The following is a 144,179-nucleotide window of genomic DNA, read 5'->3' as shown; positions in this document are numbered from 1 at the left end:
TGGAAAGATTTAAGTGTATATGAATACACCTCAGCAGTACACTATTTCCCTTCCTCACCATGCAATGGCTCCTAGGAACAAGTTCTTGTTTACTAAACTAGATCACACTCTTCTATGACACTGAATTCACTAACTTCGTATTTTAGTAGTGTGGCAATACACAAATCAAGATATACAGACAGTGACAAACTTACTATTTTAAGATAGCTGTGTGGAATAATAACCTCTGCTTATGTTTCACAGAGACTTTACCAGCTATGTTGATATGGTATAATTAAAATTTAGTCATAAAAATACAAATACAACCTCTAAAATTTCAGCATCCTATTTTCACGTTAGATAGTTGCTTTGAATTCCAAAAGTATCTAATTTAAATCTGTTATGGGAAATGTTAGTGTTATAAACTTTAAGTAGATATGATGAACCACCAGCTGCTGATTTGATTCATCTGCATGCAATACTGTATTTTGCTACCTTTAATAGTGTTTATCTGTTTTCTTATCCACAAGGCTTTTTGTGAATTTGTGATATTTGTACACCCAGGCAACTATGCTGTGTCACGCGATGAACTGACTAACCTGACATAATCCAGGACAGCATACTTTTACACATTAAGGAAACTAGACTAGGTATTTATAATTCATCAAGACTTATCTCCGAAATTGGCCTGCATGCTGAACTGTTATTTCCCAGTATTAGCTACAAGAAAGAAGTACTTTGGCAAATGATTATTCAGTTCAGAAACTGAAAGCAAGCAAATAGTGGAGTAATTGAAAAATAGGATCTGGATAGACTAAAATGCACCCAAACTGAGGCCCAATCCTACTGCTATTTAATGGTCAAACTCACTTTGACTTCAAATGGACAGATGCTAGTCATGTCACTTAATGTACTACTGGAAGACATTCAGATACTGTGGTGATGAGGTCGGTACAAGAACCTATAAAGAACAGAAAAGGATCAGGTCTTTGATTAATACCTAGGGTGAAATCCTGGCCCATTGAAGTCATCGGGAGTTTTCCCCTGACTACAGTGGAGTCAGGATATCACCTCTAGAGTGATTTTTTAAATGACCTACTTCCCAGGAATGTGGTGCATTGCAATTAACTAATGCTCTCAAGATGTTAAAGAGTTAAATATTACTATATCCACCCACTGCAAATCATTCTGAAGAACATTTTGATACTGCATTTCATTTTTTAAAAATAGTGTCACCTAAATTCAAAAGGCATGTTGCAACCGATATTCTATATTTGAGGTTTTTACATTATTCTAAACCTTGGGCATCTTATAAATTGAATACAACACAATAAAAGAAGACTCCTGCAGGATGAATCATCATGTCATCTTCTCAGAGTCTCTTTTAATATATTTGGAGTTCAGCACATTTCAGTTTCATCTTTTTAACTGCATTTAAATACACTGACTTGTTCCAAGCCATTAAACAATCAAAATAAAGGTGTTTACAGAAAAAGGGGGGCAAGTTCATTTACATAAACATGGCATAGAAAGATATAAAAACACTTTCTAAACACATGTAAATTTGCATCCAACTAAAACTTCCCTTGAAATTGCACATAAATTTAATTAAAGCCCTATATACTTAATGTAAATTTGTTTATTTCTGTGGTTATCATTGGAAGTGTCAGAAGCTCCTGTCTTTCAAAACTGCAGGTGAAAAGTATGAGTTGGTTGAAAAAATTAAAATAATATTTTTACAGTTTAAGGAACATAAAATTAGTCCACTTGAGCTTTCTATAGCACCATTTTTAGATCGGCACTGTATTATAGAAAATAAAATAGGTGACATATTCACATGAAATCAAACATAGCATGGTATAAAACATATGTGAGAAACATTTAATCTTGGTATTGTTATAATTAGAGTATTCAAATTCTCCAACCTGCAATATTTCAGGGATTTTATAGATGATAGTCAATGGCTTTAGAGCTCTATATATAACTGTGTTTGGTTATACTCAAGAATAATCATACTTTTCACTTGTACAAGTCAGAGGTCAATACACACTGGATTTTATCTTTTCCTCAAAATGAACCCTAACAAAACTCCTGAATTTAAATAAAATAATAAGACAACTAAGGCCAAATTCATCCCTTTATAACCCCACTGAAGTCACTAGTAACCCTATTACAAATTTAGTCTGGGTTCTCCTCATAATATATGCTTTGAAGCTCTTGGGGTTATACCAATTTTGTCTTAAAAAATAACTAGCAGTCTGAACAGTTCTATTCCTCTTTAAAAAAATAGTCATATCTTGATAGTTTAATATGATAAAAACTGTAGGAATTTTATATCAACAAATAGTCTGTATGCTGTCACAAAAAATTAAACTAAACAATATGTGCAACATGTTATAGAAAATATACCTAAACTATGCATTTTTCTACCTAAAAACTACCTAGGAAGATCTGGGACCCCATTATCAAAACCTCTATCAGATGGCATGATGCTGATAATATTCTAATTAAATGCTAATCTCTCTATAATACAAATGGCTGCTTCCCATCATTTCAAAGACCTCATATCACTTGAGGGCACTTTTGCAAAGAATTCTCTTTGCATAGAAGGTCAGTCTTCTGAGAACTTCACAAAACTGAGAGATGCAGCTATTATTTATGTTTGGCATTCAGCTTTCTATGCAAACATGATTCTAGCTCTTTGGGCCTCTCATTTTAAAGCTTTTAGAAACTTCATTCTGTATAACTAAAAAGTTTAATAACTAGGCCCCAATTCATCAAAGCATTTTAGCATGTGCCTAAAGTCAAATATGAAACACTTGGAGGAGAGGAAGGTGATCAAGAACAGTCAACATGGATTCACCAAGGACAAGTCACGCCTGACCTACCTGATTGCCTTCTATGATGAGATAACTGGCTCTGTGGATATGGGGAAAGCAGTGGACATGATATATCTTGACTTTACCAAAGCTTTTGATACGGTCTCCCACAGTATTCTTGCCAGCAAATTAAAAAAGTATGGATTGGATGAATAGACTATCAGGTGAATAGAAAGCTGGCTAGATCGTTGGGCTCAATGGGTAGTGATCAATGACTCGATGTCTAGCTGGAAGCCGGTATCAAGCGGAGTGCCCCAAAGGTCAGTCCTGGGGCTGGTTTTGTTCAACATGTTCATTAATAATCTGGATGATGGGATAGATTGTACACTCAGCAAGTTCACGGATGACATTAAGCTGTGGGGAAAGGTAGATACGCTGGAGGGTAGGCATAGGGTCCAGAGTGACCGAGACAAATTGGAGGATTGGGCCAAAAGAAATCTGATGAGATTCAACAAGGACAAGTGCAGAGTCCTGCACTTAGGATGGAAGAATCCCATGCACCGCTACAGGCTGGGGACCAACTGGTTAAGCAGCAGTTCTGCAGAAAAGGACCTGGGGATTACAGTGAATGGCAAGCTGGATATGAGTCAGCAGTGTGCCCTTGTTGCCAATAAGGTTAACAGCATATTGGGCTGCAATAGTAGGAGCACCGGCAGCAGATCGAGGGATGTGATTATTCCCCTCTATTCGGCACTGGTGAGGCCACATCTGGAGTACTGTGTCCAGTTTTGGGCCCCCCACTACAGAAAGGATGTGGACAAATTGGAGAGAGTCCAGCGGAGGGTAACAAAAATTATTAGGGGGCTGGAGCACATGACTTATGAGGGGAGGCTGAGGGAACTGGGCTTATTTAGTCTGCAGAAGAGAAGAGTGAGGGGGGATTTGATAGCAGCCTTCGACTACCTGAAGGGGGGTTCCAAAAAAGATGGAGCTAGACTGTTCAAAGTGGTGACAGATGACAGAACAAGGAGCAATGGTCTCAAGTTGCAGTGGGGGAGGTAGGAATAACTATTTCACTAGGAGGATGGTGAAGCACTGGAATGGGTTACCTAGGGAGCTAGTGGAATCTCCATCCTTAGAGGTTTTTAAGGTCCAGCTTGACAAAGCCCTGGCTGGGATGATTTAGTTGCGGTTGGTCCTGCTGTGAGCAGGGGGTTGGACTAGATGACCTCCTGAGGTCTCTTCCAACCCTAATCTTCTATGATTCTATGTGCTTAAGTGCTTTGCTAGATAGAGACAGATTTCTGAATCAGGATCTAGATGCAAAGGAAGCATTTGGCAGAAGTGGCTGTATCTATTTGTTGTATTATACCACATAGTATATATCGGCGATTAATATATTTTCAAAGACAGACCTTCAAAGACCTTCCTTCTAAAGTCCAAGCAAACATCTTAATATCTTCACTCTTCAAATTCGACAGGGCACCAGAGAAGGCTGATAATAGCTGGTCAGGAATTTTCCACAGGAATTTTCCACATTCCACTGCAATGTGCTTCCTATTGAAGCACATTGCCTCAAAGTGTTGTACTTCAGGTTGGTTGCTTGATGCCCCATTCTCCCCATGGGCTGGGCATCCTGGCTGCAGTACATCTCTTATGATGCAACACATCTGACAAAGTGACATGGGGCATTGTGGAAGTCACAATGATTATTCCTGCTGTTTACCTTAGCAATGAATCTCTGAATACCAGAATACATAACAATAACACCCTGCCCTCCCACCTCCTGACATAGGACTGGGATTTTCAAAGGAGCCTAAGGGAATTAGGCATCCAACTCCCATTAAGGAGTCTTTGAAATCATTCCCTTCCATTGAGACTAGAATGATCAAAACAAACTTTTAAAGCAATATATCTGTATATTTATATCTCATTCAAAAGAATGTGGGTGAATTCCTGGTCCCATTGAAGTCAATTGCAAAATTCCCTTAGATTTCACTGGGGCCAGGATTTCACCATGTGACTTTATTTTCACTTTTCCCGCTCTCTTATTCCACTTCTAGTTCCTGCAAAAGAAAAGATCACGTGTGCCTCAATCACAGATAAAGTCTCTCAATCAGATTCTGGTGGATCTCACTAATAACAAAAGGAAAAGATCTATAAAAATATCTCCTTCAGGAGTTCAGTCTTTATTAAAATAATTTGCTTTTAAGATAATGGAAAGATTTGTTTGGGAGGAGATGGGAGGAAAGGACCAAGAACATAAAATAGTTCCACTTCTGGAGCATTCTTTAAATCCTGCTTCAAAGTAGCTATCTATTTACTTCACCTTTCAGTCCTCATTCAGCAATTTAAGTGACTTCAGTTAAATCCCATTGAAGTCAAAATGCTTAAGCACCTGCTGTGCTAAACTGTTGCCTAAGTCTCCATTTATCCTGGAGGCAATAATATATACAAGGCAATAATATATACATAAGAGAGATTCCACCCAAGAACTCCATCTACCACTTCACAAAATCACCTAAGTTGCATGAGTTTCAAAGAAGATCTGAAAATCTCTTGAAAATCATTAAAAGCAGCAAAGAGTCCTGTGGCACCTTATAGACTAACAGACATATTGGAGCGTGAGCTTTCATGGGTGAATACCCACTTCGTCGGATGCATCATTGTCTCACTTGGGAGAGAGAATCAACATGGCTGTCTCAAAGCTGTAGCTAATTGAAATAGATTTGGCAAAAGATAAGAGATACAGAATATTTTCTTCTATTTTAGGAATGTCAGGTATCAAGATTTATCTAGTCATAATGCAGTATAATGTTCTTGGTAAAGGCATCTTATAGGACATATTTTAGCACATTCTTATTAATAATTAGAAACCTAAATCATGAAATTATTTTCAGAAGGCACATTCCTCAACTGTCACAGAACTGGTCATATCTTCAAAATGACAGACCTTTAAGAACAAATTAATGGCTATGGTTCTCATCCCTTATCCATTACTTAGAGCTTGATCTTGCTGAGCACTCTAGCCTTGATCCAGCAAAGCACTTTCAGGGCATGCTTAAATTCTAAGCATGAAAGTAGCCCATCTGGCTTCACTGAAGTATGAATAGCTCCAACAGGCTAATGAAATTAATGGCGCTACTCACATGGTAAAAGTTAAGCATGTGCTTAAATACTTTGCTGTATCAGAGAAAGTGCTCAGCACTGTGAAGGATTCAGTCATTAGTGAGTAGTAGTCCTGAGAGATGCAATCCTAGTGGACAGGGAGAGTTAATCGGGAAACGTCCGCAATTCAAGCCCAGTTGTTCAAACAGAAGCTTGTATTGTTTGAAATGGCACAGACAAAGGAGTTCAAAAATAAGCATCATATTCAGCCTTACAGCATGTACATACGTCTTGCTAAAACCACTTCAGCTCTTTACCCATACAGCCCTGTTGTCTTAAGTGACAAGTTCATTTTCTATACACACAACAAAATTCATTTGGCTGAAAGCTAAGGCTTAGTCACAAGACATTTGATCCCAGAGAAATTAGAAAGTTGCACAGCTGTAACTGTAGCACCAGTGTTCATAAAGAGATCCATCAAAAGGACTCAGAATTCTTGTTTCATCAAGGGGTTACTTCAGTTCCTGTGGCCACAAGAAAAAATTACTGCCTGGGCAAAGTGACGGAATCAGCTACCTTGAGAGCCAAATAGTGCTCACTGTAGATAGCGCTATTGAATTGCAACATCTGCCATTCTACTACCCAGATGTTGCTCTCTTTTCAGAGATCCCAGCTCTCCCATAAGAGGTAGTCTGTCATGGCCACACTATCTTAAAGTCTAAGCCTCAAGATTGATATTTTTAAGGGGAAATAATTTGTTATGGTTCTATTTTAAATCACCATTTGTTGCTTAGAATGGGAGGTTAGTCCTAAGGTCTCTTTGAAGTGCATCTTTGAACATATAAATGGATGTTTTATGCTATACTATCATAAAGAGAATATTGCAAAGCACAGCATGATAATATGCACTATAGGAAGGTATGATGATATATCATAAAGCTCTGGTGGGAGGCTCAGTCAGTTTTTTGTGTAGTATCCTGTATGGGGCTGAAGGACTTAGTTAGGCTTTGGAATAGTATGGACTCTATTAAACTCCATGCCCTACAAGTGCATCTGTATCAAAGGTAATATTCCCTCTTTCTCCTTTTCTTTATCTTCCTGCTTCTCAGCCTCCCATGCTGCTGAAGCTAAACTGCTCTTAGGATCTTGGGGATCCCTTTGAACTATTTCCTTCATCTAGAACAAACCTGCCTCATCAATTATTTTATATTTTCTTTATGTCATCTGAGCTTTGACGATACTTGATCCAGATACATAATGTTCCAAAACTAGACAACGAAAAAATATATTTTTGTCAAAAGTTACGGCTTCCAATCCAATCTTTGGACCAGATCACCATCTGGGAGGAAAATTCTGTGAGATCTTCTCCCAGACTGCTCCCTGGTGGGGCAATTTGCCTTCCAGCAGACTAGACAGAGAACAATGATTACATAGTCTGTTGCTGCCCTGGAACGGCTCTTCACTGAAGTAGTGACTCCACAACGTAGAGGGGTTCTGCAGGAGAGTTAACACAACCTTAGCCTGTATTAATTTTTCAGTGGATTTCCTGTTTATTGTTAGAAGGTGATGATGAACATGGCACATATATCTCCAGGCCCCCATCCCTGCTTTTCCCCTTCCTGCCTTCAAGCATGTGTGTGCTTTAGAGCTTTGTTGGCTCAAAGTTCTTGTCCAAGCCTCATGCAGGACTCTTTATGGGATCCTCTAGACAGGATTTTGACCTGGAGATGATATTCCCTCCATACAAGCAAGGAAGGTTCATGTGCATATCCCCTCAGGAAGATCTGGTCTTATGTTATTCATTTTCATTTGAACTTTATTTATGTGCGAGGTTCTTACCAATATCTACAGCCTTAGCCTTTCAACACTACAGTTAGTGAGAGTTTTAGCACTAACTTCAATGGAACTAAGACCTGGACCCAAGTTTTTATTATATGAGAGATCCTGTATTATATGAATTTCCCTTGCACTAAAGCAATGTGAATGTATTAGTATATTATCCATACAAAAGAGATGATATTATACCTCATCAGACCATCCCACTGTGGAAATTATTTAAACATAAAAAAATTATATCTAGTACTTAATCCATGCTAAAACACCTTTTTAAAGGTAACAAAGTATTCTTTGCTTATATAGCCCAGAATGTGAAGGTTAGCACAAGCAGCACTATCACATACCAGCCTGTATTACATTTGTAATCGTTTGTGTTTTTTTCTGAAAAATGAATTAATGGTGTTTTGTTTCCATAGCACCCAAAGTGTGCTAGATGCTTTACAGACATAATATAAGCCAGGTCACTGATGCAAAATCTTTACATGTTAAATGGATTAAAAACAGACAAAGAATGCAGAGGAGGAATGTAATATAAAAACAAAGGCCCTGATCTTGCAAACACCTACTCAAATAACTTTATGCACATGGGTAGTTCCACTGGAAACAATAGGACTACCCACCTGTGTGTTTTCAGGAATGGGGCAGCGAGTTGATAGCGGGCATGTGTCTTGTTAGTGCCAAGATTTTTTTTGTTAATAGATTATTATTATTATTATCAGTATTGAAACAGTTCCTAGAGGCCCCAGTCAGGACTGACACCCCAGTTTGCAAGATGCTGTAAAACCACACAGTAAGAAACAGTCCCTGCTCCAAACGGTTTACAATCTAGTACTAGATTATAAAGCTATTGGTTTCTTTAAACTGCTTTCATTAAATGCACAGGAAATGACTTATATGAAGCATCCCTTTTAAAGTTGTGCCTCTGGATCTAAACTTCGAAGTGCTGTATAACACCTGAAGTAGATGGATCCTCATCCCCCATGGCCCTAATAGGGCTGCCACACGGTGGTTGGCTGGGAAATAACAAATGAAAGCATCTGACCCTTAGTTTAATCAATACTAATCTGAGTGGAACACTAACAAGATGGCAGTGGCAGTGTTTGTCTAGGATACACCAGCCTATTAGCACATGCTGATCCTGCTGGGAAAGGATTAAGTGGGTTCTGCTGATCCACTGAAGCAAGTTTTTCACCCCCAGTTGAATATAAGGGAAATGGGAATAGCTCTTTAAGGAGAGAGGCTATGGGTGTGGGTAGAGAAGTCCTGAGGTAGGATCCTAACCAACAGCCAAGACTGGGGAGAAACTTTGTTATGTTACTGCTTCTTTCTTTCTTATTAAAGTGAAACAGTAGGGAGAAGGAAAGTTTGAACTCTTCATAGTGTGTGGGCTTTTTTTGCAGAGCAGGCTGGGAAATGTTCCCATGCTCACAAAAACTTACAGAATAAAGCAGGGGAAGATGGAAGCCCTATCTACTTGATTTGATAAATGTAAATTAATTCATTTACTTGTCAAAATGCTATCAAGACCCTAGTGGAAGGAACAGACTATTACTGTTTTTTTTAAACAAACAAGACAGATTGTTTTTCATTTCAAATCAAAGCTAACAACAACAACAAAAAGATAGGTTTTCATTATTTTGGAGACCTTGGCATTCTTGTGGAAGTATTCATGAATTAATCATTAAAAAACCTTAAGCACAAAATAAATCATGCAGTTTTCAATGCCAATGCACAATAAAGAATATTGAAAATGGTTATAAAAACACAGTGGAACCTCTTTCACTAGCAACTCCTAGTGAATGAAAAGTGTGATAGGTCATTCCTGTGATCTGGCAAAACTAAAGATGATTGGATGCAGGTGATAACAATATGTCAACACATATTAGCAGTATTTAAAATCTGTTAATGAAACAGCTACAAGTCTAGTAAACAGTGGGAGCTTTAGAATGCCATGTAACTTTTAAATTATTAGCACTAATTAGCCAAATGAAAAAAGACCACAGAACACATTAGAAATGAGGTAAAGACAAGTGTACCTGCATTGCTATGTCAAGATTAAGTTTCCAAACAACCAATTAGTGAAGAAGACCTTTCAGCCCAGTAAGCCACATGCAAAGGTGGACGGCTTCATTACAGTGGCTGCCTAATTAACATGTAAAAGCTGCTGATCACTGCGTAATTAAACAATGTGGCATGTGGTTTCATCTGGCTATTGCAAAGCAGCTAGACCTAAAATCATTAATGCCTTAGATGGTGCCTAAATGAGTCCAGAGACTGCAGAACTACATCCTGTCAGAACGCAGAGCATCTTATGGTCATTATGGAGATAATATCCTCCAAAGGGGCTGTTATGTATAAAATGTTAAATTTTTTTCTCTTGAAATGACTCCAGCTTTCTTTAATCCAGTTTTCTTCCTAATTAGCCAGAAAGATAAAGGCTAGCAAGGCTAATTAACTTCCAGCTACTGTAATCTAAATATAAAGCTACAGAAGCAAAGATTTTCCCTGTGGATATTCTTCGTTTTTCCATGAGTAAAAGCTCTGTTATTGAGAAATCATTTGTTAGCTAACCTCATGTCTTGATTGAGAATCCCTTATGTGGTTTCTCATTTAGATTCTTTACAGCATGCACAAGGGGTAAAAAAAATTGCAGTCGTGGTTCTCAAACTGATCTGTGGACCACAAGCCGTCCGCAGAGTCCTTCCTCATAATACGCAGAAACACTCAGAACCAAACAGTGAGGGTGTTGGGGTTCTAAGAGATTTTCTTCTACAAATTGATCTGCACAATGCTAAAGCCGGAGAAATACTCATTGACATGAAGAGAAACATCTTTATTATTATGAAACTATCTACGTTTCTCTATCTATGGGACAGAAGTAACACTAGCTGAGCTTCCTTTGAAAATCAGTGTAGAAGTGCTCTTTCATAAGCTGCCAGGAATAGCATCTGTTCTACATCCCAATGAATATCTTACAGTGCATCTCCCATGTGTATCTTCCACACACCTTTCCTCAGATATTTCCAACTGCAATCGGGATTTCAGATGCTTTCTTCTGAGCACTTTGTTTGAGGTTACCACTTGTTAGAGACCTTTGCCATTTGAAAGTAAACAAAGCTGGATCTAAGTGAACTACGAGGAAACCAACTTGGCAGGAAAGCTCATTTTAGAAAAATTAAAAAGCTCTTCGCATTTGCCAGGCTTGCAACCTAGGGGGAGCTTAATTAAGTCAGGAGAAATAAACAATGAAGCACTGGAAAATGATACATGGAGATAAATACCAGCGGACCAAATTCGGTGATGAATCCTGATCACGTGCTGCCTGAGGCACATTGCACGTATGCTAAGAATACCTGAAAATCGGAAAATGCCAACAATATGAAACTGGGGGGTTTATATGGTGAACATTTTATATCTCAGCCCACGCACCTTTTCCCTACTGTCATCCCCACTCTGAGGCTTGGTGTGTGAAAAGGAGAATCACTGCAAGATCTCCCTTTGGACTTCACCTTTGTTTTCTTTCTTTCAGTGTCTATAGTTTTATTATTTCAAAGCATTACGAAAAATAAATAAAATCAAGTCTAAAATATACAATAGACTTGAGAGGTAAAACACATGAAAGTAGGAATTATCCCTCTTTATGTCTACACTACCCGCCGGCTCGGCGGGCAGCGATTGATCCAGCGGGGATTGATTTATTGCATCTAGTCTAGACGCAATAAATTGACCCCAGAGCACTCTCCCATCGACTCCTGTTCTCTAGCGTCGCAAGAGGCGCAGGCAGAGTCGACAGGGGAGTGGCATCAGTCAACTCACCCCGGTGAAGACACCACGGTAAGTCGATCTAAGTACGTCGACTTCAGCTACGTTATTCACATAGCTGAAGTTGCGTAACTTAGATCGATCCCCCCACACACAGTGTAGACCGGGGCTCAGATTCCACATGCTTAAGTACTTACAATGTTATTTCCAGCATTTTGACTCTTTGCCTAGCCTTCCCCCTCCCACACCAATTCTATGGCTTAATTCTCCTCTCACAGTTATGTAAATCAGATCCAACTCCAGTAGAATCCATTAAGTTGTATCACTTAAACTGGTATAAGTAAGAGGAGATTCAGGCCCCTAGTCTATCTTGCTGATACACCAGTTGTGTTCTAGGCTTGCATCGCACACAGACAAATTTGTTACAGGATGCGAATTCTAAACATCCATTCTAAATATACTGTTCATTTCCTTCTGGAAAACTGTTGCTTATGTTTGGAGCATTTTGAATTTCTCATTGGTGCAGTGGACAGTTGTGAGGCTCAGTCTATATCCCCCCAGACCTAATAAATGCATTCAACCCGCTACAGTGAAACCACCTGGTAACAGCTTGCTATGTGGCTCTAAACCAAACCAATATTCTCTCACTGAGGAAAGCACTAAGAACTGTCCTCTTGTTAAGTTTTCTCAAGGACAACTAACTTCTGTATTGGATTACATTTGTGAGATTTCTCTCTGGTAGCATCACATCTAAGAAAGTGATTATAGCAGCGAACACACATCCAATTCCTTCCTCATTCAGCTTCATATAATACTAATCTTTGGCTTTCTGAGTCCAATGACTTTATTTGTTATAAAAACTGGGAGGCCCCATTACAATAATTCAGCTGAATACCACTTTCAAGTGAAAGATGGACCACAGCACTTTTAAATATTCTAACTATTCACAACTTAGCTTGTTTGCATTGTTTCAGTCCTTAGGGCAGACTCTTTTGAAATAAACAGTGCATAAGAGAAAAATTTGAGTGGATTTCTCACTAGACTATATAGGTAGCTGCAGTAAGATTTTCTGGCCCCACCCCCACCTTATTTTTTTGCAAACCTTTGCTTGTTAGCAGGATTTCCATATCACCAATTCTGAGAAATCATAGAATCATAGAATATCAGGGTTGGAAGGGACTTCAGGAGGTCATCTAGTCCAACCCCCTGCTCAAAGCAGGACCAATTCCCAACTAAATCATCCCAGCCAGGGCTTTGTCAAGCCGGGCTAAGGAAGGAGACTCCACCACCTCCCTAGGTAATGCATTCCAGTGCTTCACCACCCTCCTAGTGAAATAGTGTTTCCTAATATCCAACCTAGACCACCCACACTACAACCTGAGACCATTGCTCCTTGTTCTGTCATCTGCCACCACTGAGAACAGCCGAGCTCCATCCTCTTTGGAACCCCCCTTCAGGTAGTTGAAAGCAGCTATCAAATCCCCCCTCATTCTTCTCTTCTGGAGACTAAACAATCCCAGTTCCCTCAGCCTCTCCTCATAAGTCATGTGCTCCAGACCCCTAATCATTTTTGTTGCCCTCCACTGGACTCTTTCCAATTTTTCCACATCCTTCTTGTAGTGTGGGGCCCAAAACTGGACACAGTACTCCAGATGAGGGCTCACTAATGTCGAATAAAGGGGAACGATCACGTTCCTCGATCTACTGACAATGCCCCTACTTATACAGCCCAAAATGCCGTTAGCCTTCTTGGCAACAAGAGCACACTGTTTACTCATATCCAGCTTCTCGTCCACTGTGACCCCTAGGTCCTTTTCTGCAGAACTGCTACCTAGCCATTCGGTCCCTAGTTTGTAGCAGTGCATGGGATTCTTCTGTCCTAAGTGCAGGACTCTGCACTTGTCCTTGTTGAACCTCATCAGGTTTTTTTTGGCCCAATCCTCTAATTTGTCTAGGTCCCTCTGTATCCGATCCCTACCCTCTAGTGTATCTACCACGCCTCCTAGTTTAGTGTCATCTGCAAACTTGCTGAGAATGCAGTCCACACCATCTTCCAGATCATTAATAAAGATATTAAACAAAACCGGTCCCAAGACTGACCCTTGGGACACTCCGCTTCAAACTGGCTGCCAACTAGACATGGAGCCATTGATCACTACCCGTTGAGCCCGACGATCTAGCCAGCTTTCTATCCACCTTACAGTCCATTCATCCAGCCCATACTTCTTTAACTTGCTGGCAAGAATACTGTGGGAGACCGTATCAAAAGCTTTGCTAAAGTCAAGGAATAACACATCCACTGCTTTCCCCTCATCCACAGAGCCAGTTATCTCATCATAAAAGGCAATTAGGTTAGTCAGGCATGACTTCCCCTTGTTGAATCCATGCTGACTGTTCCTGATCACTTTCCTCTCCTCCAAGTGCTTCACAATTGATTCCCTGAGGACCTGCTCCATGATTTTTCAAGGGACTGGGGTGAGGCTGACTGGCCTGTAGTTCCCCAGATCCTCCTTTTTCCCTTTTTTAAAGATGGGCACTACATTAGCTTTTTTCCAGTCATCTGGGACCTCCCCCGATCGCCATGAGTTTTCAAAAATAATGGCCAATGGCTCTGCAATCTCATCCGCCAACACCCTCGGATGCAGTGCATCCGGCCCCATGGACTTGTGCACGTCCAGTTTTTCTAAATAGTCCCGAACCACTTCTTTCTCCACAGAAGGCTGGTCACCTTCTCCCCATACTGTGCTGCCCAGTGCAGCAGTCTGGGAGCTGACCTTCTTTTGTGAAGACAGAGGCAAAAAAATCATTGAGTACATTAGCTTTTTCCACATCCTCGGTCACTAGGTTGCCTCTCTCATTCAGTAAGGGGCCCACACTTTCCTTGACTTTCTTCTTGTTGTTAACATACCTGAAGAAACCCTTCTTGTTACTCTTAACGTCTCTTGCTAGCTGCAACTCCAAGTGTGATTTGGCCTTCCTGATTTCACTCCTGCATGCCTGAGCAATATTTTTATACTCCTCCCTGGTCATTTGTCCAATCTTCCACTTCTTGTAAGCTTCTTTTTTGCATTTAAGATCAGCAAGGATTTCACTGTTTAGCCAAGCTGGTCGCCTGCCATATTTACTATTCTTTCTACACATCACTGGTTTGTTCCTGCAACCGCAATAAGGATTCTTTAAAATACAGCCAGTTCTCCTGGACCCCTTTGCCCTTCATGTTATTCTCCCAGGGGATCCTGCCCATCTGTTCCCTGAGGGAGTCAAAGTCTGCTTTTCTGAAGTCCAGAGTCCGTATTCTGCTGCTCTCCTTTCTTCCTTGTGTCAGGATCCTGAACTCGACCATCTCATGGTCACTGCCTCCCAGGTTCCCGTCTACTTTTGCTTCCCCTACTAATTCTTGCCTGTTTGTGGGCAGCAGGTCAAGAAAAGCTCTGCCCCTAGTTGGTTCCTCCAGCACCTGCACCAGGTGTCCCCTACACTTTCCAAAAACTTCCTGGATTGTCTGTGCACTGCTGTATTGCTCTTCCAGCAGATATCAGGGTGATTAAAGTCTCCCATGAGAACCAGGGCCTGCGATCTAGCAACTTCTGCTAGTTGCCAGAAGAAAGCCTTGTCCACCTCATCCCCCTGGTCTGGTGGTCTATAGCAGACTCCAACCACGACATCACCCTTGTTGCTCACACTTCTCAACTTTATCCAGAGACTCTCAGGTTTTTCTGCAGTTTCATACCGGAGCTCTGAGCAGTCATACTCCTCTCTTACATACAACGCAACTCCCCCACCTTTTCTGCCCTGCCTGTCCTTCCTGAACAGTTTATATCCATCCATGATAGTACTCCAGTCATGTAAGTTATCCCACCAAGTCTCTGTTATTCCAATCGCATCATAGTTCCCTGACTGTGCCAGGACTTCCAGTTCTCCCTGCTTGTTTCCCAGGCTTCTTGCATTTGTGTATAGGCACTTAAGATAACTCATCTATCGTCCCTGTTTCTCAGTATGAGACAGGAGTCCTCCCCTCTTGTGCTCTCCTGCTTGTGCTTCCTCCCAGGATCCCATTTCCCCACTTACCTCAGGGCTTTGGTCTCCTTCCCCCGGTGAACCTAGTTTAAAGCCCTCCTCACTAGGTTAGCCAGCCTGCTGGTGAAGATGCTCTTCCCTCTCTTCGTTAGATGGAGCCCATCTCTGCCTAGCACTCCTCCTTCTTGGAACACCATCCCATGGTCGAAGAATCCAAAGCCTTCTCTCCGATACCACCTGCGTAGTCATTCGTTGACTTCCACGATTCGACGGTCTCTACGCAGGCCTTTTTCTTGCACAGGGAGGATGGACGAGAACACCACTTGCGCCTCAAACTCCTTTATCCTTCTTCCCAGAGCCACGTAGTCTGCAGTGATCCGCTCAAGGTCATTCTTGGAAGTATCATTGGTTTCCACGTGGAGAAGCAGAAAGGGGTAGCGATCCAAGGGCTTGATGAGTCTCGGCAGTCTCTCCGTCACATCGTGTATCCTAGCTCCTGGCAAGCAGCAGACCTCTCGGTTTTCCCGGTCGGGGCGGCAGATAGATGACTCAGTCCCCCTGAGGAGGGAGTCCCCGACCACCACCACCCTCCTCCTCCTCTTGGGAGTGGTGGTCGTGGAACCCCCATACCTAGGACACTGCATCTTTTGCCTTCCAATCTCTGGAGTCTCCTTCTGCTCCCTTCCCTCAGATGGGTCATCTAGTCCACTTTCCGCATTAGTACCTGTAGAAAGAACATGGACATGATTGCTCACCTGTATCTCCATTGCTGGTACATGGACGCTCCTCTTTCTCCTTCTGGAGGTCACATGCTGCCAAACTTCTTCACCATCCTTCTGTCCCTGCTGTGCCAGCTCTGAATCTTCAGAACATTGTGGCCGTAGAAGCATCTCCTGACGTCTGTCCAGGAAATCTTCATTTTCTCTTATGCAATGCAGAGTCGACATTCATTTCTCCAGACCTCGAACCTTCTCTTCCAATATGGAGACCAGTTTGCACTTTGTACAGACAAAGTCACTTCTGTCCTGCGGAAGAAAGACAAACATGGCACAACCTGTGCAGGTTACAACAGCTGATCGCTCACCTTCCATATCACCGTCCTCTTAAGAGCTTCCTCAACTGTTGCAGGAACTACTCAGAGAAACCTGCAGATGAAAGCCTCAGTGAGCTCTCCCCGGGCGAACTCCCAGGCAAATTCCCTCTGTTAGCCTCTGCTGTTCGCCGCTCAGCTGGTTCGCCGCTGACTGCCCTTATATACCAGTCAGGCCCACTCAAGGCCCACCTGGAACAAAGCACTCCCAATTCACACTTTTCAAACAAACAAATACAGGTAGTGATCAACTTATAAATAATTATTTGTATTTAGAGATGGGTGAATTATTTTGGTGAACAGTAAATTAGCCCAAAAATGCAGTTATAGCCAAATAAAATATATTGGGAAAATGTTTGAAAAAGTCAAAAAGTTTCATTCTGACATTCGAATAGACATTTAATTTTAAAAATGCCAAATCAACCTCGACAAAAACATTTTTTTGCTTTTTATTTTGTCAAGAAAAACTAAAAATATTCAGTTTGGGCTCAAAGCAAACTGAATATTTTTCGGGGAGGAGGGCATCGGTTTGGGCACCAAGCGAAAAAAAACAACCACAATTATTTGTTCAGCTGTTTGTATGGTAGCACTCAGGAGCCTTAACTTGAACCCCACTGTGCTGGGCAGGGGGCACTGTTCAAATATATAGTAAAAGGCAGTCCTTTTCTTGAGGAGCTTAGAGACTAAATTAAGACACGATCTAACGTGCGGATGTAACAAACAAATAAATGCAGGAAAGGGAGGAAGGTGGGCCAGGGTAACAGTTATAGGAACATGGTGTTACACAACCTCCATGTCTTTTCCTTATTTTTTTAAATATATAATCAAATAGATTTTAACAGTGTCAGTAGTCTCTGCTACCAACCTGCTTATGTACTATGCATTGGTATAAACCTATGCCTATATATTGCTGTATACACATTTAAGTATTTTTCTATTGGCAATTGTAAGCATGACTATACATATCATACTACTTACCTTGTCTTGCTCATCCAACCAGAACTGTCTTCCTTGTCATTTTCGCATAGTATATAAACTGTACCAGAAGAGCAACTGTGATTGGCATTATAATATTTTGCCCTTGTATAATAATTAGATCCAGAATAGCTCTTTCCATCCCGGTGATTTCCCCAAGCACTTTCACAAACAGATACACAAACTCCCAAAGCAAAGGAGATGAGCAAGGAAGAAAGAATAAGAATAGAGAAGGGGGAGAGGTAACTGATGTCTGATGATACAATGCCATTACTCAGCAATAATCTATTCAGAGGGCAGAAAGGGAAAGGTGGGGAAAAGGGAGAGTGAAACACAGACATGGAGGGTGGAGCACTACATCACAATTTAATGGGTTCCTGCTAGTACATATGTAACTCCCTGGTCAGTGAGAGTGTTACATTTTCCTCCATCTGTGCCTGATCCATGATGGATGTGGCTCTTACAGCTCTCAGTTTGTGAGCCTAGAACTTTAGTCCACGCTTTTTGCCTTGGAGTCCCTAGTTCAATCCCCAGTGACAAACAAGATGGGAGCTGTTCTACCTACACAGGACAGATTTTTTTAAAAATCCAGTTAGTAACACCAACCCACAAATAGCACCAAGTTCACAACTTTAGGGCATGATTAGACAGACTTTCCCTCATCAAATAATTCAGCTCATTAGCTGCAGTTCTGCTTTGAATTTTCCCTGAACTAGGAGTAATCAGGATGCTGGCAATGTTCCCAAGGTCTGCTGGCTTGTAAATTGTCAGACAACACTGTGCTCTTACCATTACATAGTCCTACTATTCTTTCAGCTTTGAATACATCAGTCCAACATAGAGCAATGATCACAATTTCTAAAAGAATGAGAACATCTCAGAAGCCAGTGTGTGTATGTGTGTGTATGTGTGCACTCACACACCTTAGTGCATAGTGTATGCAGAATGTGACAATAGAATTAAGTCAGAATGAACTTGAACAGTTTACCATACACCTGAATTTTCAGAGGACTAAATTAAGATGGGGGGACCCATTACCCAGAGACAATGCCCAGCTGAGAAGGCAAGCCACCCTCACCCCTCCTCTGTTGGTGCTAGCATTATGACCAGGATCTCCAGATTAACACTGGACCTAGTTTAGCAGTTCTATATTTTGTAGCCTTAGCTAGTAAATGTCTGACATTTGAAGCCCCTTAACCCCCTCCCCCTTCCAAAAATAGTCTGGCTTACAGAAAGGAGAATTTTATGTTCTGTCTCTCCCTCCTACCCCACAGGACCTCTTGGCAAGTGCAGGAGTGCTGGCAAGTGCAGGAGTGCTGGCAGGGAGGAGAGGTCTCTCCTGATCTTCTCTCCACTAGCCTCTGTGTTTGTCCTCCTCTTCCATTAAAAGCTCCAAAGTCTACTCCTGTTGCTGGTCACAGCTGACCTGATTCTTATAACTATTTGCAGTGTTGTTGTAGCTGTGTTGGTCCTAGTATATGAGAGAGACAAGGTGGGTGAGGTATATCTTTTATTGGACCAGCTTCTGTTGATGGAGACACACTCTCAAGCTCCCCAGAACTGTTCCTCAGGTCACCTGAAGAAGAGCTCTATGGAGCTCAAAAAGATGTCTTTCACCAAAGATGTTCCAATAAAAGATATACCTCATCCACCTTGTCGCTTTGATTCTTTTAAGTGTTGCTGCTACCAACAGTATGCCAAATAGCAACAGAAAAAATAATCTGACCAGTTTTCCCTCTGACACAGTTTGGCAAAGCTCTAAGATGTGACAGCAGAGACTCTGCAGATGTAGGCCTGATCTATACACCATTTTTGTTCTGATATCATAGAATCATAGAAATATAGGACTGGAAGGGAACTCAAGAGGTCACCAATCCAGCCCCGAGAACTGAGGTAGGACCAAGTAAACCTAGACCAGTGGCTCTCAAACTAGGGCCACCGCTTGTTCAGGGAAAGCCCCTGGCGGGCCGGGCCAGTTTGTTTACCTGCCGCATCCGCAGGTTCGGCCAATCGTAGCTCCCAGTGGCCGCGGTTCACTGCTCCAGGCCAATGGGCGCGGCGGGAAGTGGCGGCCAGTATGTCCCTCAGCCCGTGCCGCTTCCTGCATCTCCCATTGGCCTGGAGCGGCGAACCGCAGCCACTGGGAGCTGCAATTGGCCGAACCTGCGGATGCGGCAGGTAAACAAACTGGCCCGGCCCGCCAGGGGCTTTCCCTGAACAAGCGGTGGCCCTAGTTTGAGAGCCACTGACCTAGACCATCCCTGGCAGGTGATTGTCTAGCATGTTCTTAAAATCCCACAATAATGGGGATTCCACAATCTCCCTTGGAAGTCTATTCCAGAGCTTAAATATCCTTATAGTTAGAAAGCTTTTCCTAATATCGAACCTAAATCTCTCTTGCTGCAAATTAAATCCATTCCTTCTTGTCCTACCTTCAGTGGACATGAAGAACAACTGATCACCTACTTTCACACGATAAACAAACACCCCGACTTTCACAATAAGCCTAAAATAAAACTAATCCCATTTCAAAACAAGGCCAAAACAAGCCAATCTCTAAGAACCCTGTGACAGGGTCGGTAGCTCACCGCTGTGGCGCCTCCTCCTGGCCGCTTCGGGGAATTAGTTTTGCGCCAGTAGAGCGCCCTCTTTGGGTGGCGTTCCGCCTGTCGTCTCGCCTCTGTGGGGTGCACGGACTTGCGTTGCTCCCGACGTCGGCGTCCTCTTCCGGAGCACTGCCCTCCGACAGTGTCCCTTTGTCCAATCACACCCCCTTCCGGGGGGGGGGGGGGGCAAACAACAGCCCCACACCTTCAAGTCCGATCCTCACCGTCTAGGATCTGGTGTGGTTCTGACCGGCCGTTCCCTGCGGCCCGTGGCTGTGCGTGGGGTAGCACAGCAAACAAAGGGGGAAAAAGGGGGGGGGGGAACTCAGGCCCGCCCACTACTCTGAGTCCCGGTCCAGAGGCCCTCGTGTGACAGTCTCACTGTCTTCCTTCTCCTTACTCCTCTGACTATCCCTCTGGACCGCTTCCCCAACAGCCCTTCGCTACGCTAGGCCTCCTCCTCCCAGGCCTGCCGCCTAGCAGGCTATGGAGTAGGGCCTTCTCCCACTCTCAGGCTGGCCTGCACTGCGCTGTCCGAGGTGCTGGCCTCCCAGCTCTGGAGACAGACCTTCCCCTCTGAAGGCCTGGGACAGACTGACTGCTCCTGCTCTGGGCAGCCTTTTATATGGCTAAGCCGGGCCCTGATTGGCTGGCTACAATCTGCCTTCTGATTGGCCCTCTGTAAGCCCTTCCCTGATTGGCCGCGCGTCTACGCAGGCGCCTAGGCCTGCCGCAGCCCAGTCTCTCTAGGTGTGGGGTAATCGCCCCACCACACACCCTCCCCCTTAAGAACCCTCCCGGGGGGGGTGGGGGGGTATCCTAACTGGCCTAATGGCCTAGAGCATGGAAAGCAACCTTTGTCCCGCAGTGGCTCGGCTTACCGGCTCAAAGTCTAGAAACTTAGCCCTTGTCACTGGGCCTTATGGCCTACTGGCCCCAAAGTCCCGGAAATTAGTCTTTGCCGACGGGCAACCCGGCTTATCCACCGTCTCAGCGGGGGGGTCCCACCGAAACACGCTGAGGCTTACCGGGTCCGACGTACCAGTCCGTCTCTTCCCTTAAGCTGCCTCCTATCTGTTCCGCTGCTGGAGTGTCCCACAGGTCTCCTGATTCTCCACGGGTCTCGTGGTTCACCGCCTCGGCTGGTCCCTCCCACAGTGAGGCTCCCTCTCGACCAGGAGAAGTCGCAGTCCTCGGCGGTTCCAGGAGTGTGGGCTGGTCCTCCACCAGGGCTTCCCGCAAGGGTTCTCCTCCCACGGCCGTCTGCCTAGGCTGGGGTATGTTCCCTCCTCTCGCACTCTCTGTGCATTTGAGACACACCCCGTACAAGCGTGACGGATCCTCTGCCGTCAGGGCTAACTGTTCAGGGCCTCGGCAGTTGGATGGGAGCTTAACTGCCCCCTTGCAGACCACCCCCTGCGCTAAGGATCCCCCTCCTTGACCCGATTCTTCGCCCTCCTCCCCTAGCCTGGAGAAGAAATCAGTGTTAGTATGAGCCTTACCCGGTCGGTGTAGAACCTGGAAGTCGTAAGGCTGGAGGGCAAGGTACCACCGCATAATTCTAGCGTTCGTGTCTTTCATGCTGTGGATCCATCGCAAAGGGGCGTGATCTGTGATTAATTTAAAACTATTCCCTAGCAGATAGTAACGGAGGGCGTCGATAGCCCACCGTACCGCCAAGGCCTCTTTCTCTATTGTTGAGAAGTGTCTCTCTCGGGGGAACAGCTTCCGACTTAAATACAGTACAGGATGCTCTTCCCCGTCTACTTCCTGGGAGAGTACTGCGCCCAGGCCGACTTCCGAAGCATCTGTTTGGAGTATAAACTCTTTCGTGAAGTCGGGGTGTCGTAGTACTGGTTCTTGAGTGAGCCGTTCCTTGAGTGTGTTAAAGGCTCGCTCGCATTGTGTAGTCCACTGTACCTGTCGAGGCTGGGAGTTCTTCGTTAGGTCTGACAGGGGGGCGGCTATGGATGCGAAGTCTGGTACAAAACGACGATAGTACCCAGCTAATCCCAAGAACTGACGCACTTGTTTCTTCGTCGTGGGGGTGGGTACATCTCTGAGGGCTTGTACCTTGCTAATCAGGGGTGTTAGTTTCCCCCCTCCTACCGTGTATCCCAGGTAGGTCACTTCTTCTTGGCCTAAGTGACATTTCGCCGGGTTAGCTGTTAGGCCGGCCGCTCTGAGGGCTTGTAGCACTGCTGCCAGGTGGTGTAAATGGCTCTCCCAGTCAAGGCTATAAACCACGATATCATCTATGTACGCTGCCGCGTATTGGTCGTGGGGCTGGAGGACCTTGTTCATCAGGCGTTGAAACGTGGCTGCTGCTCCGTGCAAGCCGAACGGCATGGTTACGAACTGGAAGAGGCTGAAAGGCGTAGGGAAGGCCGTCTTCGCTCGGGAGTTTGGCGTCAGTGGGATCTGCCAATATCCTTTAGTCAAATCTAAAGTTGACAGGTACTTGGCTCCTCCGAGGCGCTCTAACAGTTCATCCACTCTCGGCATTGGATAGGCATCAAAACGAGAGATAGCGTTGACCTTTCTGAAGTCGATGCAAAACCGGGTCGCCCCATCTGGTTTCGGTACTAAGACGATAGGGCTTCGCCACTCGCTCGTCGATTCTTCTACCACTCCCATCTCCAACATCGTCTCCACCTCCCGCCGGACGGTATCCCACATTTTCTTGGGTAACGGTCGATGGTTGTCAGTCACTCTCTTCCCGGGGTCTGTGGCAATATGATGACTCATTAGGGTCGTCCGGCCTGGGCGGGCCGATAATACATCTGAGAACTTCTCCACCATCTGTTGCAGTTGTCCTCTCTGTCTGGGGTCGAGGCCTGACCCCACCACAGCCGGTCCGGGGTCGGGAAGATCTCCTGCTAGGGGTCCAAGTTCCGACTCTGGGGTGGACGGGCCGATGAACATGGCTTCCCGGGTCTTCCAGGCCTTTAGGAGATTAATATGGTAAATACGGGTCTCTTTGCGTCGGCCAGGTAGTCTGACCTCGTAATCGACTGGTCCCACTCGTCTGATCACTTCGTAGGGACCCTGCCATTTGGCCAGGAGCTTCGACTCGGAAGAGGGCAGCAACAGCAACACCCTATCGCCTGGGGCGAACTTCCTCCCTCTAGCCCTTCGATTATAGAGGCGCTCCTGACCTGCCTGGGCCCGTTCCAGGTTTTCACGGGCGAAGGCCCCTAACGTTTGGAGTCGCTCCCGGAGCTGTAGCACGTATTGTGTGGTCCCAAGGACCCGTGTTTCCTGTGTTTCCCACTCCTCTTTCAGGAGGTCCAGTATTCCTCTGGGCTGCCTGCCGTATAGGAGCTCGAAGGGCGAGAACCCCGTCGAGGCCTGTGGTACCTCTCTTATTGCAAACAACAGGGCCGGCAACAAGGTGTCCCAATGTGAGGGGTCCTCCTCCACAAACTTCCGCAACATGGCTTTTAGTGTACCATTGAACCGCTCTACCAAGCCATCGGCCTGCGGGTGGTACACCGATGTCCGGAGGGTCCGGATATGGAGGAGGTGACATAGCTCAGCTATTAACTTGGAGGACACATTGGTGCCCTGGTCCGTCAATATTTCACCGGGTATCCCCACCCGGGCGAAAATCTTTACCAGTTCACCCGCAATGGTCGGTGCTGTCGCTGTCTTTAGGGGAACGGCTTCGGGGTAGCGTGTTGCGTAGTCCACGACTACTAGTATAAAGCGGTTCCCTGTCTTGCTTCGCTCAAGGGGGCCGACGAGATCCATCCCGATCCGTTCAAAGGGTACCCCCACGACTGGCATGGGTACCAGGGGTGCAGGAGCTACCCCTTTCGGTCCGGCTCGCTGGCATTCTGGGCACGAGGCGCAAAAGTCTGCCACTTCCCGGTGGATGCCTGGCCAGAAAAACCGGCGGGCCACCCTCTGTAGGGTCTTCTCGCGTCCCAGGTGTCCGGCCCAAGGGTTTGCGTGGGCTAAGTGGAGGAGGCCGGCTCGTAGTCTCCGGGGGACCAACAGCTGGCGGAACGTCTCTCGGGTCTGGGGTTCCTGCGCTATTCGGTACAGGCGGTCCTGCCATACCTCAAAGCGGGGGCCCTGCGGAGTCCGTACCGTCCCGTCCCCCTCAACAGCAGGGTTGGTGGCTTGTTCCCAGGCTCGGCTTAGGGTTGGGTCTTCCCGTTGCTCACGTAAGAAGTCCCCGTCGTGCTCTAACTCTACCCGGGCGTCCTCCACCGAACGGGGTCTGTCTCCCGGACAACTCGCAGGGGTCTCCGCCGTCGAGGAGGTCCCCTCGCCGGGGTCATCCCTTAGCCTGCTCCCAAGCAGCCCCGTTCCCGGTGCTATAGTCCTGTCTGGTCGGGGCTTGGGTGGCTGATATCTTAGGAGGACCTCTCCGAAGCCGGGCCAATCTCGTCCCAACACCACTGGGTAGGCCAGCCTAGGGGCCACTCCTACTCGGAGACCCTCCTCTCGGCCGCCTACTCCCATCTTGACCCAGGCTGTGGGATACTGGCAGATGTCTCCATGCACACACTGCAGGTAGATCGGGGGCCCCGAAAGATTGAGGTTCGGGACCAGCCCCTCTCGTATGAGGGTCTGACTACACCCCGAATCTACGAGGGCATTGGTGGGGTTCCCTTCAACCTGGACCGGGACTATCAATTTTCTTACCCCTTTCTGCCGTGCCCGTTGTCCGGCCATCCAGGCCTGCCCGTAGCTGCAGTCCATAAAAGGGCAATCTCACCGGAAATGTCCCTCTTGACCGCAGCCCCAGCACCTCTCTCGGGTTTCGGCCGGGCTTGGGCCTCCTCCGGGGGGGCCTGTTCGCTCCGGGGGCTGTTGCTCCTTTCGAGTCGCCACCGGCAATAACTGGGGTCGGGGTTCAGGGTTGGGAGGTCTCGGGTGCCGATGGCTGTTGCCTGCCAGTGGTCCAGAGGCTCCCGTCCCACGAGGGTTCCCCTTCTCTGCGCCGCCCTTGCGACCAAGGCTCTCGGCTGCTCGGGGTGGTGCCTCTGCCCCCTCGGCAGATAAGTAGTCCTCCATTAAGGCCACTGCTGCGGAGAGGGTGGCCGGTCGATGCCGTCGCACCCAGGCCCTCCCTCCCGGGGGTAGGATCTGGGTGAACTGCTCTAAGGCTACCAGCTCCGCCACCTGGGGTCCCGTCAGGCCCTCTGGGTCCAACCATCTCCAGCAGTGGTCCCGGATGCGTTGGGCCACGGCGCGGGGTCGGGCCCCCGGAGGATATTGTTCTTTACGGAGACGCTGTCGGTAGGTCTCTGGGCTAATGCCGGTATGGTCTAGGATGGCCGCCTTGACTCGGGCGTACTCGAGTGCTTCCCGGGGGTCGAGGCTCCGATATGCGGCCTGAGCCTGCCCCGTCAAATAAGGGGCTAGTAACGTGGCCCAATGTTCTGAGGGCCACCGGGCAGCAGTCGCCACCCGCTCAAATGTGACCAGATAGGCCTCCGGGTCATCCTCGGGCCCCATCTTGGTGAGGCGTATCGGTAAGGCCCCTGGGGTATCCCCCAGTCCGGGTCCCATGGGGGCGGCAGGGGTGCCTCCTGCCGGCCATAACAGTGCGGCCATCTGTTGCACCAAATGTTCCTGCTGCACCCGCTGCTGGGTGGCCAACTCTCGGAGGAGCTGCTGCTGATTCTCTTGGTGCTGGGTCATCAGCAGCTGCTGCTGAGTGGTCATCTGCTGCAGCATTTGCATCTGTTGCTGGTGCTGCTGGGCCGACTGCTCTTGCTGCTTCTCTAGCAGCCATTTTAATAACTTCTCAGCCTCCATGTTGGGGTTCAGCGGGTTACTCCCGGTTCAATCCCCTCACTCTGGACCCCTTTGGTGGGTCCGGGTCTGTACCCACAATCTGGGTCGACCGTCTGTCTGCGCACGACACTGCTCTGGGCAATAGTCCACAGTCTTGGCGCTGGCCCCTCGTATCAGGGGCGGATCACTATGCCCGCATTCTCCACCACGTGTGACAGGGTCGGTAGCTCACCGCTGTGGCGCCTCCTCCTGGCCGCTTCGGGGAATTAGTTTTGCGCCAGTAGAGCGCCCTCTTTGGGTGGCGTTCCGCCTGTCGTCTCGCCTCTGTGGGGTGCACGGACTTGCGTTGCTCCCGACATCGGCGTCCTCTTCCGGAGCACTGCCCTCCGACAGTGTCCCTTTGTCCAATCACACCCCCTTCCGGGGGGGGGGGCAAACAACAGCCCCACACCTTCAAGTCCGATCCTCACCGTCTAGGATTTGGTGTGGTTCTGACCGGCCGTTCCCTGTGGGGTAGCACAGCAAACAAAGGGGGAAAAAGGGGGGGGGGGGGGACTCAGGCCCGCCCACTACTCTGAGTCCCGGTCCAGAGGCCCTCGTGTGACAGTCTCACTGTCTTCCTTCTCCTTACTCCTCTGACTATCCCTCTGGACCGCTTCCCCAACAGCCCTTTGCTACGCTAGGTCTCCTCCTCCCAGGCCTGCCGCCTAGCAGGCTATGGAGTAGGGCCTTCTCCCACTCTCAGGCTGGCCTGGCCTGCACTGCGCTGTCCGAGGTGCTGGCCTCCCAGCTCTGGAGACAGACCTTCCCCTCTGAAGGCCTGGGACAGACTGACTGCTCCTGCTCTGGGCAGCCTTTTATATGGCTAAGCCGGGCCCTGATTGGCTGGCTACAATCTGCCTTCTGATTGGCCCTCTGTAAGCCCTTCCCTGATTGGCTGCGCGTCTACGCAGGCGCCTAGGCCTGCCGCAGCCCAGTCTCTCTAGGTGTGGGGTAATCGCCCCACCACAAACCCCAACACTTTATGTGACTAAATTCCCCCCCAGCGTGCAGTCTGGGACTGTGGTGGACCCACTGTGCACCCCTGATTCTCTCCCTCACTTGCCCCTGCTTTGCCCTTGACCCTGCTTGGCCCCCCTTGCCCCTGCTTGCCGGGAGCCGATCAAAAAAAAAGAAGCAACAATCTACAAGCCAAAAACTAGCCAACAAGCAACTCACAAGCCAATTAAGCCAAAAACAAGCCCGATTTCTGCATTGTTTTCGTGGGTTTGGCATGTCTGCTGATCACCATCCTCTTTATAACAACCCTTATTATATTTTAAGACAATTATTAGGTCATCCCTCAGTCTTCTTTTCTCATGACTAAACAGTCTCAGTTTTTTTAACCTTTTCTGATAAGTCAGGTTTTCTAAACATTTTATTTCTGTTGCTCTCCTCTGGACTCTTCCATTTATCCACATCTTTCCTAAAGTCCAGAATTGGACAAAGTAATCCAGCTGAGGCCTCACCAGTAGAGATGTACAGTTACCTCCCATGTCTTACATATGACACTCCCGTTAATACACTCCAGCATTATATTAGTCTTTTTTGCAACTGCATCACATTGCTGACTGATACTCAGTTTGTGATCCACTATAACCCCCAGATACTTTTCAACAGTACAACCACCTATCGTGTTATTCTCCATTATGTAGTTGTGCATTTGATTTTTCCTTCCTATGTGTAGTACTTTGCACTTGTCTTTACTGAATTTCATCTTATTGATTTCAGACCAATTCTCCTATTTGTCAAGGTAATTTCAAAGTCTAATCCTGTCCTCTGAAGTGCTTACAACTCCCAGTAGCTTGGTTTCATCTTCAGATTTGATAAGCATACTCTCCACTCCATTCTCCAAGTGATTAATGAAAATATTGACTAGTACTAGACCCAGGACAGACCCTGTGGGAGCCCTCTGGTTACACCCTCTCAGTCTGGCAGCAAACCACAGATAACTGTTCTTTGAGTATGGTCTTTCAACCAGGTGTGCACCCACCTTATAGTAAATTCATCTAGATCACATTTCTCTAGTTTGCTCATGAGAATGTCATGAGGCACTGTGATCAAAATATATCAGGGCTATTTCCTCCCCCATCCACTAGGCCAGTAACCCTGTCAAAGAAGGAAATGAAGTTGGTTTGGCCTGATTTGTTCTTAAGAAATCCATACTGGCTACTCCTTACACCCCGTTTCCTCTGGGTGCTTACAAATTGATTGTTTAATAATTTGTTCCAGTATCTCTTCAGGTCCCCCTCCAACACCTAGCCCTCTGTTAAGGTTGCCTTTTTTAATGCTTACCTGTGAGCTTTTGTCACCTGTCCCCTTTGAACTTAGGTTAAAACCCCTCCTCACTGGGTCAGTGAGTTGACATGCAAAGATGCTCTTCCCCTTCCTGGTCAGGTGAACCCCATCTTTTCCTAGCAGTCCTTCCTGGAACAGCATCCCACAGTTGAGGAAGCCAAAGCCCTTCCATCGACACCATCTGCACAGCCGTGCACTCATCTCCAGGATGTGCATGTCTTTGCCTGTGCTCTTACCCTCAACTGGGAGGACGGACGAGAAGACTACCTGTGCCCTGGACTCCTTCACCCTCATTGCCAGATCCCTGTAATCACAGTTGATCTGTTCAAGGTCATGCCTGGAAATATCATTAGTGGCCAGATGGATGTGTAGCATGGGGTAGTGGTCAGAGAAATGGATGAGCCTCAGCAACTTTTCCATAACATCTTGGATCCAGGTTCTAGGCAGGCAGCACACCCCCTGGGACAGCATGTCAGGTTGGCAGATGGATGCCTCAGTGCCCCTCAGAAGGGACTCCCTGACCACCAGCACCCTACGCCTCCTCACCTTAGGTGAGGTGGCTGTAAGCCTCCCATCCCTGAAGGCAGGTGGCTCCTCCTCCTCAGCCACTGAGGGCTGCTCATCACCTCCTGTTGTCAATACTGGTTCTCAGACACAATGGATGGAGGACCTGGGTGGGAGGGTTGAGCACTGTCTTCTGCCCAAAGTGGCCAGCAGCCTGTCTCCTCCCCATACAGCAACTGATTCTCCTTCCTCCTCTGATGCTGCTGAACTCATCTGTGTTTGGCTAGCATCCTCCATCCCAAAAGTTTCCATGTGGATCCTGTCAATAAAGTACTCATGTTCCTGGATGCTAAGTAGATGAGCTACCTCCACCTGCAGCTCTCTGACCTGCTTCCTGAGGGACTTCACCCCCAGACACCTCTCACACTGGGTGGTTCCCCTTGCCTGGCTTTTGTTGACAGGCAGGGACATACAGGCCTGGATTCCCAGCAAGTCATACCAGAACATCAGTGGAAGTTTCCAGGATCAGGATGGCTGTCTGGTGGGGGTCCACCAAAGGTGCAGGCGGAGGAATAGCTAGCAATAGTGTTTAACCATACCCTGTTTTCCTCCCATTGTGGGTTTTTCCTTGTACAGTACCCTTCAAATTACCGGGGGAGGGGTGAATTACCTCCCTGCCTAGCTCTGCTATTAAACTCTGTTGTCTAGCTCTCTTAGTCTCCCAGCAGCCTTCTTACCAACCACGTGTCTTACTAACCACTGAAAACCTGAATGCTTTTTCTTATCTATATCTGTTAGGAATGTGATTTATTTATCAACATATTTATAACCTCTATTGTGGATGTAGTTATACCAGTATAAAACTGCCTTATAGCAGTATAGCTTATTTCCCTTCCCAGGCAGGAACATGTTATACTGGTATAATTATAAGCATATTTATATTGGTATAACTGTGTCCACACTAGGAAGGTTGTCCCACTTTAACTATACTTGTGTGGTTAAAACTGTACAACCTTTTTACATAGACAAGGCCATAGAAAGGTAGCAAGAGAGAGAAGCTAAACCCTTTTATTGTTAAAAAAAGGAAAAAGAGGAAGGATGAGATTCTGCAGAATTGATGGCATTTTCCAGGAAAGATTCCTACTTGCTCTAGGCAAACAAGTGAATGTTTTTTTCAAGCTCTGGGTATGACAAGGCCACAAAGATTTTCTGATTTAGATACAGTAAAAACAAAAAAAAAAAAGATTTCCTTTGCTATACGTTTTTTTGTTTATTTTATCTCACTGGACTTTTGAGATTCTCTGTATTCGTTTTAACTGTAGGTTAACATACAGCTAGACAAATTAAAAGTTAATTTACACATAAAACTCATGAGCTACAATGGCACAGACAGAATCTCTTCTCTATATACTGGATTCTCTGGTGCAGACAAACTACATTATTTCTCATTCTCATCATCCAATATACACGGAATAGAAACTAAAAACTCAACTCTTTCTTTACTGAAATATTGTGCTTCTTCACAAATTATAGATCCCCCATCCTTGAAAGCAAATGTGTGCTATGAGACAACATATATATAGTGCCTGACACTTACTATATTCCCTTCCCAATCTCAGTAAGAGAGAGTGTTGCATGCCAGTCACCCTTGATACATTTCTATCAGGAAAAGGTAGCAGCTGTTGTTCCACTACCCATGTTGAGAGCAGCAAACTACACCATTGGCAGGGCTACAATATCCCACCTGGCATGTGAAAACACTGTGCTGACTGGGAAGGACTCTTTTTTAGAAGCATCTAAACAAGGGATGGATTCAACCACATTTCATTCCAAAGAGGCTCATAAGGACAGCTGTATTTCCATGTTGTTCTTCTGAGTGTCAAATGATTGGAATGGTGCCATGTGGATTCTTTACTCTCTTTCACAAGGCACTTGAAAACCGGAAATATGGCATCTACATGATAAATGCTTGGAACATCATAAAGGTTAGAACATCCCCACAGTCACAGGATTCTAAATATAATCATATAATTATTGGAAGAAGATGCAACAAGCAAGCCATTAAAACCAGAGGTTCTGAGAGCTATTTCATTATAATTTCGTTTTGTATTTACCTTTTGTATGATGTTTTTTAACTTGTATCTATACAGGGGCTGCTAACAGGGAGTTTCGCAAGGGAGTTCTCCAGGTGAAGGAGGAGCAATACAGCAACCTTTTGGGGACCGTGTGCTGTGGCTGGCAGTTGGAAGCTGTGAGCTTCAAAGGAAGGTTTGAAAGCTAGAAGCCTCTGGTAAGTGGCTGAGCCTTAATCAGTGGGCGGGGCATTCATACAGGCCAGGGCTTTATAAAGCAGCGCACAAGCGACCAGGGAGCTTTGCGACCAGGGGCTGCTAACAGGGAGTTTCGCAAGGGAGTTCGGAAGGGAGCAGGAAGGGGGCGAGGGTCCCTTGCCGGTTCCATCTGTTTTCTCTTGATTCCCCTTAATACCTATAAAGCAACTACATTCTAACTGTTTGCTTAAACAACCCTTTCAGCTGACAGGGGGCTGCAGATGGGAGTTTGACAGAGGGAGGCTTACGATGGTTAGGAAGACCCGCAACACCTGTGCCAGCACTGCTACTGTCTCCTCCACCTGTGCCTGTAGCCAGACAGAGTGCCTAAGCATGGATGCCTCTACCCAGATCCTGGTGTGGTTTTGCAAAGACTGTAACTTGCAATTTCCACTTACTGATATCCAGGCTGGGGGAACCATCCAATGTGAAAGGTGCCTGCTGGTGGAATCTCTCAGGCAGCAGGTGGGAGAGCTACAGGAGGAAGTGGCTAGGTTGAGGAGCATCCGTATCCACGAGCAATTCCTCGACAGTGTCCATGTGGAGACAGCTGAGGTAGCTGTCCCAGTACACAGGACTGCTGATACACCACTGGTGGAGGAGGAGATGGCTCAGGGTGGACGCTGGCAGCTGGTTACTTCTGGCAGCAGGCAGTGCTCCACCCTTGCTCCGAACCCTCCTGCCGTGGTTATAGGTAACCGTTATGCTCTTCTTGATACAGGAAAGAAGGAATCACTCCCTACAGTAAAGGAGGAGAAGCCTCGTACCCCTAAGGCTGGAGAGTCTGCTGCCACCACTGCGAATAGGAAACGTAGGGTAGTGGTGGTCGGAGACTCTCTGCTGAGGGGGACAGAGGCGCCCATCTGTCGCCCTGACATTTCATCTCGGGAGGTATGCTGCCTGCCGGGGGCCCGTATCCGAGACGTTACGGAGGCATTGTCGAGGATTATCCGGCCCTCTGACTACTACCCCATGCTACTCATCCATGTGGGCACAAATGATACTGCGCGGTGTGACACTGAGCGGATCAAGAGTGACTACAGGGCTCTGGGAGCACGGGTGAAGGAGTTTGGAGCGCAGGTGGTATTCTCTTCAATTCTTCCTGTCAAAGGTAGGGGCCCGGGCAGAGACAGATGCATCATGGAGGTGAATGCCTGGCTGCGAAGATGGTGTCGCCAGGAGGGCTTTGGCTTCCTAGACCACGGGATGCTATTCGAGGAAGGACTGCTAGGCAGAGATGGCGTTCACCTTTCGAGGAGAGGGAAGACCCTATTCGGACACAGACTGGCTAACCTAGTGAGGAGGGCTTTAAACTAGGTTCGACGGGGACAGGTGAGCAAAGCCCACAGGTAAGTGGGGAACATGGAGACCGGGGAAATGAGTCGGAAACGAGAGGGAGTGTGGGCTATATTGGCAGAGAGAAAGGAGAGTCAGGAAAAAACTGGGAGGAAAGATCAAACCAGTATCTTAGATGCCTATATACAAATGCGAGAAGTATGGGGAATAAGCAGGAAGAACTGGAAGTGCTAATAAATAAATACAACTATGACATTGTTGGCATCACTGAAACTTGGTGGGATAATACACATGATTGGAATGTTGGTGTGGATGGGTACAGCTTGCTCAGGAAGGATAGACAGGGGAAAAAGGGAGGAGGTGTTGCCTTATATATTAAAAATGTACACACTTGGACTGAGGTAGAGATGGACATAGGAGACGGAAGTGTTGAGAGTCTCTGGGTTAGGCTTAAAGGGGCAAAAAACAAGGGAGATGTCATGCTAGGCGTCTACTACAGGCCACCTAACCAGGTGGAAGAGGTGGATGAGGCTTTTTTCAAGCAACTAACAAAATCATCCAAAGCCCAAGATTTGGTGGTGATGGGGGACTTCAACTATCCGGATATATGTTGGGAAAATAACACAGCGGGGAACAGACTATCCAACAAATTCTTGGACTGCATTGGAGACAACTTTTTATTTCAGAAGGTTGAAAAAGCCACTAGGGGGGAAGCTGTTCTAGACTTGATTTTAACAAATAGGGAGGAGCTCGTTGAGAATGTGAAAGTAGAAGGCAGCCTGGGTGAAAGTGATCATGAAATCATAGACTTTGCAATTCTAAGGAAGGGTAGAAGGGAGAACAGCAAAATAGAGACAATGGATTTCAGGAAGGCAGATTTTGGGAAGCTCAGAGAGCTGATAGGTAAGGTCCCATGGGAATCAAGACTGAGGGGAAAAACAACTGAGGAGAGTTGGCAGTTTTTCAAAGGGACACTATTAAGGGCCCAAAAGCAAGCTATTCCGCTGGTTAGGAAAGATAGAAAATGTGGCAAAAGACCACCTTGGCTTAACCACGAGATCTTGCACGATCTAAAAAATAAAAAGGAGTCATATAAAAAATGGAAACTAGGACAGATTACAAAGGATGAATATAGGCAAACAACACAGGAATGCAGGGGCAAGATTAGAAAGGCAAAGGCACAAAATGAGCTCAAACTAGCTACGGGAATAAAAGGAAACAAGAAGACTTTTTATCAATACATTAGAAGCAAGAGGAAGACCAAAGACAGGGTAGGCCCACTGCTTAGTGAAGAGGGAGAAACAGTAACAGGAAACTTGGAAATGGCAGAGATGCTTAATGACTTCTTTGTTTCGGTCTTCACCGAGAAGTCTGAAGGAATGCCTAACATAGTGAATGCTAATGGGAAGGGGGTAGGTTTAGCGGATAAAATAAAAAAAGAACAAGTTAAACATCACTTAGAAAAGTTAGATGCCTGCAAGTCACCCGGGCCTGATGAAATGCATCCTAGAATAATCAAGGAGCTAATAGAGGAGGTATCTGAGCCTCTAGCTATTATCTTTGGAAAGTCATGGGAGACGGGAGAGATTCCAGAAGACTGGAAAAGGGCAAATATAGTGCCCATCTATAAAAAGGGAAATAAAAACAACCCAGGTAACTACAGACCAGTTAGTTTAACTTCTGTGCCAGGGAAGATAATGGAGCAAGTAATTAAGGAAATCATCTGCCAACACTTGGAAGGTGGTAAGGTGATAGGGAATAGCCAGCATGGATTTGTGAAGAACAAATCATGTCAAACCAATCTGATAGCTTTCTTTGATAGGATAACGAGCCTTGTGGATAAGGGTGAAGCGGTGGATGTGGTATACCTAGACTTTAGTAAGGCATTTGATACGGTCTCGCATGATATTCTTATCGATAAACTAGGCAAATACAAATTAGATGGGGCTACTATAAGGTGGGTGCATAACTGGCTGGATAATCGTACTCAGAGAGTTGTTATTAATGGTTCCCAATCCTGCTGGAAAGGCGTAACGAGTGGGGTACCGCAGGGGTCTGTTTTGGGACCGGCTCTGTTCAATATCTTCATCAACGACTTAGATATTGGCATAGAAAGTACGCTTATTAAGTTTGCGGATGATACCAAACTGGGAGGGATTGCAACTACTTTGGAGGACAGGGTCATAATTCAAAATGATCTGGACAAATTGGAGAAATGGTCTGAGTTAAACAGGATGAAGTTTAACAAAGACAAATGCAAAGTGCTCCACTTAGGAAGGAAAAATCAATTTCACACATACAGAATGGGAAAAGACTGTCTAGAAAGGAGTACGGCAGAAAGGGATCTAGGGGTTATAGTGGACCACAAGCTAAATATGAGTCAACAGTGTGATGCTGTTGCAAAAAAAGCAAACATGATTCTGGGATGCATTAACAGGTGTGTTGTGAGCAAGACACGAGAAGTCATTCTTCCGCTCTACTCTGCTCTGGTTAGGCCTCAGCTGGAGTATTGTGTCCAGTTCTGGGCGCCGCATTTTAAAAAAGATGTGGAGAAACTGGAAAGGGTCCAAAGAAGAGCAACAAGAATGATTAAAGGTCTTGAGAACATGACCTATGAAGGAAGGCTGAAAGAATTGGGTTTGTTTAGTTTGGAAAAGAGAAGACTGAGAGGGGACATGATAGCAGTTTTCAGGTATATAAAAGGGTGTCATAAGGAGGAGGGAGAGAACTTGTTCACCTTAGCCTCTAAGGATAGAACCAGAAACAATGGGTTTAAACTGCAGCAAGGGAGGTCTAGATTGGACATTAGGAAAAAGTTCCTAACTGTCAGGGTGGTTAAACACTGGAACAAATTGCCTAGGGAGGTTGCGGAATCTCCGTCTCTGGAGATATTTAAGAGTAGGTTAGATAAATGTCTATTAGGGATGGTCTAGGCAGTATTTGGTCCTGCCATGCGGGCAGGGGACTGGACTCGATGACCTCTCGAGGTCCCTTCCAGTCCTATAATCTATGAATCTATGAAAAAATAATGGTTTAGTTTGAGAGAAAAGTCCTATCTTCAATATTTTGACATTATTGAAAAGTTACTTCAAGATTTAAACAACAAACATTACATTGGCTAATTCTACTTTCCAATGACAAAGTTTAAAAACTGTTGACTGATTATAGAAAAAAGGTCAATAGGTAAAATCGTTAGAGCTGTAGCCAGGTCCCAGAAATTCAAGCTTGTCTTGAAGAACCTAAATATGGTAACAAAATTCCCTTCTTTTAAATCTGTAGTTGTTCTCTTTAATGTGAGATTATTTTAGTAGCTGATGAAGATTCCATTTTATATGTGGATTCTAGACTATGTACTCTGGTTAAATGCCCAAAGCACTCATTTGCCTCTTTCATTCACCCTTTCTATAAACACCTTAAAAACATATTTTTAAAAAAAATAAAGGCCTTATAATAAGTAGTGTACAATCAAAGTAGGGAACCTAGATGGTTCAGTAAGTATGTACTTTACACACAACAAATACATTCTTGACAATGAACTTTCTGAAATCAAGGAAATGAAGTGTACAGTTGCCAACTCTTGATAATTTATAGATGCTCTGATTCAGTGGCCTCTTTCTAGGAAGGACAAACCTGGAACATGCTGAACTTTTTTACAATGTGCTTAACTAAAATCCACATTATTCCAGGAGCACATAAATAGTCGAGAAGCATGAGTTAAGTGTACAAATTTGAACCAGCTGTAGTGTTTTAAATGAAACATCCTTGAAGCAAGAGGAGTGCGAACGGCAGTAGGTCCCCATTCTTACAGGCAAATCTTTACCACAGCAATTAAATCCGGAATGTTAGCAGGAAATAGAGATATGTTTTTAATCATGATTCATCAACATGAGGAACACTAGCTAGGAATGTGCATACAACACTGCAAATGCTTAAACATAGTAAAAATAGTGATGTGGATTTTGCTCTCAGCCCTGGTCTACACTACGAATTTAGGTCGAATTTAGCAGCTTTAGATCAATTTAACCCTGCACCCATCCACACGATAAAGCCATTTTTGTTGACTTAAAGGGCTCTTAAAATCAATTTCTGTACTCCTCCCCGATGAGGGGATTAGCGCTGAAATCGACATCACTGGTTGAATTTGGAGTAGTGTGGATGCAATTTGACGGTATTGGCCTCCGGGAGCTATCCCAGAGTGCTCCATTGTGGACAGCACTCTCAACTCAGATGCACTGGCCAGGTAGACAGGAAAAGCCCGCGAACTTTTGAATTTCATTTCCTGTTTGGCCAGCGTGGCAAGCTGATCAGCACAGGTGACCGTGCAGAGCTCATCAGCAGAGGTGACCATGGAGTCCCAGAATCGCAAAAGAGCTCCAGCATTGACCAAACAGGAGGTACTGGATCTGATCGCTATATGGGGAGATGAATCCATGCTATCCATTCCAAGAGATAAAATGCCAGAATATTTGAAAAAATCTCCAATGGCATGAAGGACAGAGGCTATAACAGGGACCTGCAGCAGTGCCGCGTGAAACTTAAGGAGCTCGGGCAAGCCTACCAAAAAACCAAAGAGCCAAATGGCTGCTCCGGGTCAGACCCCCCCAGACATGCTGCTTCTATGATGAGCTGCATGCAATTCTAGGGGGTGCCCCCACCACTACCCCACCCCTGTTCGTGGACTCCTGCAAGGGGGGAGTCTCACGCAACAGGGATGAGGATTTGGGAGACGAGGAAGTTGAGGAGGAGGAGGAGGAGGATAGCGCACAGCAGGCAAGTGGAGAAACCAATCTCCCCAACAGCCAGGAACTGTTTATCACCCTGGAGCCAATACCCTCCCAACTCTCCCAAGGCGGGCTCCCAGACCTTGAAGGCAGAGAACGCACCTCTGGTGAGTGTACCTTTGTAAATATAATACATGGTTTAAAAGCAAGCATGTTAATTTTCCCTGAAGACTTGGGATGCATTCGCGGCCAGTACAGCTACTGGAATGCATTCAAGCAACATCCATTCTTTATCTCTCTGTGTTATCCTCAGGAGAGTGATATCATTCATGGTCACCTGGTTGAAATAGGGGAATTTTATTAAGGGGACATTCAGAGGTGGCCGTTCCTGCTGGGCTGTGTGCCTGTGGCTGAAAAGAAATCATCCCCGCTGTTAGCTATGTGGTGGGGGGAAGGGTGAAGCGATCATCCCAGAGAATTGGGTGTGTGTGGGGGGGGTTAGTTGGATTTGTGCTACACGTTAACCCAAGAACCGCAGCCCCTCCGAAAACGGCAGGCCCTCAATATAAGAGGCAAAATGCGACCTTTTACTAAAAGCACATGTGCTATGTAACGTTAACAGCTTGGTTCACCGTGAAAGAGTCTACCCATTGTTCTCTAAAATGTGTCTTTTTTAAGAATATTCTCCCTTTTTTTCCTCCTGCAGCTGCAAATGTTTCAACACTCCCCCTATCATCTCCGTCCCCGAGGCTAGCGCAGATAAGAAGGTGAAAAAACTGCACTCGTGATGAAATGTTCTCTGAGCTCATGCAGTCCTCCCGCACTGAAATAGCTCAGCAGAATGCATGGAGGCAAACAATGGCAGAGTCCAGGAAAGCAGAAAATGAACGCGAGGACAGGAGGGACGAGCAAGAGGAAAGGTGGCGGGAGCAAGAGGAGAGGTGGTGGCAGCATGATGAGAGGAGGCAGGATGCAATGCTGAGGCTACTGGAGGATCAAACTGATATGCTCTGGCGTATGGTTGAGCTGCAGGAAAGGCAGCAGGAGCACAGACCGCCTCTGCAGCCCTGTGTAACCGACCACCCTCCTCCCCAAGTTCCATAGCCTCCTCACCCAGACACCCAAGAACGCGGGGACGGGGGGGAGCAGGGAGGGCTTCCGGGCACCCAACCACTCCACCCCAGAGGACTGCCTGAGAAACAGAAGGCTGGCATTCGATAAGTTTTGAAGTGCAGTGTGGCCTTGTCCTTCCCTCCTCCCCTCCTTCACCACCCAACCCGGTGCTTCCCTCCTCCTCCACCCCTCCCAGGCTACCTTGGCAGTTATCCCCCTATTTGTGTGACAAATTAATAAAGAATGCATGATTTTGAAACAACAATGACTTTATTGCCTCTGCAAGCGGTGATCAAAGGGGGGAGGTCGGTTGGCTTAAAGGGAAGTAGAGTGAACCAAGGGGGCGGGTTATCATTAAGGAGAAACAATCAGAACTCTCACACCGTAGCCTGGCCAGTCATGAAACTGTTTTTCAAAACTTCTCTGATGTGCAGCGTGCCCTCCTGTGCTCTTCTAACCGCCCTGGTGTCTGGCTGCGCATAATCAGTGGCCGGGTGATTTGCCTCAACCTCCCACCCCACCATAAATGTCTCCCCGTTACTCTCACAGATAATGTGGAGCACACAGCAAGCAGCAATAACAATGGTAATACTGGTTTTGCTGAGGTCTAACCGAGTCAGTAAACTGCACCAGTGAGCTTTTAAACGTTCAAATGCACATTCTACCACCATTTTGCACTTGCTCAGCCTATAGTTGAACTGCTCCTTACTACTGTCCAGGGTTCCTGTGTATGGCTTCATGAGCCATGGCATTAAGGGGTAGGCTGGGTCCCCAAGGATAACTATAGGCATTTCAACATCCCCAACGGTTATTTTCTGGTCCAGGAAGTAAGTCCCTTCCTGCAGCTGTTCAAACAGACTAGAGTTCCTGAAGATGCGAGTGTCATGTACCTTTCCCAGCCATCCCACGTTGATGTCAGTGAAACATCCCTTGTGATCCACCAGTGCTTGCAACACCATTGAAAAGTACCCCTTGTGGTTTATGTACTGGCTGCCAAGGTGGTCCGGTCCCAAGATAGGGATATGCGTTCCGTCTATTGCTCCACCATGGTTAGGGAATCCCATTGCAGCAAAGCCATCCATTATGACCTGCACATTTCCCAGAGTCACTATTCTTGATAGCAGCAGCTCAGTGATTGCGTTGGCTACTTGGATCACAGCAGCCCCAACAGTAGATTTGCCCACTCCAAATTGATTCCCGACTGGCCGGTAGATGTCTGGTGTTACAAGCTTCCAGGGGGCTACCGCCACTCGCTTGTGAACTGTGAGGGCTGCTCTCATCTTGGTATTCTTGAACTTCAGGGCAGGGGACAGCAAGTCACAAAGTTCCATGAAAGCGCACTTATGCATGTGAAAGTCTCGCAGCCACTGGGAATCATCCCAGACCTGCAACACTATGCGGTCCCACCAGTCTGTGCTTGTTTCCCGGGCCCAGAATTGGCATTCCACGGCATGAGCCTGCCCCATTGCCACCAGGATGTCCAAATTGCTAGGGCCCATACTTTGAGAGAAGTCTATGTCCATGTCCTCATCACACTCGTCACCGCGCTGCCGTTGCCTCCTCACCGGCTTTTGCACGTTCTGGTTCTGAACTGCAGGATAATGCGCGAGGTGTTTGCAATGCTCATAACTAATGCGGTGATCTGAGCGGGCTCCATGCTTGCCGTGGTATGGCATCTGCAGGAGGGCAGGAGAGCAGAGTTGCAGCAGAAGCAGTGGCTGACGACGGATGCCACGAAAATAGATATTTATAGAGAGATGCCACAAGAATAGATATTTATAGAGAATGACAAGAGGACCTGCAAGGTGGATTCAGGAGAGCAGGAGAGCAGAGTTGCAGCGGAAGTGGGAGCCCATGACAGCCAACATGGAGAAATTCGCTATCTATCGAGACAAGAGCAGGAGAGCAGAGTGGCAGCAGAAGCAGTGGTTGGAAGACCAGTTTTTCTGACCTATTGCACCGCCTGCGGCCACAGCAGGAGAGCAGAGTGGCAGTGGAAGCGGTCCTTCGATGATGACGGTTAGCAGTCCTACTGCACCGTCTGCTGAAAGCAGTATGGCGCCCGCTCCAAAAGTCGACGCTAGTCTCGGTACTGTGGACGCACTCCGCCGACTTAATGCACTTAGTGGGAACACACACAATCGACTGTATAAAATTGCTTCCTAAAAACTTGACTTCTATAAATTCGACCTAATTTCGTAGTGTAGACATACTCTCAGTTCCATTGCTGTTACACTGCTGCAACCCCATTGACTTCAGGGGACTTTCTGGGAATTTGCAGGTATAAATGTGAGGAGAATTATCCCCAATTATAATAAATACCAGCCAATAATTTTGTATGGCTTTTGTAATAGTCATATGCTGGTTTAATTATTTGGGAGGACAGTGAAAATTCCCAAGTTTATCTAGATGGAATGGATATTCTCTCCCCTAGAAAATCAAAGTAAACATGATTAGGATTAGAATAAAATATATACACCAAAATTTAGTGAAAACACCAGTTTATATTGTGGCAATTGTGTTCCTTTTCCTACCAGACTAGCATAGTTACCTGCTTCTTCCTTTTGATTCTTAGATTTAAGTATCTAGCACAATGTTGCATTGACAGTGGCCGATGCATAAACAACAGAATGATGCCCACCAATTTGGCAATGAACAGTGTTTTTAAAAAGTGAATAGCTCCACTTCAGGGGATAGAAGAGAATAGAATTTGGTTTTATATAGTGCCTTTCATGCACATAGTGTCCCAAAGCACTTTACAAAGCAATTACTTAAGTACTGATAGCACCATGCCTGTGTAGGAAAATGTGGCAGCTATTAGACACTCAGCAAAAGCTCACACACAGCTTTAGGCACTGGAACTTATTAAAAGGACAATTGGCCAGCAGACTGGGGTTTATTCCTTTTCCCTTCATGAAAAAGATCTGAGTATAGTTTTCATTCACAAAAGAGGCGGGCAGGACTCTCGTATCCTCCCACAACATAGGCTGTATTACTGGGGTTTCATCATTAATTTGGGATACAAAGACGTGTCCCTTTCCTTTCCCATAACATAATGCTGTATGTGTAAACCTGAAACAAACAGTGGGACAATAGCACTACACCAAATGGGACCTAAGTGACAGGTGTAGCATTGCAGGAGCCCTAGGCATAACTAACAGTATGAACCAAAGACTGTGAACCAGAGTAGGCCTGGCTGTGGCAAAATAGCAACACACTAGGTATTAGCTAACCAAGCAAGCATATTCCTGACCTGAGAGGATGGTACGTGAGTGGGGGGAGGGTTATGGTACATTGTAAACCATGGCAAAGAAGTTTGGGTGGTTTGCAGAACCTCTCAGTGGAATTATAACTCCAGAATTTGTATACATTAAAAATAAATGTTAAAAGTTCTTGTTTTACATAACATACAGCTGATTAGATCTGGAACCCACATGCCCTAGTGCTGCTTTCAGTTCCCTCTGCTTCCTCATTTCCCTCTGTGTCCGCCCTACCCACCCATCCACTTGCATAGACCCCTTTGCCTGCTATCTTTCCCACTTTGCACTCCACTTGGAGTGTCTCCTCTTTGTTTCCTGCTCCAGTGTCCCTTGGAGAGACTTTGCTTGCAAACCGCAGCAGTCTTTCCTCCACTGCAGTTGGGGAGGCAATGGCTTCGAACTGTTGGGTGAAATGCCAAGTGAATTACAAGAATTCTGTTGCTCAGACTGCAGTAGGCTTAACATTGTGATCTCTGTGTATGTATGTGTATGTATGTCTGACTCCAGTGTTCAATGAAATTAACATTACTTTACACAGTGCATCCAGTGAAGTTATTTCAGAGATCCTTATTCTAAGGTGAAGTGGGAGCCTTTCAAGTTATTTTAATGCTGGCCAAATCATAGTTTTTTTAACCAGTTACTAGATAACTTCATTTAGAAGCGGCCACTAAACTTAATTACTTACTTTTCCCTGAGGCTTTATACTGAGGGCAGCTTCAAAATGAGGGTGGCATCTATTAAATATATTTTAATTACTGTCTCCTGCATCTTCAGCATTAAAGGTGGTGCTTTTGATCAAGGACACAGTACTTCTCCATAGAGTGGTAAATCACCTGTGGACTTGTTTTTAAAGATATTTGGTATTCACACGCCACAATCTTTTTTTTTTTTTTTTTTTTACAAGCAATTAGTTACTTTATTGAAAGTCATGAAAAATACTAGAAGGAAATTGCGGGTGAAAGTGATGTGTCTGGCATCTACATTTTCAGCTATCTCCACCTTTGTGGCACTATTATTACAAAATGAAGGCAGATAATCTATCAGTGGCTATCCTGATCCCCAGTTACTGAAGCAGATTGGTCCTCATGCTGGAGAAAAAAGGATACTGATGATATTCTCTCAGGCTTGATTTTTTACACCAGTTTGCACATTCACCTAAATCCCTCCAATATGCCTCTAGACACAGCAATAATTTTCCTTACTCTGGCTGCAGAAGGACTGCAGGAAAATCCCAGAATGCACATTTACTGTAAATCTTGTTTTATCTGAATGGAGCCCATCAAGCCTGATTTCAAAATTCATCCCCAGAGACTGTCTCGATAACAAAATAATTTCCTACATACCAATTTCAAGTCTTTAAGCTAAAAGACAAATCAAAGAGACTTCAGTAACATCATGCAGGAAGAGAACTGTGTACAAAAATCTCTCGGGTCCAGGACTTTTTAAACAGTGCTGTTTACTGAGAAGCATGACAATAGCAAAGAAGATTGAGACAGAGGTTCCACCGGTCACTCTTCAAATGCTTTGGGCTAGAGATGTTCAGTTTAGTTGTTTAATACAGGGGAGACAGGAGTTTAACTTCAGTCATCAGTTTGAGTCTGACTGAATTGTCACACCTCCCGCCAGTGGAAGAAAGAAAGATCTAGTCTGAGGTGCTCAGGCCCTTTAAATATAATTGGTTAAAGAAAAGGAGCTATCCGCAGCCTTTACATATGCAGGTGTCAGTAGCTCTACCAGCATACCACAGTCCCAACCTGTAACACTACATTCCAACCTTGGGCCTCTCCTGAGCAAAGACTACCAATCTCACTGCATGTAGTTGAAACCATTCTCATTTTCACCGATGATTCGAGACACATTCTTTGAATCCCAGTTTCTACAAAGCAGCATGAAACCACAGTTCTATTCATTTGTTCTTATTGGGTTTTTAAAAGGTCTGATTCTTTTTGTCTGAAATAAATAGCAACATGTAGGGGACAGTGACAAAGTCAGAGTGAAATACACCCAGAAGAAAAATCACCCAACAGGGAGGAAGGTAAGGAGAGGAGCAGAGGAGGATGCAGTAATAAAAGGAAGATAGGGAAACACTACATACTTTTATTACCAGTAAAGATCCCAACCCTGCCAACAAAGAAAGGGAAGGGATTTTGTAAAAAGGAAAGGAGTTCTAGAGACAAGTGCAGATACAGTATAAAAATCTCCTGTTTCGCCACTTTGTAGAATTTCTAACCCACTGCTGCAAATTGGGGAAAGTAAAAGGGATGAGTCAAGCTGAGAAATAGGCTAAAAATAAACTCAAACTTGAATCTGTGATGCACTACATGTAGCTATAAAGCTGAGTTACCTTTGTTTTTAAGGTAGTACACCCTTACATTTCTAAGAACTCTCCTTTTTTGCAGAGATGGTAGCCATTTTGTTCTCAGTGCAAACTCGGTTTGATGAAAGCAATACTTTTAAAAAAAAATTAAAAATCAGACCACTTATTGAAGGGACTAAAAATACGATTTTCAAAAGTACCTAAGAGACTTAGGGCCTGTTTATACTGTGCAGCAATATGCACTATGGGAGTGTGATTTCTAAGGCGCACTAACTCGTCCATGTAGACCCTGCTGATGCTCACTAAAGGTTACCTAGTGAGCTTTAATAGAGTGCTATTTAAAACAGAACTACCTTAAAGCGCAGTAGGGAACCCTTAGTGTGCACCAGCAGGGTCTTTATCAGGGGTCGGCAACGTTCGGCACGCGGCTCGCCAGGGTAAGCACCCTAGCGGGCTGGGCCAGTTTATTTACCTGCTGACACGGCAGGTTTGGCTGATCGTGGCCCCCACTGGCCGCGGTTCACCGTCCCGGGCCAATGGGGGCGGTGGGAAGCCGCAGCCAGCACATCCCTTGCCCGCGCCGCTTCTCGCCGCCCCCATTGGCCCGCGACGGCGAACCGCGGCGAGTGGGGGCCGCGATCGGCCAAACCTGCCACGTCAACAGGTAAATAAACTGGCCCGGCCCGCTAGGGTGCTTACCCTGGCGAGCCGCGTGCCAAACGTTGCCGACCCCTGGTCTATATGGACGAATTAATTTGCAACACTTTAGTGCGCTCTACAAAGCACATGCACATAATGTGCATTACCCCAGCATGTAGACAAGCCCTTAAAAGCACAAGCCTTATTTTCAAAAGTGACTTAGGCTCCTAAGTTTCATTGAGAGTCAACAGTATCTATACTCCTAAGTGCCTAAGTCACTTATGAAAATGGGACTTGGGCTCCTAACTCAATTAGGTGCTTTTGGAAGTTTTAATCTAAGTAAAGACTTAACAACCTTTAGGCTTTGTTGACTTTGTTTTTGTTGTTTTTATTTTAAATCTTGGCCTTAAAATGTATACAATTTTTAAAATAATTTGCACAGTGACACAGTTTTCAAACTGTTCCAGATGTAGTTGATGTCTTTTTATGAACCTATTATTATAGAGATATGTAATTTGGAATGCTGGAACTCCCACTTCAGTGGGAGCCTGATCAGACCCAAAAGTATGAAATACCTTCTGATGTTAAGTAACCAAATACCTACAGCCTCATCCAAAGCCCACTGCAATCAATGGGAGTCCTAATGCTACAATATTAGCCATGATGCTCTTCAAGAACTTATTTAGAAAGATACAATGATCTAAAATTCTAAACCAGTATAACCAAACCACAAGAACAAGGGCCAAACCCTGCAACCTTTATTTATAAGTGATTGCTACCTATCCATCAATGCTATTTCTAAATCACCTACCAGCACATTCTTTGAACATTTAACTCATATTTATAGTTCATTCCTCTGGTTAGTTATAAGCAACCTGAATGTTTCAAAGAATCTCATAGAGATGCATGGAGACTGACAGCTGCTCAGATATCATTAGAACAAGATTAAACTTTGACATACTTTAAATACACCTCTACCCCGATATAACACTGTCTTTGGGAGCCAAAAAATCTTACCGCGTTATAGGTGAAACCGTGTTATATTATTGAACTTGCTTTGATCCGCCGGAGTGCGGATTTGATCAATCCCACTGAAGACAAATGGGACTGTTTGCATGACTATTGACTACTTTTGTGTACTGGTAAGAGTTTCAGGAGTCTGTTCCTATAAAGAAAGTTGAATGCCCCATTGAAATGCAATGTTTGGGTACAGTACCATAAAGCAATTTAGGATACAGCTCTACTTAAAATTTGTCTTTCAATAAGTCATACATATGCTGAAATGGCTCCTCACCCAACTCCCATATTCCATATTAACAGACTGAATACTATATAAGTGGGGGGGAAGTGAGTAGTTAAGCATGTTGATGTTTGTATATACAAAGTGGGGTGTCGGAGGGGACAAGGAGAGCGGGGGGGCCCCGGGGGCGGGGCAGGGAGGAGTCACATGGAGAGTCACGTGGGGAGGTCACATGCCTCCCCTTGTGTCCCTCCCATGAGTGCAGTACCGGCAAGAAATTATTTCTACTTGCACCACTGTCTCTACGCAGCATCTGGCAATAGAGAACTTTGCCTTATGGAGAAAAGCTACTGAACTATGACAACTGCAGGTACTGCAGCCTATTATATGTCTGATAAGCCACCAGTTCTCTCTCAACCACGTATCCCTTGGTAGCCAGTGCGGTAACTTCAGAACACCTGGGAAAGAGTAAAAGCTTTTCATTAATAATTCATTCTGAGTAGTCTACGTTTTCATGCAGTGTGTATCAAGGTGATATTATGTTTAATATAAACTTAAAATGTCAGCTTTTAAAAAAAGCAAGCAAAAGCTGATTTTGTTTTAGGTGTGAGCCTTTGAAAAATGTATTCATGATACCACAATAAGCTGTCAGCTATACTGACAGCTGAAAATGAAGTGTGCTGTGCATCTTGGAAATACACAGACATTTTTTTATGCTTTAAAAAAAAAAAAGTGTGCGTGGGGAGGTGAAGACAACGCACTGAAACCCGCTGCCAGACTCTGGATGGGGACGTAGAAACTTCATTCAGATGCCACTGTATCAGAATCTGTGGAACTCTTTAAGTCATAACAACCTATCAGGAAAAATAACCTGAAGTGATCTCAGCATAACCAAAAATGTTCAACTGTCCTTTTGAAGCAGTAATTCAAGTATTTAAGCTCAGAGAAATTTCTTGATGGAAGATACCAGGGAAAGAGCATGTTAGTGGAAAAGAAGCTGCTTTAATTGGGCGGTTAAGAGTATTTGATAGGATAATAAAAAGGCAGAACTGTCAGAGTGCAATTCTTCCCTTGGCTGCTGGCCAAACCAATGAAGGCTTTTAGAGGGGAAAATAAATAACCAAAATGAGAACAACAGTCTCACAGGCCAGTCTGAAAATAGTTCTCAGTATTTCAGCTTCATTTGCATGATAGCTCATTTTCACTTACTTTACTGTTTTCTACTGTTTTTCTTCAGCCCTTATGCTCCCTACACAGGATGTTTGCTCCAGTTACAGCCATTGGTGGACAGCTACTCCAGTGCAAACCCCTAGCAGATATGCAGAACTACATTTGCACCAATACATTTTATCCTGTTTGAAACCAAGATAAATTCCATCTTGAAATCAGGATATATTCCACTAGTGCAGCAGCAGCTTTGCCCATCTGCACTAGGAACTGCACCAGTTTAACTAAACTACTGGTTCATCTGTAATAAGAGCTAATTTCCAGCACAGAGAAAACCCTAGAATGAATAAGTGTGATGGGTCAGCTCGTTGCTGCAAACCTTTTAGGCAGCTTTACCCATCAAAGTTCTTTTTTTTTTCCTTTAAATCATAACTTTGTCTCTTCTCCACCATAACTCATGATATTTAAAGGCAAATAATTTCCCTGAGCTGCAAATGCTTGGTATAAGCTAGGGAGTAGACTAAAAAGTCAGGGAGGATAGAATGTAGCTCCTAATTCCATTCAGTCCAAGCCCCTTTCTTCAGGGCTGGCTTTATTTTCAAACAAGAGTTCCAGAACAAGAGCAAATAAACTCACAAAGCTGAGCATGAGCCGCTCAAAGCTGTCCCAGCTTCCATCAGCTCCGCAGGGAGAGGATACACCCTTCCCCTTTTAGGAGCCTCTCTTAGCTATTGTGGAGAAAGCCATATTAGAACTTCCCTGATCTTGTGGCGCTCATGTCTACTACCCCTTCCAAGGAGACAGGATGCCTTGTAACTGACTTCCTGTAGGTCAGATGCTCACTAGTAGCTATGTACCCTGCTACCAGGGCCGGCTCCAGGCACCAGCCTACCAAGCATGTGCTTGGGGCGGCACCTGGAGGGCGGTGGCGCTCACCCGGGGAGATCGGAGCCGCAGCGGGCTTGCCGCCCTCCCTCGGCGCTCCGGCCAGTCGGGGAGAGCGGGGCCGCAGCCGGGCCCACCGTCCTCCTCCCGGCACTCCGGCCGGCCAGGGAGAGCGGGCCCACAGCCGGGCTCGCCGCCCTCCTCCCAGCGCTCTGGCCGGTCGGGGAGAGCGGGGCCCCGGCCGGGCTCACCGTCCTCCCCGCGGCGCTCCAGCCGGCCGCAGCCGGGCTTGGCGCCCTCCCCTGCCGCGCTCCCCGCCAGGGGGCAGGGGGTGGCGGGAGGCTTTTTTGCATGGGGCGGCAAAAAAGCCAGAGCCGGCCCTGCCTGCTACTAGAGTTGCCCTATAGGCACAAAGGACATAATAGGTGCTCTAGGATGTATGCATGCATCCCATAGGCCAGTGTCATATTTTAGACTTTAAATGGTTTGCATATTTTAAAAGGTCTTATTTTTTAAATCTCAATCCTGTTTTGCATGTAACTTTTAATACATGGCCTTACACCAAATGGATTTCAAACACCACCCACAAAATTTTTTCATCACAACCTCTAAACATTTTTGAGTCTGATGGAAAAGCAAATGTTTGAATGGAGTAGTTTGAAGAGAAGAGGAGAAAGTCCAAGGGGATCCAGGATGATATTTTAGATAATATCTGCCACTCGGTGCAATCTGGAGAAGGGGTGAAATTTACTGTGATTTGGCAATAGAAGTAATCTCTGCCAGAAATCATTTAGCAATATCCATAGGATGGAGGAAATGAATTCCACCATAAACAAGGAATTCCCGCTGTCCTTCCTGCAATATGAATATTGAGAAAGTAAGATATAAGATACGTGCTTGTACAAGCTTTGGCATCACTCCTACCATTTTACGTTATAAGAAATATGATCTGAGTTACAATCCCATTCACCAAGAATGTGTTGGAAATAAATTTCCCTAAAGACTTATTAGCCCCTGGGGTTGACTGGTGGTCTTGATTGTCACAGTACAGAACTCTGTTGTTTTAAAGATCGAGGGTTGATCTTGTTATATACCATGCTCTAGTACACATCCAAGAGAGGCTAGCAAACCCTTGACATCAGCCCAAGCAAAGGGGCTGGAGTGTAAGTATAACTGACAGAAGAACAAACTGAAACTTTTTTTATTTTTTACCAGTGTTCAGCATTTGTACTGTTCCTTCTTGTCACTATCATCCAATGTGTACACAGAAAAAACGTAGAACTTGCGTACCTATTTACATTATCTGCTCTCCAATTAACATCTTGATAACCTGCATACTTTCAGCAACTTTATTTTTAGACCACTGAACCACAGCTTTTTAACCTGTTACTAAACCAACATTACAAAAGTGACAAACCACTATGAATTAAAGCATTTTCCTAGGATATGTAGGAATGGAAGCACTGGAAGCAAACAAGCCACATGCATCCCATATTATCAACATTTCTGGTGGGTCCACTCGGACATTTTCCTTTAAGCTGCTAAAATATTATATATTGCATTTCAGTATCCTCTTGATCCTTTAGGTCAGGGCAGTTGAGCTTTCATTAAATTGGGACTGTCCAAGTCAGACATTTCAGGCCAAATCATCTTTGCATCATGCAAAGTTCCCAGGATTTGGTCCCACGTTATTTTCACAAATGTACAACAAATATTAATACCTCTGAAATGAGAGCTATAGAAAGTAGAAAAGGCTGCTGACTGATGATGGGACACATCCTGAGAGGTGCTAAACTTTTTTAGGACAGTGCAGGCATTTATACAATGTTCTTGTAAAATATATCATGTCTTCCTATAGTAGCAGATCCATATAGAGAATATCAGCCTACTATTACTACTATATAAAGGAATTGCTTCTTTAGCTGAAGTGGTAGAGATCATGTTTTGGTGCTAAGGATCTCAAGTCCAAACCCTCTGAAGAAAGTTGTTATGTTTAGAAATTGGCCTCTATTTGAACTGCGTTTAACTTCCTATAGTATGTTGAGGTATGAAAGATGATTTAGCACAATCTCTTTTCCTTTGTTCACCACCAACCAATACCCTCTTCATTTCTCATCAGCTCTTGTGTTATCTTATGATTATTAAAAACATTAAAGGTTTTTCTTGAACATATGTGACATTTCAAAAAAGAGCACTTCCTTCCTTCTTTCCTTTCCCCATAAGAATCAATAGGATAATTTGCTCCTTCTCAGCCCATATTTAAACACATTCTGCTCAGCACATCTGGGGAGTATGAAAATGGCCTAAATGGTTATATCCTCAACTCTTGCAATTACTCCTTCATTACCAAAAAATTATAAACCTAAACAAAACTCCAAATTATAGCTGCATGTAGACTTCAGCAGGAGCATAAAATTGCACTTACAAGCCCACTTATTATAATCCCTATGGACTAGCATTGACTAATGTGTGGCATGTGGGCCAACTGGTGCCCTTAGAATCCTAATAGTCTTCCCATATCTTCCCTTTGCCTGTAGCCCTCCAGCAAGGCAAAGCTTATCAACCACAGTTTTTTTGTTTTGGACAAACTTAGCCACCATCCAACCTCTATTCTACCAAGAAAGACCCTAGTGCAAGTCAATATTATGGATATAGGCATTTAGTTAGTTAGCTGTTCCCAAATAATATTACAAGGAAATCAATTGTAGGGCTGAGACTACCAGCAAGTTGCCAAAGTCGCCTTTAGTGCAACAAAGATTGGGCACCTCTGTCTGTAACAACCACCTGCTTGACCCCCATACATCAATCTTCATGTCTATGCTATGAGCGAGGGATGTCATTCCCCTGGTTGTGTACACATACTTGTGCTAGCTCTCATCAAGTTAGCATGAGTATAAACAGTAGTGTGGCCTTGCTAGCATAGGTAGCTGCAGTGGAGGCACGGCTGAACCATGCCAAGTAAATACCCACCAGTTTCAGGCGGGTTCATACTTGGCATGGCTCAGCTTTGCCTCCGCTGCTGCTACCCATGCTACCATGACTACACTTCTATCTATTGAGCTAGCACGAGTATATTTACACGTGCAGGGAATTCACACCCCTAGCTTGCAGGGTAGACATCGCCTTAATGTGCACAGAATTACATACCACTTCCTGTTTAAGTTTGCATTCTGAAGGCCTATGAATGGGCCAACGCCCAGATCCACAAAATAACTTAGCTGTTGCAATGCTCAACGTTTCAACACCTACCTTTTAGTAATCTAGAAAATCATAGGAACAACATTGTGATCCACAAAGCCTGAATTAGATATCTAGGCTCCTACCCAATGAGGAGAGATAGGTGCCTAAGACTGCGATCCACAAAAGTAAACATGCTAGACAGACAGCTGCCTAAAGTAGCCAATGGGAGATGCAAATGAGAAAGGTGAGTCCTAAATCCTGACCCTCATGGAGATAGGTACCTAAATCCAGGCTTCAGGGACAGGCCTATCTCGGCTAGCAATCCACAACCAGGAACCGCTCTCCTGGAAGTTCTTTAGCCATTAAAATAAAAAGAAAACAAGGGAAGAAGAAGTGGGACTATTAAACACTGAGGATGGGGTTGAGATTAAAGATAACCTAGGTATGACCCAACACCTAAATGAATGGTTTGCCTGAGTTTTTAATAAGGGTAATAAGGAGCTTAGGGGTGGCTAATGGAAATGAGGATATGGAAGTACAAATTACCACATTTGAGGTGGAAGTCAAATTCAAACAGCTTAATGGGACCAAATCAGAGGGCCCACATAATTCCATCCAAGAATATTATAGTAACTGGTACATGAAATTGCCAGCCCAATAGCAAGGATTTTTAATAAATCCATAAATGTAGGGGTCGTATCCTATGACTTGAGAATTACTAATATAGTACCTATTTTAAGAAAGGGAAAAAAGTGATCCAGGAAACTACAAGCCCATTAGTTTGACCTCAGTTGCATGCAAAGTCTTAAAATAAATTTTGAAAGAGAAATTAGTTAAAGATATAGAGGTAAACAGAAATTGAGATAAAATATAACATGGTTTTACAAAAAATAGATCATGAGAGACCAACCGTATCTCTTTCTTTGAAAAGATAACTGATTTTTTAGACAATAGATCTAACCTACATGGATTTCAATAAAATTCCATATGGGAAATGAATAGTTAAATAGGAGAAGATGGGGATTAATACAAGAATTGAAAGGAGGATAGGGACCTGGTTAAAAGGGGAGAATACAATGGAGTCATACTGAAAGGTGACCTGTCAGGCTGGAGGAAAGTTACTAGTGGAGTACCTCAGGGATCGGTCTTCAGACCAACCGTATTTAATATTTTCATTAATGGCCTTGGCACATAAAGTAGGTGTGTGCTAATAAAATTTGCATGACGCAAAATTGGGAGGTATTGCCAATATGGTGGAGGACAGGAACATCACACAAAAAGATCTGGATGACCTTGAAAATTGGAGTAATAGAAATGAGAAAAAATTTAATAGTACCAAGTCATGCACATAGGGAAAAACAACAAGAATTTTTGCTATAAGCTGGGGACAGATCAGTTGGAAGCAACAAAGGAGGAGAAAGACCTTGGTGTATTAGTTGATCAGAGGATGACTATGAACCATTAATGTAATCCTTGGATGCATCAAGCAAGGTATTTCCAGTAGAGATAGGAAAGTGTTATTAACATTATACAGTGCACTAGTGAGACCTCAACTGGAATACTGTGTGCAATTCTGATCTCTGATGTTTAAGAATTCAAACTGGAACAAGTGCAGAGAAGGGCTACTAGGATGATCAGAGGAATGGAAAACCTACCTTACGAGAGGAGAGTCAAGGAGCTAGGCTTGTTTAGCCTAACAAAGATAAGGCTGAGGGAAGATGTAATTGTTCTTTATAAAAATATATCAGAGGGATAAATAACAGGGTAGCAGAGGAGTTATTTAAGCTAAGCACCAATGTTGGCACAAAAACAAATGGATATAAACTGGCCATCAGCAAGTTTAGGCTTGAAATGAGATGAAGGTTTCTAACTGTCAGAGGAGTGAAGTTCTGGAACAGCCTTCCAAGGGGAGCAGTGGGGCCAAAAATCCTATTTGGTTTCAAGACTGAGTCTGATAAATTTATGGAGAGGATAGTATGATGAAATTGCCTACAATGGCATGTGACCCATACGTGACTGCTAGTAGCAAATATCCCCAACAGCTGGAGATGGGACACTAGATGGGGAGGGCTTTGAGTTACTACAGTGAATTCTTTCCCAGGTCTCTGGCTGTTGAGTCTTGCCAACATGCTCATGGTCTAACTGCTCACCATATTTGCAGACAGGAAGGAATTTTTCCCATTGTCAGATTGGCAGAGTCCCTGGGGGGCTTTTGCCTTCTTCTGTAGCATGGGGCACAGGCCACTTGCTGGTTTAAACTAGAGTAAATGGTGGGTTCTCTGTAACTTAAATCCTGACTTAAAGACTTCAATAACTCAGTCAGTTGGCCTTAATGTCTTGGAGTCAGGTACCTAAGCCACGTCTTGTTAAGCACCTGCCTCACTCCAAACAAAGCAGCTGGAGTTGCCTACCTGTCATGAATCTGTCCATGATAGAGCACCCCCTTTAGGCTACATGGAAAGTACAGAGGTGCTGCAGGGTGTCCTTTTAGCAAGCCAGTGCTCACCTTCCAGCCAGGGCCTCTCAACTGTCTTGTCCACTATGTGTCCCCAGTGATGCCACCAAACAACCCCTAGCCAGCAAAAGGATTAAACAAAAGAAAGATAAAGAAAAACGTGTAAGCAGCTCCCTCCAGGATATGGGCCTCTCTTACTTCAGATGAGCATGGTGAGTATCAAGGTCCACTTCAGAGCTCACTGGGCTCCAGAACAAGCCTTAGTTCTTTCCCCCTTTAACTCAGGGGTTCTGCACCCTTCTTCTGCAAGGGCAGGGCCTCTATAGGGTGTTAGCCCTCTCTCCAGGGCTGGAGAAGTTCAACAGTCTGTTCCTTTCATAGGATTTCCCCCATCTGAGTTGAGTTCCCTCTTTTTAACTCCTCCTCCATTCCTGGCATGATTGGGAGGGGAGATGGGCTGGGGACTTTTAAACCCAAAGCAGCTCCTTAACACCCCCCCCCTTTCCATGCTAGTGTGAGGTTTATATATCCCATCACACTCCTTTATAACTTTTAGCCTGGTTAGAGCAGTCAGCTGGGATGTGGGAGAGCCATGTTCAATTCCCCCCTCTGCCTCCTGGGGAGAAAGGCTTTGAACAGGGATCTCCTACCTCTCAGGGCTGTACTCTAAGCATGAGCTATAGGATAGTCTGATATGGGGCTCCCTCAGTCTCTTCTGCTGAAGCTATTCCACTGTGTATAAATAATCAAAGTGTCATTAGAGCAGGGGACAAGACCCTGGATCTCCCACCTGCCTGGTGCACGTCTGAACCACCAACATACCCAGACATTCTCTCTCTTTCTCTCTCTCTGGCCCAATTAATCACAGTGTAAGGCAAGGAGCTGTGCAGCCTTAAAACTTCCCCAGTCGGAAGGGAGTGGGACAAGAGTCCCGGCCAAGAGACAGGTGTTGGCAGGAGACTTGAGACCTGACTGGGAACTCCTGAAGTGGACTACAGAAGTGGACTATCCTGGAGGGAGCTGCTTACATGTTTTTCTTTATCTTTCTTTTGTTTAATACAGATACAGTTATCCTGAAACTGTGATGCTGTGTATATCCAGGATGAGGTCATCCACCAGAACAAGTGTTGTTTCAATACTATTCCTCACCCTGAAACCTGACTGAGAAGGATCTAGGATACTGGTAGCCAACAGCTGATGTTGGATATTGTATTCTGCTTGCTTAAAACAGGAAGTTTAGACATTACAGTAACTAATAAGTCAGGTACCTAAGCCACTTCTTAGGTCACCGCCAGCATCAGGTGAAAGACCCTTTTTGTACTGGTTGGATAACTACATGCTTAGAGTAGGAGGTAGGAATCATTCTTTGGAACACTGTTGACAATATCTCAGATGTTCTCTACTCTTATATTAGACAAGAAGGGTGGGAGTCAGAGTCGCATGTGGTCACTCTAAATGCTGTTAGTACGTCCATGGCTACTTCTTGTGCAAATGGGCCATATTCTTGGAAGGAGGGTACTGTATTTTCAGTTCTGTGCTCAACTCGTTTTTGATGGTGTCCCATGAAGTCATCCCAGATGCAAGAGATCCTCTCTGTAAAATGAGATGACAATTCCTTTCAGCAGGAGACACTAGGTTCCGTGGTTGAATGAGGGCATTCTGGGTTTAAGGGAAATCCAATCAGAAAGGGATATTACTTGGCTCTACTTCCAATCGCCAGGCTATACTATAGATGGGTTATAACCAGATCTGTCCCTTAAATCCACAGTGAAACTATAGTCAAACAGAGAAGTGCAGAAAAATTTACAGCTTTCAAAGAAATAATATTTAACAAGCTACAAGAAAAAAAACCAAGGAGAGGATACATAAAGACAGTACACAGATACTTTACAGATGAATAACTACAGTTACAATAATGCATTTAAAGACAATTGTTCAATTGACTTTAAATTGTATAAATTGTTGAATCTGTCTTTAAACATTAATTTGAAAAAATACTTTTCCATTCATAATTTACACAACAAGTAAATTACAACAAATGCATGGCTACTTCCCATGCTATAATTTGCTTCTATTTCCTTGAAGATATTAGGATTATCCTTTTTTAATGAAAAGTTTTTCAAATATTGAAATGCCAGGAGGAGCTATGTTTATTTGCTTAAAATCTATTTAAAGGACAGAATGTTCTGCACAGTACAAAAGCTGACTTACAGTTCAAGAGTTCTTTAAACATACGTGTTAGCTTTTTAATATATATTCAGAGGCTAAAGAACTAAGAATCTAATTTACTTATTTTCTTTATGTTTTGCATGTGCGGAACACGGATATCAAGTGTTCACTTGTCTCAATTTATCTTAAACAGAAGTGAGGGTAATAGGACTTACAAAAGCGTATAGAAATGATAAATTACATCTTATTGTATGAAGTCAAAGGTTAAACTTATTATTGCTCACCACAGGCCAACCTTAACCTCAGGATTAATGCCATAAACAAAAAAGAAAATTCAGTTTGCACACATAATGCTCTGGGATAATGTCTCAGAAGAATTACAAAAGTGAAACGATGCCCCCTACTGTTTTTAGAAATGTTCTTGGATAAATAGCATCTTTTGGATCTAAGAAAGGAAATTATCATGGAAAATCAATAAACATGTATTTTCAAACTAACTAGTATTCATTAGCATGAGATATAGCAAAGATGATACATTTCTTTTCCTCATTTTAATTAAAATACATGAAGAACAGTACCTTGCAGAGGAAATTTCCTGAAATGTATATACAGCTAGAGTGAATGTGAAACCCCTTATATTTCTCAGAAGAGTTTGGACAAAGAAACCATGCAACTTAGCAAGTAATTTTTCATTTAAAATTTAATACATCAAGTATTAAATCAGTCTTTGTATGGTAATTATGTTTTTCAAATAGTAGAAATGACAGCATTGATTTTTCTATCGGTAGCTACCAAGGTGATACAATTCACTAATAAATAACAGAGAGCATCTAATGCCTTTGAGTTCTGGATGACCACAGTTCAATTCCCAGCTCTGTTGTTTAGGTCTCGGATCACAGCTACTGTTGTAATGAGTTTCTTGACAGGCAGGTAAGGGGAACGGGTGATTGTTTGAAATACTCTTCAGAAGGAAGAGAAACTGAAATATTGTAGAGCTAGAGCCTGATTCTCTTCTCACTTATACCAGTTTTATATCAGTGTAGCTCCATTGACATCACTAGAGAGAACTCCTGATTTACACATGCTAAATGAAAGATGAATCAGGACTTTTGTCTTAGTGAGTTAGCACTGTTGAAACAGAGGTTGGAATAATGATTAGAAAGGACTTTTGGAAAAATCTGAAAGTTGCTGCCACCTGTCCCTGGTCAAAGGAGTTACAAAGGGATGTGGCACAAAGAGCCCAGAGCTTAAAAGTGTTTATGGGATAGCAGAAACAAAATAAAAACACAGTAAATACACCGTCAGTAAAATCAGGCCAGATACTGTTTAGGTGGCATGAGCTGTTTAATACAAAGCTTTAAAGCTTCACTTGTTCTGGTGGTATTTTAAAAAATATATATTTCACTACTATCTCATATCTCTGGCTTTTTAACCCAAAGGATCCTGAAGCACATACCAGACTTCACAACTGAAGGGCCAGATTCTGCCTGGACCTTATGTGGGCCCTTATGGGAGGACATAAAGAGTCTTCCCCATATACTTATGCAGCATAAGGCCAGGCCCAATTGCAACACCTGTACTCTGGAGAACACAAGGGTTGCACCATTTTCGCTCCCCTGTGGGGGCATAGTTCCCCAAAAGGGGCAGGAGGAGGTCAACCTCTCCCCCAACCCCATACACTGGCCAGCCACATGGGGCAGAGGGAGTAAACTTCATACAACAAAGGTGTTGAGTAGTATATGCTGCCTCTGGAATTGAATGCATCAGCTATTTAATGATGCACAGAACCACCACCCATCTTAAAGCAGGAGAAAGTGTGAAGAACAATACCATAACCTGTTGATGCTGCAAGAGGAATTTAGATGCTGACAAGTAGAATGTAATTGCCCAAGCACAACATGTAGAAGCATGTGTTAGGTGTCTTATAAATGGATTAAATAAAAGCAAGCCTGAATTTGGAAAGACACTTTCTCTAATGGAGAACTCCCTTACTCTTGTGAAAAAGGCCAGAAGATCTTTAATGAACACAAGCACTCAGAACCTGTAATGTTGGAGATGTCACCTCTAACAGCTCAGTATCCCCTCCCACCATGGTAAGGTTTCATACTGACTTAGGCCCCAGTGGTGAAGTCAATAGGATCTACACAAGTATAGGACCAGGGGCTTAGAGATCTGGCATTCATGATTCAGTAGATGACATTTATTTCTTCTAGCAACTGGCATTTCCTTCATGGTTTCCTTTCCAAATACTGACCAGACCAATCCAGCCTGGTTTATGAGATTTTACAAGATATCACCTCTGTTAATATTATGTTAAAAGCCTAAAAATCAATAATGTTATTGATTATATCTGAGAGTCACACACATTGTGTTTTTCAAAAGGCCCAATATATGGCATAGGATAAAATCAGATTTCTAGTCTTAACTTGAAATATTCAGTTTTCTGACATATTGTGCCACAATATTAGGCCATGAACCGGCAAGCCAATCTTACAGATGTAAACGTCCACCCACGTGGATCAATTTGGAAGATTTTGGCCTTAATGGGCTAAATTCTGCCCATTTGACTCCTTTGAGATTATCTGAGGATAAGCATTCAGCTAGATCCTCAGGTAGTGTAAATGAGTGTGGCACCACTGAAGTCAAAGGTGCGACGCTGATTTAAACAAGCTGACGGTCTAGCCTAATATCAGTAATACAAAAAGGTAAGCTCTATTTTTTTAAATCGCAGCATAAATTGATTTGTTAAAAACCATCATAACAGTAGGCACTGGATGAATAAAGCATTCTGATTATCCACATGTTCATGTCATTCCTCAATAACATTTAACTGTGTTCAAATATTAACAGATAGATATAGTTGTAGAAATCATTTCTGATTTCCTGGCATTTGTACATTCATAATGATCCAACTGTGCTAATATTTTAGGATGCTCCGTTATTTTCTATTTAATAGATTGTAAATAACCACTAGGAAATTAATATTCATTAGTATGAGAGAGAGATTAAATAACAATTGGAAGTGGAAATGTCATCTCTTTAGAAAACCAGTATAAAATAAATTACCTCCAAGTTATCTCTTTCTTGAATCTGGTCAGGAGATTCTTCAGTGCCAACACACACTCCTCAATGTGGACTGTCTTTCTAGTATTCTTATTGGAAGAGACTGAAATGGGATCATAGCATCCTTGGGATTTTTTCTTCTGTTTTTACTTTTGTGAAAACAAGCATACATAGCAAAGCACTCTAGTTCTATAAATATGCTTCTCTAAATGTTAAAGGGTTAGAGCAATTTTCAAAGGTCTCTGCCTAGAAAGAGCCCTCATCTGATATTTAATTGCATGGCTTTTGCTTCAAGGCGTGCAGGAAAATATAGTATAGTCAGTGTAAATGCCTCTTTGGTTTCTATGTAACACAGAGCTTAATTCACTTCTCATTTATACCAGTTTTACACCAGTGTAGCTTGGACCAGATCCTCAGCTGGTATAAATTAGCAAAACTCAACTGAAGTCAGTGGAAATATGCTGATTTACACCAGTTGAGGATCTAGCCTATTGACTTCAGTAGGGTCCTCTTGATCAAGACCTCTGTCTGCTACTTTGATTGAAAGCCTGTGAGCCTGATTCTCCACTGCCTTGGTCCTTGTGTATCATGAACACCTATGCAAAGTGGGTGTAAACCACTACTAAATCAGAATGGAAGCATTTTGTACTTACTTTGTGCAGTTGTACATGACTATACAAGATGAAATGCAGGGGACTGTCTGTTGTTAAAATAAAGAAAGTACACGTAGCATGAAAGAACAAAGGGGATATTAGAACATAGCATACTCATCAGATAGAAACTGTCTTCATTAATTTAAAACAATTCTACTTGTTTCTGAACTAAAGAATATAAATGGAATGGTATCACTCTCCTTTAGAAGCTAAAATAAAATGCAAATTTAGGGCCAAATCCCACAAAATCTTTCTCCTGAAAGTAATCAGTATTCATGCCTACAGTCCCACTGGCAGCAATGACATTGCTCACAAGAATACAACACTGCATGATTGCGTAATTATTTCTTTTATACTTTTTATGTTAATAGATTATCTAAAAACTTGAAATGATTAATTCAGTCACTTTTTTCTGTCTCACTTTGTTACTACTCAGGTTTCTGTATTTAATTACAACAGAACTATTTATCTGGCCCTTTAGAGAGTGCTTACTGCTTGTTCACATCAATGTTCATACACGACCCCAAAACATGCAGTCAAATTCTGCAACCCTTTATTCATGCAGAATAATATTTATTTACTCTTGTCAGCAGTCCGATTGAATCCAATGAGACTACTCATATGAGTAAATAATACTCAATGAGACTAAATCTCCGCTCCCTTGAACCTTGTGTAGTAATTTGCTCCTGGGCAAAGTGGAAGCAAACTGCTACAGTTCTGATTTGGCAGTGTTTACACCTATTTTGTGCTCATTTTGTACAAGTGTTAATAACAGCACAAGATATAAAGCGGCAGAAAATCTGGGCCAATGTCAGAATTACAGAATCTTGCCCTTTATTCTGTCCTTGTCAATCATGCCTTTGATCAAGGTCTTATCGATCTTTCATTGTGTAAAATCTGGTCAGAGACTTTTCTGAATCAGCAGTTGTTTTCTACAGAATTAGAATTTCCACCTTTTAACCTACCTTAAAGATGCCTGTTCTTTTCTCACAGCTAACCACCATCTTATGTGGTCGAGTGCTTGGAATTTGAGAAAGGAAGGAGTGAGACCCCTCTTTAAACTTTATATCTGCATATTGATATATCATTTGCATAAATTTCCAGTTGCCTACTTAAATAATTCTAGTTCCAGCATAATAAACATGGAAGACGGATAATCATTCCTTGCTATGGTCCAACCAATGAAATATCTGATGAAGACAGGGACAGAATTCTACAATCAGCTCAGCTCTCTTCTTTCAACTATCTCGAATCCCATCATCACTCTCTTCAGCAACTTTAATGCTACTGTTGATAATTTGAGTGGCGCATGGAAAAACATCATTCATAGAATCATAGAATATCAGGGTCGGAAGGGACCTCAGAAGGTCATCTAGTCCAACCCCCTGCTCAAAGCAGGACCAATTCCCAACTAAATCATCCCAGCCAGGGCTTCGTCAAGCCTGACCTTAAAAACCTCTAAGGAAGGAGATTCCACCACCTCCCTAGGTAACCTATTCCAGTGCTTCACCACCCTCCTAGTGAAAAAGTTTTTCCTAATATCCAACCTAAACCTCCCCCACTGCAACTTGAGACCATTACTCCTTGTTCTGTCATCTGGTACCACTGAACACAGTCTAGACCCATCCTCTTTGGAACACCCTTTCAGGTAGTTGAAAGCAGCTATCAAATCCCCCCTCGTTCTTCTCTTCTGCAGACTAAACAATCCCAGTTCCCTCAGCCTCTCCTCATAAGTCATTGGGTCTGTTAACCCAGATATTTTAAATGTCAATGGCAAACACCTTTTACAGTTGGGTGTTTCGTGTAAGCTTGTCATTACAAACATGTGGTTTTAGGAAGCAAATTCACTAATTTATTTGGTTGAGTAATGATGGCTGAACAAAGAAGATGATTGATTACATTATAATCTCTTGTCGTTGGAAATCATCCATCAGCAACTGCAGAACTTATTGGTCCACTGAGCTTGGTAACACTGAACACAAATTAGTCTCTGCAAATTTCCGTCTTAGATTAAAAATCACAAGCAAAGTAATAATTGGGTTAACAAAATTTGAACGATCTATGCTACAAATTGATAGCATTTGAAACTGCTATGCCAGGGGTCGGCAACGTTTGGCACGCGGCTCGCCAGGGTAAGCACCCTGGCGGGCTGGGCCAGTTTATTTACCTGCTGACGCGGCATGTTCGGCCGATCGCGGTCCCCACTGGCCGCGGTTCGCCGTCCCGGGCCAGTGGGGGCCGCGATCAGCCGAACCTGCAGCATCAGCAGGTAAATAAACTGGCCCGGCCCGCTAGGGTGCTTACCCTGGCGAGCCGCATGGCAAACGTTGCCGACCCCTGTGCTATGCAGTTGAAATCTAGAACAGGCTTGAGACCTTGCCAGAATATACTGAATCCACCTGGACAAACTTCAGATCCCAAATAACCAATGATGCTATGACCATCATTGGTCCTAAACAAAGAACCAAGAAACCCTGGATCTCCATCAGGGCCGGCTCCAGCATTTCTGCCGCCCCAAGCAAAAAAAAAAAAAAAAGGCAATTGGGCGGGGGGAGGCCGCAATCAGCGGCGGCAGTTCGGCGGCAGGTCCTTCGCTCCTAGAGGGAGTGAGGGATCTGCCACCCCCAAATTGCCGCACATGCCGCCCCTCTCCCTTGGCCGCCCCAAGCACCTGCTTGTTAAGCTGGTGCCTGGAGCCAGCCCTGATCTCCGTTAATATCCTACCCATCATTGGACAGCATCACATGACTTGTTTGAGAGGTGATATGGTCAGGTATCATAAACTAAATGGCACTCATTATAAAGCGATACACATTGACCGCAAGGCTTTTATGGAAGCTAAAGCCATCACACTTGAGGAAACTTCTTCCAGAAACATCACCACCTCCCTGTATAAACACTTGAATGACCTCACTGATAACAAACCATTCACTTGGTGTGTTCTACTCCAGTTCTGATCAGCTAACCAATACAGAAATGGAGTGAATATTTCAGCCAGTTGCTTATCACATCTCCAGTTTCTTTGGACCCTGGCATTAAGGCCACTGCCAAGTTCACCTATTCTGCACAAAATAATCCTGACACATTTACAGACAAAATTCACACAGATGTAAAGAAGCTTAATGGAAATAAGGCAGCAGGAATCTGTGGAATTCCTGAGAACTGTTAAAAAGTGCTGAACCAGCCAGTATCAGGCTTACCATGGCACCGGGCCCAGAGTCAGAAGCGGCCCCAGCCAGCTGATCCCCGGCCGGCTGAGCTGGCCAGGAAAGCTTCCCGCCCCCCTGCTCCACCCCCGCCCCGCCTCTTCCTCAAAGCCCCCACCTCTGCTCCGCTGTGCCCCACCTCTCCCCACCCTTGCTCCGCCTCCGCCCTGCCCCCACTCCACCCCTTCCCCTGAGCAATGTCCCGGGGGACTGCAGCAGGGGTCGGGCGCGCCCTGCACTCACCAGATTGCGGGAAGTGGAGCGACCCAGCCCCAGCCTGCTCCGCTCCGCTGGCTCCCAGCTGCACCACCAGTGAGTGCTGGGGGGCAGTTCCCTCTGTCCCCCATCCCAAAGCTGTGAGCCAGGGGAGCAGAGTGGAACAGGCTGGGGCCGGGTCGCTCCACTTCCCACCACCCCGTGAATGCGGAGTTGGGCCTGCCCTGCAATCACCGGGCAGCAGGATGTGGAGAGACCCGACCCCAGCCCGCTCCACCGGCTTGTGCTGGGGGGCGGTTTCCCCCCTGGCCCCCAAGCCTGGGGAGAAGATGGAGCAGTGTGGAAGGGGCATGGGATGGGGAAGAGAAGAGGATGGGGGAAGTGGGAGGCAGGGGGAAGAAAGGTGGTGGGATGGGGAAGAGAAGGGGATAGGGGAAGCGGGGGCAGGGGGAAGAGGCAGTGGGGAAGGAAGGGGGTGGGATGGGGAAGAGATGGAGCAGTGGGGAAGGGGCATGGGAAGGGGAAGAGAAGGGGATAGAGGATGCGGGGGCCCACCATGCGGATCCCCTTGGCAGCAGCTGGGGCTCCCCTGTTAAGCAAGCCCATCAAACCCTCACCCTGACAAACCCCACCTCCCCTGCATCTGTACCACCCTAATGAGCCCCCCCAGACACCCTCTCCACTGAGCCCCAACCACCTACACCTGGACCCCCATCCAAATGAGCCCCACCTCCCCTGCACCCAGACACGCCCTCTCCCCACTGAGCTCCAACCGCTTTCACTTGGTCCCCCCAGCAGACTCCCATTGCCCCTGCACCTGGCACCTCCCTGTGCATCCAGATCCCCCACTGAGCTGCCTGCACCCAGACTGCCCCACACAGAACCCTCTTACCCCCATCTGGATACCCCCACACCAAGTCCCTCTGCAATTGGATCCTGCTGCCAGGCTGAGCCTCCCTGCCCACATCTGGTGTGCCTGGCGCAAAAGAGGCAGGGCCCCAGCGTGTTTCTGTGGCAGGCATGGCCCTTGTGCTGTGTCAGGGTCAGGTTCAGCCTCACTGCCAAGTCCCTGTCCCAGGGAAGGCTGCAGGGTATTCTCCCACCTCCATGCAGCCAGGGGCCTGTGCTCCCTCCTGCCATGGTGGAGCTGCCCCATTTATTTATTGTAACAAGAAAAAAAATGCAGAATTTTAAAATATTATGCACAGAATTTGATGCAGAATTCCCTCAGGAATGTGGGGCGCTGTACAGCTGTGATGGTGAGACTGTGAAGGGGATGCTGGACAGTAGAGGATCTGTGGGTGGGGAACCTGAGCAGGGGGTCTGATGTGCAGGGTGCTGTGCAATTGTGGTGGGAGGTCAGTGGGAGGGGTCTCTGGGCAGGGTGTGCTGGGCATAGAGGGTCCGGGGGCATAGGGATCTGTGGGGGAGGTCTCTAGGTGAGGGGGTGCTGGGCATAAGGGCAGAGCACTGGGCAGGGGGCACTGTGGAAGGGGCACGCTGGCAGCGCGGGGCTGGGTGGGCCAGTGTGCGTCTAGCAGTTGTGGGTTTGTATATGGTGCCCTTGTGCTGGGCTGAGTGGGGCCACTCCCACTGCGCTGAGCCTCATTGCCCCCAACCAGCCCCTTGCTCTGCAGACCGCCCCCCATCACATGCCCTATTTCCCCAATGGGGGCCCACAAATATGTTTGGCGCAGGGCCCACAAAAAGTTAATCCAGCCCTGGAGCTATTGTTTTGTGACTGTAGATGCTGTTCTATATCATGTGGAAAACAGAGTTGGTTCTGTCTGACTGGAAAAAAGGCACTATTTTACTGCTTTGGAAACATAAGACAGCAAACAAGACTGTTGGAATTATTGCAGCATTGCTCTTCTAGCCATCCAGGGGAAGTTTTTGCTTTTTGTCTTGCTGACCTGAGCTGCTGCTATCTTAAGGAGCAAGAGAAGACCACAACAAATTGGCTTCATTCTCAGCCATTCCATGATAGAGCAAATCTTCACAGCATGCCAGCTTATTAAGAATGCACAAGAATTCAAGTGCCCTGCTCATATTGCATTTACGGATAACATGGCCACATTTGACTCTGTTGACAAGGAATCACTTTGGCTGATCATGAAACGCACAGGCCTCTCTTGAAAGCGCTGTAGAATTTTCCATCTCCCACATGATGCCTCCTCTAGGGTTACCATATTTTAATTTAAAAAAAAGGAGGGCACTCCACAGGGCCAGGGCCCCACCCCAACTCCGCCCCTTCCCCGCCCCCACCCCTTCCCCAAAGTCCCCGCCCCAACTCTGCCCCCTCCCCTGAACACTCCGCCCCCCTGCTCCTCCCCCTCCCCTGCTTCCCGCAAATCAAATGTTTGCGGGAAGCCTGAAACAGGGAGGCAGCAGGTAAGCTGGGGCTGGGGCGCGGCGCGGCCCAGTCCAGCCGCCCCGGCTGAGCGGCTCCCTCTGGCGGCCGGCCGGCCCAGGCCAAGAGGCTCTGGCCCCGGCGTCTCCTGCCCGGCTTGGTTCGGGCCCTGGGGCGCCAGCCCTGGTTCCGGCCGAGCGGCTCTGGCCCGCCCTGGCCCTGGCGGCCCCAGCCCCCGCGGCTCCGGCCGGGACCCAAGCCCCACGACTCCTCTCTCCTCCCTATTTTCCCGGACATGTCCGGCTTTTGGGGATTTCCTCCCGGACGGGGATTTGAGGCCCAAAAAGCCAGACATGTCCGGGAAAATCTGGACATATGGTAACCCTAGCCTCCTCAAACTGAGTTCTTGTAAACAGGAAAAGAACCACCTTCTTCTAAAGTGAGAGGCATTTGACAAGGATATCTTGCTACCCCAGAATTTGTCAGTGCTGCCATAGACTATATACTTGACAGACACTAAGGCCTAGTCTACGCTTAAAGTTAGGCTGACATAGCTACAGCACTCAGAGTGTGAAAAATTCACATCCCTAAGCACCATAGTTAAGCTGACCTCATTCCTGGTGTAGCTGTGTCTAAATCAACAGAAGAATTCTTCTATTGACCTAGCTACTGCTGCTCAGGTGGTGGATTAACTACATTGATGAAAAAAACCCTTCCAACACTGTAGCAAGCATCTACACTATGGCATAACAGAGGCATAGCTGCAGCACTGTAGCTCTGCTGTTGTCACGCCCATAGTGTAGACCTGGCCTAAGCCAGCAGTTCTCAAGCTTTAGCAACGCAATTTGCAGACCCACAAACTCCCGCTCATCCCCAGGCCCTGCCCCTCTCACCATTCTCTCGAGGCCCACCCCCATACCACCTCTGCCCTCCTCTTTCTGCCACCTCCCTCGAGCGCGCACCGGCCCCGCTCCTCCTCCTCTTTCCAAGCGCCTCCTGCACGCCTATGAACAGCTGTTCCCCGGGGTGAAGGAGGCACTGGGAGGGATGGGGAGGAGTTGATCAGCGAGGTCCGCGGACCCCCTGGAGCACCCGCCTGGACCCCCCGGGTTCTGCGGATCCCAGTTGGAGAAACGCTGGCCTAAGCAAATGAATTTTAGGCATATGCCTGGGTGATAAGAATCTCAACAATGTCGATTTTGCTGATAATATAGGACTAGTCGGTGAATCGATGGATGAGCTTGTTGCAGCACTTAAAGTCCTGGAAAGCGAAGTGGCAAATGGTGGCCTGAAAGTTAATTGGGGTAAAACCAAAATTCTTCTAGTCAGTGATTCTGAACACCCTGAGGGCTCTAGCATGTTAGTCGGCAAACACACAGGGTGGTTTCTCTTGCCTTAGCTCTGTCGTTGATAGCATAGGCAGCGTCAAGAATGAACTTGAAGCCTGCACTGCAAAAGTGTTGTCAGTCATGGAGCACCTCATTGAGAATATCTTTCACAAACCTAACACCATGATAAGTAGCGAGACAAAACCTAGGATATAAAATGTTTTGTCAATATTGTGATCTAGAGGACTGACACATGGCCCCTCACTGTTGAGATTGAAAAGCAATTGGACACCATACAGATAAATCACCTCCAACCGATCAAAACCATCAAATGGTATGAATTCAAGTCAAATGAAGAGATCCATTTTCTAACTAAAAATATCCCACTCTCTCAATCAGATGCCCAATGCTCTCTAAGGTGGTATGGTCTTCTGCTCGGAATGCCTATCAACTTTGCTGCAAGAATGATCTTTGACTTTGACTCAATTAAAGCAGGATGCAAAAGACCTGCTGTGATAATGGGCCAACAAATTTACCCTAATTATGAGCTCAACTGTAAAAAGTGAGTGAAAGTTTATAAAAGGTCACAATAACCTTTAATAGCAAAAGTTGCTGGGAAAAGGTTACAAAAGGGAGGCAGAAAAACTGAACAAAAAGGTCTACTGATATAATTCAAGAATTGTATTACAATCAAGCTTAGTAAACAAGAACAGTGAGAGACTAAAAATCAATAAATTAAAATTGGTATGTCAGATATTACTCTTAATCGGTGGATAGAATAATGAGGAGATGGGCTATTCTCTTGACAGCCTGGATTTGAGCCAACAGGTTAGTGAAAGGGAGGGCCCAGAGCTAGAGGGAAGAGGGCATTCATCTGATCTGAGCTTGGCACTTTAGGGAACCAAGAAAGTAGATTTAAAAACAAAAATCCACTAGTCGGACCCCTTCCCCCCGCTTCCAGGCCAAGCCAGGGGAAGAAGTAAAGGGGAGCCAAAATCAAGCTAGCTCCATCTTTGATTCTGTAGTAATAGGGTTCCCAACCCTCCAGGATTGGCCTGGAGTCTCCCGGAATTGGCATCCATCTCCCGGTGACTATTGAAAGCAATCCAGGAGATTTTAATAGGATATTTTAAGAAAATAACATTATGATGTCATGTTGGGAGGGGGGAAATCTCCCGGAATAGCTTCAGTCAGAGTTGGCAATCCTATTTGGGGCTTCTTCCCTGGAGGCGCAGTGCCCTCCACTCCATTGGGGCACTTGGTCCTTTCTCATCCCACCCCACCTTCCATCCGTGCGGCTATCCTCGCTGACTAACCTGCCTCCTGCACCCTGTCCACTTCATTAGCCAGATTTCCCTGCATCACAGGGTATGCTATCTACTACATAGCAGCGAGAAAGATCACATTTGGCTAAAAACAAGCCCTGGCTAATGTGCTGCTCTCTCCAAAATGTGCCTGACTTTAGCAAAATATTTACCGTAATTAGCCCCCACAAATTTCTTTTCCTCACCAGCAGTTTATAGTGATCTCAGCTCAAGAAGCCCTGGAAGGCGATTCCTTCCAAAGACATGCTCAATTGAGACGTAATGATATTGATTTGGTGTCCAGCAGAATATAGTAAGAAGAACATAGAATGGATTTTATTAACACTATTGAGCTGCTTGTGAATGATTTTGTGACTATACTCACATGGTCATGTGTGTGTGTGTGTGTGTGTACATATATATATATATATATATATATATATATGTGAAAATAAAAAATATAAAATTCTCTGTTGAATTCTCTGGAAACTTTGTTTAGTGAATTTTTGACTCCTTTTGAGTGCTTAAACAGCTGCATCTAACGACTTTTCAGGGTTTGCCCAGTGACTTTCTGCTATGTGGAGTTGGCAACATTTTGGTGCTCTTAAAGAAAGAGACTTTGGGAGAAAAAATTGCTACTAGAGCAAGCTTCACTAACATGGCTGCTACCTCCATTGTTTCCTAGGACTCTTGGTCTTTGTCATCCTGATCCTGAGAAATGTCTTGACCAGACTGGGCCAGAGGGAGGGATGCAGATGACACTGCCACCTCCGAGTCCTGAATACCACCTGACACGTGAAACTTTGTCCCTCTCTAGCCCTATGTATCCTTTTACTTCTCCATCTTATTTCTTCTCTTTCCTAGCCTTCTCCTTTTTCCTTCTAATACGTCTGGCTTAGCCAGACAAGACTGCATTTTTTGAAACACTGCTGTAAGCCTGTGACCAGAAAGAGGCAGCTAAAAGCAGTGCCCTTAACAGCCCGATGCTGAGAAAAAGGGCAGACTCACGCTGTTGCCAATCCTTTAGTATCTAATATCAAAAGGTTTATTTATAAGAGAAAAGAAAAAGGAGAGCATTACCATGGTCAAAGAAATCATATACATACAATCATTGCAAAGTTCTTGGATCAGGTTTGTAGCAGTGATGTTACAGGCTGCTAGCAACTTCCAAAATATTGGAAGGTTCTCAGTCCATTGATTGGAATGCTCCGTTTAGTGTAAATCCATAGTCCAGAGATCAGAGCCAGTGCTGTAACAAGGGCGAGGCAAGCGAGGCACTTGCCTTGGGCACACAAAGCCGGGGGACGCAGAATGTGGTGGAAAGAAAAAAAAAAAGCTGCTGGCAGGCACAGAGATATATTTATAACCGGGGTGATCTCCCCCCGGGCCCCACCTGCTGCCCCCCCCCCGTGCCTTCCCCCAAGTGTCCCCCGGCCCCGACTTGCTCCCCCCCTTCCCAGCCCCGAGCAGAGTAGCTCCATGCTGCCTCCCTGCCGCAGGGTCCTAGTGCCCCCCATCTCGACTGCCAGGGCAGACTGACTCTGAGCCTGCCCTTCCCCCTCAGACCCTTTCATTTTCCAATGGGACCCTCCAGCAGCCCAGGGGGCCCCCTGCCCACAGTCACCGCTCCTGCCCCATGCTGGGCAAGGAGGCAGCCCCATCCCTCACCCCCACTGAACCGACAGTCAGGGGCAACAACAGGGGAGGAGGCGCACACAGCACCTCCCGGCACCCACCACAGGGGAGGTGAGGGTGATTCCTGGACCTGAGAGGGGCCCTAGGAGCACATGCAGTGACAGTGGTGGGGGTGAGTGTGCTGCTGGGGGGGCAGGAAAGGGCTGGGGGAGTCCTCCTCTCTGGCCCCTGTCCTGGAGCAGCCTGCCTGCACCCCAAACTCATCCCCAGCCCTGCCCCATCCCAGAGCCCACACCCCCAGTCAGAGCTTTGACCCCCCCACCGCACCTTCAACCCTCTGCCCGAGCCCCTCCAGCACCCCAAACACCTTATCCCCAGTCCCAGTCAGAGCCCTCATCCCCCCACACCCTGACCCTCTGCCCGAGCCCTGAGCTCCTCCAGCACCCCAAACACCTCATCCCCAGTCCCAGCCAGAGCCCTCACCCACCACACCTCAACCCTCTGCCCCAGCCCTGAGCCCCTCCCACACCCCAAACCTCCCATTCCCAGTCCCAGAGCCCTTACCCCCCACACTCCTAGTCGCACCCTGTGCCCCTCCCACATTCCAAACCCCTCATCTGCAGCCACAACCCACTGCCCTCACCCCTGCACCCCATCCCTCTGCACCTCTCCCATCCCCAAACTCCCTCCCAGAGCCTGCACCCCAATCCCCTGCCCCAGCCTAGGGCCTGCACCCCAGACCTCCTCCCTCACCCAAACTCCCTCCCAGAGCCTTGGGCAGGTGGGGGGTGGAGTTTGGGCAGGGGCGGGTTCTGGGCACCACCAAAATTTCTACAAACCTGCCACCCCTGATCCTGCCCTGCAAACCTGAACTCCCAGCATTCTCAGGACACATGCTGATCCCTAGTGACCACTGCTGATATCCAGCACCTCCCTCCTCCCTTAACCTGTGAGTCCCTCTCTGGATTGGAACTGGACTGGAACCAAAGACCATCTTGGAAGCAACATTACCAGCCCAAGAAGTCAAAAATCATGAGTTGACCCCCCAAAATCACGGGCTCTACCACCGCCACTTCATTCATTCTTCGGCGGCAATTCAGCGGCAGGCCCTTCCCTCTGAGAGGGACTGAGGGACCCACCGCCGAATTGCCGCCGAAAAGCCGCCCCTGGGGGAGGGCGCAATTTTAAATTCTTGCCTCGGGCGCAAAAATACCTAGTTACGGTTCTGATCAGAGCAGGAAGGAGGCAAAATGGAGATGCTTCCAGGGTCCTTTATACCTTCTCCCATGGAGGGAATGCTCTTAGTCTTAGTTTGTGGAAACTTTCAGGCACAAGATGGAGTCCAGGGTCACATGAGCAAATCATATGCCTTTACATGCTTTGATGATTCACAGAAGCAGCCATTACCCATATTCTGGCAATGGTATCCACAGGAAGGCTCACTGAGCGGGATGAATTTCTTCTATAGCCCATTATGAGATTTAATTGCCTTCAATGGACCATCAAGCTTGAATAGTCCATTCACAATGGCTGGCTAGACTGGATATAAACTACTCTATAGGTGTTGCCCAGGAATACCGCACAGAGGTAGGATACCAGTATATAGTCAATATTTATAACTTCAGATACAAAAATAATATATGCATATAAACAGGATAATCATACTCAGCCAATCATAATTTTTTCCATTGACACCTTACATGACATACTTTGTAAAAGATTTGTTGCAATTGTCTAACAGTGGCAATATTAATGATATAAATGGTCATGTTTCATTCCTACAGCATCACAGCTAGTACAAGTTTCCAAATCTCGAGGTGGCTGATAAGACTGTGTGCTGGGCCAGTATTTTTCAGCAGTAAGGCTGCAAGTGAGAGTTAATACCAGAGACAGAAGCTGCATTTTCTTCCTTTGCTCTTCTTTGGTGTGTGTGTGTGTGTGTGTGTGTTTGCCTTGTTTTGCCCTTTGGAAGTGGGATCAGACTTTAACAACAGCTACGACAGTTTCAGCCCATCTCTACTAACTTCTTCTCTTTTCCCCAAAAGGACAATTATTACCATTTTTAATACCACCTAAGATACTGTCAAACAGCAGGGTTTTCCTTCCAAAAGGAAAATTAAGGAAGTAAAATGTTGTTAAAATGAAGGCCTTATTTACTACTTTACATTTCAAATGCTTTAAATGTTTTTCCTTCTTTTCATCATCTTTAATAAATGGTTAAAAATTAATACAGTGTTTGCTACAGTACAAAGCAGGCTAAAGTTTCTTTATATCAAACCACAGATCTTGTTGAACCCTGTTTAATGTTAAACCATGACTGGTTTATGTTAACACTTTTAACCCATATATTCCATCTAAATTAATACAACACACCTGACCCCCTTCAAAGACCTAAAACATGATCGCTAGATGGTGTTAACATGCACTTATCCCTCAGAAGGATCCTACTCCATAACGCACCAGTTTTGGCTCAGGACAGAACATCATGGAGCTAGCTACATTACGTGTTTGGTGGCCTCTATGCTGTCCAAGTAACAGCGTGAGAACTAACCAACCAATCTTTTAACTAGTTAAAAACTGAGATGAATCAAAATCCCAGCACCTCCTATTCAACCACATTTTTTATTTGGAGCTATGTCTTTCTCCCTAGCAACTGTCATGAAGGTAGGGGTCAGTCAGCCTCTTTCCCCTCCTGGACACTATATTTAATTCATAAGAATTATATAAGTTGTGTCAACACAATACTTCCACATAATGATGATGTGGTCCAGCTGAATTGCATACAATTCTGATCAAAGGTAAGTAGATGAAAAAGCAGTGTCAAGCTCATCTTTGGATTCCTCTGACCCTGGAGTTGCTGCATGTTGGGCCGGACCATAGACCCTAACTGCTTCTCATGGCCCCAAAGTGCCAAAATCACAGCCAGAGATCAGTGTAGCATATAGGCTTCCAGGACAAAGTCCCCTGTCTTCCAAGCATGCCCCCTACACCAGCTTGCCTATACTGGAATGATCCTCCTAGGGCAGGATACTGCAGACCTAAGGTCAGATTCCATCAACAATACACCACTAAGTAACTAACTACAGCCCAGTTATTGGGCCAGATACTTGGATACTTTCCGAACAGGAATTAATTCCTGACCTCAGCCTATTTGAGAAAAAAATCCCATTTTAGCTGTAAAAGTGGAAAAACAAGCGTTTACTATTCTAAGTCTAGATTTGAATAAGCTATAAGCACAATAATATTTCAAAGTTTTGAACTTCCCACATTACAACTTCAGCAAGAATACTTCCTTCGCTGACAGTTTCTGAAACTGCAACAAAGTGTATTCCTTTTAAACTCATGTATAGTGTAGTAATTAAGTTCATAACATTTGTGTGTAACATTTCAGCTAAATTTGGGGCAGCTACTCCTAAAAGACAAGAGATTTGTATTACAGTGACAACCCAAGAACATCACTTGTCATTCTTGCAAGTAATTTAATAGTGTTTAATTCTCTCATAATGAAGATTATATTCCTCCATTATCATTTATTTGTCAACCATTCAAATGAAGCCAGAATATTTTAAAACACCACAGTGCATAGACCAAATAGTGTTGAAAACTTTAAAATGACTCATAATCATACAGCTAAATATTTACATTAAAAAACTCTCTTCTGGAATACTTCCCAGTCTCACTAATAGTCTTTGCCAGCACACCTGCAGCTTTTTGTAACTAATTAAGGAACTCCAGCAAACACATTCAAAAATGCCTCAAAAACAGATGCAGACTCCATCAATTAAAAAAGCTAACACCAGCTTCAGCAATCGCTGAGTCTGTAATTGGAAAATGTGCTTCTTTTACTCCCTTTCTGAAAATTCAGTGATTTTCAAAAAAAAAAAAAAAAAAAAAAAAAAAATCTGCTTGGGGGGGGCGGAGAGAGGTAATAAATCAACTGCTTTTGAAACGGAAGGGACAAACTCAGCTTAGTCAAAAGAACTGTCCTAATTACCGGTACTAAACCTACACTTCATGTTGAATTATTTATATAAACTTGTGCTCTTGGAATCAAAGAAGTAACATCACTGTCTAGAGCAGAGCATATTATACACTAGGGTCACTACAGTCTAGCTCTAGCAATAAGCTCCATGCAGGCAACATCTCCTTGCCTACAAACCAACCATCTCCACATGAGCATACAGGTCAGCAGTGAGCTCAGTGTGGACATGATTGGAAACTTGAACAATGCAGGCTTCTTCACGCAGCTCTGTGAATCCACCTCAGTCTTTTTTAAAATCTATTTTTGCTTTTAGCTTTTTCTATTTCTATAATCAATTAATACAAGTCCTCAGAACCTCCCAAGGAGGACTTTACAGAGCCATTGGAAGTGTGTATGTCTTAGGGAGAGGTAGCAGATAATCAGAATTGGAGAGCGTTAGAAAAGTCTAAATTTTTCATTTCTGGGCCACATGGATCGTCATTCCTGATGTATCGTTCCCAGAAAAATTGGGCAACTGTAATACTTATTGGATTGGTGCAGATTTAATCTTAGTTTCCTCTCAGCACAGTCATACAAAGTAATTGGGTACGTATTTGTGTTTTAGGCCCTGATCCTGCAAGCACTTACATATCTGTTTAACTTTATGCACATGAATAGTCCTATTCGAGTCAGTGACACTATCCACATGCATAAAGTTATATGTTCATGTGTAAGTGTTTGCCAGGATCCGGGCAGTATTTGTTAAGGGTATCATCAAATCTTGACTGGCTCATTGAACAGCTCTTCTGTCAAGGCTCTAAAGGGTGATTTTGGGAGTGAGTCTCTACTCCATGCTGTGTCGAGCAGTAGCCCATCCTGTATGAAGTATATCTCTCAGGTGTCAATATTTCAGGATGAGAGCCTAAAGTTTATTTTTCATGGTCATTTGAGCAATCAAAACTCAGTTACTGGAATGTCCATGGGAAGTACACAGGCATGTAGCATGGTTGAAGCTAGTTAATTTTTTCAGTTTGAGCAAATATAGGTCAAAAATGTTTTGTGGTATTTTCCCAGCTCTAATATAAATAATTGATAACTTGGTATTCATCTCACATATATTCCTGCTTTTGGATAATTCCTAAAATGTCCTAGGGGTACAAGCTCCTTCTGGTACTCCATGTGGAAATCCAGGAGCAGGAGAAGGATATGGTTGGTCTCCTCTACTAACTGTTGACAGATAATAACTAACTAACTAACTAACTAGAGGGCTCCCTCCCTCAAACCTATGGGATGCAGTTACAGAGACAGGGAAGTTCCCCTCTTGCTAACAGCCCCCTCAATGATGAGAGTTTACTGTGGAAAGCCTTTATCATTTATTCCTTACTTCCTCAGCAAATGTTCATTGTTAATAAAGTAAAGTAATACAAGAATTTGCTCAAATTCTGAATCTGGTTCAAGTACAGTTCTGGGCCTGAGATAGGAAGTTAAGATCCCAGTTCAGACTTCTCTGTCATGGTAGGGGGTCTACTACAGACCACCTAACCAGGAAGAAGAGGTGGATGAGGCTTTTTTGAAACAACTAACAAAATCATCCAAAGCACAGGACTTGGTAGTGATGGAGGACTTCAACTACCCAGACATCTGCTGGGAAAATAATACAGCAGGGCATAGGTTATCCAACAAATTCTTGGAATGTATTGGAGACAATTTTTTATTTCAGAAGGTGGAGAAAGCTACTATGGGAGTGGCTGTTCTAGATTTGATTTTGACAAATAGGGAGGAACTGGCTGAGAATTTGAAAGTGGAAGGTAGCTTGGGTGAAAGTGATTATGAAATGATAGAGTTCATGAGTCTAAAGAATGGTAGGAGGAAGAACAGCAAAATAAAGACAATGGATTTCAAGAAGGCAGACTTTAGCAAGCTTAAGGAGTTGGTAGGTAAGATGCCATGGGAAGCAAGTCTAAGGGGAAAAACAATTGAAGACATTTGGCAGTTTTTCAGAGAGACATAACTAAGGGCACGAGAGCAAACTTTCCCACTGTGTAGGAAAGATAGGAAGTATGGCAAGAGACCACCTTGGCTTAACCAGGAGATCTTCAATGATCTAAAAATCAAAAGAGTCCTACAAAAAGTGGAAACTAGGTCAAATTACAAAGGATGAATATAAACAAATAACAAACGTATGTAGGGACAAAATTAGAAAGGCCAAGGCACAAAACAAGATCAGACTAGCTAGAGACAAAGGATAACAAGAAAACATTCTACAAATACATCAGAAGCAAGAGGAAGACCAAGGACAGGGAAGGCCTGTTACTCAATGGGGGGGAAGGAGCTGGGGGGCGGGGCAGAGAATAACAACAGAAAATCCAGAAATGGCAGAGTTGCTTAATGACTTCTTTGTTTCGGTTTTCACCAAGAAGGTTGGTGGCGATTGGACATCTAATATAGTGAATGTCAGTGAAAATGAGGTAAGATCAGAGGCTAAAATAGTGAAAGAACAAGTCAAAAATTACTTAGACAAGTTAGATGTCTTCAAGTCACCAGGGCCTAATGAAATGCATCCTAGAATACTCAAGGAGCTGACTGAGGAGATAGCTGAGCCATTAGCGATTATCTTTGAAAAGTCATGGAAGACGGGAGTAATTCCAGAAGACTGGAAAAGAGCAAATATAGTGCCAATCTATAAAAAGGGAAATAAGGACAACCTGGGGAATTACAGCTCAAACAGCTTAACTTCTGTACCCAGAAAGATAATGTAGCAAATAATTAAGCAATCAATTTGCAAACATCTAGAAGATAATAAGTAACAGTCAGCATGGATTTGTCAAGAACAAATTGTGTCAAACCAACCTGGTAGCTTTTTTTGACAGGGTAACAAGCCTTGTGGATGGGGGGAAGCGGTAGACATGGAATATCTTGACTTTAGTAAAGCTTTTGATACTGACTCACATGACCTTCTCATAAACAAACTAGGGAAATACAACCTAGATGGAGCTATTACAAGGTGGGTGCAAAACTGGTTGGAAAACCATTCCCAGAAAGTAATCATCAGTGGTTCACAGTCATGCTGGAAGGACATAGAAAGTGGGGTTCCACAGGGATCAGTTCAGGGTTCGGTTCTGTTCAATATCTTTATCAATGATTTAGAGAATGGCATAGAGAGTACAGTTATAAAGTCTGCGGACGATCCCAAGATGGGAGAGCTTGCAAGTGCTTTGGAGGATAGGATTAAAATTCAAAATTATCTGGATAAACTGGAGAAATGGTCTGAAGTAAATAGGATGAAATTCAATAAGGACAAATGCAAAATACTCCATTTAGGCAGGAACAATCAGTTGCACACATACAAAATGGGAAATGACTGCCTAGGAAGAACAATGAGGAGTCTTTGTGGCACCTTAGAGACTAACAAATTTATTTGGGCATAAACTTTTGTGGATTAAAACCCACTTCATCAGATGCCTGGAGTGAAAAATACAGTAAGCAGTATATATACAGCACATGAAAAGATGGGAGTTGCCTTACCAAGTGGGAGGGTCAGTGCTAACGAGGCCAATTCAATTAAGGTGAACGTCAGCCTATTCTCAACAGTTGACTAAAAGGGGTGAGTATCAGCAGAGGGACAATTACTTTTTGTAGTGAGTACTGCGAAAGGGATCTGCGGATCATAGTGGACCATAAGCTAAATATGAATCAACAGTGTAACGCTGTTGCAAAAAAAAGCGAACATTATTCTGGGATGTATTAGCAGGAGTGTTGTAAGCAAGAAATGAGAAGTAATTCTTCGGCTCTACTCCACGCTGATTAGGCCTCAACTGGAGTATTGTGTCCAGTTCTGGGTGTCATATTTCAGGAAAGACAAATTGGAAAATCCAGAGAAGAGCAACAAAAATGATTAAAAGTCTAGAAAGCATGACCTATGAGGGAAGACTGAAAAAAACAGCTTTGTTTAGTCTGGAAAAGAGAAGGCTGAGAGGGGACATGATAACAGTTATCAAATACATAAAGGTTGTTACAAGGAGGAGGAAGAAAAATTGTTCTTCTTAACCTCTGTGGATAGGAGAAGAAACAATGGGCTTAAATTGCAGCAAGGGTGGTTTAGGTTGAACATTAGGAAAAACTTCCTAACTGTCTGGGTGGTTAAACACTGGAATAAATTGCCTACGGAGGTTGTGGAATCTCCATCATTGCAGATTTTTAAGAGCAGGTTAGACAAACACCTGTCCAGAATGGTGAAGATAATACTTAGTCCTGCCACGAGTGCAGGGGACTGGACTAGATGACCTCTCGAAGTCCCTTCCAGTCCTATGATTCTGTGATTCTCCAAATTACAAGGGAGATTAGTTGTGAGCTATAATTTCAAGTGAATGGAAAATAAAGCTCTGCTGTAACCTACAGGTTTTGTCTAGCTTTGAGTCACAGCCATGTGAAAAAAAGTTCCTCTAGGTTCCATCTAAAGTCATAAATCAACCCAGATTTGCCTCACACTTGACGCATGTTTGCAAACCTCAGCAGACCTTTTGACAAATCTAGCTTTCATTTCAAATTGTGATGGCCCCTAAAACTAAATCTCTGCTCCTTCAGACACTTACGGTATGTCTACATTGCAAAGACAAAACCTGTGACACCAAGTCTCAGAGACCAGGTCAGCTGACTTGGGCTCAGGCTGTGGGGCTAAAAATAGCAATGTAGATGTTCAGGCTTGGGCAGGAGCCTGAGCTGACAGACCCTCCACGCTTGCTGGGTTTCAGAGCCCAAGCCCAAAGGTCTACACTGCTATCTTTAGCCCTACAGTCCAAGCCCTGCAAGCCCAAGTCTATTTGACCCTCGCTCTGATACTCAGCACCATGGGTTTTTCTTTACAGTGTAACCATACCCTTACACGTCTGTATAAAATTAAGCATATGCATAACTGTTCGCAGGATCACAGCCTAAGCCTCTAATTTCATATGCTATTTTAGACTAGAAATTAAAAACAAACAAAAAAACAAATTAAATTTCTGCTTGTCCTGAGCATTATAATCTCACGTGCTACTTAATTTTAATGAGCAGGGCCATGTTCTCTGAAAACTTTATTACAAGCTTGCATTGGCTTCAGTAAGAAGGCTCAGATCATTGTATGCTACAAACCACATTTAATATAATAATATTTACTATTTTAATGTATTGTCCATTCAACCCTTGGATCAAGACTTACAAATGAAAAGCATTGAGAAACACAATATGACAAAACATACCACAAAGAAATAAATTAATAAAGTCTCAAGAAGGGGCCGCTTTATGAGTAGCAGCCGTGTTAGTCTGTATCCGCAAAAAGAACAGGAGTACTTGTGGCACCTTAGAGACTAACAAATTTATTAGATTTATTAGATGTCTCCTCAATATATGTTTCACTCTATATGCATCCGAAGAAGTGGGCTGTAGTCCACGAAAGCTTATGCTCTAATAAATGTATTAGTCTCTAAGGTGCCATAAGTACTCCTGTTCTACTTACGCCTTTGGTTGTGCTGAATCATCTACAAAATGTACAGCAGACTGCACAGCTAGATCTCAAAACATTTGCTTTTGGATTTGTAATGATGTTCTTTATCTCATCTGCTTGTAAATTTGTATCCATAATATAAAACTTCCTACTTTCCATTCGGGATTACCAGAGCTTGCACTAGCTGCATTTCAACAACAGATGGCACCAATCATCACAAGAAATCAGCCAGAGATGTACTAGGTATAGTCTAGGTTTGTTTGTTACAAAAAGTAGCATCATGATGGAAAAACAAAATGCAACTATGCAAGCTAAAGGAAAGGAGAATCCCCTTGGAAATAGTCTGTGTTCAGGAGACTAGAATTTCATATTTAGCACGGTCTGTTTGTGGTAGGAATTACCTCATTTATCTGCTCAAAGTCTGACAAAAAAGGTGCTCTGGTTTCACACTCTTTTATTTTTTTGCCAAGCCATAGGCTGTTGGCTCAAGCTTTGGAGCTTACAGAGAGCTCTTCCGAAGCAGCAGCTTCTCTCTCTCACCAACAGAACTTGGTCCAATAAAAAAATATTACCTCACCCATCATGTCTCAAAAAATCATGAGAGCTGGTTTACAAATCACAAGCAGTTCTCTGTAACAAGGGGCAGGAACTTACTTTTCTCTTAAATGAAAGCTGAGATTCTGAGGTAATAACATGATTCCAGGAACTGAGACTTTGAGAGAAGGGGGAGGAAGAAACCCACCAAATATGGTGAGTCTCAGAATATACGAGGGGAATTGAAGCCACTGGTTACTTTTCCAGAAAAGGCTCCCCTGTGCTCACAAACAATGCTGCTTAATCGCTCTCCTTCATAAGGCAATTTCCATGCCCCTCTCACCGGCCCGAGCCAGCGTCGAACTATGTGCAACCCAAGTGCAAGGCAAGGCGGCTGTAGAGGGGTTTGTCATCTGCTCCAGGAAGGATTTTCCCCCCAGTCACTCTGAGCAGATGCTGAAGGGAAGGGAAGTGCAGGACAGGGTTGAGCTCCTATTGAAATGAACAAGGGAATTTTTGAGGCCGTTCCTGGTGACGTTTCTGTCTCGCGTTTCGCGTTCCTCTGAAGGGCCGGGGAAGGGCGTTACCCCCAGGAAACATGGCTCATATCGATACAGCGTAGGGCAGGGCGCTTGTTTTGCCCTCGGTAAAGATGGCAGCTAGACGTCTTGCCCATAACAAAGATGGTCGCCACGCGTCTTTTTCTCGGAGGGGCAGCGGGTGGCCCGTCCCAATAACGTGGATGGCGGTTGTTTGATGGGGCGGAGTCAGGGCACCCTGCGCCGACCATGTGTCGCAGACGGATGACGTACCTGTCCCGCCGTGATGAGGGCAGCAGGGGTTTCCCCGCTGGTGTTGTTGTCCCTGGGGTCCGGAACTATGGGAGGCAATAGCGCAGGGCTCCCTGGCCGGCTCTGATGGCGGCGGCCGCAGCGGCCGACGGCCCCGTGCCGGTGCTGGACGAGTTCACGGCTCCGGCGGAGAAGAGCCGCTTCCTGGAGAAGAGTCGAGGCCGCATCCAGAGCCTGTTCGGGGTGCGACTCGCCGTGCTGGAGGCGCCGGGAGACTGGTGCCCCTCGGGACGGACCCCTGGCTCGGGCCCGGCCACTGACCGGATCTGGCTGCGGCTCTCCGGGGACAAGGAGACTGTGCGCAGCGCCAAGGTAACAAGGGTCGGGTCGGTTCTTCAGGTACATCGGCCCCCTGGATGCTCCCAGCCGGGGTCCCGCCCCCCGGGAACTCTCCTCACCTGTCCCGTCCCGCCCACAGCTTCCTCCTTCTTAATCCCCCCCCGGCTCCTGACAGGGCCCCGTGCCGGGCTGGACCCAGGGTGAGAACAAGTCTGGCTCACAGCCACGCTCTGGCTGGCGGGAGAGGGGCCCTGTACAGCGCTGAGCACGTTATCAGCGCCTAACAAATAACGATGATGCTTATGCTGAGTCCCTGCTGGCCACACGGGGTGGGGGGGCACACTTGGCACTTCGCACAGACCAGGGCCGGTTTTGATTTACACGTGGTTGCTGAGCTTGGTTATTTTTGAAATGGGCCTGGAAGGAAGGTGGTCTCTGATTGTAATGTGGGCTGTATGCAGGGAGTGGGAACATGAGGTTCAGATATTGGGGTATATTCCAATAGTTGAGAACCTCTGTCAGTCTTATGGAGGATAAAACTGATTCTTGATCTAAGGCCTGATCTACATTTGAAATGTAGCTCAATATAGCTGTGTCTCTCAGGGGTGTGAAAAAATCCATGCCCTGAACTCTGTAGTTATGATGACCTAACCCCCAGTGTAGATGCAGCTAGGTTGAATGCTTCTGTCCACCTGGTTACCATTGCTCAGGCAGGTAGTGATCCTAAAGCCACAAAAAATCCCTTCATCGCTGTAAGCTGGATCTAAACTATGGGTAAGGCCCTCCATTTTCAGTTTTTATTAAGTTTCCTGGGAATTTAAAAAATGGGCGTAATTCAGTACAAAAAATTAAGTTTTCTGGGTGAAATATTCAGGGATAGGAAGATAGAAAAAAACAACAGAGTAAGAGTATTAAAAGTAAAAGGAGTTTAATGCTGTCACTTAATTAACTTTATGTTAACAGTACATACACATATGTGCAGGCATGTGTTGCCTTACTTTAACAGACAGCCTCATGTTGCATCTAGACTAATTTATTAACATAAACACATCTACCCAATGCAATGAATTGGATTTTCTTAACATAATCAGTATTTTCATGTACTTCTGTTCGTCCAAAATTCAGATGAAAATCAGTAAATAATAATAATAATTTAACTATGGAGTTATGCTGGCATATAGCTATGGTGCCATAGCTATGCTACTATAGTCCCAATAGTATAGACGTGGCCTTAGTGTATGTTTGTATTGGTGTAACATAAACAGCTATGGATCAGCCCTACCCTACCTCAGATAGCTTTAGATTGAGTATTTGTGTGTGAAGGGAGGAGGCGGAAGAGAGAGAAATAAAATACATCCGTATAAAAAGAACTCCAAGTCAGGCACTGACTTGTCCTAACAAGTTGGTGTTCAGATTGTCAGTGTATTGTTTTTTGTGCCATTGTTTATAAGCATGAGAAATAAGGAACCAAACATTATAAGGTTCTGTCAACACTAAAGTGTAGCCCTGCTGTCACACAATTGTGAAAAATGGCTGTGTCCTAAGCATTTTATATCAGTTTCTTCTAGACTGTGCAGGCAGGAAAAACAAAACAAGAACCATATTCTAATCATGTTAAGAAATGTTTTAGTCAGCATGGTTTTTACCATGCACGCAACTTGATTTCTCCTTGAGAGCTATCTTACAGTCAGGCTGCAACCATAATAATTTGGTTTCTTCTTGAGGGCTGTATGGATGGTAAAAAGTATGTTAACTAAAACATATTTTCTTAATGTGATTAGAATATAGTTCTTGTTTTGTTTTTCCTGCCTGCACAGTCTAGAAAAATCTGTTAAGAAGTGGTTGTGCCCCAGCCATGTTATACAATTTTTAAACATGTCTATTTTCATCACATTTTTGTAGCCTAAGGCTCTGTTTATCATTGCATTGAATGGTTTTAACACGGTTCTTCCTCGAAGAATGCTAACAGTTTGACATTGCTAATACCTCTTCAGCATCAGAGCAGACAGAGCCTACATGATTTCATCAGCTTAGTTCTTGGAATAGGTGGCAATTTATCCAATTAAAAAGCAAAAAAAATGAGTTATACTAAGCCAGGAAAAGGCTAGCTAGTCTTTCCTGTTCTTACATTGTCTGATATTTTGGAGTGTTGGGTGTGACAGTAACTGATGTGAAACAATGTCCTAAGAGTGGTTTTGTAATCAAATTTCTTTGGCTAACTTTTTGGGGGTCCAACTACAATGTTACAATTGGCGTTACTCCAATAGTTAATGACGTGGCAACTGTAGCCCATTTGAGGCATGTGGGGAGAATGGCAGATTGAGCATCATAATTTGTTTAGGAACCAGTCTGCAAAAAGTAATTCCTGTTGTGTCTCTCGTCCTTGTATTAGTAGAGATTCTTAGCACCTATTCCTAGGCCTAATTCAATAATAATTTTATCTTTACATTTTAGTTGTTAAGGTTTGATTCTTTAGCTGTGGAACTGCAGAATAATTTATTTCAATTAAATCTATGAATGATTTCTAGATTGAAAAAGCCACCAACTCTCAGAAGCTTAAAGTTTTTACTATTATTTATATAACAGAAACCCTAACAGGGTCAGCATCTCATTGTCCCATGTGCTGTACAAACACACACAAAGAAGTTTCCCCTCTCCAAAGAGCTTCCATTACAACTGAATAAGTATTTCTTTTCCTAACAGCAAGGTTTGTGGAAAGTGGCAGAAAACTTTAAAATGTGTTTTTAGAAAAATTGAGTTTTCTTTGATCATTGTGGATGAGCTAGTCATTCTGTAAACACTGCTTTCAAGAAAAAGATAATTTGTTGTGCTTGTAAATGTGCTAGTCATAGCACTAGAAATTGAACTGCTCTAGTTATTTACAGAATAAGTAAAACACATGCAGGGGGAAAAGCCAATGGTCCTACTAATGTGCCTTCACTTGAGCATGATAATTATCCCCTACTTCATACCTCTAAAGCAGTGAAACTCAAATCTCTGTGGTTCAGGAACCAAATTAGCCATCAACATTACCCAAAAGAGTTGCAGTAGTGTGAATTCTTCCTTTAATTTACTATAGTACTATATATTCATATTTAAACAGTATGAAGGGGAAATATTTAGTTTATATTATTCTCACAGCAAAATGATTGACCATGTATTATGATTTTATCAACTACAATTGGTTAATAACATGGTAAAAACATCCTGATTAGTTAATAACTTAGGTTAATAATTAAAACACTGTGTGATTTAATTATGTGCTGCAAAGAGCCATTTGTGACTCTCAAACCTCAGTCTGAGTATCACTGCTGCAAATAAATCCTTGGCTTCTCTATGGAGACTACCAAAAAAAGTGCCAGTTGTGGCTGTAGATGTTATTTGGGGGTCCCCTTTTAATTCTTACTTTAATTGAGGCAACAAATTGTCAACATTTTAACCACAAAGTTGCCTAGGCCCGTTCTAGGCAGGGTTAGATGACACAATGGTTAAAACTCTGTCATTTGGTGGACTCTGGTAGTACTTGAGACGTTGAGATACAGCCACAGAGCTGATGGTATTGATTTTCAATTATTATTAGCTGTAACCATTGAAAATTAATTTGTACCTCCTAGTTCATGGAGTCCATGAAAAGAATCTGCCATTTATATTTAAAAGAGAGAGCGTTCTAGTTTGTTTTGGAAGAATTTGACCAGCTCTTTATAGGTGGAAGTGTCCAGTGTTAAGAGCTGTATTCATGACTAATTGATATGTTGCTGAGATTTATAGGTATAGCAACAGAAATACTTTTGTTAAGGGAAGCTGAGCTGCAATGGAAACCCATTAAGCGTTTTGCTCAATTCTGAGTAACCAATATTACAAAACATGATAGAGGAAGGACTCTTTTCAACCCAAATGTTGAATTTACCTATTGATCATGAACCTTATGAGTAGACTATACATAGATACAGTGCATACAAAGTGAGTATGCATAGAGTAATGCTGGGTTTTAGCTCTGATACACTGCCTGACTACTAGGTAATGTATGTGTGAATTTGTCTGCTCATTTTAGGTTCATGGTAAAACTAATCAGGGAATAAAATGTTAAGAGTTCCACTATGATAGCCTTCTGCAACAACTTGAAAAGTTACTTCTGCATTGGATAGAGCAAAAATGTAGAATAAAACAGTGGGTTTACAATTTCAAGTGTTTAATAATCACAGATGGCTAGTATAATCAGAAATGACTGACATTTTGCATATTTTCAGTATCCATTAAATAACTAACCTGAAAATTGTTATTTATTTGATCAGATGACTTAAAAAATTGAAATGGATAATAGAACCTAGCCCAGGTAGGTGACAACAAAAATACTATTTGATGGCCCGTGGGGAATCGGTTCGTGGTTATAATTGACACAGATGTTGGCCGTCTCAGTGAGAAGCTGAGCATCTGAATGAGCCTTGTAGCTCCCTCCAGGTCAAGATTTGAAAGGATATTGGCTGGGCTGTGTGTGTAATTGTACATTGCCATTGCCTTATAAAAACAAAACTTCAGACTCCAGGTCTGTCAATCACAAGCAGTAAAGTCCCTTCAGAAAGCATTTTCACTACTATATCTGACTTTTAAGAAACTTTCCAGATACTGAATGTCTCTCTTTCACTACCATTGTATTGCTATTTTTATGGGGGAGGGGACTGTGTGTGTGTGTGTGTGTGTCAGAAAAACTACTTGCCTCCTTCAGCTTATGTTACAGCAGCAGTTTGTACTACTGTGTAGTCTTGCAACATCCAATCCTTAAGACTGTTGATGAGAATCAAAGATGGCACAAAGCAGTGTCCATCACATAATATTTATTTTCAGTTCCATTCAAAAGACAGTTTTTTCCGAAGTGGAGATAGAGAACAAAATTGGTTGGATGTTTGCTCTTTTTATTTGTTTTTTGTTTTGTTGTAAGAGTGTTGCAAACCAATAAATCACAAGTGGCCTTTAAAATCACCAATGCTGCTGCAGACTGCATTGCCAATATATTTTGTTCCAGTTACATGATCTAGCTTTGAAGCTGGAGGTCGTTGATTTGAATCTTGGTGGAATACCATTAATCATGTTAATGTGTAGAGTTAATACATGATGTTTTGGAGCCTGTAGGTATGCTGACTTCAGTAGTTTAGAAACTGGCTTCTTGGCATGATAGAAAGTTAACTGTAGAAACAGGAGTTTCCTTGGTGGCTTTTACGTGTTTAGAACAAGGTTGTCTAAATTCTTGTCTGTGATATTGTCTGCGATCCAAATACATGCTCGACTTTCCAAGTTACGCAAGAATTTTCAAATAAATGCAGCAGTTAAGGAGGAGGAGATGCCAAAAATCATTTATCTCCAGCGATAGATGCAACTGTGGTGTTTACTATGACTATCTGGATACTAAACTAATTTTGTATATGAGCACTTCCACTTTTATTTTGAAAGCTGCAATAAGCTGAAAATGAAAATTAGACCTGCTTTTCTGAAGATGCCAATGGACATTTCACCTCCTATGGCTCTCTACTAAACACTATTTTACAGGTTATAATCCATAACCGCAGCTCTAATGATGGATGTTTAAGAAAATGGCTTGAACACCAAGTCTCTAAAAACTGATTCCCACACTATGAGCTATGAAACGTTTCTTAGTGGTCTTCAATATTAGATATTTTGAAAAATCAGGCAATTGTACTTTGGGAGGTTAAAAGAGGTGGTCTGTGAAAAATGGAAGGGTAAGACTTTTCTTATTAAATGGTCTCGAACCACTGCTGTGAAATAAGATAAATGTCTATCTTTAGTACTAATTATTAGCATAAAATATAGTTCAAGACTAGGTAGGGAGCCACAAAGGCCAAGATCAGTATAGTAGAGGCCTGGGTTGTGTACTGGCTGAAAAAAGGAAAGATAATTATGTACTAGAAAGAAACAAATGCATGTCTGCTACATAGAAATTATATTTAAACACCTCCGTGGAAGATAGAGAATTAATAAGACATGTCACCACTTTGATTCATACCCTATTGTCTGACGAGAAAAGAAAAGAGAAACCCCAAAATTTACTGTATTGCTTCATTCTTTAAAACAGACATTGCAAAACACCTAGCTACATTGGTAAGGTTAATGCAAGGTACTCTTTATAAATAAATAAAAGATAGTTTTGTCAGTCCATTGTGAGACTTGCTTTATTGCCATTGTAAGATTTAAAACTAACTTTAATGGATGTCATTTGCAGTGGTGTTGTAGCCATGTTGGTCCCAGGATATTAAAGACAGAAGGTGGGTGAGGTAATATCTTTTATTGGACCAACTTCTGTTGGTGAAAGAGACAAGCTTTTGAGAGCTCTGCATAGCTCTTCTCTCCCCCATTGCCTCTTTAATGGATGCCATTCATTTTTCTGAAACAGAATTCTATCCAAAAAACCCCGTGAAAAGACCATTAAAAGTTTTGTGTTCAGCACTCTGTGCTTCGATCCCTCTGCCTTGTCCCCTCTTGCCCATTCTACCATCCTATGCCTGACTTTTGCCCTGCCTTCCCCTGTCCCCATCTCCCTCCCTCAGCTTCTGCCTGTGTCCCCTTATCTTAACTGTTTCCCTTTTCCTCTCCCATGGTCTTCATCCTGATACTTGCTCCTGTCTCTTTTTCCTCCATCGCTCCATCCCACCCCCATTCTTTGTATTCAAGTCAAGCTGCTCTCCTCCTTCACCTTGCTGTCTGAGTGAGAGCATTGAGAGACAGCATTGTTGCTCTTGGTTCCATTGCCTGCCACAGCAATGGCCCCTGGCAGAGGGGAGGAGTATTTACAGGGAAAATCCTGCTCTGCCCCTGCAGCCCCGGAATGGAGCATTCAGTTGCTGTGTAGGACTAGCACAAATCTTTTCAGGTCTTTATATTGGAACTGAGGATGAAGCCTGCGCAGTGCACATGGACTTCAGAGAACTTAGCTGTCAGTTCTAACAAGTTTCTACTGAGCATGTACAAACCAGGTTTTGGTTTGGGTTTTTTTTTTTTGTGTTTATAGCTTGGCCAGATTTGGGTGAATTTTCATGAAAATTCCATCCCTGATATCAAAACAATCATCTCTCCAAATTTCAAGTCCTTACTCCAAAACATGGAGGCACTAGATCATCTCAGTGAAATAATTACAGGATTTTTTTTTTAAATAGCCAAAACATAATTTTCCCTAACCTCATTCTCAGAGATGGCTGAACCATGTTAGCTGAAACTTTCCAAAAAAAAAAAAAAATGCATCTAGACACAGACAGCCGGCATGGAAAACTTCAGCCCAAACGATTAGTTTGGCAAAGTTATAAGCAACTGAAAACAAAGCTTTGGAAAGTGTTTGCCTGTCTATAGGTGCTACTAGCTGTGCCACCTGTATTTTGATGACAACAGAAATGTGTCTATAAAGGAACAAACATACTTGGAATAACTTTTCTTGTTTTCCTTGTTTAGATATAGAAATGATTGGATTGTGGAGTTCTGTCATTCAGTCACTCTTCCATTTCCTACCAGAATCTGTCCTTTTAGAATCTTATTCTTTAAAACTGAATTATAAAAAGTGTGGATGATTTTTTGTGTATGTGTGGCTTTCTTTAAGTATAACTACCTGTTCTAAATACATGACTGACTAATGGAGTTGCAGTTTAAAATAATGTAATGAATATTTTATTCAGGTAATGGAAGAATCTATAATTGTTGGCATCTGGATACCATGGGGTGGGGGGTGTTTGGTTGGTTTCTTAACGGAAATAACTACCTATATTAGGATTGGTACTGAAACTAGCTTTATGTTAAAAATGTTTTTGTAGCTTGATGTATGCATTCTGAAGTTTAAATACTGATCTTGAGTGAATAATTAAACAGTGCTAGCATAAAATATAACTGTAAAGAATTGATATTACTAATTATACCTATTGCAATATTTTTAAATCATTTGTTAATTTTCTTTATTTTTGGTGTTGGAATACTGTAATCTTTTTTTAAACAGAGATAAATTTGTGGGCTAAACCTCACCCCTCCGGTAAAAACATGCATCATTTCAGCATCAATTTTCTGCAGAATATCTTTGTAGCTGACACTGGGACATTAGTTATATCAGACCACCTTGCAAGACTGCATGTCACAGATGAACTTGATTTATTATTCATAACTATAGGGAAATTGCCATAAGAATATCCCTTGAAAATAGTCTTGTGCAAGCCGTTTTTTTGTTCCAGCATGTTATTTATGAACCAGAATTACCTTATGACATTGTTGAGTCAACTTCAGAAGAGCATGTCTCTTCTCTGACTAATATTGGTAAAATGCATCCTTATACTGTCTTTTTTTTTTTTTTTTTTAAGAGAATCAATCAACAACCATGTCAACTTCAGCTATAAAAAACATAAGAAATAAATGTTTGTTTCAAATGAGTTAGCTGATAGCATAGCCAAGCATAATAAATCAAAACTGTTTCTATTCTTACAAATCTGATTTTTTTTTTAAATCAGACTGTGTATGCATTCAGCAATCTGTATCCCAAAAGAAAATAAGACCTAATTACATACTGTATGAATATTGGGAATAACTATTTTAACTTGGCATAGATTTCAGGGTTTTGAGGCAGGTCTAGAAACCTTGATAGCCGCACTTTCTATGCATGTAAATGCTTCTATGCAAAGGTTATCATTTTGACAAACTTTAGACAGTGATCCCCAAACTTTTAAGGGTTGTGCACCTCCTTACCCCTGTCCATGCCCCTTTCCCTCCCTCCCCCACCGCCGGGGCTGGGAGCGGGCTAGAGCTCCGGGGGGTCAGACAGGGTAAGGGGGCCAAGGCCGCAGCTGGGGGTGGGTCTGGGTCCAGGAGTGGGGCTGAGGATGGAGCCGCGGCCAGGGGCCAAGGCTGGGGGTGGGAGCAGAGCTGTAGCCAGGCTGTGATGGGAGTCTGCAGCTGGGCCCGCAGCCAGGTGTAGCTCCTCTCCCACCCCCAGCCTCAGCCCAGAGTCGAGAATGGAGCCAAGGTTGGGGATAGGGCCAGGAGCTGGGGCCACAGCTGCGTATGGGGCCGCAGCAGAGCTGGGGGCTTTGTGGCGCTCCCTCCCAGCTCCCCCCCCATCGGGGCTGGCCTGGGCCCCTCCGTGTCTTCCCCTCCCTCCCTCCCTCCCCCCGAAACGTTCCACTTGGGGGCACACGCCACAGTTTGAGAACCTCTGCCTTAGACTGTAGTCTCCTGGGAAACCCATAACAGACATTTGAAATGCAATGTTTACACTTACCTTGGATATCTTCCTCTAGTTAATAACGTCATACATCATAATAAACTGGCTTTACTGTCTATTATAGTAGCTTATCATTGGCCTAAACAAAAAATATTGAAATTGTATAGACACTTTTGATTTGTAAAAAGTTGTTCACTATGTTCTCTCTCTCTCTCTCTCCCTCCCTCCCCCCGTCCCCCTTTATAGGAGTATATTAAGGGACTCTGTGAACCTGAACTAGAAGAAAAGGAATGTTATCCAAAGGATATGCACTGCATTTTTGTTGGAGCACAGAGCCTGTTTCTTAACTGTCTTATTCAGGATACCTGTGCTGATATAACAGTGCAGGAAATAGGATTACTTAGTATTAAGGGTGGTGCGGAGGCTGTTGTGATGGCTAGAAGTCATATTCAGCAGTTTGTGATGCTCTTTGAAAACAATGAAGGCTTATTAAGTGACAAGGAATCGAACATAAAAAAGCAATTTAAACAATTTGTGGAAGCACATGCAGATAAATATACAATGGACTTGTTGATCTTGCCTAGCTCTCTTAAAAGAGAACTTCTGAATCTTACACAAAGTGATTGCTGTGAAGCAGATGGCAATATTATAGATCTTACTACAGATTCTGAAAGTACACCAGAGTTTTCACAAAACAAAACCCCAAAACTAACTGTAATGAGTGGAGATGGAAGAACAATTGGAGAGGAAGCAAGAAAAAAAGCTGGAACCCCTGTAACAGAGCTTACAAAACAAATGGACACTGTGTTTTCCAATGCACCAGGAAAGTGTTTTGTTCCTATTAATGGTGTGACTCCACTTGAGGCATCTGTTTCCAAAGAGAGACAGTCATGTAAAAGGAGGTGTTCTGATGCTGAGGAAAGGCTTCCTAAGAAACAGTTTTCATTAGAAAGTGATCAGGAGGGCAGGCCTACACCATGCAGTAAAGATCCAGATAGGGATGCAGTTATTGATCTGGTTTCTGATAGCTGCAATGAGTCGGATGATCCACGCTTCTCTATTACAGACTGTGATGACATTAGTGAGGAAATGGAATACAAGATTCTTGTAAACTTTTTCAGGACCATGGGATATTCCCAAAAAATTGTAGAGAAAGTTATTAGTGAACTGGGACAATCAATGGAACCATTAATGCTCCTGGAAGCAATAGAAAAGGAAAGTACAAAGTTTCAGAAGGAAAAGGAACAGTCACCGCAGATATCTAGAACTGTAAGTGTGCATTCAGGTGGTAATGCAGATCTTTCACAGACTCTGAAAGACAGAGGTTCTATCAGTAAAAATCAACTTAAACCCAGTCATACTTTAAAGGAGACAAAAAATGTAAAACAAAAAAGAGCGAATTCACCACGTGCACAGCTCCGGGCAGAAGACAAAATGCATGTGACAGACTATAAAAATAAATCTGCTCTTCCTTCCACTAAAAATTCAACAGAGCATTGTAAACAAGTACATTTGAATTCTTCTGACCAGAGTCCCAATTCCAGGACAAATGATATAGAAACTGATGGTCTCATACCGTCTTTTAACACTGCACAAGAATTAAAGAAATATGGAGCACTAAAAGATGTTGACTTTGTAGCAAGAGGGAGCTCAGACCGAGAGCATGCATCAGTTCAGACTGAAACTGTAGTTCAGCAAAAATCTGCAGGGCCCTCGAATACGCAGAATAATCAACCTGTTCATGTGCAGAGACCAGGACATTGCAATCCTTCCCAGTTTAGACTCCTCCACCAACCCTCTTTTGATATCCCAAAACCCATTGAACGTCCTCTTCCAACTTCTGTGTTTCCATCCCAACTGCATGCTCCAAATCTAGAGAGGAAGACAGTGGGACCGTACAGTCATCATACAGATGCCTCAGTTACTGGGGTTCAAAGGTTTATGGATTCTCTTAAAAAGCCGTATAATCTGGAGTTGAAAAATGAACCTGGGAGAGCATATTTAAAACACATCATTATAGATGGAAGCAACGTTGCAATTTCGTAAGTATTGCTAGTTTGTGCTACTTCTCTTTATTAAGTGTCAATGAATTTCAAAGTGAAACTGGGAGGAGCGAGCACAGCCTGGGTATAAAAGCCTGTCTTGTCAAAAATTCTTGTTAACTGGCCTCCGTGTGACCAGCTATTTATTTACTACTCCAACAGAGTTCCCCAGCAATTTTGTAGTAATGGGCTAATTTGGTAAGGTGTATAGTGCTGAATTCTGTCCATTGCAAGCTAGATGAGCAACATGAACCTCATTTAATTGCCTATTTAAACTGTAGAAAAAAATCACAGTTTAATACCTGTATTCTCCAGTTTCTATTATAAACGTGTATGGTGTTACTGTTTAATGGTTGCCATGTTCCACTTAAGTGCTTTAGAAATTCTTCTAGATACATACCTCAGAGATGATGCTCAAATACTGTGCTGATGTGCGTGGTATAAGAATAGCAGTCCCATTTCTGTCATGTGTGAAGCAATTCCCAGAGAAGTGTGTGTATGTTTGGGTGGGGGAGGACTTTGACCTCCTGCTAAATAGAGCTACTGTCTATTTATTAAAGCTTAAAGTTTTTAGTATTTGATAAAATAGGTGTGAGTTTAACTATAATTTTTAATATTTGTAAGTCAATTGAAAAATTTAGTACATACTAATAGTTGTCCTAATTCTAAGTTTATATATTTTAAATGTTATTCTGTGGTACCCTTAAAGATTTGACTTCCACTAAGGGGGGTTGTGTATTTTGTTTGACGCCTACTGGATGCTGTGTGAAAGACTAACAAACAGAGGAAACAGTGCAAAGGACAGTATACAAAGTAAACTTACAGAAAATAGACTTCTACCTTTCAGTTATACTAATTTTAGGTGCTCGCAGTTTTTACCTATACTTGTTAAGAGTGAGACTGGGGGCTGGTCTACACTAAAGCTGTAAGTCAACCTAAGTTGCGCTACTTCAGTTATGTAAGTTACTACATAACTGAAGTAGACGTAACTTAGGTCGACTTACAATAGTGCCTGTGCCACAATGTGTTGACGGGAGATGCTCTCCCACTAACTTACCTTCCGCCTCTCAGGGAGGTGGAGTACAGACATTGACAGGAGAGTGCTGTTCCATTGACTTAGCTTGTCTTCACCAGACTCACTAAATTGACACTACTGCATCGATTGCAGCAGTACTGTAAGTATAGACGAGTCCTGAGATGGGACTTCTAAATTGTCCTCTCCTTTAGTTGATCTCATGCACCTCAAACTATGGAGTTTGCAAGCAAATGAGTAGTAGAGTGATTACTTGCTTGAGAATTCTTCACAAAAATGGAATGTGAAAGTGTGATAATCTAGGAACATTTCATTTCTTTTTTGGGGAAGTGCTGTTTTCCAGGAATAGACTAATTGAGCTTCCTGTTGCTCCACTGACTAATGCTAAGATAAGAAGTAACCCTGTCGTGCTTTGAGTTCCTCTGCAATGAGAACAAAGAAACTGTCTAATACGAAAATAAGTGTCTCATCTGAAAACTCACCAGCAAAAAGTAAAAATTGATTACTGACAGCAAAAATAAAATCAAACCAAAACAAACAAACAAAAACCCTCTATGGATTAATTTACTCCTGATTGGCTAGGAAGGGAATAAGCTAGACTTCATGTCCTCCTTTAAAACAGACCCTTTATTTTAAATATATTGCTTTAAAAGCAGGAAATACTAACTGAAGTGATATGAAGGACCTAATTATAGACCTAAAACTTCCAAGTGGTGATTGAGGTCAGTGTTTGAATGGGTCACTTCATAGAGTAGGCCAGAGTGCTGCCTGTAAAGGTAATGCAGGAAATGCTCTCAACTGGATGAGATATACAGCAGGTCTTATTCACTTGTAGCCATTAGATCCAAGATGCTGTTAAATAGAATTATTTTAAATCTGTGTCCTAAACAAACGAACTTTAGTTTAATATTTCTCAGAATATGTAAATTTTCCCTGCAATATCAATTTACAGCATTCTTTATTTCCTGCCCTAAACATTTAGTGTTTCTTTGTGCTGTTAAAAAGCTGGAATGTAGTTTCCCATCAGTATCTGTAAATATGTATGTATTTGTATATACATACATGCATATGTGAATTATTATTTTTTTTAAAAGTCTGCAAACTTTTGGCTAGATGAGGATAGAAAAATGGACTCTTAACTACTACACCTTGTACATCTAGAAGCAGCCATGGATTTAGCCACCCAACCCACAACTCACAGTTCACTAAATTGTGAATCTTGTTAACAAACAGTGGACAAATTTCCTTAGTTGTTAGGGAGAACATAACTTCCACAAATTCCTCCATCTCCTTACCCAACCTGACATCCCCACTCTCCAAGCCCCAGTTTCATTTTGACACTAGAAGAGCCTGATAGATATCAACATCTGGATCCAGTGAAAAGGATGAAGGACTTGAAAAGAGGCTTGCTCAGTCATAGAAAATGTGAGAGTGCAGAGGATGTCATGAATGCTTGTATACAACAGAATAATATTTAACACAAAACTATCTTTGTTTTACCAAACTACTTATGACTTAATATATATTCTGTGGAACTCGTAACTGTGGATTATTTTGTAGTGCATCGTGCTTCTGATTTTGAAATCTTCTCTCATTTTACTTTTATAATGGCTTATAAAAAGTCAAAATTTTCTGCTATTCAGATGCAGATCATGGTTGTTTCTGAAGTCTCTTCTACTGTTAAGCTGCACAATTAGTCCTAGGTATCCCCACTTCCAATCATATCTTCAGAGTGTACTTACCTACTGTAAAGGTAGCTTTTCCCTTATTTTGCTGGGAATAGGAGATTTGAACTTTATTTCATTCCTTCAAGACTTTAAGATACCTTTCTTGCATTGGATATTTTAGTGACAGGTTGGCCTGGATCCTTCACATCCCTTTTGAGCTGGACGTTTTTGTTTTGTTGCATGCGAATAAACATTCAGGTGCTAAAGTTCCATTACTCAGGAAGAAATTTGTCATAGCTGTTAGAGCCACGAAAGAAATTCAAAATTGAAGAAAAAATTCTGCATCTCTAGATGTTGAGTTGAAATTTCATGATGTTAAATCAGTTAGGGCTTTCAGCAGAAATTTGATCTCAACAGGTGCTGGTCTCATCAGATGTTCCATGGACTCCTACAGATCATCCTTAAAGCCTGAAAGCTTCTCCGAAGAGAGATTAAAAGAAAGCAATTTGTCTTAAAACAGCAGCACCTGTTAGTACGGTAGTTAAGGGTATGTGTCAGATTCCTAACGAAGTATGTTACTTTAGGAGTTCATATTGTAGCTCTTAACTATATTTCAGTTTAGACTGAAATCTAGAATACAAAACATTAATAGTGACTAATTCTTTAGCCCTCAATAGAATTAAAATAGGTTACTAACATAAATGTCATGGACTGATTTGTTTGATGTCTGAGAGATGTTACTTTGTGGGGTGCAATGTTTTCTAGTTAGAACATCCTATTAATCTATTGTCAGTATTTTAAAAATAGTTTAAAAAATGGTCTAACTAGTGATCAGTGGTTTGAGAATTGACCTGCTAAACCCAGGGTTGTGAGTTCAATCCTGGAGGGGGGCCTTTTAGGGAACTGGGGTAAAAATCTGTCTGGGGATTGGTCCTGCTTTGAGCAAGGGGCTGGACTAGATGACCTCCTGAGGTCCCTTCCAACCCTGATATTCTATGATTCTATGATAAAGAACAGTAAAATATAGCTACATTCCCAAAAGTGTAGATTCTTTCAAGGTTGCTCAGATATCACAGTACTAAGTGCATTACAAAAACTCTCTGATCTTTTCCTTCACCCTTGTATTCCATCTACTTTGTGACCGGTTTCTGTTTTTCTTTTTCCCCTAGTGTTAGCCTGATGACTTCTGTTTCAGGCCACTTATATTTGCTGATAGTTGAGTAGACCTGGGAGTGTTTCCAGAACTGGCTGCTATGCTCCTATCTCATCTCTTGGAACCTTACCCATGGCCAGAGGTTCAGTGCTTTCTGGCATATCTCTACGGGTATTCTTAAGGTTTCTTATTGTACCTTATCTCAAAAGGTGTTTGTAGCCTCCAGCACCATAATGTCTGAGCACCTACTTCACTGACGGGCTTTAAATTCACAGGTGCCAAATATTCATGCTGAAAGTAGTTGCACACTCTTGCAGTCAGAGAACAAATCTTACTTTCACTGGCCAAATACAGCTAATCCATTTTAAAGAGCAAAGATCTAATAATGCTCTCATGGACCTCTTTGTAATCAGTCCAGAAAGATTTTTTTTTCTAAAAGGGAGTCAGAAAAGCAAGTTTTGAGTAAATGAATCAATCTGAGGAAATTGGCCTCTTTTTGCTTGTGGCATATCATGAATGGTCAATGAAGTGAGTTAACCATTTGTTCCAAGATAAATAATTTACCCAGTCTATTGTTAGATAATGTAGGAAGCTTTCAAATACAGTGTGTTACCTTCCTTAAAGTATGATGGTTATTAACTAAAGGAGATAATTTGATAGCTATTATTCTAACTTCAGTTTAAGGATCCTTAGGTATATCCTCTGAAGAATTAATTTGGATACCAGTCTTGAAAATGCCAGCATTATAAGGGTTAACTGAAGTATTTGATTAACACTTCCTGTCACTTGACTGTTGCAGTCCTGGTAGCTCTTACGGGGAAATTCTTTATGACCCACAACTGTATGACATTACTTGAATAAAAGTACAGTGTTTTCATTACTGTAAATAGTTCATTTGTGAAGCTATTTCCTCATTGTTCAGATTTTGTTCTTTAGAAAATAGTCATGCAAACTGCAAGTCACAATTATGAGTCATAATTTATCTTAACCTTTTTAGACCGATTTCCCAAACTTATATTAATGGAAAAGAAATGCAAATTGCTGGGGTTATGTACAAAGTAACAAATCCACCACATCCTCTTTAATATTTACTTTTTACAAAAGGAGCATTTTTCTGGAGAAAGAGAATGGGGTTTTATGTAATAGAATAGTATGAGCTCAAAATTCTGTCAGAAGATATAATGTGCATTGTTCTTCCTAGCACTCATGAAGGTATTGGATGCTTCAAAAAATAAATGTCTGGATGTATCATGCTCGGTGTAAAAACTCTGAAATGACCACTCAATTAACAGATAGTGAATTAAAAAGAAAATACCTTAAAGCATTCTTAAGCCATTGCCTAAAGTTTCACTTCCATACAGGCTTGTTTTTGTTACATTGTTAGCTCAAGCTATAACGTGAGTTTTGCCTCTAACCCAACTCCCATCCACACAAACAGCTCTCTAGCTTGAGCTGAGTGGTCCTTTAAGCTCAAGCTGGCTGGTCGAGGGAGTGGTATAGGTTGAAGCCTGTGTGCTTTCTGATACTCAAGTTTAGGCTATGTCTACACTAGAGAGCTTACAATGGCGCAGCTGCACCGTTGTAAGATCTCTCATCTAGCCGCTGTATGCCGATGGGAGAGAGCTCTCCCGTCGACATAGCTATTGCCGCTCGTTGGGGGTGGTTTAATTATGTCGGCAGGAGAAGCTCTTCCACTGACATAGTGCTGTGCACACTACCACTTATGCCAGCAAAACTGTCACTCGGGTGTATTTTTTTTCACCCCCCTGAGTGACCGAAGTTTTGCCAATTATAAGTAGTAGTGTAGACATGGCCTTAGTAATGTTGTGGGGATGCAGCAGCTGGAGTTACAACTTATCAGCTATTAATCAGATCACTCTATGCTGCTTATCTGATCGCTCTGGGCAGCTTTTGTTTTTGTTTTGAGCGTTTCGCAGTATGGTTGCTCTCACTAGAGCTAGACTAGCTCAAGTAGAGTAACAAGATAACTTGCAGTGAAGACAAAACCCTACAGAAGATCTACACTGTATCTGGGAGCAAGCCTCCCAACCATGGTGGACAGACTTGTGGTGGGGCTTGTGCTAAAAATAGCTATGTAGACATTCTGGCTCAGGCTCTCAAGCCTAAATCAAAGCAACACAGCTCTTTTTAGCACCCACTAGTCTGAGCCTCACCACTACAAGTCTGTGGATCCAGGGTGGGAGGCTTGCTCCCAGATGCAGTGTAGACTAGCAGTTCTCAAACTTTGGATTGGGATCGCATTGTAATGGGGTTGCCAGGGCTGGCATTAGACTTGCTGGCACCCAGGGCCAAAGCTCATGCCCCACTGCCAGGGGCCAAAGCTCAAGGGCTTCAGCCCTGGGTGACAGGGCTTGGGTTTTGGCTTTGGCCCCCCTGCCCAGGGTGATGGGGCTTGGGTGGGCTCAGGCTTCGGTCTCCCCTGCTGGGGTCATGTAGTCATTTTTGTTGTCAGAAGTGCAGTGCAGTGAAGTTTGAGAACCCCTGTAAACATACCCTGAAGTGCTTTCCCTAAACCTATTCATAATGACACCTGCCTCCTTGTTCAGTCAGCTGAAAACTTTGATTACAAAACATGAGGGTGAGGAAAGTTAGCTTGAAGTAACAGAACCATCAAGAAGTTTAAATGCTTTACTGAATAATCACCTGATCTTTTGTCAAGGTTGTGCCCTTGATTTGTTTATTGCAGCCTTGTTGTGTATAGGAAAGGCCTGAGGTTTTTTGGTTTTGTTTAAATCCACAGCTTTCTATGTACTTCAAAGTGGGGGTTTTGAAACTGTCATCTGCACCTCCACCAAATCACGCCTCCTCTGTGTCATTTTGGCTTCTACCCTGAGCTGCACCCACACCCCTCCCACACATGCAACACACCTCTTTGGGAGGGAAAATCTCTGTCCATGCCTGAAACTGAGTGGGCATCAGGCTCTAACACACCTTTTGCCTTTTGTACCCCTCCTGGGAGAGTGAAGAACTTTATTCTTTTAGGTTCTGTCTATATAGGGAACAAGAGGTGTGTGTCTGTCATCTTAATGTGTAAAATCCTGCTTTAGGCAAGTTGTAGTTTTAACACTTAGTTCAGGTGAACCCTAGGGGAGTGTTACTTCAGTCAGCTTAGAGTTTACCTTAACCAGCTAATTTTGTGTTTAAAAATATACCTTTTTTTCCTTAATGAAGAGAAGGCCTTAAAGGGGGACTGTGGGAAACATCCATGCAACATTAAAACAATATTTATTAAAATAAGAGAGAAAAATAAGAGCAGCATAAAAAATAACATCTCATCTGGATTCTTTGGAAAAGCCCAGCCAAGCTTGCTTCTCTTTTCTTAGTTATAGGGGAAAAAAAACCCTTACATTTGCTTTCTAGAACATGCTGTCTCTGACATTATCCTGCTGCTGCTATGTTATGCTGCTTATTCTCTTCTCCTTGCTATGGACCCACACCAGTTGTAAATACACAAGTTGGGGAACGCTGCATTCCAGAGGATGTGAGCAACTGAGAATAAGATGAGTCTTTAACAACAATTACTTGCTGTCTTTTAAAGGCCTACCTAGCTCAAGTACCACATTTCACAGTTCAGCTTGTTTAGCAGTGCCCCGTTTACCCAGGCTTTGTTGTTTCATTATTATTAATGTTTATTACTAAGAGTGGGGGGGAGGGAGGAGAGAGCATTGTGCTAGGCATTATACAAATCCACTACTCAACTGTACCTGCCTTGAAGAACATAGTCTCAACAGCCAAGACAGATGCAAGGTGGGGAAGGGGGTAGAACACAAGCAGTTTAAATTCTTTATCAGTTTTCTCTTGCCATGAATTATAAATTGATAACCTTAGACTCCGTGACCCAATCCTACCTTCTTTATGCATAATAAAGCAGCAAAAATGCCCCTCCCCTCTTTTTGCCCATGCAGATCACCTTTAAGGAAGACACACTCTCTTTATCACTGCACATTTTGCCTGCCTGCCAGCTCCATGAGTCTTGAGGGTCAAGAGCTGCTGCTCTAAGGCTTCTGCCTGGACAGTTTGATTGCATGAGAGAGATTGTAAGTCTGTTGTTCAAATGCAGGTGGCAAAATCATTCATTTGTGTCACTTTTTTTTAAAGCCTTGCAACAAGAGAGACGGCAGGAGAGGCATAACTTACAGTTTTAGGAGCCACTGCCAGTTCTGCTGCTTTCTGTGCCCTCGAAATTCTACACTCTTCTAAATAAAAATTACCCTTTTACAAAAATACAGTCCTAATGTGAACTAATGTGTTCTTTGATGCAAAGTTTTCTGCAAAACAAGAATCCGTAGGAAAGATCTGAATGTCAAAAGCCAACCAAGACTATTCAGGTGCTGAATTATCAAGCATAGGTATTTGTTTCTTTAAAAAAAAAAAAAAAAGGTTGCAGGGTAGAGTGTAGAAGGTAAGGGTTTTCTGTGAGCGCTAACTCTTTGACAACTGCATTACTTTATTTAAATGTTGATGTTTGTTGTGTGAAGCGCACACAGGACTATTTCTATCAGGAAAAAGTGCTGCACAATCATGTGTTACATAAATGGGGACATTTCAGTTCAAATATAATTAGTGGTCTGTCTATCCTTCCCCTTCCCCTCTAGCCCCACTCAGAGAATCTGATCTCAGATTGAAGTAGGTGGCATCAAAAATATAAAGCCAGGAAGAAATTTAGAAAAAGAGGATTTAAAAAAAGGGATTACTGGGGATTAAAGTGTGGTACAGACATTTAAATTAGGACGTCTGCTAGCAGATCGTATTTTAGAAGTTGGTTATTTAGTTGATCTAAAGTCTCTAAACTAGCTGTTAAAGGAATAAGTGTAGACTTCAAAACATTTAGGGTATGTCCATGCTGCAGCCCGGAGGTGTGATTACAGTACACACAGGCATACCCAAGGTAGCTTTGATCTAGCTAGCTTGCTAAAAATAGCAATGAAGCCATGGCGGTGCGCAATGTTGCCATCTCCACATAGCAGGAAGTCTCTAGACAAACCCTGAAAAGTCACTAGATATAGTTGTTTAAGCTCAAAAGGAGTCAAAAATAAATAAATAAATATACACACACACACACACACACACACAGGCGAGTATAGTCACAAAATAATTCACAAGCAGCTCAATAGTGTTGTTAAAATCCATTCCATGCTGTTCTTACTACATTCTGTTGCACACCAGAAGCAACTACAACAGTACACTATCATCAGGAGGGCGCCCTCTGCTCATTGAGAAGTGCGTTCTGTACACTGCAGTCCAGGTTAGCTGGGGTTGGTTAAATTCAGCTGAGCCTCACTTTCTTGCCAGCTTGGATTTGAGTCTACAGGTTAATGAAAGGGAGATCCCAGAACCAGGGGAAGAGGGCATTCCTCTGACCTGAGCTCAGCACTGCAGGGAGCCAAGAAAGTAGACTTAAAAACAAAAATCCGCTAGCCGGAGCCCTTCTCTCCCTTCCTCCTCCCCCCCCCCCCCCCCCCCCACTTCCAGGGTTTCGTTTCTGAAAACAGTTAGGCAGCTAACCCCAGGCCAGGCCAAGGAAAGGAGTAAAGGGAAACCTAAATCAAGCTAGCTGCACCTTTGATCCTGTAGTAAGGGTTTCATCCCTGGAGGCCCAGTGCCCCTCTTCCCCGTGCCCCAATGGGGCACATGGCCCTGTCTCATCCCACCCCATCTTCCATCCTTGCAGCTCTCCTCACTGGCTAACCTGTCTCCTCCACCCAGTATGCTGATTCATTAGCCGTATTTTCCTGCATCACAGGGTGTGCTACCTATTACGGAGCAGTGAGAAAGAACACATTTGGGTAAAAATAAGCCCTGGCAAATGTGCTGCTTTCTCCAAAGTGTGCCTGGCTTTAGCAACCTTTTTAATTAGCCTCCACAAACTTCTTTTCCTCACCTGCAGATTATAGTGATCTCAGCCCACAAAGCCCTGGAATGTGATTCCTTCCAAGGACATGCTGAATTGAGACATAATGTCATTGACTTGGTGTACAACAGAATGTAGTAAGAACAGCATGGAATGGATTTTATTAACGCTATTGAGCTGCTTGTGAATGATTTTGTGACTATACATATTGGTGACATTCTTTCTCTGAATGTCACTGTAATTGGCAGTGAAACTTGCTAGATTTGTCACTGGTCACTTTGACACTTATTTTCTCGCTAGATCTAGTGACATAGTAGCTAAGTTGGCACTAGCCACTTGAGTGAAGTTCCTCTGGGACTTTCAGTATATATTCAGGCAGCTAGTCCATTTCGTTGTCCATGCTTCACTGGTATTTTTAGTGAGATAACTAGATCAAAGCTAGCTCAGGTGTGCCTACCTGTGCTGCATCACACCTCCCAATTGCAGTGTAGACATATCCTAAAGTACTGAATAATGCAGGCCTACTGCCTTGTTTCTGAGCTCCCTGATCTGAAATGCATATGCTCCACAATGTGTTTAGTTCTTGCACTGTGCAGATAACTTTACATTCTCTTGGTATCTACCTGATTAGAAAACATGAAATGTGTGCTGAAACCTGCTACCCTCCTTTCTATTCACAGCAATGTTTCAGTAAGTTGCTTTCCTGTCGATTTAAATTCTGTTGAACCTGTTATAATCTAACCTGCTGTCTCCAATCTGTGTGTGACTCTCCTCCTATAAGTCTGGCTTCTGATCTGTACAAGGATATGAAACATAGTGATTTTTAAAATTTAAACTGGTGTTAGTCTTGTTTAATCTGTTTCATAAACTTTCAGTGAGGTTTTGTTATATAAGGAGATCTCGCTCTACCTGCTGCTATTTAAGTCTTCCCTTTGCCCAATTCTCTTACTTAGTTCAGTTCTTGAAATTGGGTGGACTGCTAATTGGCCTATGCAGCTTTTTCATTTGGGAAGTTGGATCCTGGAAATCATGGTTTCTGGAATAAAAACTTAAATTCTATTCAATATTTGCCAATTTTACTTGTACTGAATACCGTTCCATTCATTTTTGCTGAACTGCATTGGTTTCTTTTGCATATAAAAGCATGATCATTCCTGTCTATTTACATCCCGTTCCTAGTTGGAATGTTTTGAACAGCTGAGTCTAATCATTTTCAAAAGTAACTTTAGTAGGAGATAAAAATTGAAGTATTGGACTAGTACGCTCAGGGCTCAATATTTATTTTAATTGTAGCCACTTTTATAATCCACAATGTAATTGCTGTGTATTATCACTAACCTTTGTTAAAGTCTGTAATAAGTAATATTCCTCAGGACTATACTCAACAAGGACATGTGCAGAGCCCTGCACTTAGGACAGAAGAATCCCATTCACTGTTACAGACTAGGGACCGAATGGCTAGCAAGCAGTTCTGCAGAAAAGGACCTAGGGGTTACAGTGGACGAGAAGCTGGATATGAGTCAACAGTGTGCCCTTGTTGCCAAGAAGACTATCGGCATTTTGGGCTGTATAAGTAGGGGCATTGCCAGCAGATCGAGGGACGTGATCATTCCCCTCTATTCGACATTGGTGAGGCCACATCTGGAGTACTGTGTCCAGTTTTGGGCCCCACACTACAAGAAGGATGTAGACAAATTGGAAAGAGTCCAGTGGAAGGCAACAAAAATTATTAGGGGCTGGAGCACATGACTTATGAGGAGAGGCTGAGGGAACTGGGATTGTTTAGTCTGCAGAAGAGTAGAATGAGGGGGGATTTGATAGCTGCTTTCAACTACCTGAAAGGGGGTTCCAAAGAGGATGGATCTAGATTGTTCTCAGTGATACCTGATGATGGAACAAGGAGTAATGATCTCACGTTGCAGTGGGGGAGGTTTAGGTTGGATATTAGGAAAAACTTTTTCGCTAGGAGGGTGGTGAAGTACTGGAATGGGTTACCTAGGGAGGTGGTGGAATCTCCTTCCTTAGAGGTTTTTAAGGTCAGGCTTGACAAAGCCCAGGCTGGAATGATTTAGTTGGAGATTGGTCCTGGTTTGAGCAGGGCTAGATGACCTCCTGAGGTCCCTTCCAACCCTGATATTCTATGATTCATACAGTTATTAAATACTTTAAACGTTTGTAGTTGAAGGATTTACCCACTGATTTGGGAATCAAATTCTTACCTGCCTATTTTCATTGCTTAACTTCCATCAAATCTTGCTGTGTAACAAGACGTCTTAACTTCTGGTAAATTGACCTGTATCTTCCATGTTAGGCTAGTTCCATGCTTTCTTGATTTGCTTTCCTTTATTAGAGCCACTCGCTAGGTCACAAAAATAGGAAGGTGTTACCACTTTATTCCTGTTGTAGTTTATCTGAAGTGCAAAAAATTCAGGAAGCTTAGCCTCAGAGGTATTACATCATCCATTGATCTTAATAAAAATTTCTGGCCCAAAATAATGGATAGGAAAGCAGTGAAGGGCCTTCTGTTTCCCAAACTCAATATCTGCTATTCTAAGGAATCTAACAAGGCAGGTCCTAACATCTGGCCCTCCCGGTGAAATATGTTTCGGTGCGAACTGGAGAGAAGGTGGGTTTGGTGATTTGCAGCACAAAACTTATTTTCATTATAATTGGATATGGATCATTTTAATGTGTAATTGATAGCTAATCATAAAACTAGAATATGCTTCAACTTCGGAAGTTCTCAGCTGGTGGGCTCTTCACAAGGGCCTGGTCCCTGCCATGACTGATGGCTGTAGTTCTGTCTACAAAACCTGAAGCGAGCTAATCTGTGTATCTGCCTTGCTTTGAGAGGGAGGAGTCTGGTAATATGGCAGAAGAGACACTTCTCCCTTTTTTTGTGCTAAACTCTCTTCCTTGTATGGAGCACCTTGTATGTAACTAGAGCAATAAGCATTCCCCTACCTTTATTTTTTTTTTTATGGTATTGTATTTATAGTGCAAGATATAATGTCACCAAACACTTTGAATTTATTCAGTGTTCATAGTTGCACAACTCAGCATGAACCAATCTCACTTGTTTTTTATAGTCATGGTCTACAGAAGTTCTTCTCCTGTCGAGGAATTGCAATAGCTGTTGATTACTTTTGGAAACGTGGCCACAGAAGTATTACTGTGTTTGTTCCACAGTGGAGAACAAAACGTCATCCTAACATCAAAGGTGAGGCAAATAATGTCCTGCTTTATTTTCTTTTGCATTCACTCTAATTAACTCTTTCCAAGTTCAGCTCTTGATATTTGGGACCTTTCACAAAAATGTAATTGATAAATAACCTAATTTTGAATTGCTAAGTAATTGACATTTCTATTAAGTTTTTTTTACATTTCTCTGAATTTTATTGAATCACTTGACAATATCCAGTTAGGTGTTATATACTTTACTTTAACATTTGGGTATTTAGAGAAACCTTTCCAGGTTTGCTCAACAGTGTTGAAGACCATTCTTTGAAGAGCTGATATTTATTTAACTATCATGAAGACACTGAGGGTGCATCTTTATCATAAAAAATGTATTCTTACCTCGAGTTAGCTAACATAGGGTAAAACCCTACGCAGTTTGTAGGTTCATATGAGTTAGCAGGTTGAGTTAAACCTTAGGTGCTCCCATAGTCTTTAACTTGACCTAACTTGTGTGAAAACTACAAACTGCCTTGTCTTCACTAGGTTTTTAACTCGTGGTAGCTAATGTAAGTTAACACATCTTTTTCCTAGTGAAGTTAAGGCCTTAATGCTTACAAGTCCTTAAACTCACAGCTTTACCTTTCCTCTGCTATTTTTAATTTCTTTTAAAATCATTCTCACCTCTTGGATAACTTTAAATTTTTAAAGTTATTTATAAGACTGAGTTAGTTCATCCTTGTGACAGTTCTGTGAAGTAAAGAAGCAGTAGCTTCACTTTAATTAGAAAAATAAAACACTCAGTTAATGGGACTTTTGGGTGCTCACCATTACTGAAAATCAAGCTACCTGTTTAGGTGCCTAACTTTAAGCATTCTAGTTTGAAATATTTTTAGTCTAACTGACCTACCACAGGTGGAGATGGGTTTTAGAGGCAGGTTAGAATTTAGGAACTTACGGGCCATTGGCTCCATCCACGTCTTACCCGCGGTAGTCCATTTCTAAGATGCAGTGTGCCACCTGTGCAGATCAGTATGTACTGTTCTCGGAGAAGATCAGCTGTTTTGTATGTTATGTGGACTAGATGTAAATTCTGTAAGTAAACACTTTAAAGAAGAAAGCCTTGCCTTTAAAACTGAATGTTTGTTTTACCCTTTTAACAGAGCAGCATTTTTTAACACAGCTCCAGGATGTTGGAATATTGTCTCTAACTCCTGCAAGGATGGTATTGGGAGCAACAATTGCTGCTCATGATGACAGGTATGAAAGATGGGAGTTAAACCTTTTAAAAGACACACAATGACTGTGTCACACCTCATGACTGATATTGTGAGGTAGCCATTAACCTGGAGAGCCAAGCACCAATGTCATGTCTAAGAGGTGTTCCATATCTTTGTGTGCAACTGCAGTGTATCTGTCCTATCAGGGATCATTATTTAAATGACCTTCACTCCCTTGTACACATTCTGCTTTCAGAATGTCAGTAAGGCCAGCATTTTTAATGGCATTATATATAGCCAAAATCTTAGTAACTTTAAACTATCATCATTCATCCTTGCATGACATGGGTAGTCTGTATAATTTGGTAGCTTCTCTCATTAAAACTTATCATGGATTTTAGTCCTCACTGAGGACAAGTGTCTTTGACAAGTTTTGTATAAATCACTTGCTGAGGTTTACTAACTTATAACCCACTGAGTTGTGGAGATTGAATACACCCATGTGTCTGGATCTGTGCTCATTGAAATAACATGTAAACTACTTAAGAGGAACTAAAGAGGGAGTTTTTGCCTGACCCTTTTTCTACCTTCCAGCCTCTAAGATGGTGTGGAAGAGACAAGAGATTGTTACCTTGTGCTTGAGTTCCATAGGTTGCATATGTTCAAATATTGACTCTCTAAGACTTGCTGCACTCAAGGTGATCGTAGCCCTAGTGTGCCATATGGTGGTAAACTATACACAAAGGCAGTTAATGTCAGACTTGCATCCCAGTTTTATTTAGAAACACGTCAACAAAATACCGTAGTTATTTTAAACACCACCCCCAACCTTGAAGTTCTGGGGAAGTCTTTCAACAGATCTGTCTCACTCATCGCAAATGGGGAGTTTCTTTCCACAGTCAGCTTTCTTAATCATTGAATGATTACTACTGAAGTCTCCCAATGCAAGGCCACTAGTTAGAAGAGCATGCTAGAAAAGTTTCTTTTATCAGCTAACCCTTTAAAAGTTGGCAAAGACAAGCAGCTGAAGCTCTGAGCTAGCCATCTGGAAGCTAGCTTTTTTGCTGGATCTCCCTCCCTCCCAGCTGGTAAGCAATCCACCTTCTTGTTTTCCTACTGACTAAGGAGATGGCATGTTCTTGCACATAGTGCATGCCTGATGTTGTTGAATATGCAGTCTAACCATCATGTACTCATTAAACATGAAAATAGAAGTAAATGCACTAGCACATTTTAGTAGTTCTTAAAAATAAATACCCCAAAACCCCTTCATTAATGCAATGTTGTGTCAGAAAATTAAAAGGTACAAAATGTAGGCAATCCATAGTTGTTCCCACTGTAGTTTTTATGTTCTACCATCTCACATACTTCTAAACTTATGCCTTAAAATAGAACAGCATTTATTATAATACAAAATGCTGTATACTTTCAGGGGAAAGACTTCTGAATGCTGTGGAAATCAGAGTATCACATTGTGTTTACATTGAATCTGTGTTCACGGTTCATGTAAGCAAAACTCTTTGAGAATAATTTATTCTTTTTAAACTGTGTACATCCAAAATAGTTCACAATTGGTATTTTTAAATAGCAAAAAGTGGGATTGTTTATTTCCAGAGGAATAAACAACTTTGTACTTTCAAGGTGGTCCCTGTATTTCTTGTATTACTAGATCAATAATAAAAACTTGCATTAATTTTAATCATATGATTATGAAAAGGATATATTACTCATTGATGAAACAGGCAAACATAGTGGTAGTAATGCAATGGGGCTGAAGTATTATCCTGCTGCACAAGGGGACACAGCAGATTAACCAGAAGAGACTGTCTGGCAATGGACTTAGGTTGAATTGTGTAATGTACTTTCAACTTTACTGGTTTATTTTGGACATGCAGCTTTATTTACTTCTACATACGCTTTTTGTAAGCCTGTAATTCAGTGTTCTTAGTTATTAGCATTTCTATGATCAGCACCAAAGACTTAACTTAAAAACGTGCCTGAGTAAGCAGTACAGCTTGCAGTCAGCTGAGGCTTGGATTCGTTTTTTGGTTGGTTGAGGTCAACCAGTCCCTCGTTATAAAAACTTTTAAAATAGGTGTTTTCATTAGCAGAACTATGCTGTCTAATTAGGGAAGGCTCCTCTTATATGACTATGATGCTTGTTTTCTAGCTGATGTGAATGGCTTTGGCCAGAACTAAACTGAAAAAATATGTTAACTGTCTTTGAAATAAATGTTGTTGTAGATTTTTGCTGCATCTTGCTGATAAAACCGGAGGCATTATTGTTACCAATGATAATTTCAGAGAATTTGTGACGGAATCACGTTCTTGGAGAGAGATTATTGAAAAAAGGTAATTATGTGGATTTATACACGCCCTAAAAGAGAGTCCTTTCCTTATGCTCTAGATGCCCTTAATATAAATTTTAAAATACTGCTGTGACATAAACTTTAGCAATACCATACAACAAAACTCCTCACCTGACATCCTGCTCCAACAATGTATCCCCATTTTCAAATGTCTGAGGAGCAAAAAGGCACATCTGAAAGTAATCCTTATTTGGGCTGTTTTAGACTGAGGTGGGAACAAAATTTAAAGCTGTGCCTCCCCCCCCCTCCCCCCAACAGCCTGCCAGTAGCACCTCCCATTGAAGATGCATAATTACATAAGCTTGAGAACCTTTGCTAACCTCAGCTATGGCATAGAGAGCAAGGCAGTTTGTCAGATAAGTAAGTAGGTCCTAAGAATTTAAGGCTTTGCTGGTCAAAACCAGTAGCTTGGTTTCTGGATGGAATTTCACAGAGCACTGACCTCAGATTCTTACACTGAGATACTCCATTTATCTGCTGGGTCATTGCATGCTGCAGAATCTTTAGTTTATGGGTGGTTTTAAGGAGTAGCCTTTTGTAGGGTCCACTGCAGTAGTTTAATCATGAAGTGACAAAGGCATATTGTAAATACCCATTTTGGTGCTTCTATATTGTACCTTTCTCATTTTAATGAAAAAAATATAATGGCCAATGCCATATGGGTATTTATTAATTCCAACACTTCATTGATAATTTTTCCCATAGACTTTTTTTCAGTGGCTTTCTATTCTGAACATGTTGTTGTTTTTTGTCAAACTGTCACAACCAATGACATGGAGAAAAGCCATATTGCAGGTACAGTACACCTGCATGTTTACCTGTAAACAACCTCCTTCAACAATTAACTTTTAGTTTTTTAAAGTTATGTAAACAAAGTCTAAAATCTAAATGTAAAATCTTAAAAATTGGGTGTGTCATATTAAATTTAAATGACACCAGTTATTCTATATTATTTAGGGTCTAATCCCAAGTCAATGGAAAGAATCCAGCTGGCTTCAGCAGACTTTGAAACAGGCCCTATAGTCTATTCAGAAGACAAAATACTAATAAGTAGTTTTTATTAAAGGATTTAAATAGGAAGAAGATGCTTAAATGGTACAGAAATAATCTCTTCCACTATTGTATTTCAAGTTTGTATTTAGTATTGTAGTAGGTCCTAGCCGGGGCTCGACCCTTCCGGACAGGAGGGGAGCCACACCGACTCACTACTGTGGGAACAAGTAGTCAGTTAGTCCCGAAACTCCGGCTCTTTAGTGCAGAGTCGGAGCAACCACAGTTAAAGCTCAGGCCCTTGACTGCAGGGGCTGAGCGAGCAAATAGTTCAGAGCCCAGGCCCTGGGTCAGGGCGGGGCAAACACAGTTAGGCTCAGGCCCTTGTTTGCAGGGGCTGAGCGAGCAAATAGTTCAGAGCCCAGGCCCTGGGTCAGGGCGGGGCAAACACAGTTAGGCTCAGGCCCTTGTTTGCAGGGGCTGAGCGAGCAAATAGTTCAGAGCCCAGGCCCTGGATCAGGGCGGGGCAAACACAGTTAGGCTCAGGCCCTTGTTTGCAGGGGCTGAGCGAGCAAATAGTTCAGAGCCCAGGCCCTGGATCAGGGCGGGGCAAACACAGTAAGGCTCAGGCCCTTGTTGCAGGGGCTGAGCGAGCAAATAGTTCAAAGCCCAGGCCCTGGATCAGGGCGGGGCAAACACAGTAAGGCTCAGGCCCTTGTTGCAGGGGCTGAGCGAGCAAATAGTTCAAAGCCCAGGCCCTGGATCAGGGCGGGGCAAACACAGTAAGGCTCAGGCCCTTGTTGCAGGGGCTGAGCGAGCAAATAGTTCAAAGCCCAGGCCCTGGATCAGGGCGGGGCAAACACAGTTAGGCTCAGGCCCTTGTTTGCAGGGGCTGAGCGAGCAAATAGTTCAGAGCCCAGGCCCTGGATCAGGGCGGGGCAAACACTGTTAGGCTCAGGCCCTTGTTGCAGGGGCTGAGCGAGCAATTAGTTCAAATAAGATACGCCTAGGCTTCTGTAGCCGAGCGTTGGGTGAGGGGGAAGCCTGCCACCCGTGCGGCGGGTGGCAGGGGGGGAACGCAGGCCCACCCACTCCACTGCGTTCCAGCCCGGGGCCCTAACAGCGGTTGCTGCCGCTGCTGGTCAGTGGGGTATCCAGACCGCAACACACTGACATAGGCTCACACTCAGTTGCAGCCGGACCGGGGTCGGCTATCCCCGGGCTACTTCCGTGATCCCCCTCCCAGCCTACCTCGTTCGTTACGCCGGGATCGGGCCAGTCCATCTCCATGGGCTCCTCTCTGCCCGGGCTCGGTGGCAAGTCTGGTAGCTCTGCCGGGAAGTCCGGCCAATGGTCCTCAGGCGGCTCCTCTGGATAGCAGCAGGGGCGAAGGGGTTCGGGTCCAGTCTCACCCTCAGGGTTAGTGGGGTCCGGTTCCCAGGGGTTCTCCCAGTGGCGGGCGTGAACGGGCTCCGGCGGCTCCTCCTCGTAGCGGGCCCGGGGTAGCTCAGGCCAGCCAGGGTCCAAGCCCCGGTCTTCGACGGTCTCCTGGCCAGGAGCTACCGGCCGCACGTCTGCTCCCTGTGGTGGCTGAGAGCCAACTGAGCTCTGGCGGCCGGCCTTTATACTTCCTGTCCCGCCCCTTGACTTCCGGGGGGCGGGGACAGGTGGTGGTGGTCCCACCCACTCTGGTGCCGGCACGTGGGCTCCCTCTTCTGGACAGGAGGGGAGCCACACCGACTCACTACAAGTATATATAAACATGGGAACTTCTGATTACTTTAATGCTAAGGATTTGCAGCCAACTAACGTTAAATAAAAATATCTTCACACAAGACTAGTCAGCATCTAGTGCCTGTCCCCTGGAGAGACACTATTGTGTTTTAGTCACAGATCCCAATCAGTTGTGCAGCTTGCGATGATGTAGGAGTCTTGAGGTAATCATTTGAATATACGGACAAGGAAGGAGAGTTTAAACAAGTATAATATAATAAAATCTTCTGTAGTCCTTTCTCTCTCTCTCTCTCACTTGTTTTGCAGTGGCCCAGACCTTCCAGTTTAAGAGCCCACTGTAGTCAAGAATAGTGGCGGGATTTTCATTTCCATATAGTCATCCATTAATTCATGATTTTGAAAGGGAATGTCATTTTTAGCTATAGCAGAATAGAAGTCCATTGATCAGACTGCACTGATTCTGGCTATGAAATTAGATGGCTATCCTGAGGTAGTTAATTCTACATATTGGGAGTGGGAGGTTGAAAAAACTAATTGTATTGGTAGAGCTATTTCATTATTATTTACTGTTGCAGGTTGCTCCAATACACATTTGTTGGGGACATATTCATGATTCCTGATGATCCTTTGGGAAGAAATGGACCTAGATTAGAGGACTTCCTTCGGAGTGAATGCTGTTCTAGGTATAGCAGTCTCTTCATTCTGCTTTGAGAGCCAAGGCTTAAAAGGGGCAATAAATGCTTTAACTGAAACCTGAAGCAATTTACTTAAACAAAGTCACAGTGTACAGTATGAAAAATATATTAAGAGCACGAACTCTAAAGATGTAATAGCTTTACAGGAAAAAATGTTCTTTTTTGTTACCTTAGTCTGTTCAAAAAGTGGTGGTGATGTTACATGGATCTAACCAGGGTCTCACAATAAGTAAGGCAAGTGCCTCAGTAACTTTCTCTGAGGTTTGATTGTGGTGGCGTTGACATAAATGTGGTGGTCCACATAGCATGTTGGTATTACACAAACCTATGATGCGTAACTAGAGACTCTGTTTCAAAAGAAATAGAATCAGTTCATTTAAATATATCCTTGATTACCCCTTACTGATGATCAGCATTTGGATGATAGGAGCACTGTAGAAAAACCTAAGATAAATAGACAAATTAACGGTATCTTCTGCACATGGGAGACGCACAACTTTTTTCCTATTTCTATTTTCATTTTCCAAGCTGCCCTCAGGTTACTACATCATACTATTAACAGTGCCTGCCAAGACTTCTGGAACTAAATGACTTTTTAATCTATTTCATTTTTAATCTTAATTTGTTTTAAAATGTGTAGATTTAAATTTACTACCATAATTTAGAAATATATTTAAAAATCAGATCTTCCTTTATATTCCTACAAAGATTAGTTCAAACATTTGTTTTTTTCCATTGCACCACATAATGACTTTCCTAGTCTCTAAATCAATGAAATGAATGCAGCAGGGCCGGATTAATCTTTTGTGGGCCCGGCGCCAAACTTATTTGTGGGCCCCATGGAGGCAATGGAGCATGGCGCGTGGAGGTCAGTCCCCAGAGCAAGGGGCCAGCCAGGGGCAAATGGGCATGGCATGGCAGGGGCAATCCTGCTCCGCCCAGCCCAGTGCGAGGGCACTATTTACAAACCAGCAGTTGCCAGACACACAGTGGTCCGCCCGGCCCTGTGCTGCCAGCATGCCCCTTCCCCTCGGGGGTGGGCCCATACCCCTGACCCCGGCTGAGACTGTCCAGGCTTCTGCACCAGTCCTAGGCGGCTCAGCTCCGGGAAGACAGGTGGAGTCCCACAGGTGGTGGGAAGCAGAGACCGCCCAGAGCTGGAGGTGCACTGGGGTCCGGCCAGGGGGAAGAGAGGAGCAGGGGGGTGGGGATAAGGAGGCAACAGGCAGGTAGGCCAAGAGGAGCAAGTGGTGGGTGGTGGGAGCCAGCGGGGTCTCGGGGTGCAGTGCAAGCGGAGCAGCCGGAGTCCCTTCTGAGCATAGGTCTGGCTCCATAGAGCCACTGGAGCCATTGTAAACCTGGGACTGAGCTTCTTGAACAGATAAGTAGTGGCAATATTTTCAGCATTTGGAATAGAAAGAGCCCTGATCTGGGGGTTCTTGACACTTAACCTTAAAGCTTGAAATGAAAATACTACAGTGTTTATATTAATGATGACGATCATAATAAACACGTAACTCTTTAAAAACATGACTATTTCATTAGAGATATCAAGATAAAAATCGTTGTTGGCTGATTTTCAGCCATCATGTATGATAGTTTATGTAATGAACTGGCTGATTTAATAGTGGTTTTTTTGTTTGTTTTTTTAATCCATCTCTACTATAACTAAGTAATACTAAAGTTAGTACATGGCATTTTGCAAAAATATTAAACTGATTACTTGAATGTTTTGCTGTATGTTGAGCACTCTTTACCTGTCTAAAACGTGCATCATAGTCAGTCATATCTAATGCTAATTCATGTTACCATCTCTTAGGTTTCAGATTTGAAGTCCCTTAGCTAGATTGTTGTACTTACTGTTTTGTATTACTTTGATGGAATCAAGTGAATTGCATCTTTAATCCAAAACAATCTGAAGAATACTAGAATGTAGGGGTTCAGAGGCTTTATTTTGCCTACACTTTTTATACTCAGAACAATATCACCTCTTCCTTAATTTACCAGAGATTTCACTTTTGTTCTATAGAGATTTTCCACCAGCACAAATAACTCTACCGACTGGGGGACTGCATTCTTCTGGGACCTCACACTTCATGCCAATACCCAAGTCATGCAGTAATAATAGACAACCTATGAACCAAGTACATGGTGGTCCTCCATCTGCCAGGCTTCCATTTGAACCAAACTTGCCAAACATACAGACTGGTCTAACAATTCCACCACAAAGATCTACTACAGAAACAATACAACTAAGGGAAGCACTGATAAAAATATTTCCTGATTCTGAGCAAAGACAGAAGATTGATCGAATACTATCTGAACATCCATTCATGAGAGACCTTAATGCACTATCTGCCATGGTGCTTGACTGAATATGATATGGGGGTCTTACATTGCAACTGATCCATCTAAACTTTGAATGTCAATGTGAAGAAACATGTTGCTCTGTGTCATGTCACTTTATGCATATTCAGAAAATACCTTTATTTGTATAAAAAGATATGAACTATTTTTTTGTGTGCATATTCCTAGGGCTTTCAAACATCAACCTTTTTTGGTAAATTAAGTTATGCTGCTATTACAGATTTGTATTAATATTTTCTGTGAAAGAAAACAAAACTTTGCTTCTGCCTCCTTGGAATTGTTTATTAAAGAAATAGCAGTTCACTTTAGAATAGTGTATTTGTACTCGTTTCTTAATTATACTTAAGGGGGAAAAGGTCATGTTTGACACATACTCAGATTAGAATTATTTTTTTTAAATATAAACTGAAAATGGCACCTTTAAAACAGTTTACCATTGGGGGATGTATTTGCCAGATGTGTGCACATACTCTCATTAGCTTTAAGTACACACCTTCAGGTAATTGTTGGTTTTTTTGCCATGGGGTTGGAATTGCTTGTACTATTATAGAATATTACATTTTCTCTGTATTGTAGAAGTAATGCCACTGGGTGGCATCTTGTATCCATTAGTTTGTAATGACCAAGAAAAAGGTTTCTAACTGAAATTCCAAAATGCCAATTCATATAATCAAAAGAACATACAAGCAAAGAGAACTAAATTGATGACTGAGACAGTGCTACTGTGGCACCATTTAGGGAATAAATAGTGAGAGGGCTGTTGAACATAATTTAAACAATATAATTGTGTTACATAATTCACTTACAAACCTTACAGGAAAGAATTCTGCTATTGCAGGAGCCCAGGAAATAAACATTAGTCTGTACACATGGGTGGGATTTTGGTTCTCAGGTAATTCTAAAATAACTTCATTCTTAATCTAAAATCACTCACCCTACTAATCCAGATTGGGGGTTAATACCTTAGGGTATTTCCACAAAGGACTGTTAAAACAGAAATGTACATCCATAAGCCAGTATAACAGAAAAATTCCTAATGCTTTTAAAACACCACCACAGTTTGAAGATGCCAGGTAACTGATTATATATATAAAATTTTTTTTTAATGGTCAGAAAGGGTCTCTTGACCCCCTCCCCAAAAATAAAAAATCTTGACACTATTTTGTCCAATGCTTTTCATATAAAACTTGCTGTTTATAAGTTACCTGTTCAGTTTTAGTTGCTAGTCCTGTGATCTCAACTTCATTACTGAAAATGAAGCTGTATTCATCTGTCCTATACATAATTACCCATAGCTAAGAGATTGTTCATAAAATCTTGGCCCTCAAGTACCTGAGGGCTGATTTGGATTGGTGTGCTGGTCCTAGAGGAGCTGCACAAGATGCATTAAACTGGAGGCCTACCAGGTGCTGTCAGAGGGGACACTGAGCCTCAAAGCATTGTTGGAACCAGTAGCTCTACTTACTCATCACAGCAGCAGTTTGGTTAAAGCTGAAGAAAAGGAGTTTGCTTACATAACTTTTTTCTAGGCTTTTTAAAATTTACATGAATCAACTGAAGGAAAATTGTGCAATGATTTATTAAAAATTATACATTTGGCAGTCTAGAAGGGGGCAGTGTTGCCAAATCTTGAGATTTTTATTTATTTATGATGAGTGATGTGAGAAACTCCAGCCCTCTGACTGGTTGCCTGCCCCACTTGCCCATCTCCTGGGCCAGAATAACCAATCAGAGCTTCTGCTGGCAGAGTGCTCTTCTCCCCATAGCAACCCAAAGCCATTCTTGAGAGAGGTGGGGCTGTAATGGAGAGTTAAAGAGCCCAGCAACTCAGGCTGAGTCTGCTCCCTCCTGTGAGCAGCAAGGACAGGGTAACTCCTCCCCTCTCTACAGCTCTTGGCCTGCGAGGTGTGAAGAATTGTTGGAGCTACACCCCCAGCCTGGAATGGGGAGAGGAGAATGAAGAATCCTAGGAGGAGCAGAACCGTTTCTAGTCTATTGATGGTATTTTTACTGAAATGGAAAGATTCAGAAAGCATCCCACCTGACCCTAACCAGGGTTTTCTTGTTGACCTTGATAAATCCCAGGCATAAAATGCATATACCACCTGCTTACAGCTACAGGATTAGCTGAGGTGCTCACATGCTCCAAGAATACAGATCTAAGAATTATAAATATGTAGAGAAAGTCACAGTCCTTAGCAGCTCCAGGCAAAGTCTACTTAGCAAGTCAGGATAAAATATTCCTAAAACTGAGTAAATACAAAAGCATAAGAAGAGAAACATTTTTAAATAACATTTTTATATATACATTCTCAAAAAATATCTCTCTGGCTGCCATGTGAACTGTAACTCATTCTACTTGAACGTATATAGTAGTCTTGGTCTATGTGGTAACTAATGCTTAATGAGTGTGCAATTTGGCCATGTTATGGTTCCCATAGCAACCATAGTGAAATTCTTGCCTGTATTGCATGTAAAATCTCATCCCTAACAGGTCAGGGTAGACCACATTTCATTTCTTCATAATGAGGCCCACAGATCCTTGATAGTGGGGGCTCTCCTCTGCACAGCCTTGGAGGCAGACCACAGCTGTCAGTCAGAGGCAGAGGGGGTGTGACTTCACCTCAGAAACCTCCTGCTTGTGTCTGGCTCTCCAGCTCAAATAGGGAGACCAGCTACTTTCTGCTGTAGAGCAAAATTTAAGAAGAAAAAGCTTAACATTTCTAGGCAGTGAGGATCTGCTGTTTGTGTCAGGGAGGATTACCTAGTCACAGGGACTCTCTATGCTCCCCCACAAGGAGTGCAGAATGGCAGAGAAAGTGAAGAAGAGAGGGAAAGCCAGACACCATGGCTCCTACACTTCCCACTCTGCCTGAGGGCTGCATGGAGATCTGTCTATGCTGTTCTGTGGAGACTCAGGCCCCTCTCAAGTGCTCAGGTAGGGGCCGGCTTTCCTGTAGCCTCCCTCCCAGGACTTCCCTGGGAAGTGCTCTCAGGAAGCAGTGGCAGCTCCTCAGCAGCACAGTCCCCTCAGGCCTGGCAGAGGGAGACGCAGTGGCCCTGGGATTAGTACAAGTGGCAGTTCCCTCGTGGCGGGAGGGGGGAACATAGATTGAAACCCAAAATCAAAGGTTCAAGGACTCTTCCTGTTCCTAACCAGACACTGGAGCCTGCACTCGCAGATTTGAGTGACCGAGAAGCAGTTGCCCAGCCCTTCTCCCTGCTGCAGCGGCCGGGAGCTACTGCCAGGGACCCAGAGACACCAATGAGAGCCTGGTAAGAGGCCCTCAGGTCCACCCCCTCCATCTGTTCTGCACCGAGTCCTAGCGCAGCACCTGAGCCAAGGACTCCCTTACAACCACCACAGTTGGCGTCTAAAGCTCCTGGGGGTGTGTGTCAGCCTATGTCCAGGTCATGTCCAAGAATCTCCCTTGAACAAAACGTGGGATGCTGCAACCTTCCCACACGCGCACACACTTCTGGATCTACTCCAGCACAGTCTTCCCAACCCACTCCCCCTTAAGAAAACTACTCTAAAGAGTAACCACAAGGTCCACCCCTCCCTTCCCCCCAGACTGCAGTATTGCCAGCTCTTGCAAATTACTTGCAAGTCACAGGATTTTGGAGCCTGCAGGAGGAGCTCTTGTGAGGACATACCTCCCACGGCCCCAAGAAGAGTGGCTGAATCACTGGCCCAGCAGAAGGCGGGGGAAGAAGGGAGGGAGGGCAGAGTGGAAGGGGTCCAGAATCAGGGTGGTTGGCCGGGGAGGGGAATCGAAGAAGGAATTGCAGGGAGACTGGGGGAGATCAGGGACATGTTTCTTGCAAAAGGCTGTAAACCAATCCCATCTTGTTTTTACTGTGACATTGCTTATATGAATCATTGATGTTTTTTTGCAAAGAAGCACTGTCATTATAAGGTGATTTTTGGAATATTACAAATACTTCCAACACATTTTTTTAGTGCCAGGAGATTATACAACACTGTGTTCCCTAAAGATACTGGTTACTTGTTAGTTGCCCAATAGCGAACACTGATTAGTTATTTCATACTTATTTGCAAATGTCACCTGTTCTTTAATTGCAGTGCTACATAAACATATGAATTTTCTTGTATGTAATGACAGAGCTGACTTCTCTTCTGTTGCATACAATGCTCATTTTTGTCTAAGACCCCCATCCTGACATATGATGCTGCATGCTGTTCAGCTACATTCTGAAAGCAGGACTTAAAGTTCTTTAATATGCATATCGCTAATTTAGCAACCCTAAAATGTAATAGATATTCTATTTGCAAGTGTGAATCATGATGCATTAATTAGGTTAGTGGTCTCAAACTACTTACCATTCAGACCTTCTTTTAGCAAAGGAAATAAACTAGAAGGGGAGAGAATCAAGACACTAATACGGGCCACCACTTGTAACACCAACCCACGCAGGGGCATTGGCAGTACTTATCAAATGTGGGATCTCCTCACTATATAGCCTTTGACATGTAGCCAATTCCAAGTAAGCATATCTCAGCCCCCTCCTTCACACATGAAAATAAATATGGGGGTCATCAGGCCAGGAAGAGCAAACAAAAAAGAACTGTTATCTGACACCCTATTGCCCCCACACGCCTTCACAAGCAATGCTAAAGGGGGGCCAAACTGCAGCTCGCGAGGGGCATGTGGCTCTTTTACAATTAAAGTGTAGCTTGCGGAGCCCCCCAAAAAACCCCACCATTCTCCACCTACCAATGGGGGGAGCTCAGGGCTTCCGCCCTGTGGCAGGGGAGTGGAGCTAGTCCCTGCCAGGGCTTCAGCCCCAAGAACCCCTCCCCAAAGGGCTGACGCCCTGAGCCTTGGCAGGTGCCTCCTGTGGGGCTGAAGCCCTGAGACCCTCCTCCCCTGAGGGCAGGCGCCCCTAGCCTCACCCCGCCATCCCAGGGCTGAAGCCCCAAGCTCTGGCTGGCGTGCTCCAGCTCTCAAACTTTTGAAGATTGTCGTATGCAGCTTGGAGGGTCAGTAAGTTTGGCCACCCCTGAATGCTAACATGGGTGGATGGCATTTCAAGGATGGTCCCTCTCAATTTATTTATTTTTTTAATGTTTTTTAATTGCATTGCCTAATGGCCTCTCCCTGATGAAGAAGAGGAGTCATGACAAGTGCTTTCTTTGTTCTTTATTCTCCAGCATCAAAAGAACTTCGAAACTTCCATTTCCAGGTGGCTGAGATATTGTATCTCAGAAGCATAAAGTCAAAAAACGTAACTCTGTCTTGCAATATTAGAGCTCACTCCCTCAGAGCTGTGGCAGCTCCATGGACAGAAATATCACATTCCTCATACAAGGACATTTGTAAAGTAACCAGCTGGACATTTATTCATACCACCTTCAGATTCTACAAACTGGACATCCTATCAGCATCTGATGAAGCCTTCTGTAGGTGGGTGCTCCTCCCTGTAATATCCAAGTAGCTATTAGGAAAGGGTTATATTATTTTGCATCCGTACATAACTGTGTATACAGTACGCTCCTGTTTATCTGAACAGCCTGAAACTTTCAGATAATCGCAGTAGTGTAGCTAGAGGGGGAGCGGGGGAGCAGCTGCTCCCCCACCAAGCACAAGTAGCGCCTTTTTAATTTTATTCACCCGGGAGCGAATAAAAAAGTGCTACCTCCTGCGGCGCTTTTACTGACGGGGCGGCGCTCCGGGTCTTCGGCGGCACCTCGGCGGCGGGACCTTCACTCACTTCGGGTGTCTTCGGCGGCACAGAAGCTTCATCACCAAAATGCCACCGAAGACCTGCAGAGCGAGTGAAGGTCCTGCCGCCGAGGTGCTGCCGAAGTCCCAGAGCAATGCCCCATCAGTAAAAGCGCCACAGCGGGTGGCACCTTTTTTTTTTTCCCCACTCCCCCTCTTCCCTCCACCTGGCTACGCCACTGACTTCCTCCGCTAAGGATTTCTCTCCTGAGTCAGTGCTTTGAGTGGGAAACAGTAGAGACAGTCCTGTCTAAATAGTGGGTGATAGTGAGTATTGTATAGTCTGCTGCACCATGTTTAGGGTCTTATAGCATGCCCGTCTCCATGGTAGCTGAATGCCTTGGCTTTTTGTACCCTGGCTTTTTTGTTCTTGCTGTTGTTGCTGAGGAGAAGTACAAATTTGTGTAATATTGTGTGTAACAGACAAGAAAACCTGGTATCTGTCCTGAAGAGTTTACGATCCAAGGGTTAGATTATATAGTACCCAGCATAAGTAATGGGATCACAATCTGGCTCTAAATCTCCACCTCTCATTCAGTGCCTTATTCAGGCTGCTGGAATCTGTCTCTAGTTAATTTTTGGAAGAGCGCTTCTGGTAATGGCATATGTGTCTGAACAGCCCTTCTGGGGAAGGACATTGACTCATACAGTGCTTTTATTGACTCTGATGTGATCTCCTTCTAGTTCACAAGCTCAAGGGCTGCATTTTATATGAACGCCTCTCTCTCAGTGATGTTTTTCTGCACTGTGTGCTATTTTTAGGTGAAGGCCTCATTATGTTCTGAATGGATCTCCTGTGTGGGAAGTGTAGTTCCCTCTACTGCGATGTATGCAGTATGACATGTTCTTTTAATAAAAAACTATTTGATTCTGCAAGTTTTTTTAAGACCTCCTAATGTGCTGTCAGCTGAGTAAGTTATATTCTATTGCTAGAGGGGTTCTGATATGTGGGAAAATCTGCTTATAAAACTAGGCACATATCTGGTATGTTCCCATTTCCACCTGCTGGCAGAGGGCATAAACCCAACAGGCCTGTACCTGTACATCAGAGCTCTCAATGATGTTTGACCTATTTTTCAGTGCAATCTCAACCAGACCTCCGGGTCTATGTGTGCACAATTTTGTGCATATGCATTTTGGTATGCTAATATCTGTGCACACAGTTGAAAGACTATAATGCCTGGGCATAGTTGATAAACTGTTCATGCACAAATGGGTTTTGTGCATACAAATTGTTTCACCTAGGTGTGCATACTTATGCTCAAAACATGTGGTTACATCTTCTTCCTGAAACATTGCAGCCATGTAGACTACAATCCTTGTGACTTCTCAGGGAAACCAACTAGTTTTACTACCTTAATTACAACTGATTAAACCCCATAAGATTTCATTATATCTAAAATGATTGCATCATCACTACAAAAATAAGACACTGTCTTCCCCATTAAAAAAAAAACAACACACATTCCAAAGGGTGAGGAATAGTCAGTATAAAATTGTCTCAGTTTAACTCTGTAAAATATTGCTAATTCTTTGATTAAGACTTGTACTGAATTTGTGAATATAAAATATTTTAACACCCCAAATTCTAGGCAAGTATGTTCTAAGAGAAAGCGCTTTTAGAGCCAAGAGGGTCCAAATTTTCAGAAAACAGACTCCATTTAGGTACATGTGACATTTTACAGCTTCTCAGGAGCAAATAACTGGCACATTTTGAAAGAAAAGCAATTACTTATATCATGATCAAAAGCAGGAAACTATGTTCTAATAACTGCATTGGAACTGTGCCAATTTACACCACTTGAGCAACTGGCCTTATTTCTGGTGCTCAACCACAAATGATAGAATAGGTGAGCCAGTCCTTTGAGTATCAGCCCACTGTGACCTGTTGTTCCCTTGTCTAGTTTATAAATGGAAGTACATCATTCAAGGTGATGGGTCTTTTAAAACCTGCAATGCCAGCGATAAATCTGATCATTAGGGCCCTACCAAATTCACGGCCATGAAAAACATGTCATGGACTGTGAAATCTGGTCTCCCCCAGTGAAATCTGGTCTTTTGTGTGTTTTTACCCTATACTATAAGATTTCACAGGGAAGACCAGCATTTCTCCAATTAGAGGGCCTGACGCAAAAGGGAGTTGCAGGCAGGGGGGGTCACAAGGTTATTTTAGGGAGGTCACAGTATTGCCACCCTTACTTCTGAGCTGCCTACAGAGCTGGGCAGCTGGAGAGTGGCGACTGTCGGCCGGGCGCCCAGCTCTGAAAGCAGCGCCCTGCCATCAGCAGGCGAAGTAAGGATGGCAATACCATACCAGACCACCCTTACTTCTGCACTGCTGCCTTCAGAGCTGGATGGCCGGAGAGTGGTGGCTGCTGACTGAGGGCCCAGCTCGGCATACAGTAGTGCAGAAGTAAGGGTGGCAATACCATACCAGGCCATCCTTATTTCTGCACTGCTGCTGGGAGCGGCTCTTCCTTCAGAGCGGGGCTCCCGGCCAGCAGCCACAACTCTGAAGGCAGTGCTGCCGCCAACAGCAGTGCAGAAGTAAGGGTAGCAGTACCACAATCCCCCCTACAATAACCTTGCAACCTCTCCAGAACGCCTTTTTGGGTCAGGACCCCTACAATTACAACACTGTGAAATTTCAGATTTAAATAGCTAAAATCATGAAATTACGAGTAAAAAATCTCATGACCGTGAAATTGACCAAAATGGACCATGAATAAAATATGTTGTAAGAGAAAACACGGTCCAGCAAGGATACCAGCAAGAAAATAAAATAAGGTTTTCATGTGAATAAAAACAAAAACCGACTAGCAGGCACAGTGGTAGCACGTTCTAATAGATGAAGAACCAGTTGTCACTTGTAAAGCCAAAATCCATAAACTCCAGGTCAAAAGGAAAAAAAGAACATGTTATTAAAATGATTAGCTGACAGAAAACAGTCCATAGTACCTTTAAAACATCCCCTACTAGGAAATCTGTGTGTTGATGGCACTAAAGTAACTGCAGGGGGCACCCGTAGCCAGTTCTTTCAGAAGGAGATGAAAAGTTACAATTTCTTAGCCATTAAGAAAAAAGGTGTGCGCTTATATAGGGATGTGTGATCATAGCAAACGTTTGCACAGTTACTCAGACTTAACACAGAAGTTTGTTTCTTTGTCCTATTGTTTCTTTGTGCTTCCCCATTGCACGGTCAGTATCAATCGGATGTCTTTTGCCCTTATACTTAAATTGTAAACTGTTTAGGGAAGGGACCATCTTTTTGTTCTGTGTTGGCACAGTGACTAGCACAATGGGGTCTTGGTCCATGATCAGTCTGAAATTGCAAAGAACCTGAAAAAACTGGAAGAGCATGAAGGTCAGATCCGAAACTGGCAGGACTTTGAGGGGGAAGGAGGAGGAGGATATGCTGTGGTTTATAAATAGCTTTCCACAGGAAATGTTTACAACAGAGGGCTTTGAATTAGAAGTGTTTCCCAAAAGGTGGGTCCCACATGCCCCAGAGGCACTCTCACCCCAAAACTTCCCCTGGGAAGCAGCAGACAGTGATATCTGGGTGTCAGCAGCAGTGCAGAGGAAGCAGCGGGTCAGCAGAATGAAGACAGTCAGGGGCCTGGTAGCAATCATGGCGCACGACACACATACACACACACATGGTTTTTTTTTAAATATATAACCTACAAAGATGGCCTAGCTTATATATAAGCTTTCTCCAAAAACACTTAAAAGAAAGCAAAGGTGTCCCCCATCCAGTTCCTTTCAATGTAAGGTACTTTCTCCATAAGTGAATTCCCTAGATAACATTTTATATCATCTGGACACACAGTTCTACAATCTAATATCAGAATAAGAAAAGCAGTTCAATGTTTTCTTTAGCATTGCTATAAGCATCAAAGAATAAACTAGTATATTAAGTAAAAGATAGGTCCCCATTTTACTCCAGCTGAAGTCAATAGTAACACAGGGTGGGAGGGAAAAAAAAAAAAAGGATGGTTACAACCTTCTACCATTGATTATACTGGGTCCTGATTCCTCACAAAGATCCTCTCTGCAGAGGAGCATGAGGAAGCACTAGTATTGCTGAAGCTCCATAATGAATTAAAAGAAAAACAGTTCATGTTTCCTTTCGGAAAAGCCAATTAAAAATGAGGTAAATGATAACATTTCTTTGTACTTTGTTCCTCTGGAAAAAAAAAAAAAAAGCCTCTCTAGACATGTCATGAGGTTCAATAGCAATTATTTCCCCTATCAAATCAGCTCCATTTATGACAGAAAAGATAAATTATTTCCTCCTCCCTAATTGTCAGCCCTGCAAACTCACCTTAGGATTTAAGGTGGGGTACTTATTTCTGATTCTGCACCAATAAAAAAGGTTCTGCAGGTGGCACCCTCAGCAACACCTGTGCAATCCTATGTCCCTCAGTAGGTTTGCCCAGGTGTACAGTATTGGAATTAGTCAACAATCCTGCTGGTAAAACACAGACTCACCCTTACCAGCACACACTGTCTGATCTATGATGGCTGTGTAGGGCTCGTAGGAGTAAAAGGCAAAAACATAGGCCTACAGAGCTATCATAGGCCAGCAAAGACATACCCATGTGCTTAACTTCAAACACCATGAGTAGACCCTCTTGAACATTTATGCATATAATAAATGGAACTCAATGGTGCTTAATGTGCATCCTTTCTGTTCCATTGGAAACACAGGAAAACTAACTCATGCTTAATCAGGGGCTTAATATTAAGCACCTGCATAAATTGTTGCAGGATTAGGGCACTAGTCAGCAATCCTGCAGAACAACTTGTGGGATCAAAGCCATATCTCTATCACTAAAATGAACAGATAGGACATTGAGTATACCCAGAGCACAACTTTGAGTAAAAAGATGCTATTTTTACAAAGGTCTTGTCTACGTGATGCCTTAGTCTGCACCAGCTGGAGTGTAAATTCCAATGCACACCAGTGTGTTATGCACTAACTGGCCCAACTGAACCCTATTGGTGTGCATTAAAAGTTCCCTACTATGGATTAATGTAGTCCTACATTAAACAGTACTACCTTAACCCACACCAGCAGAGTCTACACTGGTGCACATTGGCGTTTACACCCGCATCTGATGCACCTTGTAGACAAGCACTGGTCATTCAGTCACTTTTCAGAATAGAACCTCACTTCACATAAATGGTGAGAATCTCTTGTTTAAACTGAGCTCCACACCAGCAGCGCCCTGTGCTGGAGCAGGGGTGGGGCCTATGCTGTCATTAGATATTTATGGTTTCTAGTTTCAAAGCAACCTGTAAAGTGGTGTAAGCCCCACATTCATCTGTCTTCAAACGTGTGCTGTTGGAAAACATTCTCCAGTTTAAAAAACATTCACCACTGAAAAGGCAACAGAAAATAGCATCTGTTTTTGTGGGGATCAATATTATTTGAATTACCATAGTGCTGAGGAGCCCCAGTCGTGGACCATCTCCGATCCATGCAGATACACTGCCCAGAGCTGTGCTTATTCCTCCTGACAACTGTCATGAGTCTAGTCCAAACCAAAAGAAATTGGCTAATTGAAGAAGTGTTTTTTTTATTGTGTTTCTAACAGAACAGAGACTAGGCTCATTTTTCAAATACAAAGGATGTATTTGTTACAGATCAAAAGTCTATTTTTAGAAGTGCCAAATGTGTTTGTCACCAGATTCCTTGGCTTACCACAGTTTGACAGCATTTGTCATTGTTAAGGGCTTGATCCTGCAAACATTTATGCATATAAGGAACTATTGGGTAGCCCCTTTTACTTAGCTATACTCACATGAGTAAAGCTATGAACATGCTTAACTGTCTGCAGGATCAGGGTTGGTATGTCCAATGTATTTCATGGTGGCTATTAAAATGGCTTAAAAATAGCAACTAAATATTATCCGACTTTGAATAATTTGTAGTGTGAAATAAAAGATCTTTTTATTTGATGTTTCTCATAATTTCACACAAGTAACTTCAATTAAAGGATTTTGTGTCATGATTTCACCTTCTTCTTTGTAATAGTGCCTGAAGGTCCCATCCAACATCAGGGCCTCATCATACTAGGTAGCCTCAGTGTGTGTGTCCATATATATGGTATAGAACCCCAATCCTGAAAACATGCACATGATTAACTTTACACATATGTAATCCCATTAAAGTCCCTTTGCAGTTTGTTGTTAAGGCATTGGACTGAGATTTAGGTGATCTGGGTTAAAATCCCAGCTCTGCCATAAACTTCCTGTGCAACCAGGGGCAAGCCATACCTAATTAGAAAAGACAGACAAGGGTAGGAAAAATAAAATACTATCCCAGTTTACAGAGACAAAGAACAATTAAGTGACTTACCCAAGGTCATACCGGAAGTCTGTGACAGAGCTGGGAATTCAGATCTCCTGAGTCCCAGTCCAGTGCCTTAACCAAAAGACCATCCTTCCTCACTACTCCACCTCCTCCCATTACCCATTCTTTAAAAACTAGAATGTTACTTTGGTATTTTTTTTTTTGCCATAACAAAGCCATGAGTTTCCTAATTCTTTCCATTATAAACTGCCATAAATTCACTCCCTCATCCCCCACCATCGGTGGTGATTAGAGTATAAAGAGCTGAGGGAAAACAATGTCTGTCTCAAATAAATAAATAAATGGGACACTGTCCCTCTCTAATGATTCCCTGGCTGAATTCTGGTTGAATGTAATGAAAATAGAATTGGTAATTAAGACAATTGTGAGAACCAACCAACCTTTGTACTGTCTATATTTCAGTCATTGCATCCCCTCTGGGTGATCAGAGATGGAGATATAAGACTTGGTTTTCCACTTAGATTTTTCCATCCAAGCTCTTTTTTGATCCATTCCTCTTTTTTCCCTTCAATTTTTTTTTAAATGTCATAATCAAGGCTCTGACTCACCAAAGCCCTTTAGTAGGTACATAAGTGCTTTGCTGAATCAGGGCCAAAGAAAGCAAATATACATCACAACCATCAGGGATTCACTGAACACTCCCACAAGGATATTAGAATAGGAATGTGGAATCATTTGGGACTTGCTTCTTCAGCTCTTTAGACAAGTGCATAGACCCATTAAGGTTAATTGAGTAAAGTCTGCAGGTTGGGCTCCTGCTGAGCTGTATGATAATCAAATACTATATTGTGTATTAGACATCTTTAATGAGTCTCTATTTAGAAGTCTGTGCCATGGTTCATGGATAGCTATTTCAATTGTATTTGAATTACTTCCAGAGACTGCTTTCTCTTACCTAGGTTTTTACTTATTTTCTGACCCATTCTAAAAAGAAAACAACCTCAGTGTATAGATTTCAGTGTGATCTGAGCGTGTTGGCTTGAGCATGGACACTTTATATTGACACCCCCACCCCACCCCCGGCAGACAGGCAGTCTTCCTCAATGAAATCTTAGGCTTACTCAACAGATAAACCAGCTGGGGAGGGTTCAGCAGCTAAAGCAAATGCCCTTCCCCAAACCATATGCTCTCTCTCCTCTTGACCATATGCCCTCTGTGACAGTTCTGGATTAACCCAGTGTGTGTGAACCCATGTCCAGCAGATGGACCATAGGAACAACTAATGGAACCTCTGGTATTTAAAAAATATATATATATACAGACTCTGCCAGCCAGCAATAGGACGAGTTAGCTGAGAGTTTTTCCATATCTTTTTTCAATATTGTCACAGCGCTTTGATTTCTTTGCCAGAAGCAGTAGAAATCTATAGACATCTGGCCTAGGCTTAGAAGATTTGTTTTATATGATTTTTACAATAACATAAAAACCCAGGTAAGGACACATCCCAGATATAATTGATGAGGTAAATGGAACAAATTGCCTGACCGTCATATATTAATCTTGCAAAATCTGGCATAAGAGACGTGGCACCTCCAAACTTCACAGGGTGTTACACTAGTTCGCAGATTGGCTCTCGTTAGTTTTTTGTCCATAAATAATTTCATTTAATGAATTATAAGAACTGATGTGTTCCATATTCTGATTGCAAGTTTGTCAGTCACAGCAACTTAATTAATTGACTCAATAACTTTAAAGAGGCTAGTATTTCTGCATGATCATTTTATATATGACTCTCCACAGGACAAGGAAGATTTAACAAAACACTTGTGTAAGTTGGGAGTAATGCCACCATATTGTAAATTTTTGTTCAAGAAGGCTGAGCTAATAACTGCAGAGGCAGCTGCTCAGAATTCTCTGTGGTTAAACAGACCAGTCATCTCTTCATCACTATTTAAATACAGAGGAATTCCTAAGGAGACAAACACTTGTAAGAGGCTTACCTCACAACTGTCAGTGCACACAGATTAATTGCATGGCAGTTATACCAAAAATGTTGTGATCGTTATTTCGCTTTTATGTAAGGCGTTCATTGCCTGCTGTATATGTTTTCTTAAAACCACAAATAGATTCTTTTTTGAAAAATAGCTTGTGTACAAAAATTTTAAGTAAACAGTTATAGGGCAACATTCATAACAGGAGTTTTGGTGGAGGATAAACTAAGGCCTGGGAACAACTGTGAAAGCAAAAACCATGAAATGTTTTGAAAGTATGCCAGGAGCATTTTTGGGCCATTAGGCATTGATTTCATACCAACATACAATCAAACCTTCACATGTTATGGGGCAAATCAGCTAGGCTGCAGCAGGCAGGCATCCAGAACGTCCATTTGGTGTATCATGCACATAGCCATTGTGCTGCAGGGGAATGTCAGTCCTTTCAGAATGATTTTTAATAATTTATAGCAAAACAGTTATGCCTTTTGCCAAGTTACTACAACAGATACTACTTTATCAACACATGAACATTCATGCGATCACTACTTTATTATAGTAGTTATTGGCAAGATAAGAACCTATTATATTCCCAAGTATAATTAATACCTTAGACATGCAGGCAAGATCAGTGATTACCAGCATGGGAATTACACAGACATAAATTTACCTGTTTCAATGTTTCATTGCTTTCAGTTTTACTAAAAGCAGGGTTTTCTGCAATGTCCTCAGTCACCATTCTCCTTGCTCCATAAGCAGAGTGTTGTGGAATAGTTTGTAGTCACCTTCTGTCCCAGAGGTACCTGAAGTTCAGTGGTGGTGAAAGGATACAGAATAATTTTTTTAAAACTAGTGACTTAGGAGCCTGAGTCCCATTTTCAAAGGGGGTTTAGGCACTTAGGCCCAGATCATTGAAGGTATTTAGGCTCCTAACATCTGTTGGTTTCAATGGGAGTTAGGTGCCTAAATACATTTGAGAAGCTGGGCCCTAGGAGCCTCATTGCTAGTCAGTGGTCGTTAGACGCCTACAGATGCAGACAGATGTCTACGGGATATTCAGAAGTGCCTAGATGCCTACCACCTACTGAAGTCCTTTTTGTTCTAAAATCAGTTTTATTCTGGAATAGTGTCCTCACCTGGGGAGTTATACCAGCAGAGTTTTCATGGAACAATTATAAAAATAGTTATGTCAATTTCTCCATGTAGACAAGTCTTTAGTTGTAACTATCTTGCTGCTCTGTATAAAATATCAAGGTATAAAATTTTAGTAATATTTTATTGAAGATGCAAGATAGATATGTATGTCATATTTGTAATGCTGGAGAGGATTTTGGTGCTTATAAATGAGGAGTAATTTCTCTTTTTTTCAGAATCTGAGTTCAAAGTTTTGGCTTTTCAATGTAGCTTTTTATTGAGGTCTTGTCAATACATCAGAATCAGATACAAAATATACTGTGAGTAAACATTCTTAGAATAATCACACCTGTACATTGACTTGAGACTTCAACCTTTCTTCCTTTGAGCTCACCTGCTCTGGAACTATTAGACAGAGCTAAAAAGAAAAAGAAAACTATTAAATAACAAACAGCAAAAACTCAAAGGAAAAACAACATTAAATATATTACAAGCATCACATTGTTCCCTGTACTCATATCTCATCCCCAAACCTTTGTTTTATTGTCTGTTTAAACTGTAAGCTCTTCTGGGAATGAACTGTCTTTCACTGTGCTTGTACAGCACCTAGCACAATGGAGTACCAGTCTTGGTTGAGTCTTCTAGGTGTTGCTGTAATACAAATATATAATATTGATAAATATTCTATGATCTATCTTAAGTCTAATACTCACTATGGGCTAGACTGTGCCTTTTAAGGCACAACCCTGAGCTGGAGGTGGTGTGGGATATCATTCCAGGAAGATCACCAAGACCCTTCAGTCTATGATAGGCAGAAAGCCCCCCAGAGCTCTCTAGTGCATGGGGGAGCATGGACACTTCTACCACATGTAGAAGTGCAGCATAGTTACCTCCTCACAACTCTGTAGGCACAGGCAGTGGTGGTCTACTCCTGGTGGGGCACAACTTAGATGCAGTTCTGTCCTCCCCCAAGTGCAGGGGCTGCAAATCTTGTTGATGCTTCAAGGGCTGAGGAAGGTTTCTTGCTCTCTCCCTTTCTTTCCCCCTACACCTGCATAACAACAGCTCATGATCTATCTAGCTCTATAAACATTTGAAAGCCAATATCTGCATACCATAATAGTTGTACACCATACTCCACTGACACAGGGCACCTGGAAAATCTCTGATACTTCACAAAGGCTGAGTTGGGTCTGTCCAATTTCAGTTTAAATTGACCTTTTGTCTCTGTCTCCTGTGCTGCAACACCTAAGAATGCTCTGCCATGTCACTTAAGAAAGGAGATCATGCAGCTTTACATTTCTTCAGTTTGTTTTGAAACAAATACATGTGGTGCTCCATTTCCACCTGTTGCCACTTGCCACCCACTCTTAACCACTTTCTATAAGAAGGCGGAAGTGCTAACCTCCATGTCCTGACAGTAGTGTGTTTCTCCGTGAAAAACTTTGTACATCTTTCTGTGTTCTGGCATCTGTTATTTCTGGATTATATTTTCCTCATTATTTCCAGCAGGGAGATCTCAATACCTTTCATTTTTGGTGACAGGTACTGTTTCTGGCAATATGTCTATATATTTTGGGACAGTACCATATAATTTGGTCCAAGCTCCCTTCTCCACTGCAGTTTCTCCAACAATGTAATTTCCGTAGCCTATTATCTGGAAGCAGAGGAACAGAATCTATGTATGGGTGATATGGTGTTCCCATCAAATTATAGGCAGTAGCATGGTATCCCGTATATATTATCTGATTACATTCTTCTTATATTTAGAAGTCAACTGCTTCTCCCCATTCTTTAAAGCTTATTTTGTTCACTTTGTTCTACCTATTATTCCTTTTCATGGAGAATCCTGGAATAAAACTGTCTTCAATTCAGTTATGTCTTGAGTTATTTGTATGTTGTTTTTTTTCTGTTGAAACACTACACAGCTGGAAACAATTACAAAAGGAAATTACAAAAATCCCTTCTATTCCTGATGTTCCTCAGTGGAATAAACTCTGAAATAAAGTAGTATATAATATTTTCTGATAAGCTACTTTCTCAATTATTAGGCTTTCCAGTAGTTGAGGTAACTATTATTAACTTGATTATTTTTCCAAGTTTCTTTTTTAATCAGGTCCAGTTCTCTATTGTTGTCATAATTAAAGATGCTTCTTACAGCATTTTTCTTCTGTATAGTAAAGATTCAAAGCTGCATTAAGTCAATGTTCAATTGTAAAGTTTTGAAAGAACAACCATAACGTTTTATTCAGAGTTATGAACATTTCAGAGTTACAAAAAAACTCTATTCCTGAGGTGTTGGTAACTCTGAGGTTCTACTGTAGCTGAACTGCTCAGTAATAGTGACAAAAATGTAATTTAATTAAACATCCTTGTAAGGGGGGAAATATCAAAGAAACCCACCAGAGTACCATTTAACTTCAAAAAGGGGAATTACACAAAAATGAGGAAGCTAGTTAAATGGAAATGAAAGGAACAGTACAAAGGTGAAATGCCTGTAAACTGCAGTCAAACTATTTAAAATCACCATAACAGAGGCTCAAACTAAATGTATACCCCAAATAATAATAATAATTAATAACAAAAATAATAAATCATTAAAAAAACAGGATCAAAAAATGCCACCATGACTAAACAGCAGAGCAAAAGAGGCAGTAAAGGCATCCTTTAAAAATTGGAAGTCCAATGCCAGTGAGGAAAGTAGAAAGGAGCATAAACTCTGGCAAGTCAAGTGAAAATGTATAATAAGGCAGGTCAAGAAACAATGTGAAAAGGAACTACCTAAAGACACAAAAACTAACAGCAAAATTATTTTGAAAAACACCAGAGGCAGGAAGCCTGCCAAACAGTCAGTGGGGCCACTGTACAATCCAGGTGCTAAAGGAGCATTCAGGGAAGACAGAGCCTTTGCAGAGAAGCTAAATGAATTCTTTGAATCTGCCTTCACTGCAGAGGATGTGGGAGAGATCCTCTCACCTGAGCCATTCTTTTTAGGTGACAAATCTGATAGTTCCTTGTCTGTTTATATTTCCAGATATAGGTACATCTCTACTCTTTTTGTCAGATAAAGATGGCATAATTTAGAATGAAGAGTTTTCTATTTTCTCTTTGCTTTTTCCTTTGATAGGATGCAAAATATATTCTTCAGTCCAAATTTTATTTTAATGTAGCTGATTCATCACCTGTGAGATGAGTCTTTTGTATGCCTGCAGTATCAGGAGGTAGCTTCTTAAGATAATTAAGCATCTTCTTTTTTTTTTAGCAGATTATTATGGCCATTAACATTCCAGGAGACTATTTTATAAGTACTGTTGGTCCCCTTTATGTAGGAGAGTAGATAAAATAGAATTTGACACACACACATACACACAGTACTTACCTAAGGTATGTGCTATGAAAGAGAAATAATCTTCCTCATGTGCTGCATTTGACTTAGATTTGGCATTTTTAGAATTGCCAAAGCACGTAAATCAGAGATCTCTCTCTCTCTCTCTCTCTCTCTCTTTCTGCGTGTGTCTCTGTGTGTGTGTCTCTCTGTGTGTAAACCCTTCAGCATTCCAGCCCTTCAACAGCAGTAAATCCTGCCAATGAAAACTAGCTAGATACCTAAGTAGAACAAATCAACAGGAAATCTCATGAAAAAATTTCCACCAAAAAGCTACAGATTCCCCTACCTTCCCCACCATACACACTTTGTGAGTATAAATTTCCCGTATTATATGCTTGGGTAGTCAACAAGGTGAATCTGAGAAAGATAAGATTTTAAAGGGAAAACAATTAGCAAATTGTATGGAATTGATATTTCACATATGAAGTTCTGCTTTCAGTTTGTACTGTTTTGGGACATTCTTTACTGGCCTGGTATGCTGCATTTGTTAATTAGCTCCATCTGCTGAAAGACTGGTCTGGCACTTTAATACTATGAAGAGTTCCTTTATTTAAGAGTCATGCTATATGGTAAGCTTAGAGATTCTACTTGCCTTGCAAGAGCTACTGTAGAGTAGTAACAAAAGTAACAGGGTCAATATGAATTTGTATTACAAATGTATTACATATTACAAATGTCTAATTTTTGCTGCTGTTGAGGCACTGTAGAATATCCTGGCCTAAGAATGTGATCTTGTCATAAGTTTTGCATAGTATAGTCCACCATGCATATTCCCATACAAGATAGGACATTTAAGTGGGTTATCTTAATCAATAACTCCAGTTGTAATTCTATGGGACAGGTTAGCTGGATGATTATGGTAAATCAATTACAGTACTGGGAAGTGAATATTATAAAGAAGATGACATCTACAGTGTGCTGAAATGAACTGGAAGAGTAAATGGACCTTGTGAGTTGCAAGTGATTAAAATAAGCTGCGCATACCCTTAGTTTGGCACCATTTCGGGGAATTCTGTTTAAATGTGAAACAAATATAAATCCAGGAAAATGTTATTGTATTTATTATTTATGCATTTTAGAGCCTTATATTGCACCACTGAAGTCAATGGGAGATTTGCCATTGACTTCAAAGATCAAACACTTAAAGAACAAAGGAAAGAAAGGGCTGTAATTTCCATGCAAAGTGATCACATTGGTATTGGATACTTATCTGGTCAGTTGGTTTTGTGTTTGTGTAGCACTAACAGCATGCCAGGCACTCATTCTAGAACAGAAACCATGCTATTCCACATTAGTTTGATCATTCTCATTGTGTACTAAAGTTAGCAATTCTGTATAGCTTTGTAATTTACTTCTTTATTATATGTCATGCATGGGAATTGAGTAGCATCCCTTTAAATAATTTGTGAGCACTTGAGTGGCCATCCCTGTCTTCTAGGCTTGAGAAGGCACCAGACCTGTGCCAAAGTAGCAGTGTGTATACGTAGCTAGGCCATGCATGCTGTAAATAGTAAACATGGATATTTTAATCCCGTTCTGCCGGTGTGGTTCCTTCCTATTATGCATGTTGTGTAAAGAGCAAGACACATCATCCTTATGCCTTTAATAAAAGCTTGAAGTTTTGGAAAGTTGGTTTGGACTGGAGTGATGAAGGAAATTCAGCCTTAGTGGAAGCAGGTGCAGCTGCAACTTCATTCATCTCAGTGGAGATATCAGCTTATAATGGGGCTGAATTTGTCCATGTTTCATTGTGCCCATTAGTAGCCTGGCTTATCCATGATATAGACTACAGCTAACAAGTTTACTTATGTATAGTATCTACTGACAGTACTTTTAATGTTCTTCTTATTAAGTGCGTACCACTTGCTATCGAAAAACATTTGACCAGTTTCCTAAACAGTATGGCTCAAAATCATTCTTGACATAACTTATTGACTGCAGTGAAATTACACCAATGATAAATTTGGACCCACTTTGATTTAGCAAATGCCTCTTTAAAGACAAACCACGGGTCACACCATAAACTGCAATCGCTAATCACGAATGAGAAAAGGAGTCCAAAAACAACTACTCTGGGAGTGTTAGGGCATTCATGAGAAAGGGCTGACCCAGCTTAGTCACTAAACCCAGGAGGGGGTTCATGCCTGAGAATCTCAGATGGAGGGAAGCATCTCCCACTACCTCCAGTCCAGAGTTAAGCACCCCACTTCTTCTCACTCATATTCTGTAGTGGCTAGCATAGGTGGCTCCCTGCTCAGTGTGCTGGTTTCTGTGAATCCCTAACTATCCTCATGCATTGTACAGGGAACCTGGGCACCCAACTCAGGGTTGTGAATTCCACTAGGTGATAGGGTGCCTAAATGTTCACCTTGTGAATCTATCTCTAAGTGCCTTTCTGCATCTGTAGGTGCCTAAGTACCTTTACAAAATCTGTCCCCTAGTAAGGTTGTTACATTATCACATTTTACCTGCTTTATTGAAAGTGTCTTGCCATATGCAAATTTGTCTTGACAAAAGTTTAAAAGATTGCACAATTTGTCTAGGTTACTGCCTGAAGTTTCAAAGGAAACTTAACTAACAGTCTGCGTTGCTTGGCATTGATTCAAATGTAGTAACAAATGAAAAGCAGTCTGAGAGCTGGAGATTTAGAGCTCTAGGTAGAAAGACCTTTCACAGAGGTCTGTTTAATCAACCATCTATTATTTAACTTCAATTTTTTAAATAATTTTTAGGGAACTGTAAAGATACATGGCCAAAATGCTCTTTTGATCATCTGGGGAATGCCAACATCCAAAGCAAAACATCAGGCCAGAACTGAGTGTGAAGCAGTCCACTACCTTTTTCAAAGGAGACTAGAGGAGCCTGACCTCTGTGCTCAAGGAGATAAGTAAAATCCTAAGTCAGGGTCAGGGCCAGCTCCAGGCACCAGCATTCCAAGCAGGTGCTTGGGGCGGCAATCTGCAAGGGGCAGCAGTCCGTGTGTTTTTGCCCCCCCAAGCAGCGCGCGGAATTGCCGCCCTGGACGGTGGGGGCAGTCCGTGTGCCGTTAGGGTGGCACGCGCATTTCCGCGGCAGCTGCAATTTGGCGGCAGTTTCTATGTTCAGCTGCCCGCGGCGGCAATTCGGCGGCTTCTGTCTTCCAGCTGAAGACAGAAGCTACCATGGAATTGCCACCGCCGCAGAAACGCGCGTGCCGCCCTAACGGCACACGGACTGCCCTTGCCGTCCGCGGTGGCAATTCCGCGCACTGCTTGGGGCAGCAAAAACATTAGAGCCGGCCCTGGTCAGGGTCCAGAGAGATGGTATAACTTCATTTGCAAAACTTCATCTCTAGCACAGACATTGTGGCGGGGAAGCTGCAAAGAATCTGAAAGTATCTAGGCTGGACCTGTGACCACAGTTGAGAAGGTAGTTGAAAACCTCATTCCAGCTAACCCAGTTTCTACAATGAGGCCAAACTATGTAGAACCACATTTAAGAGTCCTATTATAGGCTAGGTAGGGATGGTGTAAAGACATACACTGTCTCTGCTGGTTTGACCCCATGTATGTCTGTTAGCCAGATATACTCAGAAAACGCTTTAGCTGGAACCATGTGTAATCTAGACTCATAGAATCATAGGGTTAGAACAAGGGACCACAAGGGACAGCTAGCCTAACCCTCTGCCAAGATGCAAGATTTGTTGTGTCTAAACCATCCAAGACAGATGGCTATCCAGTATAAACACAGTTTCCGAACTTGGGTAAAGCACCAACGTTGACGTAGGGGCTTACAAAGGAGATGATCACTTATAATGTGGCATCAAATAATTGTGTCTAGCCCATTGTGTGGATAACTGTGTGAAATAATGCTGGGATTGACTGTGTCTCTTGTTGTCTTTGTATTTGTTTTTTGTTATTTGTTAATACTAATAAAATGTAGGATCTGTTAAGGCATGTCCAGGATAATTTCATATCTCTCAGAGGTAGCTAGGATATATGGACTAGTCACTCGTCGTTTGGCTGTGTAGGAAGGGCTGATGTTTGTGCGGGCATGGTAAACTTTCTTGATTTTAATGTTATAATCATACAATCTTAAAAATCAGAAATGCAAAAAGCCTTCTTCTAGTACACCCCTTCCCAGTGCATACAATTTTAATTACTGAGCTCTGGATTCAGTACAGCTTCTAATTGCATTCTAGACTCATTTAATCCTCCCTGCCTTGGAGGGCAATCAGCAATACAAATATTGGGCTAGGTTGTTTTATGGGTATATTAGTATGTCTTGTTATATTGCACAATACTAACAGGTTTTTTTAAGCCAATTGTGATATATATTGGTGTAGAAGTCGTGAATACATTTATCTTGTATGACTGTATACATGGCTGCTTCTACAGTATCAGGTATTACTTGTGCCTCATTTTACACAGCTAAAATGAAATCGGAGTGATTAAAACTATTAGATATCAGTGCTTCTCAAAGAACCCAATTCAGTGGTTTTCCAGCTTTTATTCTGCTGACAACTTTGCAGGAGAAATATTGGCCCACCTCCTGTCCCTATCCCTCACTTTGTGGCTCTCAAAACATTGTATTCTGTAGACCACCAGAAAAGACTCCACAGGCCCTGGTTAGAGAACTGTTGCTGCAAAGGAAGAGAGATCTAACTAAATTAGCCTGCAGTTACATCAAAGAATTCCCTCATTAATTAATCAATAAATGTCATGTTTAAACAGATGAAACACTAACAACAAGCATTCTGCTTTTAAATTGGGTGTAATGAATGTTATATAGAGTGTACCCTTCAAACACCTTAACACCAGTCTGTAACATTCTGAAAATGCTTCATTTTTTGAGGCCAAAATTTCCCATGCTTAGGTCCAAAGGTCGAGTGAAGTTTATTCACCCTGATTATGTGAGAGTGGAGGGGGAAGGTGGGAAATACAGTTTCTTCTTTTATTTTTTTGCTAACTAATAACTGAGAAATAACTAAACAAAAAACATTTCAAACTTAGAATGTGGCTAGTCCTCCATGAGGAACAATCTTTTAGCTAGAGATCCAATCCTACAAATGCTTACTACCATGCATAGTGCTAACTGCTATTAGTAGTCCCATTGACATCATAGCCAATGTTAGTTCAGCTGGAAAATTTCAAGCAACAGATATTTATTTTAAAATTTAAAGTCAGTGGGTCTAACCTGATTGGTGCTTCTATGTCTGTTTTAACTTAGGGTATGTCTACACTACGGGATTAATCCGAATTTATATAATTCGGATTTGAAAAACAGGTTGTATAAAGTCGAAATGTATGCGGCCACACTAAGCACATTAATTCGGTGGTGTGCGTCCATGTTCCGGGGCTAGCGTCGATTTCTGCACCGTTGCACTGTGGGTAGCTATCCCATAGTTCCCGCAGTCTCCCGCGCCCATTGGGATTGTGGGTTAAGGTCCCAGTGCCTGATGGGACAAAAAACATCGTCGCAGGTGGTTCTGGGTACAGCCTCACCTCCTCCCTCCCTCCTCCCTCCCTGCATGAAAGCAACGGACGGCAGACAACCATTTTCGCGCCTTTTTTCCTGGGTGGGTGAACACTGCAGACTCCATACCACGGCAAGCATGGAGCCCGCTCAGCTCAAGACAGCAGTCATGAACATTGTAAACACCTCGCGCGTTCTCGTGGAGTTTATGCTCAGCCAGGACCAGAAAAACGAGGCGAGGAGGCAGCGGCGGCGGCAGCGCAGCGACAAACATGATGAGGACATGGACACGGACACGGATACAGAATTCTGTGAAACCACGGGCCCCGGTGCTTTGGAGATCATGTTGTTAATGGGGCAGATTCTATCCATGGAACGCCGATTCTGGGCAAGGGAAACAAGCACAGACTGGTGGGACCGCATAGTGTTGCAGGTGTGGGACGATTCCCAGTGGCTGCGGAACTTTCGCATGCGTAAGGGCACTTTCATGGAACTTTGTGACTTGCTGTCCCCTGCCCTGAAACGCCAGAATACCAAGATGAGAGCAGCCCTCACAGTTGAGAAGCGCGTGGCGATAGCCCTGTGGAAGCTTGCAACGCCAGACAGCTACCGGTCAGTCGGGAATCAATTTGGAGTGGGCAAATCTACGGTGGGGGCTGCTGTGATGCAAGTAGCCAAAGCAATCACTCAGGTGCTGCTATGAAAGTTAGTGACTCTGGGAAATGTGCAGGCTATAGTGGATGGTTTTGCTGCAATGGGATTCCCTAACTGTGGTGGGGCGATAGATGGAACCCATATCCCTATCTTGGCACCGGAGCACCAAGCCACCGAGTACATAAACCGCAAGGGGTACTTTTCAATGGTGCTGCAAGCACTTGTGGATCACAAGGGACGTTTCACTAACATCAACGCGGGCTGGGCGGGAAGGGTTCATGACGCTCGCGTCTTCAGGAACACTACTCTGTTTAAAGGGCTGCAGCAAGGGACTTACTTTCCAGACCAGAAAATAACCATTGGGGATGTTGAAATGCCAATAGTTATTCTTGGGGACCCCGCCTACCCCTTAATGCCATGGCTCATGAAGCCGTACACAGGCAGCCTGGACAGGAGTCAGGAGCTGTTTAACTACAGGCTAAGCAAGTGCAGAATGGTGGTAGAATGTGCATTTGGCCGTTTAAAAGGTCGCTGGTGATCATTATTGACTCGCTCTGACCTCAGCCAAAGAAATCTCCCCATTGTTATTTCTGCTTGCTGTGTGCTCCACAATCTCTGTGAAAGTAAGGGGGAGACCTTTATGGCGGGGTGGGAGGCTGAGGCAAATCGCCTGGCTGCTGATTACGCGCAGCCAGACACCAGGGCAATTAGAAGAGCACACCAGGAAGCGCTGTGCATCAGAGAAGCTTTAAAAAACAGTTTCATGACTGGCCAGGCTACAGTGTGAAATATCTGTTTGTTTCTCCTTCATGAAAACCTGCCCCCTTTATTGACTCATTTTCTGTAAGGAACCCACCCTCCCCCTCCCCCAGCTTTCTTTCAAACCAAATAAAGTCACTATCATTTAAAAATCATTTATTCTTTATTAATAGATTAGAAAAAGAGGGAGGGAACCCGGGTGGTATTTGGGAGGAGGATTGCTGGGAAGGAAAAAGCCACAAAGAAAAGGTTAAAAAAATGACAGCCTTTTGCTTGGGCTGTCTACTGGGGTGGAATGGGAAGGTGTACGGAGCCTCCCCCCCCGTGTTCTTACACGTCTGGGTGAGGAGGATACGGAACATGGGGAGGGGGGAGGGTGGAACAGGGGCTGAAGCGGCAGTCTGTTTTCCAGCAGCCGTTCCTGAAGCTCCACCAGACGCCGGAGCATGTCTGTTTGCTCACGCAGCAGCCCCAGCGTTGCATCCTTGCTCCTCTGGTCTTCCTGCCGCCACCTCTCATCTCGAGCGTCCCTCCTGTCCTCACGTTGGTCCCTCCTGTCCTCACGTTGGTCCCTCCTGTCCTCACGTTCACTGGCTTCTTTCCTATACTTTGAAACTGTTTCCTTCCACTCATTCAGATGAGCTCTGTCACTGCGGCTAGATTCCATAATTTCAGAAAACATCTCGTCTCGCGTTCTCTTCTTACGACGCCTTATCTGTGATAACCTTCGGGATGGAGGAGGGAGGCTTGAGGAATTTGCAGCTGCTGTAGGGAGGGGAAACAAGAGAGAATTGTTTAAAAAGCTACATTTTGCAGAACAATGCTTATACTCTTTCACGGTGACCAACACTATTCACATTACATAGCACATGTGATTTCTGTGCAAGGTCGCATTTTGCCTCTTAATGCTGAGTGCCTGTGGCTTTGCTGCTAGAGATCACAGGTCTGGGCAACAGAATTCGGCTTGCATGCGGCCATGGTAAGCCATTGTTTTACAGCTTCTGCACCCTCCTTTCCCACATACCAAGCATAGCCTGTAGAGTGCTGCGGTTTTTCTGTTAACATTCAGCAGCAGCAGCAGAAAACAAACTAACCACCCCCCCTCTCGCCATGAATTCTCTGGGATGATCGCTGTACCCCTCCCCCCCACCGCGTGGCTGGTAACAGGGAAGATCCCTGCTAGCCAAACACGAAAAACTCAGGGCCAATTTCCCATCTGCGCTTGGCTAACTGCAGGGAAGGATTTATTTTCCGCCACAGGCAAACAGCCCAGTAGGAACGGCCACCTCTGTCCCCTTAATTAAGTTCCCGTATTTCAACCAGGTTACCAGGAGTGATATCACTCTCCTGAGGATTACACAACAAGATAAAGAACGGATGTTGCTTGAATGCCAGCAAACACCGGGACCATACGCTGCCAGGCTTTGTCAGGCAATGATACCAGATTACTTGCTGCAAGCATGGCGTGGTCAAGTGTCCTACCATGGAGGAGGGAATAAGGATGCTCTGCCCAGAAACCTTCTGGCAAGGCTTTCGGAGTACCTCCAGGAGAGCTTCATGGAGATGTCCCTGGAGGATTTCCGCTCCATCCCCAGACACGTTAACAGACTTTTCCAGTAGCTGAACTGACCGCGAATGCATCCCAAGTCCTCAGGGCAAAGTAATCATTAAAAACCGTTTGCTTTTAAAACAAGTTTTATATTTTAAAAGGTAAACTCACCTGAGGTCCCTTCCATGGGGTCAGAGTCTTGGGTACTGGCTTGGGAGGCTTGGGAGGGTACTTCAGTCAGGGTGAGAAAAAGATCCTGGCTGTTGGGGAGAACGGAGTGCTGTGTGCTCTCTGCAAGCTCATCCTCATCCTCCTCCTCCTCCTCTCCCCCATCGGCAGAATCCTCAGGCGTCGCTGATGAGACTATCCCCGACCCAGAATCCACGATCACAGGTGGGGTAGTGGTGGCAGCCCCCCCTAGAATTGCATGCAGCTCGGCGTAGAAGCGGCATGTCTGCGGCTCTGACCCGGAGCAACCGTTTGCCTCCTTTGTTTTTTGATACGCTTGTCTGAGCTCCTTGACTTTCACGTGGCACTGCTCAGAGTCCCTATTGTGGCCTCTCTCCATCATGCCCTTGGAGATTTTTTCAAAAGTTTTTGCATTTCGTCTTTTAGAACGAAGTTCTGCAAGCACTGAATCCTCTCCCCATACAACGATCAGATCCAGTACCTCCCTCACGGTCCATGCTGGTGCTCTTTTTCGATTATCAGCCTGCATGGTTACCTGTGCTGATGAGCTATCTATGGTTACCTGTGCTCTCCACGCTGGGCAAACAGGAAATGAAATTCAAATGTTCGCGGGGCTTTTCCTGTCTACCTGGCCAGTGCATCCGAGTTTAGATTGCTATCCAGAGCGGTCACAATGATGCACTGTGGGATAGCTCCCAGAGGCCAATACCATCGAATTGCGGCCACACTATCCCTAATTCGAAATGTTAAAATCGATTTTGGCGCTACTCCGCTCGTCGGGGTGGAGTACAGAAATCGATTTAAAGGGCCCTTTACATCGAAATAAATAGCGTCGTTGTGAGGACGGTTACAGGGTAAATTCGAATTAAAGCTGATAAATCCGAATTAAAGTCGTAGTGTAGACCAGGCCTTAGTTTAAAAACGCATGAGATTACTCATAGTAGTAAGCACTAAAACCACTCAGTAAGCGTCTGGGAGAAGATCTCTTCTGAACCTGCTCAGTATACTAAAGATTTTAACAGGACCAAATGAGGTCATTCCCACACTGACATGCAGGTGGCAGAGAGGACTGTACATTCTCCCTGCTGCCACTCTCAAGTCACTGGGACAATGTATATTAGGGAGAATGAATCGTCTGAGTAAACATGGCAGGATGTGACCTGCTGTGTTTAGCATTTAAAAGGTAACAGTATAGTATGATATACTTTTTTTCTGTAAATTCACTGTAATGGAAGAACAAAGATGCAGTATGTGTTTGCTAACTGTTTGCTTCTGTTTGCACTGATCATTGTTAATTAAAGTTGCACTCAGGATAACATGTTTTGGAATATAGTAGTAGCTATAGGAGTAAAATAACATTTTAATAGCTATACAAGATCCATTACAAGCACATTATGGAAACGAATGCCTTTTAGTTAATCTTCTCTTTTAAAGACTCTAGCTGGATAGCTCTCTGCATTTGTAACTTGTTATACATACAGTCATGCAAGAAAAGTTTTGTAAGCCCAATAGAGAAGTGCTTGGTTTTAACAAAACTAGAAATTGTAGGTACTCTGCTTGCAAAAATTTTTAACTGAAATAAATTAGGTATTGAGGCACTCAGTCAGCTAGACCCACAGACTCAACACATTTTAAAATACATTTGTTATAATTCATTGGATGCAAACTTTGTGTAACGTGAACCTTAACTGGTCTAAAGTTTGGTCCATTTTCCTTTGTGGCATATTTAAGATGTGACAGAGCTTGAGAAGGCAGAAAGGTAGAGAGTAAGTCAGGACTCTGACAAGGGACACTTGCTTCTTAATTAGTAAACCCTAAGTCATTTAGTACATGTGATAGTCAGAAAGTTACACTGCTCTCTGTAGATGGTGAGATGGATGGGGGAAGCATTCCATTTCTCTGCTTCCTGTGGCAAGCAGGTATATCCCCCTACCAGCCACCGGGGATAGACCATGTGAAGCATTGTGATATCAGCCTCCTATGAAAAGGCTGGTTCTGGCTGAACAATCCAGTTCACTAGCTGTTCTGTCCAGGTGAAATAGGAAGTATTTCAGTGCTTACCTGCACCTATCCAGTTCAGTGGACACACACAATCTGGTCCTTTAAAAATACACACAACCTTATTCTCTCATGTTGGTTTAAATTAGTGGGTTTGATTAGCTGGATGTTCTCCACACTCAGAAGAGCTCATCTTGTTTGGTTGCCCCTCGTTTTCCATTGCTCTGTGGAGCATCCTGCTGACGTCTGCCTCTCCCACTTCCTTTAGCCGTTGAGATTATACCATCAGTTTACAGCTCCTTCAGCACTGAAAAGAACAGGAGAGTGATATCAGCATGATCCACTCTGCCCAGTCTTTTTTTTTTTTTTTTTTAGAAGAAAAAGTCACTGATCTCTTTGTTTATGCTGTGAAAGTGGAAGAAAAAAGTCAAAAGTTGCATAGAATCTGCTCTAGTAAATAACAAGTGACAATAAATGGCTTGTTTATCCCAACAGGAGCAGATGAGAATGTCAGTAGCTGTTGCTGAATTGTCATCAGCATTCCATTTTTATGTAACAGATTTTGGCTTTTTCGCAAGTGTGTTGTGCAATCCGTGGGGCTGGGTTTTGGCTTTTGGAACAATAAATTTACATAACATGGTTTCTAATCCAACCTCCCCTTCCCGGCTTGAAATAATATCTTCGTGAGGAATTTTCCATAATAAAGCTTCCAGATTCCTGTGCAATTGTTTACCAAAACAACAGTATCCTAACTCTTAAAGAGATAATACAAGTGCACGACTGGCCTTGTTTGCATATGGGGCTGCTATTGTTCACTTTTAAATGATACACCATTTTGTTGTTTTCATATCCCATTTGTGGATGAAATAAAGTTTTTCATACCACACTGACTGCTGGGGCCTTTTACTAGCAGAATCATCTCAATTGGCACTTCATGGAGGAAACTGAATCATTGATTAGTGATCATCCCAGTCCTCAAAGGCTTGTACAAATATCCTGACTTGGGAGAGACTCACTTTTCCTTCATGCTATGCTTATGAAAGTATAGTTCCCAA

The 144,179-nt window shown here is 43.4% G+C and overlaps 2 protein-coding genes and 1 long non-coding RNA gene across 4 annotated transcripts; 1 reads left to right on the top strand and 2 right to left on the bottom strand.

Annotated features, from left to right (window-relative positions):
* The first annotated feature begins 78,440 nt into the window (after window positions 1-78,440).
* On the top strand, window positions 78,441-114,242 carry N4BP1 (NEDD4 binding protein 1). The gene is made up of 7 exons (XM_054048958.1): window positions 78,441-80,454; window positions 89,867-91,662; window positions 104,477-104,607; window positions 105,728-105,824; window positions 108,029-108,136; window positions 111,453-111,560; window positions 113,602-114,242. Exons 1-7 carry the CDS (start codon window positions 80,209-80,211, stop codon window positions 113,945-113,947), a joined length of 2,832 nt encoding a protein of 943 aa, XP_053904933.1. The 5' UTR covers window positions 78,441-80,208; the 3' UTR covers window positions 113,948-114,242.
* A 14,432-nt stretch (window positions 114,243-128,674) lies between these two features.
* On the bottom strand, window positions 128,675-132,629 carry LOC128848608 (uncharacterized). 2 transcript variants are annotated; one of them, XR_008447079.1, is made up of 3 exons: window positions 132,513-132,629; window positions 129,483-129,551; window positions 128,675-128,802 (listed from the first exon to the last, which is right to left on the bottom strand). It is a non-coding gene; the product is annotated as an uncharacterized LOC128848608 (long non-coding RNA). The 2 variants fall into 2 exon arrangements; XR_008447078.1 differs by lacking the exon at window positions 132,513-132,629 and adding an exon at window positions 130,024-130,094.
* A 6,944-nt stretch (window positions 132,630-139,573) lies between these two features.
* LOC128848943 (eukaryotic translation initiation factor 3 subunit A-like) lies at window positions 139,574-141,381 on the bottom strand. The gene is made up of 2 exons (XM_054049249.1): window positions 141,109-141,381; window positions 139,574-140,153 (listed from the first exon to the last, which is right to left on the bottom strand). Exons 1-2 carry the CDS (start codon window positions 141,122-141,124, stop codon window positions 139,639-139,641), a joined length of 531 nt encoding a protein of 176 aa, XP_053905224.1. The 5' UTR covers window positions 141,125-141,381; the 3' UTR covers window positions 139,574-139,638.
* Window positions 141,382-144,179: the final 2,798 nt, after the last annotated feature.

This window comes from Malaclemys terrapin, chromosome 14 (genome assembly GCF_027887155.1).
Source record: "Malaclemys terrapin pileata isolate rMalTer1 chromosome 14, rMalTer1.hap1, whole genome shotgun sequence".
Classification (NCBI taxonomy): Eukaryota; Metazoa; Chordata; order Testudines; family Emydidae; genus Malaclemys; species Malaclemys terrapin.
The sequence above is the reverse complement of the archived record's forward strand: the minus strand, read 5'-3'. Positions and strand labels throughout refer to the sequence as shown.

Bases quoted from the DNA above. Each gene is read 5' to 3' on its own strand.
- N4BP1 (XM_054048958.1), top strand. From the start codon at position 80,209: ATGGCGGCGGCCGCAGCGGCCGACGGCCCCGTGCCGGTGCTGGACGAG. The intron at 105,825-108,028 runs GTATGAAAGATG...ATGTTGTTGTAG, and splicing joins ATTGCTGCTCATGATGACAG to ATTTTTGCTGCATCTTGCTG. The intron at 108,137-111,452 runs GTAATTATGTGG...TTACTGTTGCAG, and splicing joins AGAGAGATTATTGAAAAAAG to GTTGCTCCAATACACATTTG.